The sequence below is a fragment of the Pinus tabuliformis genome, chromosome 3_1 (genome assembly GCF_031772625.1).
Source record: "Pinus tabuliformis cultivar Carrire ecotype Pingquan chromosome 3_1, CPIR1, whole genome shotgun sequence".
Taxonomy (NCBI): domain Eukaryota; kingdom Viridiplantae; phylum Streptophyta; class Pinopsida; order Pinales; family Pinaceae; genus Pinus; species Pinus tabuliformis.
Genome location: NC_142301.1, coordinates 285,808,898 through 285,953,076, shown reverse-complemented (window position 1 = coordinate 285,953,076; position 144,179 = coordinate 285,808,898). Strand labels below are relative to the sequence as shown.

The following is a 144,179-nucleotide window of genomic DNA, read 5'->3' as shown; positions in this document are numbered from 1 at the left end:
CGAAGATCTCGCAACAGGCAAGTGGCTACATGGAGGAGTACAAGTCTTTCACCATGGAGGAACAGTCGTCGTCTCCGCCTTGCTCCTAGTCAGCCACTTTGCTTGCCGTGTGTCTGCCACACAGTATGCCACCTATCTGCCACTCAGTTTGCCATGCGTCTGCCACACAACATGCTACGTGTCTCTTCTCTCAGGTTTTTGGAACTCTGATTTCTAGTTTTTTTTGTTTCAATAGTTTGTGGTTCCGAGGAAAAAAAACTACTGGTTTTAGGCTCTTCAGTTAGTTTTTTGTCTCATTATGAACAATAATAACAAATTGGGCACCTCGCTGGTTTCCCCCGAGTGGGCAACAAGCTAATTTTTTGAACTCATTTTTGCTAAGGACTGGTTTCCCTTCTTGGGCAGTCCCGATCTAGACTTTGCTAGTTTTTGCCATTCCTCAGGCATGGTTAAGTATAGGCTAAGGCCTCAGTGTACGATAGCTTTTTTCAGTAATAGAATTAGCCTAACTTAGAAAAAAATACCAATCCTGTCAGCATTCAATTCGGTGACTACACACCTACCCACACATTCAGAAAACCACATAAGCACTAAAACATCAAATCTAGAAACATGCTTTTTGTATACTTTCAACATAACACAAATGCATATGTGTGGGGTTGCAGAGCAAATCCATTGTGCGCAAAAGGCTCTCAAGCTTTCATTGTTCGAACCTTCGCACTTTGCACAATCTATTACAGACATGATTTTCAGAGCATTACAATTGTTATAGAGTTTGGATAATTCCATGACCAAAATGATGTGTTCTGCATTGTCTTATTAATCAATGAAGGCAACATTTATAGTTGAAAGAGACAATTATGTCTCCATAATTATAAAAAAAAATGGAAATACCTAATCCTTAACTATATACAAAAAATCTCGAAGGATTACAACATTTGCCCCCTTAATCTGAAGGGACATCTGACATACCAAGTAAAGATCTAAACTTTTCGAACTTTTCACACCCCAATGCTTTGGTAAAGATATTTGCAATTTGTTTAGAAGTTGGACAATGTGTCAGATGAATTGTTTTAGCCTCTACATTATGTCAAATCAAATGATACTTGGTGTTGATATGTTTGGTTCGATCATGAAACTTTGGATTCTTGGCCAATTGAATTGCAGAAGAGTTGTCGACAAATAAATGAGTTGAAGCTTTTTGTTTCTCCTGCAAATCTTCAAGTATTTTCTGAAGCCAAATGATTTCCTTAGTGGCTTGAGCTACTGCAACATATTTGACTTCAGTGGTAGAATCAACAGGAACAGATTGCTTGCGTGATCTCCAACTGATGGTTGTTGAGCCAAGATTCATCAAATAACTAGAAGCAAAGACTCCATTCTCTTTATCTCCATCAAAATCAAAATCTAGATAACCAACAAAATTGAAGTCTAAAACTTTGGAGTATTTGATGCCGTAAGTTTGGGTTCCTTTTAAATATTTAAGAACTCCTTTTTTTGCTACCTAATGCCCCTCACAAGGATGATGCATAAATCTAAAAGTATTCCAACAACAAAGGTTATATCAGGACAAGCAATAAATAAATAAATCAAACTTCCAACAAGTTGCCTGTATTTTGTTGGATCTTCAAATGGTTTGCCTTCATCTAAAGAGAGTTTCAATTTCTTCTCCATTGAAGTATCAACGTGATTACAATCCATCATGCTATATCTATTTAATAACTTTCCAACATATTTCTTCTAAGAGATGAAAATATGTTGTGGTTTTTTATCAACTTCAATTCCAAGATAGTAATGAAGTAAATCTAAATCTGTCATGTCAAAATCCTTTTTCAATTCTTTCTTAATATATGATATATATTCATCATTATTCCTTGCGATCATAAAATCATCAGCATATACAACTAATCTTCCAACTTTCTTAACAAAAAGAGTTGCATCATCTAGGTCAAAATGCTTATAATTTAATTTAAGAAGATGTTCAGTTAGTTTCTCATACCATGCACGCAACGCTTGTTTCAAGCCATACAAAGACTTCATTAGTTTGCATACCTTTTGTTCTTTCCCTTTAACAGAAAAACCTTCTCATTGAAACATGTAAACATATTCTTTCAAATCTCCATTTAAAAAGGTAGTTTTAACATCCATATGATGAATTTTCCATTCTTTCTGAGCTGCAATGGTAAATAGAGATCTAATAGTGCCCCATTTATTTGTAGGAGAAAACGGCTTTGTATAGTCAATACCCTCTTTCTATGCATATCCCTTTGGTACAAGTCTTGACTTGTGCTTCTCAAGTGAACCATCAACTTTATAATTAGTTTTGTAAATCCATTTGCAACCAATAGGTTTGATGTCAACAAGAGGATCCACTAGCCTCCATGTGCCATTTTTTATGAGAACATCATATTCCTTTTGCATTGCATATTTCCATTGATCATAACTAGAAGCTTCTTCAAAACAAGTAGGTTCACAATCCACAGAAAAATTAAATTCACAATGATAATAGTTACCTGAAGAACTTCATGTCTTAAACTCATCATATTTCTTTGGAAATGTTCTAATACGAGTTGATCTTCGCAAAGGTTGTGTAGGAAGTTGCTCATCTTCTTCATCTATCTCAGTTCTTGCCGTCTCTGTCCCTGTCATCTCTGTAAAAACACTTGCATCAACTAATTTTCTGTAACAACCCTAGTGAAAATTCCATATAAAAATATATATAAGGCCACGGATGATGGGACATGTATTCCAAGCTGAATGGCGGGGGAAACATCCTAGTGGGTGTTGATTCAGTCTATTATGGCTAAGGAAATTGCTAAGGCTTTGGAAAGGAAAAATGGCAATTTTGGCACATTTATTTATGAAAATAAAGGAAATTAGGAGAAAAGGAAGGTGAAAGGTCACAGGTTGCATGTGAGGAGGAAATTGAAGGAAAATAATGGAAAATGAAGAAAATAGATGCCTCATTGATAAAAAGGCTTCTGAGGATTAGTTGGTAAGATTTTGAGAGGTTTTGGTGGAGCTCTCTTCTATTCTCTTTCTGTCATACTCTTGGATACTTAGATTTTTCTTGGAGCACTCTTGGAGGGTGTGGCATACTTGGATTTTTGGAGCAAGAAGGCAAAGGAAGAGCAGGAAAGCGTAAGAGGGCATTCAGATCAACAACTAAGACAATTTTGCTTGCGAGTACCGAGTTGCATGTATGTTTTCCTCAATAGTTTTGGCATGCATGGTGGTGAGCCCCAGTATTGCAGCAATAATGTTGCAACTCCTGGAACTCCCTTCTTTAATTTTATCAACCCGGTAGTTCGTAGCAAACTTGGAAGCGACGGTGTTGTATGCACAAGTACTAGCTCTTACCGTAGCTGTCACTTGGTCAGCTAGCACAAGTCCGCTAGGAGCTTAAGCCAACTTCTATGAGCTCTTAGAAGAAGCTTTTTAACTGATGGATGAAAGCTAACTCAAAGAAGGCTAATCTACTTGCAGAAAGAAACTGGAACGCTGAAAGGAAACGTAAACCCTAGCAAACCCTAATTTTACCATCTAGTCCTACTGATGCGAAAAAGAGGATGCAAGCCACTGAAAGAGGTGCCATTACTTCTAGGAAGGTAAAATACATGTGTCTAAGCTACTTCTATTTGAAGAAAACATCTTTTTGTATTTTTGAATAAGTTGTCGGAATTATCATGCATGCGATTTAACTGTTTTGACTGTGCAGAGGTGGATTGGCGAGAGGAAATTCTTGGAGGTCGGGAAGGTTCAGAGAGGGCCAAAGGGGTCCCTAACACCCTTCCAGAGAGTTTCACAAAGTTTGGCTATCAAGAAACCTCATTCGTGAGCTTCTACAGGAAGTCTGCAGGGGTTCTATAGGATGTTCTGGAATTTCTACAGGATGTTCTGTAACTTTCTACAGGATGTTCTGAAAAGTGGATTGTGTAGGGTTGATGGAGGAGAAATGGCGGGAAAGTGGAAATGGGGGTTGGATAATGATGTTAAGGGGTTTAGGACCTGGCGCATGAAGTTAAGGAGCGATTGGATTTGGTTCAAGGATGGAGGAAGCGATGATGCACAAGAATGTAGAAATTAAGGCAAGGTGGGAAAAGTATGGCAAATGAAGGGTAGGAATCATGGATTAAGGGTTGGAGCAGATTATCTGATGGAGGAAAGGTAGATAGAGAGGTAATACAGGTGATCCGCACATAATTTTCTAAAACTGACCAAACAAAGGCTATGCAAACCCAAGATCTAGCTATCTTGACCTAATTTGACCTAAATAACAATAAGGAAAATGAACAGCAGTTTATTTGCAACAAAATAATGTGAAATGCTATGCAAACTAAGTAATCAAGACTCTGAACATGTAACCAACTTCTGCAAATAAAAATCGAACACTAATGATTGCATGGCGAAGCAAAGACTGTGTTTTTGTTGGCAGCAAGGTCACCTTGATCCCAGCTCCTGATCCCATTGAGGGAGAGGTGAAATCAGAGGTGCTTGATGGCCTTTTTCTGAAGCTCTTCCCTGTTAATAACCTATCAACTCAATCTGAACATAAAAAGCCTTTTTAATCATCGAAAGCAATCTAAATAACAAAGCAAGATTTAAATCTAAATAGCAGATTTTATTCTAAGAATGCAGTAAAGACACATGAAAGTAAACAAAGGAGGTACTGGGCACTTGAGATGGGCCCAACCCCAAGAGCTACAGCCTCCTAAGAGAGATTTAGAGCTGGTGCAAAGCTGGATTCATCTTTATTGAGCAAGAAAAGAAGAGTTACATAAAAAAATGTCCACAAGGGAAAGCTTGAAAATGTGCTTAAATGCAAAGCTAATCTACTGACTAAAATCAAACTACAAACTAGCTAACTTCTGCCTAAAAAGGGACTAACTGAAATGAGGCCCTAAGCCCTATTATTTATACAAATTGAGGACCCCAACAGCCCTCCTAAACTTTAGGAACTCGGCTGCCAAAACTTGTAGTTAACAACACTTTTACTAGCACTTGCTCGGTTGCCCTTGTGATAATTGATTTGGTGGCCCTTGAACTCCGAGCTGATGGTAGAGAATTCGAGGTAAGGGCCCATAAATGAAGGGGACACCTTCCTACAAATCCTCTCCCTTGTTCTCCCATGAATTTTGGTTGCCAAGTGCTCATTAAAACCTTTGATTTTGTCTCCAAATTGACCAAAAAGACTACACAAAGCACACATTAGACTTGTCAGCATAATGACTAACCCAATTCACTCTATTGGCATAAATATAATCAAAAACATGCAATAAACTAATGAGAATGGTGGATTAAGTCGAACTAAGAGGTTGAATGAGCCCATATAACTATCCATTTTTGGGGCTCATCATCACCCCCCTACTGAAAGTGTTGCTCATCCTCTGAGCAACTAATCTATCTCCTCATCTTTGATGGCCTTGGTGGCCTCCCTGTCATGCCAAGCTTCTGAAGTGATGTCCTCTTCTCGGTCATGAAACCATGCTTTTCTCTCTGCTTCTTCCCACTGCCTATGCTCCTTTTCCTAGAGAATTCTCAGCTTCCTGTAGAACTGTCTCAGCATCCTGTAGAGAGGTCTTTGTGTCCAAAATTTTCATTCTTTCTCTCCAGGTGGATGTCTACGGGCTTCCCCGTTCATAGGTGATGGATGCCTTTGAGGGAGGCTCCTCCTTTTGTTTAGCTTTTGTGTCCTTAATGACAATTTGCTCCTTTGACTGTGGTTTAGGTCTGCCCACTTTTATCCGTGTGCTCCTTTTTCACTTTAAAGTACATGGAGGTTTGCCTCTTTCTCTTCCTTTTTGGTCTTGGAGGTGTGCTAATGGTGGCAAGCATGGTTGCTGCCTCCCTGGCCAAAATCTCAGGCGATTTTCCCTTTTTGTTCCTCTGTTTCTAGATTTCCTGTAGAAAGTCCTGTGCTGACTGTTTTTTGTCTTCCTGTAGAAACGGTCTTCGGGATTCCTATAGAAATGGTTTTCACTGTTTTGGCCTACTTGGCTGGGGGTGCCTTCTCTTTTGATTTTGCTGTGGTTGCCTTGGGTGTGCCCTCACCTGCTTGTACTTTTTTAGTCCTCTCTGCCCCGATTTGCAACCATTTCTCCCTTGGCGTTTGTGCCTTTCTTCCACCCACAGTTTTGGGCTCAGCAGCTTGGCCTTTCTCTTGTTTCTCTTCTTGCTTTTTTCTGTGGTGGTTTGTCCTGGGTTTCCTTACCCTTGGCTTTCTCCTCTGCTGTTTCCTGACCTACTAGGGGACCTTCCCGTAGTTGCTGCTCTTCAGAAATCTATGTTATGTCTGCCCCTTGAGTTTCCTGTTGCTGTGACTAATTTTTCAGCAGTGCATTTTCCTCCTGTAGCTGGGATTTTTTATTTTTTTTAATGCTTTCACTGTGTCTCATCATGGCCAACTTTCCTCTTAATTCCTTTAGCTTGTCCTCCATGTGGTGTCGAGTGTTTTTTCCAACAAAATGCTCAAGTGAGAAAGCAGGTAGAACTGAAAACAAAGGGATAGCTGAATTTTCGTCTTTTTCTGAAACCAAATAAGGAATTTCCCATGTGCCTCTCCTTACAACATCAAATTGCAATATTTCCCTTTGTTTTAAACTGCTTTTATCCCAAATTTGACTCTCTGCTTTTGGAAAGGATTTTTTTTTTTTTTTTTTTTACAGAACAGTGGATAAATAACACAGGTTCTTTTCAGAGAGTAGGCAGATATGCAAATTCATTTCTTTTTTTTTCACACAGGCTGGTTTCTATGGTTGCATGTATTTTCTTTACAGTAGAATTTGAGAAAGAAGGAGACAGACTTTGAGTGTAGAGAAGAAAACAGAGAACTGTGTAGAACTCAGGGAAAATATGCATGCAGACTTTTAAACTTCACTCTTTTTTCAATCCACTGCTGTGTGTTTAATCATTTAAATAAGTCATATGCAGATAGATTTCCCCGAGCCTACCTCATTTCAAGCTCGAACTTTGACAAAAATCTCGGGTTTTCCTTCTACAGAGCTGTTTTCTGTGTTTCCTATAGAAGACTTCTTGTAGAATGGAACTGCGCTTCCTGTAGAGCCCGACAGGCGGGATTTTTTTTTGAAAAATGGCAGAAATCTCGAGAAATCAGGCAGGAATCTTGCAGAAGACCACTAGTTAACTAATCTGGACGTGGTGGACGCGTGCTCCAAATGTGACCGCAATTGAACAGAGGGTGGTGAGAGTCAGTCAAGCATCATTTAATTTTGGCGTGATTCGTGGTGAGGGAGTGCAGTGGCCAGGCGTACGTGGCCACATTCAAACGACAGTGCTGTGATGAGCTGCATGTCCTCTTCTCGTTAATCAGTTGCACTGGAGTTAAAATCTCCACCACTGTCTGTTTTTTTTTTAATTTCCCGTGACTGACTACACACATGCGTTGATGATCCCTAGATGAGTGCAATCAGACTTGCTACCTTTTTTCGTTGAATCCCACCATCTCATTCATTTAGGTAGTTCTTAAATTAGATTCATGCAACAGAGGAACGAGGTTAGTCACATACCTGGAAGTCGAATGGTTACTGTGAGGTGTTGTGGCCTTTCATTTGCTGCATGCATTGGTTTATGCGGTTGCATGATGGCTTGGTGGCTGATTCATGGCTATTTTTTCTTGTGCAGGTATCCTCTGGCTAGATCCATGCTACAGGAGCTAGCTTCACGTTCAGATCTGCACCCTTAAGCCGCTGATGTCGAATTTTCACAGGACTGAAACTTGTTTTCGCCATTGCTCCCGAACGATAGATCGGATCAATCTGAAACTTGCTGAGCATGTTTCTATCATCATTATGCACCTCCCATAGCAAAATTGCGATCAATGGATGCACAGATTTCGAGAAAAATGGAAAATGGCTGAAAATTTCATAGATCAATTTCTCGGAAACCGTGCATCGGAATCGGCTGAAAATTCTTGGGTAGGTGACTATCACCCATATGCATCTCTCCATGAAACAGGTTTTGAAACAGATGCACGAATAGGGAGAAAATGAAAAAATGCCTGGAGGTGATGGAGGCTGATTTCTTGGAAACCGTGCACTGGAATTGGCTGAAACCCTCAGGCATGTTGCCATCATCCCTGTACAACTCCCTGTAAAATGGTTTTGCAAATGGATGCACGGTTTTAAAGCTAGGGAAAAAACAAATTTCAGCACTAGGTATTTTTGCTTCAAGGCATTCTGCAGTTTTGTTGCATGGTAAGAAAAATGAGCTCGGGCTATAATGCAGACTTGGAATTCATTGATGCAGAGTCTAGATGGAGCTTGGACAGGTAGAGCGTGCGAAACTTCGTTGCTTGGCTTGTCACTTAAGAATTCTTTCTGTCAATCTAAGGCAAATAGGGTTTCTTGTATGACTGTGCAGGAACACATAACCAGGTGGGTGCAATGGAGGTGGAAAGAGATGGAACAGGGCGCCACATGGTGTTGGATTGCATAAAGGTGTGGCTGTAGGCCTAACAAACTGATCCCAACCATTAGATTCCCTTTCAAAATTGAATTTGGCTCGTCCGAAGGTTCTACAGGATGTTTCCTGTAGAAATTCAAAACTTCCTGTAGAAACGCCTGGAACTTCCTGTAGAAAGCCTAATCTTGACCTGAATGTGACCAAATCCTAGGAGAGGTGAGTGGCCATGGAGGGAGTGTCCGAAGGGATGTCCTGGAGCCTGGTACAGAATTTTTTCCTCATTTTGCGCGCCCCTCTTTTCCTACAAAGTATTCACTACAACCTGCAATTTTTCACAGAGATTAGTCCTGCTTTCTTTTTTCTTTTTTTTTTCTTTTTTTTGAAAACAAATAGGGCGCCTCGTGGAGGTTTTCACCCTAATTACCTGCCCTGGGTGCCTCCAAGGGAGGTTTTCACCCAAGGATCTTATTCTCTTTTTATTTCCTCTTCTTTCCAACCCATTGACCGCCTCATGGAGGTTTTCGATCAGTGAGCCAATCTGAGGCGCCTCCGAGGAGGTTTTCACCTTAGATTTTTATTTTTCTCTTATTTTCATTTTTTCTTTTTTCTTTTTTTTCCTACCCTACCCTACTTGAAAAACAAAATCATTTTCAAGTGTAAGAATACTTCCAATGGAGCCATGTGCACATCGAGATTAGAGACAAAATGATGTGGAGGCTTGAAATGCATGCTTTGACAGCTATCCGGATTTCAGAGACCAAATGATCTGACTTTGAAGGGATCAAACATAGCTGAGGAAGAGAGTTCTGCTACAACTTAGTGATGATCTGAAACCATATCTCAATATAGCTCTGATATCCTTGGTCCTTTTGCTGATCTGGATCATGTTTCATGTCACCTTCTACCATGACTTTCTCATCTTCCTCTTTTTGTTGATCTTTCTCTTGAATACATGGAAGATTTGATGGTAACCATGAGGGAGCTTTCTTGATCTCTGATTCTGATCTCTTCTCTTCATCAAGTGCAACCCATGGTTCTTTGATCTTTTCTTTTGAATCTTCTTTTGCCTTTGGTCCTTCAATGTTGTCAATATAATCTCTGTTTTGCAATACTCTTCCTGAGCTATGCTGAAGATCATCGAGCTCAAGAGGAGTCATTTGGACATGTTGTGCCTCAACTTTGCAATTGGGTTGAGCTACTGCAACGGGCAGGTGTGGAAATGGTGGTACGGATAGTTGAGTGGGGGTGTATATTCGAGATGGATGTGGATGGGGTTGTGGTTGGGCAGGCATTTGGGGTTGCCTTGGTGGAGCAGGAGGCGATGGTTGTGGATGAGCAGGTGGTGGAGGAAAAGAAGTGGGAGGAGTGTTGTATTGGGGCCTCCACCCCTGATGAGGTGCATTCCACTGAGGCTGTGGCTGAGCATAAGAGTGAAACGAATGAGCAGCTGGTTGGGCATAATATGGATCTGTGAAGGAACAAGGAGGAGGTGTGAACCAGGAAGGGTGAGCAGGGGGACCCCAAGAAGGTATGGAAGTGGTTTGATAGGGATCATAATATGTCTGGGATGTACCTTGCATTCCCTGCTGGTAGGGTATGGGTCCATGTGGCCTCCTTTGGTTCATATAATAGAGTTATTCAGTGGCTCCTTTGGCTCTCTGGTATGCAGATTTAAGTCCAGGCAAGGAAGGGCACTGATTCGTAGGATGGTATTCTTCACAGACGAAACACACTTCTAGAGAGTGCATTGGACATTCGTTCCTAGAATGCTTTCTAGTGCACCTAGGACAACAAATGGCCAAAGCCCTCTTAGCTTCTTCTTGCTTCTTTTGGATCTGCAAGGTATCCAGTTGCATGGCAAGAAACTGCCTTACCTCGCTCTTGAAATCTTCCATATGATTTGCTAATTCATTTTTGGATAAGGTATTGCTCCCAACATTTCTGCTTGTAGCCATTTGCTCCAGAGGAATGTTTTCTTCTTCTTCTTCCCTTGAGGTTCTTCAAATATGTCTTGCTGTCCACCTAAGGGTTCTTTACTCATAGCCATCGAAGAAGACAGAAGGTTGGCCGTGTGAAGCAATGGGGGCGTTGTGCAATCATTTTTTTGAATTATCTCTACTCCTACAAGGCATGAAAGGAAATCTTTTTGGTTGATTTTTGTATTTTTCTACTTGTACCTACAAAACTAAAATAGATTGAACTGCAACTAATTATCTTGCTGAAATGAAAATGCAGAATTGAAATGAAAGCAGGAAAGGACTAATCTATTTTGCTCAAATGAAATTGCAGGAATGAAATGCTAATCTATCTTGCAGAATTGAAATTGCGGAATTGAAATGCTAATCTACGCTTGCAGAATTGAAATTGCGGAATTGAAATGCTAATCTACGCTTGCATAATTGAAATTGCGGAATTGAAATGAAATAAACTACTTAGCAAAAGGTTGTAGTAGAAAATAGAAGCAACAATCACCAATACTCTGATGCTTCCCCGGCAACGTCGCCAAAAAGAGTGGTGAGCCCCAGTATTGCAGCAATAATGCTGCAACTCCTGGAACTCCCTTCTTTAATTTTATCAACCCTGTAGTTTGTAACAAACTTGGAAGCGACGGTGCTGTATGCACAAGTACTAGCTCTTGCAGCAGTTGTCACTTGGTCAGCTGGCACAAGTCCGCTAGGAGCTTAAGCCAACTTCTATGAGCTCTTAGAAGAATCTTTTTAACTGATGGATGAAAGCTAACTCAAAGAAGGCTAATCTACTTGCAGAAAGAAACTGGAAAGCTGAAAGGAAACGTAAACCCTAGCAAACCCTAATTTTACCATCTAGTCCTACTGATGCGAAAAAGAGGATGCAAGCCACTGAAAGAGGTGCCATTACTTCTAGGAAGGTAAAATACATGTGTCTAAGCTACTTCTATCTGAAGAAAACATCTTTTTGTATTTTTGAATAAGTTGTCAGAATTATCATGCATGCGATTTAACTGTTTTGACTGTGCAGAGGTGGATTGGCGAGAGGAAATGCTTGGAGGAGGTCGGGAAGGTTCAGAGAGGGCCTAAGGGGTCCCTAACACCCTTCTAGAGAGTTTCAAAAAGTTTGGCTATCAAGAAACCTCATTCGTGAGCTTCTACAGGAAGTCTGTAGGGGTTCTACAGGATGTTCTGGAATTTCTACAGGATGTTCTGTAACTTTCTACATGATGTTCTGAAAAGTGGATTTTGTAGGGTTGATGGAGGAGAAATGGTGGGAAAGTGGAAATGGGGGTTGGATAATGATTTTAAGGGGTTTAGGACCTGACGCACGAGGCTAAGGAGCGATTGGATTTGGTTCAAGGATGGAGGAAGCGATGATGCACAAGAATGTAAAAATTAGGGCAAGGTGGGAAAAGTATGGCAAATGAATGGTAGGAATCATGGATTAAGGGTTGGAGTAGATTATCTGATGGAGGAAAGGTAGATAGAGAGGTAATACAGGTGATCTGCACACAATTTTCTAAAAATGACCAAATAAAGGCTATGCAAACCCAAGATCTAGCTATCTTGACCTAATTTGACCTAAATAACAACAAGGAAAATGAACAGCAGTTTATTTGCAACAAAATAATGTGAAATGCTATGCAAACTAAGTAATCAAGACTCTGAACATGTAACCAACTTCTACAAATAAAAATCGAACACTAATGATTGCATGGCGAAGCAAAGACTGTGTTTTTATTGGCAGCAAGGTCACCTTGATCCCAGCTCCTGATCCCACTGAGGGAGAGGTGAAATCAGAGGTGATTGATGGCCTTTTTTTGAAGCTCTTCCCTGTTAATAACCTATCAACTCAATCTAAACATAAAAAGCCTTTTTAATCATCAAAAGCAATCTAAATAACAAAGCAAGATTTAAATCTAAATAGCAGATTTTATTATAAGAATGCAACAAAGACACATGAAAGTAAACAAAAGAGGTACTGGGCACTTGAGATGGGCCCAACCCCAAGAGCTACAGCCTCCTAAGAGAGATTTAGAGCTGGTGCAAAGCTAGATTCATCTTTATTGAGCAAGAAAAAAAGAGTTACATCAAAAACTGTCCACAAGAGAAAGTTTGAAAATGTGTTGAAATGCAAAGCTAATCTACTGACTAAAATCGAACTACAAACTAGCTAACTTCTGCCTACAAAGTGACTAACTGAAATGAGGCCCTAAGCCCTCTTATTTATACAAATTGAGGACCCCAACAACCCTCCTAAACTTTAGGAACTCGGCTGCCAAAACTTGTAGTTAACAACATTTTTACTAGCACTTGCTCGGCTGCCCTTGTGATAGTTGATTTGGTGGCCCTTGAACTCCGAGCTGATGGTGGATAATTCGAGGTAAGGGCCCATAAATGAAGGGGACACCGTCCTACAAATCCTCTCCCTTGTTCTCCCACAAATTTGGCTGCCAAGTGCTCATTAAAACCTTTGATTTTGTCTCCAAATTGACCAAAAAGACTACACAAAGCACACATTAGACTTGTTGGCATAAAGACTAACCCAATTCACTCTATTGGCATAAATATAATAAAAAACATGCAATAAACTAATGAGAATGGTGGATTAAGTCAAATTAGGAGGTTGAATGAGCCCATATAATTATCCATTTTTGGGACTCATCACATGGCACAGGCATGTGGTTTCTTGGTTATCATCTATCACTTGCATGGAGGATTGCCTAGATTGACAGTGGATTTGCCTAACCTTTCCATTTCCTAGATAGCTATGGAGATTATGGGTTTATTTCCTTGTTTTGTTTCGGTTGGTTCTCATGTTTCCTTAGCTTGGGTTGAGTTATTAGTTCCTGGAGCCTTGGTTGGACAAATGCTCTGGAAGCCCTATAATGGCTTGGGTTGAGTTACTAGTCCTGGAAGCCCTGTAACATCTTGGGTTGAGATACTAGTCCTGGAAGCCTTGGTTGGACAAACGCTCTGGAAGCCCTTGGTGGGTTGAGTTACTAGTCATGGAAGCCCTGGTTGGACAAATGCTTTGGAAGCTAGGAAAATGTTGTGGGTTGAGTTACTAGTCCTGGAATCCTTAGTTGGACAAATGCACTGGAGCCCGATAGTAGCCATGGGTGGAGTTACTAGTCCTGGGAGCCAGTTGGAACAAACGCTCTAGAGCCCTGGAAGGCTGGGATATAGACCGATCGGATGATGGTTTTGGTGATCTCTGATCATGAGGTGGAATCACTGTTTGACGGGTTGATGTGGATGGCCTCTAGAAGCCCTAGATGGTTTTTTATTGATGTGTTCTATGAGATCCCACATTCATGCTTGGAATATGGCACGAGGCTGAATGACTGAAGAGAGATTTGGCTCAGCCATTCTACGGTCGAGTGGAACGTGGAAGTCCCATGCTCGGTTTGGATTTTGCATCATTAATGAAAGGTTATTTCTCCTGGTATTTCTATGAGTATTATGATGGATTATAAGTGTTGTATATGGTTGTGATTTCATTGATATTTCTATCCCTATTATGCTAGTTATGTATATGTTTTATGACAACAGCTATGTATGGCTCTCATCATGTTTTTACTTGTAAATGAATGAACAATGTATCTATGACTTAATGGATGGAATGACAGTTAAAGTGATACGGAAATAATGCTTCATGGAAAATCTCAGATAAGTATGAGACCCCTATGCTCAGATTTGTTATTTACACATGTAGGTTGCATATTTACTAAGTGCTTGACAAAATGTCTGTCATGGTTAGGCTTGGTTAGGTCAAGCCCTTGATCAAGTTTTGCGTTAGTGGCTTTGCCTCGGTTTCATTTATTTTCTTGGAAAGTCTCATCAAGTTCTAGGCATTAGTTTTGAGACTAGCCCTGAAAAAGTGGCTTAAATATCGCAGTCTTTAGCACATAACTGGTTGAAAAAGATTGCAGTCTCTCACTTGTAGGCATTATGGGAGCGACTATAGGGTTCCAGTCACATGCATGCCTTGTCATGGGAGCGAATTTGGGTTCAGTTCATTGAAATGCTAGGTTAACTTAGGTGTTGGGCACCTAGAGTGGTGGATTAGCTCCTAGGGGTCCTGAAGCACCTGAGGGAGGTCTGTAAGGTCCTCTTTTGTCGACTCCATTTCCTTAAGGGTACCTATGAGGTTGAGTCCTATCATAGTGGCCTCTCATCGCATGTTTACCTTGGTTGGTCGGTTGCTTGGGTAGATGTGGGAGGAGGGTGTTACAGAGTGGTATTAAGGCATGGTTGCGCTATCCTTGGGCTATGAGTTCATTGTGCTTTCATGTTGGTTGCATATGTGTTCCTTATGCATGTAGTCCATGTGCTTGTTGCATTTGCTTGGTGTTGATCATGGTTGTAGTGATGTCGCCATGTGAAGGTTGAAGGTGTTGTCGTGGACTATGTCTTCATGTGTATATGGTTGATTATGCATTGTTATGCACATCAATGTTCACATGTTATCAAATGCACGTGAGGTGGTTGTTTTTGTCATGCACAAGGTCATGGTTTGTGTAGTTGATATGGTCATGTATTGATGACTCGACTCTAGCTAGAATGGTGTGTATATGGTTTTGCACTCATGTGTTATATGTCTATATGTAGTCATTATGCATGTATGGTCTTGGTTATAATCATGCATAGTAGGTTAAACATGCCTTGTGAAGTCATGGTATGCAATTTAGGTCATCATGGTGATATTGGTTGTTATGATGCTAATATGTTGGTTGAGATAGAGCAGGAGTTGTAGATCAACATAATAAGGTTGCAGCATTGGACTTTGGGGTAAGAGCATATCATCATACATGTATTGTATGATTGGTATGTAGGTATGTAAGTCAAGGATTGTTATATGCATTAGGGTTATATATGTTAGGTTTATGTACATGTCTTTTGATGTTATGGTTACATACACAATAGATGATAGTTTATTAGTGTAGTTATATGCACGTGTCAAATAGTCATGAATGATAGTAACCTGTTGTGGTATGCATTAATATATATATATATATATATATATATATATATATTTATTTTATTTTTAATTTATTTATTTTTTATTTATTTTTTATTTTTATTTTTTTTAACTTGAGGATTATGTTATATGTTGTTGATGAGTATGTTATAGATTAACTTTTTTGTTGTTGTATGCTAGTAACTTGATGATTAGGGTTATTTCATTAAGATCTTGATGTTATATGTATTGTGTTAACCTAGATTGGCCTATGCAGATGATTATGGTTACGATATTTAGGTATGAGTCAACATAATTGTGATATGGTGTTGTACTAATCTAGATTAACTTTTCATATGTGTGAATGATAGTTGTGTATGAGTTATGATGTAAACATGTCAACTAGTGACTATTTTGGATATCATGAACTTATTTATGTTGAGTTGATATGTTGTGAAGTTAAATCATGCTAACTAGATTGATTGTGCATACAAGATAGCCTCCCTTGAGATACATTAAGGTATGAGTTTGCTTATGTCGTATATTTGGTGTTGGATTGTTTGATTATGTCGTCTAATTGATTAATTTAACATGGTATGTTTGTGAATTGGTTGAATGTTTGATTAATCACATGATATGAGTATGTGTTCAAATGATCTTGTTTTAAGATGGTCGTACTAACACATATATGTTGAGACAATTGATATGTACTTGAATGTAGTTGACAGTTGTCGCATTATGTCTAATGACTATGAGTTGACTATGGATTATGACATGGTTGTTAGTCTTGGTAAAGGTTGATTTCGAATTGATAGATATGATAGCCTTGATATTTGGAACATGTGGTTAACATGTGTAAACAGTTGTAGGAAACATGCTTGGTATTAGCGTGACAAGGTAACACTTGATGTGTTTATATAAATAATAGTTGAGTGATGTGACAATACATGGTAAGCCTCAATTGTAGCAAGGTAAATGGTAAAAGAAGGGAATTGGGCAAGAATTAATTTGGCTATGTTTGTGAACCTTAATTCCAAACAAATTAGTGTTTCTCACACTGAAATTCTTCTTAACCTTGATTTCGTATGGCATTATGTGGATATGTGTTATATTCATGGAAATGTACTTGATAGGTATATTAGCTAGTCTCTAGTTACAAGTGAATCTCTCAAGGGGATTAGAGTCCCTCGAGAGATGGCGTGGATGCGTTTAGTTACAAAGAAATGTGCTTAGCCTAACAAGATAAGGTAATTGGTATATTGTTATGTTATATATGCATTGGGAGTTATGTGTTTATGGCAGTATGATGCAGGGGATTGCATGGCAAGGAGACTACCATGAAATTCTGAAGAAGGCTCGAGTTGAGATTTCCTTTGGAAGCATTGGGAACAATGGGGATTGATTCATGGTGCCTGTTGTTTGTCTTGTGCTTTTGGTCTTTTGCTGATTTGTTGTGCTTGATTGCGGTTTTGTTTGCATATTGTGCATGGCCATGCCACTTTGTTTGTGGTGTCATATTACTGTTGGTTTTCTTCTCGGTCTCTCCTTTATTTTTTTGAGTGTCTTGGGAATTAGTTGGGAAAGGAGGAAATTTAATGGAGCTTGGGGAGAGATGTGTGGTACCCAACATGTAATGTAGGACTCGGATGAAGCTCTGTGCACAAGTAAGCACATTGAAAGGTAAGACTATGACAGTTAGTTGGATTGATTGGGTCCATTGTGGTAAATGGATGATGACAAGACAATCATGAGAAAGGTAACCAGGAAGGGTAAAGTAAATGGATTTGAGGGGTCAGGAGCCTTGGCTGTGTTGGGAATGATTGCTCTAAATGTTGTGCGTTCTATGCACAAATAAGGAAGTTCTCTTAACCTTGACCTTATGTAATTATGTTGGGATCATGATTATGTTGATTTCTATACGTGTATACATGTATATATGTATGTCGTTGACTGACTAGATCATTATATTTTATGTTGATGTTTATATGTATGTATGCATATCGTTGCCTGACAAGATCATGATTGTTTATGCTAATGCTTGTATATGTGTAAGTACCTATGTATATGCGTCACTGTCTGGCAGGGTCATCAGATCGTTCTTGTGGAGGAATGATTGCTTACGCAGGCAAATGACATGAAGAGGTTCTTGGTCTTACAAGGAATCAATTGGGAAGAGTAGTCATGAAAAATATATGAGGTCAGTATCATGTGGATATGAATTGATATTGTATGCTTGTATTATGCATATGTTTATGTTATGACAGGTAATGTTGAGGGATGCATCAGCGAAATGAAAGCAGTGTGGTTTGAGACATGTTGGGACAAGCATGGATAAGACACTGGAAGCAAGATTTCTTGGTAGAGACATTGCGCTTTTGGATGTAAGGTACTATTGTAGTGCATATGTTGTATATGTTGTACATGTTGCATCTATGATGTTGTGTGCATGCAGTGTTGTATGCATATAGTGTGTACATGTTGTTATGCAATGATTATGTACAAGGTGGTACAGATGGTGTTGTGTGCATATGGTGCTCTGCGCATTTTGGATATGCGGTGTTGTGTACAAATGACGCTATGTACATGTTTCATATGCAGTGCTATGTACATGTGGTGTTGTGTGCATGTTGTACATGTAGTGTTATGTACATATGGTGTTGTTTGTATGATTTTACAAGTGGCGCTCTGTGCATGTGGTGTTGTGTACATGTTGCACAAGTGGCGCTGTGTGTAGATGGTGTTGTGTACATGTCGTGCATGTGGCACTATGTACAGGTGGTGTCGTGTACATGTCGTGTATGTGGTACTATGTACATGTGGTATTGTGTACATGTTGTACAGGTGGTGTAGTGTACATGTGGCATTGTATACACGTTGGGCAAGTGGTGTCATCTACATGTGATGTTGTGTACACATTGTGCAGGTGGTTGCAATGTACAAGTGGTACTGTGTACATGTGGTACATATGGTATTGGTGTACGTGTGGTATTATGTGTGTGTCGTACATGTTGTGTCGTGTACATGCGGTACTATGTATGTGCATTGTGTAGTCATCGTATCGTGACATGTGTATTCGTTGTGTGGTACTCTGTGTGGGTACATGTATTGTGTGGCGTTGTACGTCGTGTATAGATGTATGAATTGTGTTGTATATTAGGTGTATGTGTATGCATTTTGAGGTGTCGAAGCGTTATGTGTAGATGTATGTCTTGTGATGTACATTATGTACGTATACATGTTGTGTTGTGTCGTACATCGAACGTAGGAGTATGTATCGTGTTGTGTTGTAAACTGGGTGTAAGTGTATGTGTTGTATGTTAGGTGTAGATGCATGTATTTCATGGTGTTGTATGTTGTGTGTGGTGGTATGGGTGTGAGGTACACTATATGTGTGCGCACACAGTTGAGGAGAAGGCACTAGGTGTTTGTCAGGTGCAACAACCAATCCAGAGTGCATACGAAATAAGGACAAAGGTGGAAGCCATGGATTGATTAAAGGATAAGTATCAAATTTTATTTCAATTTTATTATGCATGTGATTTATGATTCTAGTCTATGATGATTACATGTGATCTATGATTCTGGTTTATGATGGTTACGTGTGATTTATGATTTTGATCTATGATGGTTGTGTTTCAAGATAGCCTGATGTGATATGTTATAAATGATTATTTGCTCAAAGATGTTAGCTTGACTTGTTGTGATAGGAAGCAAACATAATTGCAAATGTACTTTATTGACGAACTACCAATGAGGTATGATTTGAAGTTATTTCAATTTATTTTTAATCTAATGGAAGATATGTGCTTGGTATAGGAAGCACGAAAATGCTTAGTCGGATGGTTGAAATCGACTGAAGAATTCGTAGTAGAAGCAAAAGAAATTGGAACATGCAACAATATGTTGGTAAATCACTTCAGGAGTAGGGCCATTATGGGACATTAGTACCCAATAGTGACCATTAATTGCCATCAACATGCTATGATTAATATGATGATTTTAAGGCAGGGATATGCCTTGGTTTTTATATCTTCTGATGGAAGGAAGCCTTGCCAAGGGATGGATTGCCTGGGATGGAGGTGCCAATAGAACTTGGAAGGTGAGTGATTGCACGGAAGGGGATGACCGGATTGCCCGAGGGACTATGTAGCAGAGAAGGGAAGGCTGAGGATATATTTGTTTTGGTCATGAACATTGCTAGATGGAATTAGATGCACATTGGGAGTGTGCCCTGGAACAATGAGTCGGTAAATGTTCACTGAGAGGACAAGTGGCGTCAGATTGTAGCATTGGACATTGGATGCATATTTGACTTTGTAGTGGATTTTGGACTTCCTGGAAAGGAGGAGAATCCTGGTATTACCTTGAGGGTGGAGGTGTGAGCCTCTGGATTCCCTTGTTGCAAATGCAGACATCATATCATTTTATTTGTTGGTTGAGCAAATGTATACATGTGTATATTATTGTAAATACTGTATCAAGCTGGTTTATAAAGCTCCACAGGCAGTATGGTGATTTGTTGGGTGAAGCAAATGTGTATGTGTGTATATGTGGTCATTATTGTAAATATCATAATGAGTTGTGTTATAAAGCTTCAATAAACAATATGTTTGTCATTTTTCAATAGTGGTTATTGTAAATACTACAACAAGTTGTGTTATAAAGCTCCATGGGCAGTATGTTTTATTTTCAGTAGTCTTGTTGGTTATAGGTGTCATTGAACACCGAGGACAATGTTCCCCCAAGGGGGAGGGTTTTGTAACAACCCTGGTGAATTCCATGTAAAAATATATATAAGGCCACAGATGATGGGACACGTATTCCAAGCTGAATGGTGGGGGAAACATCTTAGTGGGTGTTGATTTGGTTTATTATGGATAAGGAAATTGGGAAAGGCAATGGCTAAGGCTTTGGAAAGGAAAAATGGCATTTTTGGCACATTTATTTGTGAAAATAAAGGAAATTAGGAGAAAAGGAAGGTGAAAGGTCACAAGTTGCATGTGAGGAGGAAATTAAAGGAAAATAATGAAAAATGAAGAAAATAGAGGCCTCATTGATAAAAAGGCTTCTAAGGATCAGTTGGTAATATTTTGACAGGTTTGGTGGTTCTCTATTATATTTTCTCTCTCTCATACTCTTGGATACTTAGAGTTTTCTTGGAGAATTCTTCGAGGGTGTGGAATACTTGGATTTTTGGAGCAAGAAGGCAAAGGAAGAGCAGGAAAGTGCAAGAGGGCATTGAGATCAACCATTACAACAATTTTGTTTGCAGATACTGAGTTGCATGCATGTTTTCTTCACTAGTTTTGGCATTCATGGCACATGCATGTGGTTTCTTGGTTATCATTTGTCACTGGCATGGAGGATTGCTTGGATTGACAATGGATTTGCCTAGCCTTTCCATTTCCAAGATCGCCATGGAGATTGTGGGTTTATTTCCTTGTTTTGTTTTGAATGGTTCTCATGTTCCCTTAGCTTGGGTTGAGTTATTAGTTCCTGGAGCCTTGGTTGGAAAAATGCTCTGGAAGCCCTATAACGACTTGGATTGAGTTACTATTCCTAGAAGCCCTGGTTGGAAAAATTCTCTAGAAGCCCTATAACAACTTGGGTCAAGTTACTAGTCCTGGAAGCCTTCGTTGAAAAAATGCTCTGGATTCCCTTGGTGGATTGAGTTACTAGTCCTAGAAGCCCTGGTTGGAAAAACGCTCTAGAAGCCCAGAAAATGCAGTGGGTTGAGTTATTAGTCTTGGAAGTCTTGGTTGGACAAACACTCTGGAGCCCGACAATAGCTATGGGTTGAGTTACTAGTCCTAGGAGTTGGGTTGGAACAAACACTCTAGAGCTCTAGAAGGCTGTGATAGAGATCGATTAGATGATGATTTTGGTGATGTCCGACCCTGAGGTGGAATCACTATTTGATGGGTTGAGGTGGATGGCCTATGGAAGCCTTGGATGGTTTTTGATTGATGTGTTCTATGAGATCCCACATTCATACTTGGAATATGGCACGGGGGTGAACGACTGAAGAGAGATTTGGCTCAACCATTCTATGGTCGGATGGAACGTGGAAGTCCCATCCCGGGTTTGGATTTTGCATCATTAATGAAAGGTTATTTCTCTTGGTATTTCTATGAGTATTATGATGGATTATATGTGGTGTATATGACTCTGATATCATTGATATTTTTGTCCCTATTATGTTGGTTATGTATATGTTTTATGACGACAACTATGTATGGCTCTCATCATGTTTTTCCTTGTAAATGAATGAAAAATGTATCTATGACCTAATGGATGGAATGGCAGTTAAAGTGATACGAAAAAATGCTTCATGGCGAATATCAGATAAGTATGAGACCCCTATGCTCAGATCTATTATTTACACGTGTAGGTTGCATATTTAGTAAGTGTTTGACAAAATGTTTGTCATGGTTACGCTTGGTTAAGTCAAGCCCTTAATCAAGCTTTGTGTTAGAGGATTTTCCTTGGTGTCATTTATTGTCTTGGAAAGTCTCATCAAGTTCTAGGCATTGGTTTGGAGGCTAACCCTAAAAAAGTGGCTTAAATTGTTAGGATATTCTGACACATAGGATATAGTTAAGTTCAACTTGGTCTAGTATAGAGTTAGGTTAGAATTAGGTAAAGTGTGTTTCTTTACCGTTGTACATTTTGTAACTTACAATCCGACGGTCACGATATGTAGTGATCCGACGGTTCACTCTCAGCTCGGTATTACCGACACTTGATCCGTGGCTTGACACCCGATTGGTCCATGAGTTCTATTTAAAGCGCGTGGAGGGTCATTGTTCGGGTAATCCGTGCATGAGAGAAGCTTATGTAAATTTTCATTCTTTGATTAATAAATTGCCTGTAGTACCCACGTTGGGACAGGCCGTGGACTGTTTCCCTCCTTGCACTTTGAGGGTTTTAACCACGTCAAAAATACTGGTGTATTGATTTGAGATCTGGTTGTGAGCGGTGTCCTTTTGGTATTCTTTCTGAGGAACTTACCCTGTAAATTCCTACATGGTATCGGAGCTATTTGAGGGCCGCATCCGTTGGTGATCCAAATCTGAAGCCGGTAGAACTGCATGCGGCTGTCATTTCCTAGATCTGCTGTTTCTGACTGCTTTTAGGCCGAGAGGACTGCTCTGTTGCGTTCGGAGCATCTGTTCCAGTGAGGAACCCCTTTCGTTTCACGCGAAAAGGTTTCCGGTAGCCCTAGCTGCGTCATTTTTCAGATCGGGAGGTATACAGTGTTTTTTTTTTGCAGTTTACTGTTATTTTCTCTCTGCTTATTTCGGTTTCGGTTTATTTAGCCTTTTTTTTTAACCGGATCTATACCTTTCATTTCTGCGTATGCTCTTTGCCCTGCGACTCTGTGCGATCTGGGCAAATCAGAAACAGAAAGGAAGGAATTTTCTCATGCGTATGCTCTTTTCCCTGCACCTTAGTGTGATCTCGGAAAATCAGAAACATTGAGAAAAATATTTAGTTTTTCGGCTAAAGCTAACTTTGAGATTTTTTTTATAAAATTTCTAGTTTTTTGGCTAAAGCTAACTTCGAGCCGCAAGGTTCGTTTTTCTTTGCATATTCGTGTTGGGTTTTGTGTTTTGTGTTTTGTAGGGAAAAATAGGTTTCTCAAGGCAAGCACGCAAACCAAGCCCCCCCCCCCCCTCTCTCTCTCTCTCTCTCTCAAATTTTTTGTATAGATCAATTGGTTCAAAGCTATTTTGAGAGAGTAGAGGTCTTGGGTTCAAGTCTCCATTTTGTGGGGGCGGATTTTTTTCATTCCCGCACATTCGCGCACTTTGCCGGCAACTTCAACAATTATTTTTCAAAAAGCCATAACTTCTTCATCCGGAAGCCTTTTTCAGAGCCGTTTTTTTTAAAACCGCCTATTTTTTCGAGATCTATCCATTGGAACACTTACTTTCAGCATCTTCAGCTTCAGTTTTTTTTTAAAATGGAAAGCCCATGCCAAGTCATTCTTGACAGCACTAACTACTTCCAATGGGTAGCCTACATCGAAGATTTACTTAGAAGTAAAGGTCTCTTCAGAATAGCCACAGACCAAGAGAAGAAACCAAAAGATGAAGACAAGGCGGCAAAATGGGAAAATAGACAAGATCAAGCACGTGGTTTGATAGGGATGTCTATTTCTCCTGATCTTAGATTCCACATTGCAGAACTTGAGACTCCTCATGAAGCATTAGAAAAACTTGCTAAAGTTTTTGGGATTAAAAATGAAATTAGAGCCCATCAACTTGAAAATGAGCTGCTTACTTTGGATCCTAATAATTTTTCTTGCATTGAAGATTTCTTGTCCAAATTCAAGAACCTTAGATATCTCCTGGAAGGTGTTAAAGTTAAGAAAGACGATGGTAACCTTATTTATTCCATCCTTACTAAGTTGGGACCAGCCTACTCTGTATTTGTTTCCACTTTCCATTCTACAAGAGAAGCTTTCATTTGTCAAGGACAAGACTACAAGGCCCCTTCCTTTGACTCCTTTTGTGATTCCTTAATAAGAGAACAAGAAAAACTCTTACACCTTGGTCTTCTTAATCTTGGAAACTCTTCCACGAAAGCGTTAGCCGCCCAGCAGCAACCAAATTCAAAGAATCCTAAGAAGTCATATCCTCAAAAGAATGGTCCTAAACCATCTCAGCCTCAAAATGAAAGATCATTTCAGCAAAATGATAAGACCAATAAAAACAAATGGAAGAAGACTGATAGACATTGTAACTTTTGTAATCGAGATGGCCACTTAGAATCTAAATGCTTTAAGAAGATGGAAGCCTTGGAAGCCGCAATGAAGAAACATAACATCCATGTGGAGCCTACTTCAACTTCAACTTCCGGAATGGCACTTTCTGCATGTCATTATCAATCATCTCAGTCTGGTTATGCATTAAATGTATCTTCTTCTTCTTCTCATTCTCATGAGTGGCTCATTGATTCTGGAGCCTCTTGTCACATGGCCAAAAACCAAGCCATGTTTTCTTCTTTAAATGATTGTAACACCAAAAATATATATATTGGTGATGATAGATCTCTTAATGTTGTAGGGACTGGAACTGTTCATCTAGACAATGGTCAGTTTAATGATGTATTATGTGTTCCAACCTTATCCTGCAACCTTCTATCTGTCTATCAGATAACTCATTCAGGTGAAGGTAAAATTGTTGAATTTTCACCTCATGATGTTGTAATCAAGGATCTAAAAGATCCTAAACAGATTCTAGCTACTGGTCTTGCTGATGATTCCAAAAGGTTGTATAAGTTTCACAACTTTGGGTCATCAAATCTTCCCTCAGTATTTGTTGCTCATAATGATGAAGTGAGCAAACTTTGGCATGAGCGATTTGGTCACTTAAACTATCGCTCCCTTCAGCATCTATGTAAAGAAAATATGGTGACAGGTCTTCCTATGGTATCTTGCAGAGATGGTGTTTGTTCCGGATGTGTACTCGGAAAACATCATCGGGACAGTTTTGACAAACGTGCCTCTTGGCACGCCTCAGCCCCTTTACAGCTTGTGCACAGTGATTTATGTGGTCCTCTTCCTGTTGCTTCATTCTCTGGCTGCAAGTACTTCTTAACTTTCATTGATGATTTCTCCAGACGCACTTGGGTATACTTCTTAAAACTCAAGAGCGAAGTATTTAACACTTTTTTGGCCTTCAAAGCCTTTGTTGAAAAACAATCTGGACATCAAATTCTTAAGCTAAGAACTGATAATGGTGGAGAATATGTTAAAAACACATTCATCAACTTTTGCACCGAAAATGGAATTCAAATGCAACATACTGTTCCATACACTCCACAACAAAATGGTGTAGCTGAAAGGAAAAATCGCACCTTAAAGGAAATGGCTAATTGTATGCTGCAATCTAAAGGACTCAGTCTTAGTTTTTGGGCCGAAGCAATTAATTGTGCAAATTATATAATCAATCGCACTCCTACTAAGGTTCTAGAGAATATCACTCCAGAAGAAGCTTGGAGTTCCATTAAACCAGATGTAAGTCACTTTCGTGTGTTTGGAAGTGAAGCATGGGCCCATATTCCAGATGAAAAGCATAAAGCTTTAGAACCTAAGAGTGAGAAATGTACTTTTGTTGGATATTCTGAAGATGTAAAAGGTTATAGACTTATTCCATTTAAGTCCAAAAATGTTATCATTAGAAGAGATGTAAAGTTTGATGAAAATAAATCGGCCTGCGAGCCTAGTCCGGCGGATGTGCCACCTCTTCCTATCTCTTCTACTTTTGAAAACATTTCTTCTTCAGATGATGAAAGCAAGGATGATAATCCTCCCCCACCTTCTCAGGATCCTCAACTTCCACGATGGGTCCGTGCTACTCGGGATGCAGCAGGTGATCTTGCCGGTGATCCTACAGATCAGCGACGTACACGTTCTCAGTTTGAAAGAGCCTCTTCTTTACTGGCTCAAGCTCCAGTAAATCATGATCCTGACACTTTTGCAGAAGCTTCAGGCCATCCACATTGGGAAGCAGCTATGAATGAAGAATATCATTCATTGATGACAAATGATACATGGGATCTTGTTCCTCTACCAAAGGGACGCAAACTTGTTAGATGTAAATGGGTTTACAGAACCAAGTATGGACCAGATGGGAAAGTTGATAAACATAAAGCTCGTCTCGTTGCTAAGGGTTTTTCACAGGTTGAAGGCATTGACTACACTGAAACCTTCTCCCCTGTTGCCAAAATGAACTCTATCCGCCTTGTTCTTTCCCTTGCTGCCTCTTTAAAATGGGAAGTCCATCAGATGGATGTTAAATCTGCCTTCTTGCATGGGGACTTGCAGGAAGAAATCTATATGGAACAACCCATTGGCTTCATACAAACAGACTCCAGCCTTGTTTGTCGTCTTAAGAAATCCCTTTATGGCCTCAAGCAAGCTCCTCGGGCTTGGTATGCCAAAATGGATAGCTTTCTTTTAGAATCTGGCTTTTCTAGGTGTCATTCTGACAATACTGTCTACACCAAGAAAGTGGGCAACTCTCTTATCATCCTTGTTCTTTATGTTGATGATCTTATTCTTACTGGTAGTGATCCCAACCTTATAAACCATGTGAAGTCCAGCCTTAAAAAGAAATTTGAAATGACAGACTTAGGACACTTACACTATTTTCTCGGTATTCAAGTCTTGCAATCCCAGGAGGGTATTTTCCTTTCCCAGTCCAAGTATGCTTGTGATATTCTTCGTCATTTTCACATGGAAGACTGTAAGCCAGCCCCTTCTCCCTTTCAGTCTGGAGTCAAACTTTCAGTCTCTTGTACTTCTCCTGAAGTTGATGCTACCTTATACCGTCAACTTGTCGGAAAACTCTTGTATTTAACCCATACTCGTCCTGATCTTTCCTTTGCTGTTGGCCTTGTTGCTCGTTTTATGCAAAACCCCCGTGAAAGTCATTGGAAAGCAGCTAAAAGAATACTTCGTTATGTTCGAGGTACAGTACAGTTTGGGATTCATTACAGTGCCAAAGCAGCTCCTCTGTTAGTTGGTTTCACTGATTCTGATTGGGCTGGTGACCCTGATGATCGGAAGTCTACTGCCGGTTATGTCTTCACTCTTGGTTCAGGACCTATTACATGGGCTTGTAAGAAACAGGCTGCCATTTCTCTTTCGTCAGCAGAAGCAGAGTATCGTGGTGTCGTGGAAGCTAGTAAGGAAGCCTTGTGGCTTCGTCAGATCCTATCAGAGTTTGGCTTTGAGCAGCAACATCCAACCACACTTTGGTGTGATAATCAAAGTGCCATTCAGCTATGCAAAGATCCAGTCCAGCATCAGCGCAGCAAACACATTGAACTACACATGCACTTCATCAGAAAGCTCATTCATGACCATGTTCTTGAAGTGCAATATTGTCCAACAGATGATCAGGTTGCAGACATCTTCACAAAGGCTCTCACAGAGGCGAAGTTCACTAAACTTCGATATATGCTTGGAGTTCAGGAAGTTGTCACTAAGGGGGGATAGGCTCTAGTGCCTCCTTCCTTCTCCTATTGTGTCATATTTGTAAATCCTTCAATCCTATCCCAAGTTGTTCTTAAGGGGGGATGTTAGGATATTCCGACACATAGGATATAGTTAAGTTCAACTTGGTATAGTATAGAGTTAGGTTAGAATTAGGTAAAGTGTGTTTCTTTACCGTTGTACATTTTGTAACTTACAATCCGACGGTCACGATATGTAGTGATCCGACGGTTCACTCTCACCTCGGTATTACCGACACTTGATCCGTGGCTTGACACCCGATTGGTCCATGAGTTCTATTTAAAGCGCATGGAGGGTCATTGTTCGGGTAATCCGTGCATGAGAGAAGCTTATGTAAATTTTCATTCTTTGATTAATAAATTGCCTGTAGTACCCACTTTGGGACAGGTCGTGGACTATTTCCCTCCTTGCACTTTGAGGGTTTTAACCACGTCAAAAATACTGGTGTATTGATTTGAGATCTGGTTGTGAGCGGTGTCCTTTTGGTATTCTTTCTGAGGAACTTACCCTGTAAATTCCTACATAAATCTCGCAGTCTCTGACACAAAACTGGTTGAAAAAGACTGCAGTCTCTCCCCTGCAGGCATTGTGGGAGAGACTATAGGGTTCTAGTCACATGCATGCCTTTCATGGGAGTGGCTTTGGGTTTAGTTCAATGAAATAATAGGTTAAATCAGGGGTTGGGCACCTGGAATGGTGGATTAGCTCATGGGGGTCCTGAAGCACTTGAGGGAGGCCTGTAAGGTCTTGTTTTGTCGACTCCATTTCCTTAATGTTACCTAGGAGTTTGAGTCTTATCATAGTGGCCTCTCGTCGCGTGTTTACCCTGACTGGCCAATTTCTTGGGTAGATGTGGGAGGAGGGTGTTACATTTTCCTTCAGTAACAGAAACAACCGATTTATCTTCAACAACAAAATTATCATCATTGAGAGAAGGAAAACCCATAGACTGATCTAATATAAGAATCCCCCCTTCAGGATGTGGAATAATATTATCTGATTCATAATAAAACTTTTGAGGCACAAAGCATTTGTTCTATTCTTTCATTAATTTCCTCCTAGGGAATTCTACAATTTGCAACAATATGTCTAATTTTACCACATTTGAAGCATTTTATAGTTGTTTCATTAGAAAAAATTCTTTGTTTATCATTCTGTTTTTTTTTCTCTGCAAATACTAACTTCTATTAACTGAAAGGTAAAATATTTTTACATATTGTCGAGGCATGGCAGCATTCGACAGAACAGAATTGCCCCATTACAGACATAAGCTGGGGAGACCAGTTACAAAGTGCAAGAAACCAGATATCAGACATAGAGAAGGACGAATGTTGTCGAGGAGAAGAACTGAGCCGGCATAGAGATACAAAAAACAATGCAATCCAACATATAAAGTGTCACTAGGAATCCAACTGGGAGCCAAAAAACAGTAGGAAAAATGCATAGAAACTTGACCACGCGCCTGAAACAGAAACCGAAACAAAAAGAGACAGTCCCAAGTGGCGCTACTTCTCCTTTGCTAGGCCGCTGTCCTTCTTCTCATCCCGACCAATATCACCAGTCTTCAAACCTTCATTGCCGCTTAAGTCACTGTCAGGGATTGTTATGGTATGATCAGCTTCGCCATGAATCATGTCCTCAGCGGTCGGTCCTGTATCTTCCAGGGGAGGAAGACTGTTGAGACCAGCTTCCTGTTCAGCTTTCTCTTTTTCCCAAATCTCCATACTGTCTTTGTCCGAAGAATTCTCATTGTTTGGAGAAGGATCAGGGGCAATGCAGGCCAGGGGGGTGACAAGGTTTTCCTCTTCCGAGAGAATGAGAGTGATGTGGGCAGTGACCAGGGGTCTATGTAGATTACTTTGAAACTTAAAGTGCGTTGTTTGGAAATCACTATTCGGCAGAGGTTTACGACCAGAACCAACAGAAGGCCCAGCTTCATGGATGGGAGAGGGATTGAAAGGTTCTGGCGCCGTTTCCATGGCATGACCAACTGGAGGATGCAAGCGATTGTCACGACGCCCCTCAGGACAATGCCTCTTACCTGAGCGAACCATGGTGATAGACAGGAGATTGGACAGAGATGGGTTATGGACGGGATGACCAACAGGACGGAGACGAATGAGGCAAGAGGGATGCCCAACAGAGCTTGCGACCGACACCACAGAATAACAGAGCTTGTAAACAACCACAGTATAACAGAGCTTATAAGCATCCACAGAACTTGCGGACAACAACAGAGAGCAGGAATTCAGAACAGGGGAGAAATTACCCTGGAGATAGATGGCTTGGAGCTCGTGGCCGTGAACGAAATTTAAACCAACACCCACAGCCTCCTCAGACCAAGTTCCATAATCGCGCAACTGAGCACCAAGCTTGGTAAGAAAACAATGGAGCGGCATGTTTATAACAGGAGGAATTTTGCGTCGATCCACGCAGAGCATAAATGCAAATCCGCCTCCCGATCTCACATTAAAACTCTTCCCCTGCTCGCATGAGTTAACGTCCCGGGAGGCCACGCTGCTCTGCAGCTGGCAGTACTGGGCATTAACTTCTTGCATGGATAACTGTGGAAGCGGTTATGCCACCCGGATCCGGGATTGTTTATCATTCTGTTGTCTATCTCCCTAAACATTTATGCCCCCCTTGCCTCTATAATTCTTCCTACCTCGACCCTTGTTGCCCTTAGTATTTTTGATAGATTCTTCTTGAGGTTTTTGGTCTTTTTGAGCAAGATATAAGGCTTCGATATTAGAATTATGTAATGTTTCTTTCTTTCCAAAAGCCTTCTCTCTTTTTGCAATTTTCCCTACTAATTTGTCAAAATCTAAATCTTTTAATTACCCACTAGTTTGGAGAGATTCCAAGTAGTGTGAATAACTAGGGTAAAGAGATTTTATAAAGGCAATAAGTTGTAGATCAACTTTAACTCCAGTAGATTCAATTTCATGATTGATGGCTTTAATTTCAGAAGCAAGTTTTAACGGATCATTATCTTTCATTTCTATATTATCTAATCGCAACAATATCTGTATTATCTCCAATTCAGAATATGAATCATAAAGCTCTTTTAATTTTGTTATGGCATCATACGCTGTTTTACTTTGAGCAATATATCTACTTACCTCTTATGAGGCGAAGTGGAAATTAAGGCATATGCCTTCTTATCCTTACTTTTCCAGATCGCTAACTGTTTCTCCTCATCCGGCTGATCTGGTGCATTCCCTTCTTTTCCTTCACAAACTCCATCCCACAGATCACTAAAAATAAGTGTGTTTTTAATCTTCCTGAACGATTTCTGGTCATTTTCCTTTTCGGACAAAACAATCCCAATTAAAGATACCAAGGAGTTCATCTTTTGTAGATAATTTTATAGAACTACCAAAAAAAATCCGGTTTGATCACAGGCACAAAACTTCTTTTTAAAAAAATTATGTTTCAACCACAACCATAGGCACAAATTTCCTTTAAAAAAAACTCTTTTTTTAACTTACATATTAGTTCATCTGTCCGCTCCAATCCAAAAAAAAGGTAGTCACCTCTACAACGCAGATACGGGGAGTCACCTTTGCGCCACAGACACAAGCAATCACCTCTGCACAGGGTTCAATGCTTTGCCACAACACTGCAACAGTGGATGAGTTTACACTGAGCACGCCTTGTCTCCCTGTCTTGGCTATAACCTTCGGTATAACCTCACATGAGTTCTTTCCAATGTGGTGGTCTTCAACATAGTGGTTGGCCCTCAAACTTGTGGTAGTCTATGAAAATTCCACAATTTATGTGGCAAGTTCGATCAACTATAGGCTTATGCAAAAAGGAAGTCAAGGTGGTGCTATACAACACTCCAAACGCTGGCAGTATTTCTTTGCCACAACGCCGCAGAGCCTCCACAATCACAACGATTTCACCTTTGCACACCACCGACTCTCCTCAGGACACCATCGATAATGCCTGGGAGATTCAAGAAGTCGAACTGGTTAGGGGCATCACCATGCCCTGGAAAAGCCAATGTCGAATCAATGGCCTGCTGGTCAATAATTCAAACATTAAATTTGAATATGACATGCAACCGCTCAACCGCTCTTCAAAAACCATTCAAACCAATTTCTCTGGGTCGTTAATGGAGTTTGATCCAACCTTTGATACCATTGTTATAAAGTCTGGAGAATTCCATGACCAAAATGTTGTGTTCTACATTGTCTTATTAATCAATGAAGGTTACATTTATAATTTAAAGAGACAATTATGTCTCCATAACTATAAAAAAATTGGAAATACCTAATCCATACCTATATACTTAATCATAACTATATACGACAAATCCCGAAGGGTTATAACAAAAATGTTAATACGACGTATACTTTCAAAATAACACAAATGCATATGTACTCTAAAGCTAAATAAGCACTGCTCCTGCACACAATCTACTAATATCAAATTGCACGTGCACTAACTCCAAAATAGTTGAAAACACATTACAATTTTAAAGATCCCTCCACACTTCCCTCATTCGGCTCAAATCCTGCACATCCCTCATTCTGCATATGGATTTGTTCTCTACATAACCATCGCACATGCAAAATCACCTCCGCACAACTTCATCCACACAACTACTTCCAAACTCAACAATGCCCTTCGATCAATCATTGACATTGATATGGGTCCCATATATGGTGGGAAGGAAGATTTCATTGTGAAATATGTTCCTAAATAAGAATTAAAGAAGAGATTTATATATTTATTATTTTAATAAACTTTGGAAAAAACTTTCAGCACAGTGAAAGCTCTGTGCACATGTATTTGTTCTCTGCACATGCTTCCTCTGAATAACATAGTCCATTGTGTGCAAAAAGATCTCAAGCTTTCATTATATGAACCTCCGCACTTAGTAGAATCTATTAATAATAAAATAAGCACTGCCCTTGCACACAATCTACTAATATCAAAACACATTACAATTAAAAAGTTTCCTCTACACTTCCCTGATTCCGCACAAATTTCCTCCGCACAACTACTTCCACACTCAGTAATGCCCTTCGATTAGTCATTGACATTCAAAACTGATATTAATTAATGCATACATTGTGAAATACGTTCCTAATAAGAATTAAAAAAGAGATTCGTATATATATATATATATATATATATATATATATATATATATATAACTTTTAATAAACTTTTCACAAGCGTTCGACATAGTCAAAGCTTTATGCACATGCATTTTTTCTCCATACGCACTTCCTCAGAACTGTCAGCTCCGCACAACCACCTTCGCACAACTCCCTTCGCACAACTACTTCCATAGTTGCGAAATTCGTTCTTAAATAATAATTAAAAAAGAGATTTTCATATTTATTATTTTAATAAACCTTGCACAAATCTTTCCACACATTTTGGGAATAAGGAACTCAACTAACACCAATGACTAACATGTACCAGTTCCTTTCAATGCAAATATTGAATTGACTCACTTCGTTTTACAACACAACGATTCTTCTTCACATGAACTGAAAACATAGTTTATTTAGCACCCCCATCTATGCAAAGGAGCCCCAGTCTCCTCACACATACTTGTTAATAATATTAATTGAAGATTTGTTCAGCAACCCCCGCCCATGCAAAAAACCTACAACTGCATGTCACATGGATTGAAAACAAAATTTATTTCATATTGCACAATAAGAATAACTTTTATAGTCCAAAGATTACGATAATTGTTTAAAAAATGATACTAGCTCCCTCTACACTCCCGTCAATGTCATAACACCCCCGTCTATGCAAAGACTCCAAGTTCTCCCGCACATACTCTGTCCTCCGCATAATAAAAGTTCCGCACAACAAAACTGTACCAACTACTACATCGTTGATTAATGTCATAACACTCACTATGCAAAGAACCTCAGTTTTCTCGCACATACTCCGTCTTCCGCAAAAGGAAACATAATAATATTGATTCTACATTTGTTCAGCCCCCCTTCGGAGCCTATGCAAACAACCTGCAACTGCATCAATTCTTGCATCATTGAGTAGAGCACTAACATAACAATGTCCTACAACCACATCAATTCCGATATCATTGAGTAGAGTATTAACATAATAATGTTAGTGTCAAAGCACTCACCAACGCAATGACCACTCACAAAATTAATTGTCAAGCACTTGAAAAGAATGAAAATAAAACACCATTCACTAGGGGAATTATGTCCCATTAGAGCTTCCTCAACCAATGAGAAATTAGAAATAACATTTATTGAAAATTCAAAAATTATTTTTAAATTTATGCAAAAATAGAAATATTAAGCATTTTCCCGAAACTTTGATTAAAATTGTAAAAACACAGCAAAATAATGCATAGTCAAACTTGAGGCTATAGCCCATGGCGAGGCAAAGATTGTTAATAATAAAATTTCTATATATTATATAAAATAACTAGAAAATTATTTTTTATTGTTATAGTACTTCAAATACTATATAAAATAACTAGAAAATTATTTTTTATTGTTATAGTACTTCAAGTATCATTATTTTACATTTTGAATTTTTTTATTATTAAGGATTAATTTCAAATGAGGTAAATATTTGTTTTTTTTTTTCTCGGCAAATGCTAATTTTATTAACTGTAAAACAAAGTAAAAATACAAGGGGTCGAGGCCTCGGGAATCATCATCCGAGAGCACTCAGAACATCAGAAACTATCTTAGGTGAAGGAAAACCAAATACCATAAGCAAGAGTGCAGATATAGACACCAAGAATTAACCAAGATAACATGAAGATGAGGTGATATAACTGTCTGTCTAGAGTGCATGACCAGAGAGCGAGACCAAAACATTGCTCAAAATTCCAGAAGATCTTTACATTGCCGCATATCATGGAGAGAAATAAGAGGCTGTCTGAAGAGGCCAAACCAGAACAGCATCCATAACCGCCGAAACTTGATCATATTAGTCATCCACAAAACCGAAATGGAATGGGCCCAGATGGCCTCAAATTGCTGCGTCCTCATTCTGAGGCTCCTCCACCACCGGGCAAGCATTATCCTCCCATTCATCATCATATCCAACATTTTCGTCGCCTGGGTGCCTCAACAGAGGACGCAAATCACTATCATTATCTTCCCAGTTCCTCTGGCCAGCGGCATCTAGAGGCAGAGAGGCACTGGGAGTGTCGCTCCTTTCAAGCTTCTCCCCCTTACCTTTCTCCAGGCTTTCCCCTTCCATTACCTGCATGTTGCTCTGACTACCGGCCTCTCTGAAAGCCCCCTGAGGAGGCTCAGACATCATACGCACCCTAATTGGAGGCGGAGATTCTTCTTCAGAGAAGAGAATAGTGATATTGGCAGTGATTACAGGCCTATTAAGATTGCTTTGAAAAGTAAAATGATTGGTCTGAAACCCATGATACGGAGTTGGTCTGCGAGCAGGATTCACAGAGCGGGCCGCCTGCGGTCTACCACGCCCTCCACGACTCCCCCCGAAACGGCTTCTCATACTATGGCGTACCATGATGAGGAGATTAAGGAGAGGCAGATAAAAGAGAGTAGTTATACAACACAGGAAATCAGAGGCAGATACAAGAGAGTAGTTATACAACACAGGAAACGACTTTAGACAAAGACAGTAGGCCAGTAAGTGCGGGGAGAGCGGCACAGGTCGAATGGCAGGGGCATTTGAGAGCTGACCAATGATTCCAGAGACAAATCTACTATCGAAACACACAACTATCCCAAGCCTGAGATAAACAGAGAACAATATGCACACAGAGAATTTACCTTTGTTTTCAGAGACCAACCTGCCCCACAGACCTGCATCCAGCTTCGGCCAGAGACAAGAAGGCGGAACGCTAGTAGTGGGAAGGATAGCCTAGAGCGCCATGGTTATAATAGCCAGCACCTTACCTTGGACGAGGCGAGTAGTAAATACATAGAGCATGCCAAATCTTTTGCTCTGCAGAATATCCATCAAGAACCAAATGAACTTCTGGATTGTCGCGCTCATGAACCAAATGAACTTCTGGATTGTCACGCTGGTCTGCATCTGGTAGTACCATGCTCGTCCGTCTGTCCGATAAATCATTAAATCTCATTTATTTCACCCGCATCCGGGTGAAGTAAATATTTGTTAAAACTGCATGTTTAAATTATTTTATTTTATGTATTCAATTTTTTTTTCGAGAAGTTCATGCATTTAAAAAAATAAAAAAATAAACATCTATCAAGTCTCTAAAAAGATGCAATCTTTGAAAGTGCCATTTTTAAAATTTTCCATTATAAAAAAAATTGCACTTTTGACTCTCACTGAATCTCTCATTAAAAATAATTTCAACATTTCTCCTACTTGAATATCCCAGTCAACTCTAACATTACTCTTCACAAAGAGGGTTAAAAAGGGTTAAGATAACCCGAAATACTATATGCATGTTGGGAGTTGATCAAAATTATATAAGTGCTGAAAGTTTGGGTACAAAACTTGACAAATCCAATGTAAATTGTGAACCGAAAAAGCTATACTCTGATACCATGACTTCGTTTAAAAACAATATACACCACTCCAAATATATCTTCATGCCCTAAACCATAAACCACGTGACATTCGTAGAGTCAAGATTGAAGATTCAGACATGTGAAAATCTTCAACTGAAGCTCTCAGCCGCACCTGCTTTCATGGCGATGGCAACTCCTATGGCCTCCCACAGATTATGGCAATGGCGCGCCTTTCATTCCTGTACTACTTTCCACCGCATTCACACCACACAATCGCCGTTTCTTAGCATCTCCACATATCGGGTTCACGTCGCAGCAAGAAATTTAAGCCTTGCGGTCAGCGCAGTTCCCCTGCTCACCTCCAGTCCTCAGACTGATGAACAGCAGCAGAAAACCAATAATAGTAATAAGAAGGATCAGTTCTTATTGGGAAAATCAGAAGGTGAACTCCGAAAACTAGCCAAGGAGCTGGGCCAGGTAAGTACTCTGTTCCTACATTATGTGCAGCCTCTATGTGCATGTGTTCCAAGCAACTTCATCCCCTCCCTTTTTTTTCAGAATTGTTGCTAAATGTAATATTAACACTAGAAGTCTATGCAATATGTATTATCATTAGGGGTGGTTAAATTGATCTTCCTTGTTTATATATTTATTATCATTAGGGGTGGTTAAATTGATCTTCCTTGTTTATGTATGTATTATCATTAGGGGTGGTTAAGTTGATCTTCCTTGTTTATATATGTATTGTAATTGAAAGTCTGGTTTGCTTTCTTACAGCAAACATACCGAGGAAAACAACTACATGATTTACTCTACAAAGCGAAGCTCAAAGACCTTGATGAACAGAATCAGTGTATGTTTCCTTTCAATCCATCTAGCACCGTTGAACTGATTTTAGTTTACTGGCAGTGAAATATAGAGTAAGACACTTAGTTGTGGGGATTCTCAGCAGCTTAACGAAGCAAGCGCATGAAAGCTTGCATTTTTGAGCCATACTTTGATGTCCAAACCTTAGGTTTACTTCTTGTACGGAAATTAGTGAACATTTCAAAAGTTGCCACTGGATATTTTCAAAACATTTCTTTATCAAGAATGTGTTCAGATCACTTGCCATTAAGATGTCTGAAATGAACAGATTTATCGAGCGTTTAATCTTATTTTGTGGACTTTTCAGTTTGATTCCTTTCTGCTTGCAAACATAATAAAATAGTTTGACGCTTTTTTAACGTTTTCATTAAAATCTTTTACTGTGTGCATCTGTTCTTTTATAAAGATGCAGAGTGCTAGGTTTGTAGTCGATGTTTGATCAAAGCTTACAGGTCCACTTCATTGGCACAAATGTGATCAGTACCACTTAAATTTCGGGAGGATCTTAAGAATGCGGGATGGAAGGTTGGGCGATCATCAATTCATCATGCTGTGAGCTCTGCAGATGGAACTGTAAAGGTGAACTCTTGTCTTAATGCACTTTCTGTAATACCCCAACTTTGAGCTTGTAAAACTAACATGCTGTGTAAACTTTTCATAATTTCATTTAATAAATGTACCTTGATGGGACCTCAGAGAGAAATTGCTGCATGAGGGAAATAAAGTAATCTTCATGATGCCGAGATTTTGATGTTAAATATAATGAAAGAAGGTATAGACTATAGTACACTTGGTTGCTACATAGTACAATGAAAAATGGGGTTTTCTTGAACTTTACAAGTCACGACATGTGGCATGCACTCAACTATCTGTCATAAATATAGATGGCCCACTATAAACACATCCCAATCTCATCGCACTCAATCTAATGATTAGACAATTATCTACTATTTTTATGTCTAAAATACCTATAAATACTTGGCTTTGAGGAAAAGAAAGAGAGAAATTGCACTTATTAAGGTGAAACCTTGCTGGAGCGAGACATAAATAGGCGTTGAGCAGTTGTTATGAGCAAACTAAGGACATTGTGGCATATTGCTGTGGATCTATGATCCTGAGAATCTGTGATCATTTTGTTTGCAATTACATCCAAGAGGAGATGACAATGGAAGATGGCTATCAAAGTATGCTTCTGTATGCTTGTTCCAATGCTCAAGATTGTGTTTGAAGGGTCAAGCTACAACTGTGCAAAGAATTGTAAAAATAAACCTTCCTTTGTGAAGGATTGCGCCTACAACTGTGTGAGAAGGGTGGGAGTTAATGTAGACTCACAATTGTGTGAAGTGTTAAAGTTTGGAATTGCGTGTCAAGGGTTTGGAAGATTGTCACAACAATAGTGTTGTCCTAGTAGATATATGATATTGTTAGATCTCACTGTGGAAAGGGTTGAATAAGCCATTGTGAACATTGACTATATTGAACTATCTTGTTGAGCTAGTGAGCCCCATGTTTGATCCCACCACGGGGATGATATTGTTGGATTCATAATTACACCAAGAGGGGGGCGGGCGTGAATTAGTATAATACAATATTTTACTTGTTTAAACATTCAAAACACTATAAAGCATCACTCTCATCAACTGAACATGAAACACCAAATATACGTGGAATCCCTTTCAGGAGAAAACCACAAAACTTCTTTAAATAATAATTCTTTGTAGGCACCAAGTTACTGTTACAATAATTTGTAGGCACCAACCTACAAGAGACACCAATCCCTTCAATTTTCAAATTTGTAGGCACCAATTCACAGGAGACACCAATTCCCAATGATTTGCAGACACCAATTTGCAGGAGACACCAATCCCCTCAATTTTGAAATTTGTAGGCACCAACCCATGGGAGACATCGTCACACCAATCCCCTTTGGTTTGCAGGCACCAACCTGTAGGAGACACCAATCTTTTCAATTACTTTGTAGGCACCAACTTACAAGAGACACCAATCATCTTTTGTTAAAATTGGCAACCAGGGCAAAACTTCATGTGGGTCATCTTATTCATGGCTAATAATATTTTTATTAGATTCCTTTCGTCGAGAGGTGTAGGATTGATATAAAGATCATCCAATTCCGATAAGTATTCATGGAGATATGAATTTTTTTTTATTATGGAATTATTATCAAGCCGACCTACAACTCATGTAGGCTCAGAAGCCCAACAGTCGCATCTATTCACCCACCAACGTTGTGTATAATTATAAGAGGACTTTTCCTCATTTAGACTCACTCATCTCATCACATCTCTCTCTCTCTACTGCGCAGATATGAGTCTCTTCTCTACTGCGCTGAAATGGGTCTCTCTCTCTCACACATGTGAAGCCGGAAGCTGTTGAATTTGAAGCTGCAACTGCAGAAGTAAAGATTGACTTGCGTGGCCTAGAAGATCTCCTCTTTGGAACTGCGCTGTAGGTTCATCTGAACCTCCTCTGAAAGCCGCAACTTTTGGTGGTGGAATGAAGTCAATCCGACGAACGGTTTGCAAGATATCGACTGCCCTAGTTTGAAGCCGGAAACTGCTGAAACTGAAGCTGCAACTGCAGAAGCAAAGATTGACTTGCATGGCCTAGAAGATCTCCTCATCTGAACTGCGCTGTAGGTTCATCTGAACCTCCTCTGGAAGCCGAAACTTTTGGTGGTGGAATGAAGTCAATCTGACTGTCGGTTTGTGAGATATGGTCTGCCCTAGTTTGATAATGAAGCCGCTAATGCTGATACTACTGATCTAGGGTTTGCTACTGCTGATATGAATCAGATTTATTGTACTATTTCTCTCTGCTGAATTATTGAAGATAAAAGAAGATTTGATCAAAGGGTTTCCCCACACATTGTGGGGTTTGTCCCTGGCTAGCCGCCACATCTTCTGTCTCTTGTCTTGGCTTGTTTTCTGTCGATCGTTTAATGTTCTATCTGCACTTTACTTTATGTACATGTGATTGCTAATCGGTGGAATATAATAAGAAAAAGAAGTAAACTGTTATAAGCATAGAACATACCATAACTTAACATGGTATCAAAGCTGAGGTGAAGACAAAGCCCAAGCAAGAGCAAGAGCAATCATTGAAGAGAAGATTGGCAAGGCTATCCTAAAAGAACTATGGGGTCCTCAACACTCTTTCCTGCCGAAGACAAGCTCCGTGAGAAAGTTGACTATCACGGATGGAAGATGTCTATCGATCTAACCCTTGAAGATCAAGGAGTGCTGGACCATGTAAGAGGCAATATTGTTGAGCCTTCATCAAATGCATCTGCTGCTGCCTGGAACAAATGGAAAAATGGAGAAGTCAAAACAAAGAAGATCATCCGGGACTCTATCGACAAGCGCTTGGTGGCCTATATCTCTGATCTAGACACCTCCAAGGAAATCTACGACAGACTGGTGAGTTTATTTAAAGTTAATGAAGCAAATCAAGTTTTGTTTCTTAGAAATAAGTTGAGGGAAATCAAGAAGGGTAAAGATGAAAGTATGCAAGCATACTTCTTAAGAATCACCGAGATCAAGAACGATCTCCTATCTATTGGGGAAGCCATTACTGACAGAGAAATGGCACTCACAACTCTCGGAGGATTACCATTTGAATGGTATGTGTACAGGACTACTCTTTTGAACTATAATGTAATTCCCCGTTTCGAGGAATTAATGGCTAGATGCATTCAAGAAGAAACAAGGGAAGAAGTGCAAGAAATGCCCATGCCTAAAGGTCCTCCTGCTGCCTTTTCTTCTCATGCAAAGAAAAGAAATAATTCCGGGACTAAATCAAAAGGAAAGGCTGGACCTAAGGCTAGAAGAAAATGATGATGTTACATTTGCGATAAAGCAAGTCACTATGTATGAGATCATGAGCATCATGATGAATGAGATCATGGACATAAAGGGCAACATGAGATCATGGACATATAGGATAGCATGATGATGATGCACACTAGTTTGAGCAGCATTATGATGGATAAAATCATGGACATGGGCAGCATGATGATAATCATGATTAGAGAAGCATGGTACAGTATGTAGTGGTGCAACTCGAAATCCCTTTGATGGCAATCAAAGGAATGACAAATTCAACAGCAAAGGTAAGAGGAGAGCTGGGAATCAAGGAACAGGACAAGCATTCAAGAAGGCTAGAAATTCTAGGATGTATTAAATGCACCTGACCTCAAAAGGAACCTAGTATCCATCTCGGCAATGGAAGACAAAGGCTATAAGGTAACCTTCAGCGATGGTAAGATACGCATATGGAAAAATAATGTTAAAGATGCTTTCACTCTTGGGTTTCGAGTTGATTCTTTATATCAAGTCTGTGGAAGTCCGCTAGGTGTCATGTCTTGTGACACAACGCTTCAGTCCGAACTTTGGCATCGGAGGTTTGCCCACCTTCATTACAAAGCTCTACCCGATGTAAGACAGATGGTAACAGGGATGCCTGAATTCCAAGTAGAGAAAGAAGGTGTATGTCCGGGATGTGCCGAAGGAAAGCTCAAAAGGGGACCATTCCCTTCAAGTCAAAGCAAGACCTCCGATATATTACAACTAGTTCACTTAGACATATCAGGTATGATGCCTGTGAACTCCTTGGGAGGATACTCATATTATCTCACTTTTTCAGATGACCATTCTCGAAAGGCCTGGATATACTTCTTGAAAAAGAAGGATGAAGTGTTCCCTTGGTTCCGACACTTCAAAGCCCTAATCGAGAATCAAACCGAAAAGAAGATCAAGATCTTAAGAACTGACAATGGGACTGAATATGAATCTAATGAGTTCCATGATTTTTGTAAAGAGGCTGGCATCAAGAGGGAGACTACTACACCATATACTCCTGAACAAAATGGTGTGGCAGAAAGGAAGAACCGCACAATTATGGAAGCTGTCCGGGCCATGCTACATGATCAAAGTCTTCCTAAGTTTCTATGGGCTGAAGCTGCAAACACTGTCGTATATGTACAAAATCGATGCCCTCATCAAGCATTGGGTTCCAAGACTCCTGAAGAAAAATTCACCGGTAAGAAACCTGATGTTTCTCATTTTAAAATTTTTGGAAGCCCTGTATACTTTCATGTGCCGAAAGAGAAAAGAAATAAATTGGGAGCATCTGGAAAGAAGGGAATTTTCGTGGGCTATGGTGAAAATACTAAAGGCTATAGAATCTATGTAGCCGGTCAAAGGGAAGTCATAATTAGTCATGATGTCACCTTTGACGAAGATATGGCTCTCAGCAAGGTGATCAATCTTCCGACTTTGAGGAGCTCTCAAGAAGCCGACACCAGGGAACCGAAAGAAAAGGATGATGAATCAATGCCTGATGTAGAAGAACCCATGGATCCGATTGATCCTCCTCCATATGAGCCTTCCTCCTCTAGGAAGAGGCCTTCATGGCTTAAGGGGTTACTTGATGATGCTGAAGGACATGCTGCACCCCGAGGAACCTTTCGTGAAAGTAAGAAACCTAATAGGTATCAAGGATACCTGACCTCCAATTAGATTTCTCTTTCCCATCTAGCATTCCTTCTTGAAGAAAGGTGGGTCATCTATTGGCGGGTACTTTAACCATTTTGTATTCATGTGCTTTCACTTAGTGTTTTGAGCATATTAATATGGGTCAAGTGGTGGTCTGGATGATTGATCGATCTTGATTGTATTCTTGTTCCCTCACTTCACCTGGGAGCTTAGTTTTTGGTTGTAGTCTAGTGGGACCTCCTTTAAGGCCATAGGGTTTTAGGAGGGGCACTATTGGGGAGCCTCTGATTGAAGCAACATGCCCATGATATTTGATATGTACCACTTACTATCTTTCCCTGTATTCATTTCCATTCTTTGGGCTAGTGGTCATTGGTCATGGGGATTGGCACCCTTTCATCATCATCCTTGAGTTTGGGCTAGAAAACTTTGTCTTGGAGGTTGATGTAGCTAAAAGAAAGAAAAAAAACATAAGAAAGCCATGAAGAAAGAAAAAGATAAAATGCAAAAGATGGTTAGGACATTTGATTAGCACATGGGCAAAATCTAAACAGGAGCTCTACTCCCATCATTAGCCATCACTCAGTTCCTTAAGTACATGATGCTTCATTTATTAAAAGGATATTTTGTATTGTCCCAACCCTGATGAACGATAAATTGACTTATCATTAAGGGGTATTAAATGCAAAATCTCAAAAAAGCAAGCTTGAGCTCATGAACTATGCGCCCAAATCAAAGTAAATCGTAAAGAAGTAAAAGGTGCACCAATTAGATGGAAAAAGTAGGCCGAGGAAAGATTTAACTCATGCCTCCATGATTGCTCCCTCCTTATATCTATACACTCAGCATGTTGGACCTCCTTTATCTAGCCACATGGCTATGAAACCCTACCCTAAAGTCATTTTCACTTTGTTGCCACCATTTTCACATATACCTATGGATTGATGGATATCTTGGGACATGTCATTTCCCCTCGGGGGATGGAAACATCTAATAGGGTTATCCATCTAACCATCCCTAACATAAGGAGGTAACATGTTTACAAGACTTGAATTACTTAGACATTTGAAGGTGAGCTTTGTGTGAAGTATTGTTGTGCCCCCAACGTTAGGTCTTTTCCAATATGATAGATTTATGTTATTGTAAACTAATGATTGTTGATTTTCACTTGATCTAATGATTATGTTTTTATCACAATAGCAAAGGTCTCTTGAGAGATTATTGTCTTCCCTTCTTAGTAACATTGCAGAAGCCGTTTTACCCATTCTAGAATCTAGAGAGAGGTTGTGACCTTGTTGATGCAGCGTTGCTTATCCAAAGCAGAGTGTTGGGCTACTTAATGACCCTGTTGGAAATACTGAGAGGGGGGTGAATAAGTATATCACTCACAATTAGTTAATCTTTCTTTTTTAGAGTATTAATTATTTTCATTATCAGATTAAAACCATAAATCAATAGTGCACAAAATCAAAGACAGTAGACACCAAAATTTTAGGTGGAAACCCTTCTAGAAGAAAAACCACCGAACACTTCTCTAATAATTTCTGAGTACATCAATGCTTCAACTTGAGCTGGAAGGGAAGCCCCAACTCTTTAATACTCTAGAAAAGCGTTCTAGTCTAAGTTGCAGGAAACGTGGGTCTACAGGGCGTTTCGCGTGGGGAAACGAAACGAAACGCGTTTCCCCGTACTGTACGGCCTGGAAACGCGTTTCCGGCCGTACGGCCACGTTTCCCGAAATGGAAACGTGGCCGTACGGCCGGAAACGCGTTTCCAGGCCGTACGGGCCCCGTTTCCCAAAAAAAAACACTTGTTTTTTAATTTTTTTTTTTTTTTTTTTCTAATTTGTTTTAAAATTTTTTTAGGGTTTCCAGCTTGTTCTAGAAACCATTTCTAAAGTTATATTCTAAGCAGCCTGACTCATTATGTGATGACTCATGGGTTTGGGCAGATTCTAAGCAGACCAAGAGATATATATTTTTAATATATATATATATATATATATTATTATATATATTCGCGTTTCCCCGTTTCCAAAATTTGGGGAGGTTGCGTTTCGTTTCGCTTCCCGTTTCGGAAACTCGTTTCCGTTTCCCCGTTTCGTGCAACTTAGGTTCTAGTTTTATGTTAAAATTGGCAACTAGGGCCAAACTCCATGTGGGTCATCTTATTTATGGTAGCTGATATTTTTCTTGGATCCCTCTCATCTAGAGGTGCAGGATTGATCTAAAGATCATCCGATTCCAATAAGTATTCATGGAGATATGAATTTATTTGTGCTATGGGACAATTCGTCAAGGTCGGTCAACAACCAAATAACCCCAACGTGTGCTCAACTTTTTAGTATAAAAGGTGATGACTTGATAGTCATTTGAACACACTTCACTCTTGATTTTAAAACAGTGCGAAACACGCATGTAAAAGAATATTGAATGAATTAATTCACATGGAGCAAACAGCTCAATGATAATACAAAGATATTTACAATAATAGAAACATCAGGTTTCTATGTAGAATATAGAACAAACAGTTTCAACTAAGAAACTGCTAAAAGAATAAAAATAGAAACAGCTAAAAGACTGAGCATTACTAAATAGAGATATATTCTAATACCCTCCCTTAATGCTCAATCTATTTACAACACCAATAGACCCGCGAAATTTTACAAATTTATCAGGACCAAGAGGCTTGGTGAAAATATCGGCGGGCTGCTCTGTTGTGGGAACATAGTGCAACTGAACTGAGCCGTCTTCAACCAGCTGTCGAATGTAGTGGCAGTGAGTTTCCACATGCTTTGTTCGTTCATGAAAGACTGGATTCTTGGCAAGTTTGAGCACTCCCTGATTATCACAAAACAAAGAAGTAGGCCCTGTCTGAAAAACATGCATATCTGCAAGCATACGACGAAGCCAAACTGCCTCACAGGCTGCCTTAACTGCTCCCCGATACTCTGCTTCTGTTGAGGAGAGAGCCACTGCCTGTTGCTTCTTACTAGTCCAAGTAACAGCACCAGATCCTAGACTAAACACATACCCAGCTGTAGATTTACGGTCATCAACCGAACCGGCCCAGTCAGAGTCAGTGTAGCCACTGAGAATAGGATTGGAGCTGCGAGTATATAAGAGGCCATAATCAGAAGTACCACGCACATATCGTAGCACCCGCTTTGCTGCTATCCAATGATCAGCTTTAGGAGCTGACATAAAGCGAGAAATGTAGCTTACTGCAAAACTGATGTCAGGTCTGGTAGCAGTAAGATAGATGAGACTGCCCACTAATTGCCTGAATAAAGTTTCATCCACAAGAGGAGAGGATGACTGTGCTGAAAGTTTGAGCCCTGGTTCCATAGGAGTCGTGGCCGGTTTGCAATCCTGCATTCTGAACCTTTCCACAAGATTTTTGGCATACTTGGACTGAGAAAGAAAGATCTGATTTTCAGTCTGCCACACTTCAACCCCCAGACAGTAATGAAGAAGTCCCAAGTCTGTCATCTCAAAAGTTCTGCATAGATCTTGTTTGATCCCATGGATCAAATGTGCAGAGCTGCCAGTAATGATAAGATCATCCACATAGACAACTACAAACAAGATATCATCACCAGTATGCTTGATATACAGGTTTGCATCAGATGGACTCCGCTGAAAACCCTGATCTGTCAGGTACCGATCAATTTTCATGTACCAAGCCCGAGGAGCTTGTTTCAATCCATAGATTGCTTTAACTAATCGACACACTTTCTGTTCTTGACCAGCAACCTTGAATCCTGGAGGCTGCGTCATGTAGACTTCTTCTTGGAGATCACCATTTAGAAAAGCACTCTTTACATCCATCTGATGAACTTTCCAATTGAACTGAGCTGCTAGGGCAAGCACAAGCCTTATGGTACTCATCTTGGCTGTAGGAGCAAAAGTCTCCTCATAGTCAATGCCTTCCTTCTGTGAGAACCCTCGAGCCACAAGACGAGCTTTATACTTGTCTATGGTTCCATCAGCTTTGTATTTCACTTTATACACCCATTTGCAGCCTATGGGTTTTTTTTCTGCAGGAAGATCAGAAAGTGTCCATGTATGATTCTTCTGAAGACTTTGGAATTCGGCTTCCATAGCCTGTTCCCACTCAGATGTACCCTTAGCCTCTGAATAGGTTTGAGGCTCAAAAATACTGTGTATGTTAGCCATAAGAGCAAAATTGACTGTAGACTGTTGTCTGTTCTTATGTCTAGAAGTTCTACCTTCAAGGAGCTCATCATCCCGGAGATCACCTATGGTTTTAGCCCACCATTTTGGCCGAAGAGAAGAAGAACCAATATCAGGAGCAGAGGAACCAATATCAGAAGGAGGTGGAGAAGGCTCAAGAGCAATAGGGACAGCAAGAGGAGGGTTAGCTTCTGGAGGAAGCTCAGATAGAGTATTATCAAATACTGATGCTACATCATCCCTCCCATCAGGTGGACCGACTGGAAGAAGAACACTGTGAGGCTGATCCTCAGAACATTGCTGAAAGAATCCTCTGTCCTCATCAAAGACTACATCCCGACTGAAGGTAAGACGACCAATGGCTATATCTATCAGCCTATAGGCTTTGTGATGATCACTGTACCCTGTCATCACGAGTTTCTGGCTTTTGGAATCCAACTTAGAGCGCTTAGCAGCTGGAATCCAAACATATGCAACTGAGCCAAATACTTTGAGATGACTGATCTTAGGCTTACGGCCATACCAAACCTCTTCAGGAGATATATATCCACGGGTTTCGAACAAAGACTGTTGCCCGCAGACTACGACTCCGATTTTCAAACTACGACCACGACTTTCAAACCACGACCACGACTCCGTTTTTCAAAAAAAAACAAATGCGTTTTGAATGAGAGAAAAAAAAAAAAAACACCTGGATCACATGTGTCGAAAAATTCCACCGTAGATACGTGCTGAGTAGCTGCCAGGCGAAGAAAAAAGTAGCCGGATTCAATTCACGATTCCCTGGCCAGCTTCGACTTTAAACGCTTCAGCTTTGGACGCAGATTTTTCAACTTCGGTTTCCGCTCCAGTCACAGTCGATATCAAAAAAAAATCCAGATACCAAAAAAATCCAGATCCCTAAAGAGCAATTTCGAAATGAAACAAAATTTTTCAAACAGTGAAAAATTATTTCGAAAGACACCTGTGCTCTGATACCATAAAACAGTGCGAAACACGCATGTAAAAGAATATTGAATGAATTAATTCACCTGGAGCAAACAGCTCAATGATAATACAAAGATATTTACAATAATAGAAACATTAGGTTTCTATGTAGAATATAGAACAAACAGTTTCAACTAAGAAACTGCTAAAAGAATAAAAATAGAAACAGCTAAAAGACTGAGCATTACTAAATAGAGATATATTCTAATAGATTTCTCTCCACTTGTTTTGGGTTTTAGTGGAAGAGAAGTCTAAGAGGAGGAAGCCATAGACGCAGGAGGAAATGAGCCTTAGCATGAAGCTTAAACGCAGTCTTATGATGCCCTAGCTAATCGCAGTCATGCCCTAATCTATACGCTGTTTTGGAAGGGTTTGAGACACCCTTAGATGCAGCAAAAGGGGATAGGAGGCCCTCATACACTGCCCTAACCTGGCTGTCTAAAGGATGTCAAACCGTAGTCTTAGCAAGGGAGATCTAAGGCCTATACATGCTGCCCTAGCCGCAGGTCTATCATGCCCTAGCCGCAGCAAGTAGAGGCAGTCCTGCGTGGGAGAAAGAGGGTTGTTTTAGGGCCGAGTTTGTTGTAAGGGAGGCCGAGGTAACTCCCTAGAGGGCTAAGATAAGGGCAAACTGTTTCAGCTTGCGTGGAGGTGTTCTTGGATGCAAAACTCTTGGTGAAGGGCAGTGTAGGCTGCAAGCCCTACGAGCTGTTTGGAGGGCAACGTAGGGTGTATTAGGGCTGTCTATGCCCAGAACAACAGTGAAGGGAGCCACCACTTCTCCACGGGTAGGCCACAGCTAAGGTGGGTTGTCTTGGTGGTTGATTAGGGGATATTACAGTAGTCAAATATACCCTAACCAGTCACTGTCATAACATCAACAAACACAGACTTAGACACCACCTATCTACTGTAAGTTAACAGTTTTTAGAATGTGTTTTCGGTGCACATCTTGGCCACAGTCCTGAAGATCACCCACGCTGAAAGGAGAGGTCTCTTCAGATGTTTTATGAGGAGATCCTAATCGCTATCACAAGAGGTTCTTATCAGCAGTTTAGAAGGGCTATACTACATTGGCTAAAGGAACTGCTACAAAAATGAGGAACCTCCCTATCTTGATGAGAAGAAGCTCCTATAACACATAGATCAACATTGTACATGTTGATGACAATCTTGTGTGTATCCTAAGACTGTGGGATCATAGTCTATCTTGCTGCTGGGCTAGGCCATAGGCCATAGCCAGCAGCAAAAGCAGTGTGACAGCATGACAGAAGTAATGGTGCAACATGGTGTAGATCAGTGTTGTTGGACATGGTGTAGCAATGGTACATGGGACAACAATGGTACATGATGCAGTACAATGATGTGTACAGTCACGATTAGTGAAGCATGATGAAATGCAAAATAGTGATGATGGGTGCAGCATGGTGCAGCACAGTGAGGTGCGGCATGATGAGGTGCAACACAATGATAGGTGCAGCATGGTGATGGAGTCATCTTGGAGAATCAGTTGGAGCAGCATGTCTTCAACTGAGTTCAGCTATCTCATGTACCATCTTCTTAGAGATGATCTATGCTTCTATTTAGATAAGTCAAAGTGTTGATTTCTGTTATAAATGTACTATCTCTCTCTCTCTATTGAACTATTGAAGAACATATAAGAAGAATTGATCAAGGGTTTCCCCACATTGAGGTTTGTCCTTGGCTAGCGCCACATCTTGTGTCCTCTTTTCTTGGCTTGTCTTCTGCGATTTATGTTTATGTTCTATCTGCAATTTAATATTATGCTGATGTGATTGCTAATTTGGGAAAGATATTGAACTAATTGTGAAAATTGAAATAAATTGCTTTAAGCATAGAACATACCTAAAATTAACATTTTATCAGGCAGCTCCAACTCTTGAAAGGATGCTCTTACACCCTATTTTACCAACACCCAGTAGAAGGACGCTCCAACACCCTACAAGCTCCAACTTGCCCTAGCACCACCTTGCCGCCTTGAAGTATTTTCAGGCTACAACCTGAAGGTGACTTTCCTGCCTAACACTACCCAACCACCCTGAAAATGATAATAAAATGACCCAACTATACGGGCTCTTGTACTAGGGACAATGAATGAATAAACTGCTGCAAATGATATAGCACTGGAACCCTAAAAATTAAACAAGCTAATTTCTTTAATCATCCTTACTGTGAAATCTGTATTGCTGGAGAATGATGTGTTTCTGAAGCTCAAACTTTCTTCAACTTAGGATTTTCGTCAAACTTGGATGCAACACACATAAGATCCCTAAACCTTAAAACTGCAAAACACAATGATGAGACTGATGCAAACCGTAACTACTGACATTGAAGCCCAAGTTAATAAAGGCCATAGTCCATACTGCTGCCACAAATATAATGACGAAACTCTTAAACTGATAATAAAATCCTTATATAGATATTTAATACTGTCTCCAGAGGAGAATGTTATCATAATGTACTTCTGTCCCTTAGAGAACCTTGTTTATTCATGGTATCAAGGATTAAGTTTATGATCAAACAAGGAAGACAATACAGACAAGTCTTCAATTTACAGTCAGAGCTCTAAGATCTTTCATAATTCAGACACAGTGAACAAATTACTTTCAAACCTGGGTAAGAGTACCTTCGCTGCTTCTTTCAATTTTTGGGTTTATAGGCAGAATCAAACCGCTTCCATTGATTGCATTAGGTGTGTAAAACAAACCCTAATAGGACTGGAAGCCTTGAAGGATTGCAGAATAGAAAAAGACTTTGCAACAAGTATTGATGATCTCAGGAAATGAACAGAACATAATCCTTGAACTGACTTTTTGTTTGCTCACAGATGCTCAGTAATTTCGCCTAAAGGAAGTAGCCATGGCCGCGGAGACTGTATGGATTCGGTCAGATTTGGAAAGGGTCCGTCATGCCGATAAAAACATTCAGATATTTTGCCCTAGAGAGGGCCGATGATCAATGAACATTGCAGAGATCTTCTTCTTAGAAAATAAAATATTTCTTTGGTTGAATAGTTGTCAAGCTTCGTTTCAAATTATGCGCATAAATAGATGTATTTTGGTCTGCTCAAAAGAAGGGCCGAATGTCCAAGATAGTCAAGAGTTATCACCTTCGCTTGGTCAACAAATTAGTTCTTTAATGATACAATAGGCATAATCTTTTGATTCCTTGCTTCATAGATCGCCTTAGTTTAGGTTCTGCGTACAGGATAGACGTGTAGTCAATGAAACTTTCCAGAAGTAATACAAGTAGATAAACGATGCTTTACAAAATAGCTTCAGATCTCAATCATTTTTCTTGATTCGTCTGTTGATCACAAAATGTTCTGAGTTTGTGCCAAATGATGCCCTAATTTTTTGCATAAATCAATCCTTGGTCTTCTCAAAAGAAAGGCTGAATAACCTTGGAAAATTGTAGTAATCCCGCACAAACAATAAAGCCCTTCGTTGATCTATAGGCTACAGAGAAGAGGAGTCTAGCGAAACCAAATAGGAAACCATACACCAAACAGAACCCTTCCCAAACAAGCCTCTCGTCAAATATTCAACAACACCTCAGGGCTGAAAAATTTCAGGGCACTCTCACTTGAATGATGAGCATTAATAATTTATGCTTACTAGTTGCGTTAAGGTACCTTTATATAATATTTGGAGAGGTCAAATTAGAGTAGTCGATTTTGAGAATTTGGAGGGAAAAACTTATTTCAAATTTAAATTTTAATAATGGATCCAAAATTTTTGATCCCTTAACTTCGAAATTAAATTCTAATGCCCTCATAAAATTTAATTTGATTTTTAATGAGAAGGCTTTTTGATCAACTTATATTAAATTGGGGCTTTCAACTTTAAACAAACATATCTCTCAAACCATGAGGGCTAGCGAGATGTACCACATACCATCAGAATCAACATGACGAGAAGAATCCAATGAAGGTGATATTGACCAAAAGGACCTTAGATTTCCTTATCATTTTTGTCTTTAAAGGCGGGGCTCCACTGACTGCTGCGTGGGTTGAGATCAATGACAACCATAGTTCATCAATCTCCCCCTTTGGCATTGATGGCAACACACAAACTCCCCCTACAATCAATGCTCCCCCTGACTCCATGCATCTGATCTTCTTGACCTGTTTTCTCCCCCCCTTTGACATCAATCTAAACTGAAAAAGATGAAAATCAATGTGAGCTTGGTAAAATCCCAAGCTTTTGCCTAAGATAATCAAAAGTCACACAAGGTAGAGGTTTGGAGAAGATGTCAACTACTTGCTCCTTTGTCCCAATGTACCCCACCTTTATGTCCTTTTCTGCAACCTACTCATAGAAAAATGGTATTTAATAGGAATATGTTTTGTTTTTGAATGCATGAAAGGATTCTTGGAGACACTTTTGGCATTAGTGTGTCACAGAACATTGCAATGGGCTCATCAACTTTCACTTGTAGATCCTGCAACGTTTGCTTCATCCAGAGGACCTGAGTACAACATGCTGCTGCTGCTATGTATTCTGCTTCCGCTGTGGATAAAGAAACTAAAAACTGCTTCTTACTCAACCACGACAGAAGACATCCACCTAAGTAAAAGGCTGCTCCACTGGTGCTTTTGCGATCATCAACGCAACCTGCCCAATCTGCATTAATATAAGCTGTAATAACCAATTCATTCCCTTTAGGATACAATAGACCAAAATCAATTGTTCCTTTAAGGTATCCGAAGATCCTTTTTATAGCAAGGATATGAGATTCTTTTGGTGTTGCTTGAAATTGTGCAACCTGTCCAACCGCATGCATCACATCTGGTCTAGAAGCTGTCACATACAATAAGCTACCAATCATTGTTTTATATAATCTCTGGTCAACTTCCTTAGATTCATCATCCTAGCTTGCATCTTATCACCATGGGAGTGCTAACTGGTTTGCAATCTTCCATTCAAAATTTCCTCAACATGTCTTTGATATATTTAGATTGAGAGATGAATATTCCATCTTCTCCCTGAGAAATCTGAAGTACTAAGAAGAAAGTCAATTCTCCAAGCAAGGACATCTCGAACTCCTTTTGCATGTCACCGACAAACTTCTTACTCAACCTGTCATCATCACTGTCAAAAATGATATCGTCCACATATTCTTCTATGAGCGTCAAGCTGTCCTATTCGATCTTAATGTATAGGTTGCTCTCGACACTTCCTCTTCTAAAACCTTACTTCTACAAATATTTGTCCAATTAGGCATACCATGCTCTTGGGGCTTGCTTGAGACCGTATAGTTCTTTCTTTAACTTGCAGACATAGTCTTTCTTATCAATAAGGATAAATCCTTTGGGATGGTCTATGTAAAATTCTTCCAATTCTCCATTTAGGAAGGCTGATTTGACATCCCTTTGATATACTTTGATCTCTCTTGAGCAAGCATATGCCAAAAACATTCGGATGGCTTCCATTTTGGCTATGGGAGTGAAGGTCTCTTCGAAATCAATTCCTTCCACCTATGCATCTCCTTTGCAGACCAATCTGGCTTTATTCCTGGTAACCTGTCCATCTTCATTCATCTTGTTTGTGAAGACCCATTTTGTGCCTATGAAATTTTTGTCCATCGGCCTTGGCACCTGTTCCCATGTGTCATTCTTTTCAATATGATCAAGGTATTCATTCATGGCCTTGACCCAGTGTTCATCGTGGCTAACGTCATCAAAACTGCTAGGCTCAAAGGTGGATAACAAGGAATAATGTTTTTCTTCTGCCACATGTGCTTGCTTTGCTGCCTTCTTCTGATTCCAATTCTTGCATTTATGTCTCCAATTATTTGTTTCGACAGATGATTTTTCTAGTACCATTTTTTAGGTGCTTTAGAAGGTGCTTGCTGTTCGGTCTCTACTTTCTTTTTTGCTGGCTCCTCTTTCCTTGGTTCCTCTGTTTCTTGTTCTTTTGAATCTTCTCTGTTCTGTGTCCTACAACCTTCATCGAATGTCACATTGATGCTTTCCATTAGTTTGTTGAGTTTCAGATTATAACACTTGTATGCCTTGCTTTTGGTGGAGTGCTTGACAAATATGCATTTATCCACTCGAGAATCTAACTTGCCAATCTTCGGGTCATCCCTCTTTATGTAGCATTTACTTTCGAAGACCTTGAAGTGCTTGACATTGGCTGGTCTTCCTTTCCATAATTCATAAGGAGTTTTGTCACTGTTACTCCTAAACATTCCTTTGTTCAGAACTGAGAATATGAACTGCGGCTTCAATTGCTTGGACCCAAAAGGTATTTCTTTATTTTACATGGTCCTGGCCATTTCAACTATAGTCCTGTTCTTTCTTTTTGCGACTTCATTTTGCTGAGGTGTCTTGACTGCTGAGACTTTTTATGCCATGTTCTTTGCAATAGTGCTGAAATTCTTTAGATGTAAATTCAACTCCCTTATCCGATCTTAGGCACTTTATATTCATATAAGTTTCATTTTCAACCATTTCTTTGTATATCTTGAAATTCTTAAAAGCTTCTGATTTCTTCTTAATGCAACTGATAGTTGTCATTCAAGTGTAATCATCAATGAACAATATGAAGTATAACTCACCTTTCATCCCTTTAGTTCCCATGGGTCCACATAAGTTGGTGTGCACTAACTCCAATGGTTTTGAGGTAGAATGTTCCTTTGTCTTAAATTGGACACTAGTCCGTTTTCCATGCTGACAATGTTTGCGTATGGCATTTGTTGGCTTTGTGATTTCAAGCATTTCTTTAACTCCTTCCTTCTTGTTGACCTTAACAAGACTGTAAAAGTGAATGTGACCCATTCTTCTGTGCCATAGCCAACTTTCATCTTCTTTTCCTACGCAACATGTTTCTTTTCCAATTTCATCTAGATAATATAAGTTATTATGTCCTTGGGATGCCGTAGCCACCACTTTACCTGTCTTTTTCTTTCTTATTTCACACCTTTTAGAGTTGAAAAGAATTGTGTGCCCGGTCGCACATCTGGCTCATGCTTAACAGAGTATGATTCAAGTTCTCAATGAGCAAGGCATTTTCTGCCTTGGTACCTTTACTTCCAAGCTTAATTGTACCTTTCCCCAAAACTTTGGATGATCCATCATTTACGAATGACACTGTTCCATCTTTGTCTTTCGCAAGTCTATGAACCTGTCCTTGTCTCTTGTCATATGCTTTGAACAACCACTGTTAATTAACCATTCATGTTTCTTGCATTTTGCAGTGAATGAAAGGCTGCATATCTCATCTTTCCTTTTCCAAACTTTTGAAGGAGCATTGAATCCTGACTTTGTCTCTTTCAAAGGAGTGCCCATCTGACAATCTTCTGCGACATGTCCAAAATTATTACATTTTTGGCATTCTGCTTCATTGTTCAGTAATGCAAAACTATTGTAGTTTTGACTGCGATCTTCACGAGGTCTTCTGACATAGTTGTTCAGAGGACGGTTTTCATAAATTCTCTTGTTTCTAGCATTGCATCTTATAGCTTTGTGGCCAAAATTATTGTAAGAGTAACAAATGCCAAGAAAAATAGTTTGATACTTGGAGGAAGAGAATCTTCCGAGTGGTGCACTTCTCCATGAACCCTCTTGCGGGTTGTTAGTTGGTTGCTGCTTAGGCATCCTTGTAGTTGGCTGATCTTGAGTTGGAAATGACTGTTGCTTCCTAATGGGCTCTTTGACAATTTTGACAATCTTTTTTTTGTTCATTTTCCTTCCCTGTCATGGAGCTTGATCCCTTAACAAAGTTTGTATTATATCCTAACCCGGTTTTGTCATCATATGACCTTTGATTACCTATGATCTCTTCCAGTAGTTTTGAGCTGTTCATGAAGTTCTGTTGAACATTTTTCTTTTGGGCTTCCTTTCGAAGGGAGACTATTTTAGCTTCTAGTCTTTCTCTCATCTTGGAGCTTTCTTCCAATTCTTTGTTGAGTGTTTCTTCAATCTTCTTTGCTTCTTCTAATTGTGTTTTTAGATTGATGATGATCTTTTCAGAGTCCTCAGATTGTTCTTTTAATTTACTTAGTTCCCTTTTCAATTTCTTGACATTTTTCCTTTCTTCCTTCAAATCATCAAGAGCACTTATCAATTCGCCTTTCAGGTCAACTTCTCCTTCCACATTTTCTTCATCCTCAGGGACATCTTCATTTTCAAAAGCCATAAACAATACTTGTTCTGAATCACTGTCGCTATCACTATCACTGTCAGATGCAAAACTGTCTTCCTTAGAGTAGAAGCTTCTCTTAGGCATTTTCTTTTTGCCTTGTTTCTTGTTCCCCTTTTGATTTTTCTTTTTCTTGGGAGCTTCATCTTCTTCATCACTATCAGATTGTTTTGCATAGGGGCATTTTGAAGCAAAATGACCAATTCTTCCACAACTAAAACATTTTAGAGGGAGCTTACCTTTGTACTTGTCGATTCCTCTCTTGAGTTTCCTCACGAGGTTGGCTACTTCTTCATCCTAGTCCTCGATGTTACTTTCACTGGTCTTTTGTTTTGATTCCTACTTGTTCTTGCTTGTCTTCTTTGAGGCCTTGAATGCTACTTCACTTGTACATGGCTCTTCCGGTTCAATCCTCATTTCATAAGCTATAAGAATGCTGTGTATCTTGTCCATGCTAAGTTTGTTCAAGTCCGATATATCTTCTAGGACAAAAACTCTAGGATTAAATCTTGTTGGAAGGGATCTTAGAACTTTCACACAATAACCTTTTTATTTGTTGGTTCTCCCAGTCCTTCCAATGCATTTGTTACTTCATCCACTTGATGAAAATAAGTTGCAATATTCTCGTCTTCTCTCATCTTAAGTTGCTCAAATTGTGCTCTACAAATTTGAATTTTTGCTTCTTTGACCTTTGAGTCTCCTTCATATATGTTTTGAAGCTTGCCCCAAAGTTCCTTAGTTGTTTATAGCCCAACACCTTAACATAGACAGATTCAGTGAGTCCACTCATAATAGCATTCTTGGCTTTGACATCATTCTCGACAAGTTTCTTACCTTTTTCATTTGTTGGAGGAGAGGCTGGTGCAGTATAACCATTTTCGACAACGTCCCAAATATCATATCCTTGTGCAAGTATATATACTTGCATCCTTCCACTCCATAGTGCATAGTTTTGCCCATTAAATAGAGGAACTCCATTCTTGGTGTACTCCATGATCTCCCTTCAGTGGTTAGACTGATTGTACAAGGATCGACTTTGATACTAGTTGTTGGAAACACTGAGAGGGGGGTGAATCAATTTTTCACTTACAATTAGTTAATCTTTATTTTTCAGAGCATTAATTGTTTTCATTATTAGATGAAAACCATAAATCAATAGTGCATAGAATCAAAGCATGTAGACATCAAAATTTTAGGTGGAAACCCTCCAGGGAGAAAAGCCACCGAATGCTTCTCTAATAATTTATGATTACATCTGTTATCACCAAATTAGGACCCTAATAGGCTGCTGATCAGACTATCTCGGTGTAACTATTTCAAACCAATCTTTTAGCTAAGGCTTAGCCTCCTCAGCCTGAGAGGGCTCTCTCAAAGGGTTAATGATTTAGATTAAAGACATGAATAGATGGCTAACTCTATGGTTTGTAATTGTATATGTTTATAGGTTGAAAGATGAAGGTTGGCTACCATTGGGCGATGGAGTCAAAGTATGTTTCAGTACCACAACAAGATCAGCTTAACATGAAGTCAGGGCATAGAGAGTTTTTATGCATCAACAAAACAAAGATACAATGCAAGGAAACACAGTTTATAAATACATGAAGGAAGTTAGAGCATGATTGATGAGTTCTAAGTAACATGTATTCATACCACTGCAAGTAAGTGAAAGAGGAAAGCCATGAGACAATATTACATTAAAAACTCTCTTTGAATCCTGAGTAGTGAAGCCAAAACATTCTACCTAGCATGGAAGTCAAGGCATTATAGAGTTCAAGTGCAGAAATGAAAATACAAAATAGTGAAACATAGTTAGTTTATCTATGAAGGAAGTCAGAGCATCATTGATGAGTTCTGAGTATCATAAGTAAACACCACTGCAATGTAAGTATTGGAAGATGCCATCATAACAAGAACATACAAGAACTCTTCATGAATCTTGAGTTGTCTAAGTAGAAATCTGCATTAGGTTAAAAATATACACAGTCTGCACATAGAGCAGCAGCTGAGCCAAAAAGTAATTCGACCTCTTGCTCTATATATAGCATTTACAATTAGGATTCCATCATCCCTCATCAAGAGAATTCGAATTTGCCATCAGTGACACCTATTCTAACCATAAAACAAACCTTTAAATGCATTTGACAGCTAACTAGCAGTCCTAGAGACCTAATACAACTAGGAGTGTAACTCCTTATTATGATTACAACAACCTTATCTAAACATTTAAATGCATTCTTTGACAGCTGCAACCTCATGAAGTCGAATTTGATGAAGCCTCCCACGTGGTCACCCAACTGCTGATGACAAACCCTAGAAATTAGGGAACATGTTTCCCTGTTTTTAGGTTTAGATCCTTGAAAATTGGCACGTGGGACAGAGCCTTTATCTCCTCACCCATGACACATTTTACGAAACTGAAGGAGGTTTTTGTAGCCCATGTTGTCTAGAACAAAAACCTCTCCTGGTTTTTTAAAACATTCCTCCAGCTGTCCAAAATCTGTCCTTGAAAAACACGTGTCAAACAGGAAAAATCCATTTTCTGAAATTAGGGTCTCAATTAAAGCTTATTATCTTCCAACTGAAAACACTTATGAAGAAAGTGAGATAGGTTATTGTAGCTGGAGAGTTGATGAAGATAAACCTCTTTCCGAATTCCAAAATACCTTTGCATGTGACCAGAAACTGATCTTGAAAAAGACTGCTAAAACCAGAAGACCAAGCTTGACTTTCAGCAGTTTCGTAGCGCAAGTTTAACCATAAATTCCTCCCACCTCAGAATGGATTTGAAGAAACTGAAAGAGGTTTTTGTAGTTCATCATGTTAGGAAGAAAAGCCTCTTTCAGTTTGCAAAATTGAGTTCTCAGCTGCTTAGGAAAGCTTCTGGAAGTTAACTAGTAAAAACAGTTTTTTCTGCTAAAACAGGCTGCTTCAGGGGTTTCGTAGCGCGCTACGAAAACACTGATTTCGTAGCGCAAAACAAGATTTTTACACTGTCTGCGCTACGAAAACGTGGATTCGTAGCTAGTTTGAAAATTTCTCCAAAATGATGTGAGATATGACTTCTAAACTCATGGTGAGGCTTCTAGGACATGGAATGAGGCTGTCAAACTTTATTTGGAAAAGAGATATGACCTTGAAAGACTTCTAACCTTATGACCTAACCCTTAAAACATGAAATGACCTAGAGACCCTTTAACACCATGACTAGAAGAAGGGTTTGTAAATGAGAATGACACTAATTGTGATGAGATGACTCAAAACTTATAAGACTATGACTAGAAACAAGGCAACTCTCCAAAGCTTAGAGACAAAGATTTTAGTGTGATAACAACATCAATGCTTCAACTCCAAGTGAAAGGGAAGCCCCAACTCCCTAGTACTCTAGAAAAGTGTTCTAGTTTTATCAGGCAGCTCCAACTCCTGAAAGGATGCTCCTACACCCTGTTTTACCAACACCCACTAGAAGGTCGCTCAAATGCCCTGCAAGGTCCAACTTTGCCTACCACCATTCTGCGACCCTGAACTATTTTCAAGCTACAACCTAAAGGTGACTTCAATCACCTGCCTAACACCACCCAACCACCCTGAAAATGATAATAAAATAGCCCAAATATGTGGGCTCCCGTACCAGGGACAATGGCCCACTTACAATGAATAAATTGCTGCAAATGATATAGCACTAAAACCCTAACAGTTAAACAAGTTGACTTCTTTAATCATCCTTACTGTGAAATCCTTATTGCTGGAGAATGATGCATTTCTGAAACTCAAATTTTCTTCAAACTTGACGCAACACACATAGGACCCATGAACCTTACTGTTGCAAAACTCAATGATGAGATTGATGCAAATCGTAACTATTGACAATGAAGCCCAGGTTAATAAAATCCATATTGCCGCCACAGATATAATGATGAAACTATAAAACTGATAATCAAATCCTTATACAAATATTTAATACTGCCTTCAGAGGAGAATGTTATCATACTGTACTTTTGTCCCTTAAAGAACCTTGTTTATTCATGGTATCAAGGATTAAGTTTATGATCAAACAAGGAAGAAAATATAGCCAAGTCTTCAATTTCCAGTCATAGCTCCAAGATCTTTCATAACTCAGACACAATGAACAAATTACTTTCAAACTTGGGTAAGAGTACCTCTGTTGCTTCTTTTAATTCTGGGTTTATAGGCAGAGTTGAACCTCTTCCACTGATTGCGTTAGGTGTGTAAAACAATGCCTAATAGGATTGAAAGCCTTCATGGATTGCAGAGCAGAAAAATACTTTGCAACAAGTATTGATGGTCTCAGGAAATGAACAGAATGTAATCCTTGGACTGAATTTTTGTTTGCTCACAGATGCTCAGTAATTTTGCCTAAAGGAAGTAGCCATGGCCGCAGAGACTATATGGATTTGGTCAGATCTGGAAAGAGTCCGTCATGCCCATAAAAATGTTAAGATATTTTTCCCTAAAGAGGGCCGTAACTTCCATAGATGATCAACGAATATTGCAGAGATCTTCTTAGAAAATAAAATTTTCCTTGGGTCGTATAGTTGCCATGCTTCAGTTCGAATTTTGCACATAAATAGATGTATTTCGGTCTGCTCAAGAGAAGGGCCAAATGGCCAAGACAATCAAGAGTTATCACCTTCGCTTGGTCAACAAATTAGTTCCTTAATGATATGGTAGACACAATCTTTTGATTTCTTGCTTCAAAGATCACCCTAGTTTAGATTCCGCGTAAATGATAGATATGTAGTCAACAAAAATTTCCAGAAGTAATACCAGTAGATAAACAATGCTTTACAAAATAGCTTCAAATCTCAATCATTTTTCTTGATTCGTCTTTTGTTGATCACAAAATGGTCAGAGATTGTGCCAAATGATGCCCTAATTCAGTGCATAAATCAGTCCTTGGTCTTCTCAAAAGAAAGGTTGAAGAGCCTTGGAGACTTGTAGTGATCCTGCACAAACAATCAAGCCCTTCACTGATCTATAGCAAGAACTGCAGAGAAGAGGACAAAAGAGGACATATAGTCTAGCGAAACCAAATAGGAAACCATACACAAAACAAGAACCCATCCCAAACAAGCCTCTCGTCAAATATTCAACAACATCCCAGGGCCGAAAAATTTCAGAGCACTCTCACTTGAATGATGAGCGTTAATAATTGATTCTTATGAGGTGCGTTAAGGTGCCTTTATATAATATTTGAAGAAGTCAAATTAGAGCAGTCGACTTTGAGAATTTGAAGGGAAGAAACTTATTTCAAATTCAAATTTTAATAATGGAGCCAAAATTTTTGATCCCTTTAACTTCGAAATTAAATTCTATTGCCCTCATAAAAATTAATTTGATTTTTAATGAGAAGACTTTTTGACCAACTAATATTAAATTGGGGCTTTCAACTTTAAACAAACATATCTCTCAAACTGTGAGGGCTGGTGAGGCGTACCACATACCATCGGAATTGGCATGACCTTAGGTCCAATGAAGGTGATATTGACTAAAAGGACCTTAGATTTCCTTGTCATTTTTGTCCTTAAAGGCAGGGCTCCATTGGCTGCTGCGTGGGTTGACATTAATGACAACCATCGTTGATAGACATGGTACTTGACACTTCGAGGTACCCCCATATGCTGAAACGTTGAGCCCATGAAGCTTGGTGTTGGAGATATTGATGATGTGCCCAGTGGACCCAGGATGCCCCTAGGCTGGCCTTGATACTGCTTGATGGGAGTTACTTGTTTCAAAGCTTTGATGATGATAGTCATCCTTGATATGAAAGGGGAGGGCTCGCACATCACTTATTTGCCCCAACACTTGAGTAGGAGAGTGCCACATCATCCCTTTTTCCCTTTAGAGGGTGATGTTAGGCATCATAGCAATGGCAACTTGGTATGGAGGCACTTTGGAGACATGCCCATGATCTTAGAGCTACATTTTGGAGTATGGATCACTTATTAGCCCACTTGACACTCACTTGTTGCATCTAGAGCTCATTTGGAGGGTGACGTCATAGTGGAGGAGGTATTTTTCCCACACATATGGGCATTTATGACATTTTATGTTATGTTTTCCCGCTATGATATTGGGTTGTAACCTTTGTCTTGCAGAACACTCAAAGTAAACTTGTAATTATGGCTTGTTACATGTATTTTTGTAGAAATGAATGGGAAAAGTCTCATATAAATAGAGACTCCCCTCATTTCATTTGTTCATCATCACACATTCTATTCTATTCCTCTCTAAGAAAGTGTGAGCTAGTCTTTTTCGCTACAATAGGCAAGATGTGATCATTTGTGGTGTGATTTTCTTGTGGATTTGATTTTTGCATGGGGATGTCATTTTGGGATTGAAAGAAGTTCCTTTTGGGAGAATTTTGCAAGTTTAATGCTTATTCATTGATATTTTGCATGATGAATTTACGAAGTAGGGTTTCTATTTGTGCCATGACTAAGTCCCTAATTATTGTTGGAATCTTGCTACACTGTTACATGTAAAATTGTTCTTTTTAAGGCCTATAAGGAAACTCTGAATGTGCATTCCCTATATTTAATTTCTCCCCTCACAAGAATAATAGTTAAGGTTTTAAAAGTGAATGCCCTAATCATCCCCCTTACTTCATCAACGTCTTTCCCTTGAAATTTAACCCTAAAAGACTCGATTAAATCCTAGTAGGATAATGCACTAATCATTGGTGTGTTGATCATCCATAAAATTTACTTAATTTCATCTTATTTCTCCTATTCCTAGAGGTCTAGGGTTATCCGCTAGCGTTTCTAGGGCAAATTTATGCATAAAAGTTAATTTTGTGTGGATGTTTGTGGCTCATAAATTAGGATTTGTTTTTATAAATCGTATAAAGGCAAAATCTGGTATTGTGCATGGTAAATTTCCCTCATTTAGGGCTGACATTATTCATCTTTTTGTTGTGTATGCATACCTAACAACCATAAAAATGAATTTCCTAACCTAACCTTAGTCTCTATTGGAAGGCATTTGTTCCCTTACTATTGATCACCATTGGAAGGCCTTTTATTGGCTACTATATTGTGTTGTGTACCTTATTAATGCATATCAATCAAAGCCTAACATATAACAAACTTATCTTTGGTCTAGGCATAGAGTATTTGAACCCTAGCATAGAACATCTAGGCTTTGCCGACACTCTATCCAATATTATAGACCTCTTCCTTAGACCTCTTCCTCATCAATTTCAACCACAAATCTAGAATATCCTTTAGGTGATTTAGTGAACCTCCCTTGTGGTTTAAATCCTCTGAAGAGCAAGAGAAAGGTTGTTGAGGTGGTAGCGACAACCCTTTCTCTTGTTGCCATAAGGTCTAGCCTTGCCTAATGAGGCTTTGCACCAAGTTTGCTAGATTTTGCAGGAACAGGGCAGGAGCATTATCGAATGAATACCTTTTTAAAACCCTGATATGGAGTGTTTTGGTATGATTAATGATATCTGTCAGTAAATTTTTTGTTGAGGAGTTCCTTTAGTTGGTAGTGATGACATCAGAGTAGCGATGCTTCTGCGAAACAAAATACAAAGGAATCCTTTGCAAAATAGCGAGGATCAGATGTGAAACCTTAACGTGTAACCAAGATACCGAAGGTTTGGGGTCTAGTAGAATGGGCTTGGGATATCGATAAAACTTGAAACAATACTTTTACCAAATTGCGGATATGGCAATATGTTGAAGGGCTTTAAGCCTTTAGGTCCTACACCTTAGCAACACATGATTAGAGGCCATGACTAAGGGCTGCATAACATCCCACCCTTACTCCATCAAAACCTTTTCATGGAATTTTAACCCGAGAGGAGTGCATTAAGCCCATTTAGGATAAGCCACTAATCATTATTGTGTTGATCATCCATAAAATCTATTAAATTTCTTCCTCTTTTTCTTGTTCCTAGATGTCTAGGATTAGTTGCTAGGGTTTTAGGGCAAAATTTTGCATAAAATGTGAATTTGTGTTGAATGTTTGTGGCTGATAAATTAGGAATTGCATCAATAAATCACATAAAAGAAAAATCTAGCATTGTGCATGGTTAATCCCTCCGTTTTATGGCTGACACCATCCTTATTTGGTGTTCCTGCATGTTGTTCAACCCTAATTTTCCATTAAGTGACCTTAACCCTAGGTGTTTATTGAAAGGCCTTAACTCCCCTTTGTTGATTATCCTTAAAATGCCTTTATTTTTTTGCTTTTGTATTACATTGTGCACCCTACCATTGCAAATCAACAAAACACTAACTTATAACAACCATCCTTTTGGTCCAAGAATAGAGTACTTGGGCCTTGGCATAGAACATCTAGGACTTTCTAGGCCTTGCTAGTATTTATCCCATTTGTTAGACGATAGACCTAATATATATCACCTTGAGCCATGGTATTAGAATATCCTTTAGGTGATTTAGGGAAGCCCCTCCCTTATGGTCAAAAATTTCCTTGTGCTTTTTTTTTAATCTTTCCTCCGAGTCTATTTATTTCTTCTAAGGCGCTCACTAGTTCTTTTTCAAGATCTATCTCCCCTTCAACTTCTTCTTCTGAATATTTATTCTCTTTTTGGTAGTCTTTTTGATCGACACTCTGATTATCCAAGGCTATGAATATAAATTCTCCTTTGTGATCATCATATGAATATCCGTCACTTTCTTCTAATGGACTTCTATTTTCTTTGGAATAAAAGCTTTTATTCTTAAGATATCCTCTCTTTTTTTGTTTATGAAATTTGCCTCTATCTTTATGCTCCTTTTTATTATCACTGTCCGCCAATTTTGCATATGGACATTTAGCAACATAATGACCTATTTTACCACACTGAATGTTGAAGAATGTAACTAGGTTTTGTCTTCATAATTGTATTTGAGCCATAATGAAATATTTATCAAAAGAAAGAAAAATAAATTTTTGTTATTATTATTATGATTTATTAAAGCATGGGTTTCATGCTTGGGTCATCATGTTTTATGTCAAAGTCCCCATTGAGGACTTCTAGGATTTATATTAAGTTATTAGAGTCATTGTCCATTTAATGAGACCTTTCTTGGGTTTTTGAATCATGTAAAAAGAATTGTTATTGAGTAAAATAAGTCATTTGTCACCTCCACATCAAGTCGGCCCTTACCTGATCAAGTCGGCCTACATGAGGGTAATTCGAACTCCAAAAGAGGCTATATATAGAAGTGCAGTTCGATTCATTTGAAGAATCTCTCACACAAGTTTGATACACAAGAAGGTGCAATAGAAAAAGTACGGAGTTGCAAAAGGAGGAGAATTACAGGGAAAGACAAGATCGAATTTTTGGGTTGTCTATCTCTCACTCATGTGAATTTATTAGGCTATTTGTTGGAAGGTCGAAGTGGTACATCAAGGTCGAGTTTCTGCTGCTGCATCTAGGTCGAAATTCTGCTGTTGCTTCTAGGTCGAAGTGCTGTTGCTTCTAGGTCGAAGTGCTGCTTCTACTAGGTCGAAGTGTTGCTGCTACTAGGTTGAAGTTGCTACTAGGTTGAAGTTGCTACTGGGTCGAAGTTTCTGCTGTTGCTATTGTGTCGAAGATTTGCTGCTGCATCTAGGTCGAAATTGTTGCTGGAAGGTTATCATCTGCAAAAGAAGGGAAGGGATGACTTGGTGGTTGGAGGAAGTCTATGTCTAGGTCAAGGAGTCTTGGATTATCTCGTGAAACTATTGAAGGAAGAGTTGTTGACTGGATTTCCCGTAGATAGGGGTTTTGCCCTGACTGTCCTCCTACATCTGGTGTCTTTGATCTTCATGTTGTGATTTTGGAAATTGCTTGATAAACTAAGATAAAAGAAGAACACAAGAAAGTTAATAAGAACATAAGAATATCACAAGTAATTATCAACATAAAGAAAATATTTTTGCCTCTCTGATTTTCCAACACTGAAAGCATTTGGATGGAAGCTTACCTTTGAATTTGTTATATCCTGTTTTCAGCTTTCTTACAAATTGAGCTTCTTTTTCATCTGATTCATAACTGGAGTAATCACAAACCATATGCCCTTTTGTTTTCTTTGTTGCTTTGAACATTGCTTTCTTTAATATTGATTTCTTTTTTCAATTCTCATTTCGTTTACAGTGAGGATTCCATGAAGTTCATCCATCTTTAGTGTTTCCAAATCCTTCATTTCTTCAATGGCTAAAACCTCCGCGTTAAATCTCAAGGGAAGACATCTCTACACTTTATGAACAATTATTGATTCCTCAACCTTTTCATCAAGCCCTCTAATAGTATTAATAAGCTTACCTACACAAAGAAAGAAGGTTGCAATGTTTTCATCTTCATCCATCTTCAAACTCTCAAATTGTCTTCTATGAGTTTGAAGCTTTGCTCTTTTTACCTTTTCATTTCCTTCATAGCTTCTTTGAAGCTTGTCCCAAATGTCTTTCGTAGACTTACAAGTTACACTGCATTACTTTAACAAACTTTGATTCTGCTAGGCCACACAAAAAGGCATTCTTTACTTTTGCATTACTTACAAAGACCTTTTTACCATCTTGATCAGTTGGATGGGGGGGGGGGGGTTGTTGGAACTTGATAACCATCCTCAACAGATAACCATCAGATAGGTCCTCATACTTATCTTCCAGAAAACATAATTTGTTCCATCAAAAAGTGGGGATCTGCTTGAAAAAGAACCATTCTAATTGGTCATTGATCCCTCTTAGATCTTTCTTCTAGATGTTAGGCCACTTCTGAAGGAACCTGCTCTAATACCAATTGTTGGATTTACAGTTACAGTGAGGGGTAAATTAGTATAATACAATCTTTTACTTATTTAAACATTCAAAACACCATAAATCATCAATCTCATAAACTGAACATGAAACACCATATATACATGGAAACCCTTTCGGGGGAAAACCACAAAACTTCTTTAGATAATAATTCTTTGTAGGCACCAACCTACTGTTACAATAATTTGCAGGCACCAACCTACAAACTACTTCTACGCTTATTGGTGGTCTGCGATGTTCAATTGGTTTGCTCTGCACAAGTCACTGATCTGTTATGCGATCTCCTATACCCTGCACCGGTCAAACAATATGCTTTGTAATCTATTTCACTTCATCTGCTCTATTATTTGTTCTTCAATGGTCAAACTTTGTAGTCAACCCTGCATTGGCCCACTTGCTTCTCTAAACTCCGCACTGCTCTTTGTGTCTGTGCACTATATTCCTTACACCAAGTGCTTCCTTCAGTACACTGGTTCACAAATGGCCAGACCCACGACCAAGTGCCTAACTCTGAAGACTCGACACTCGCGTTTCCTCATATGCCCTCAGGACCTATCACACACTCATTGGAATCATGGAATGGACATAACATCAAAATTTACATTTATCAAGCACTGGAGTTCAGACCTCAAATTTGACTTTATACCTTCATAATTGAAAAAAACCAAATTATTTGAACCTTAGCACCGAAGCATTAAACTACCAAAGCGCACAAGACCTCATGCTATGACCCAATGCTAACACATATTGGATATCAAATTGAGAGTTCTATCATATAACCCCTTTTTATATTGGTGGTATAGGCCATCAAAGGGTCAGTGTATTGGCAGTTAATCAATATCAAGCCCAAGCTATATCTGATGAATACCATTTTAAAACCTTGATATGGATTGTTTCGGTATGATTAATGGTATCTGCTAGTAAAACTTTTGCTGAGGAGTTTCATTACTTGATAGCGATGACACGAAAGTATCGACATTTATGCAAAATGAAATACAAAAGAAATCTTCTCAAAACAATGAGGGCTGGGTGCGAAGATTTGGGGTCTGGTAGAATGAGCTCGGGATATCAACAAAACATGAAACAATACTTTTACCAAATCGTCAATATTGCAATATGCCAAGGGGCTTTAGGCCCTTAGGTACTACACCTTAGCACTATGACTGGAGGTTGTGACCAAGGGTTACATATATTGGGATATTGGAAAATCAACGGATATGCGCTTCTTTAGGTAATGAGCTGATATGGTGGTATGTTAAGGGATTAAGCCCTTGGACACTACACTTTAGCACCATGAGACCGAGGTTATGATAAGGAGCTAAGGTGACCCAAAACAACGAGATTTGCAAGCAATTTATGTTATACGAAAATTTTGGGGTTTTCAATGAAAAATAATATGATACCTGTTTTTGGCATTATGGCTCAGACCTGATAATTGTTAACAAACTATTCAGTTGCTCTTCATGCCTTAGGCCTCAAAGATCCTCTTCAAACTTCATATTGTTTCCCTTCTCCTTAGATCCTCTGATGTGCTTTTGATTACTTACTCACATCAGATACACGATAACACTCACCGATCTAGTTATATATAGTAATTTGGCACTTAAGTTTGGGCCAATTTGTCAAAGGTGGTTTCTTGGATTCTGTGCAGGCTTTAGGGAGCCACCTTGAATTGCTAGTCCATCTGACCTAGGGTGAAACTACTTGGGTCCAAGGAGAAAATTCCTTGGAGCAATGTTAACTTGGGATCGTTCTTCCGCTATCTTGGGTCCATTATTTGTTGCCTTCACGCTCATACACACATCCTTCGGTCCTTCAGTCCATAATTCCCTGGATCCTGTTTACTTTTGGGTTTCTTCCTAACTTTGACATATATCAAAAGGGTCTCATGCGTCTCCACCTAGCTTTTACATCGATGAAAACACATTATGCAACAAATATTTGATTGGAATGCCTATGATCAGGTGGTGAATTGCCTTGTTGCAATCAATTTTAGGTTGAATAGTTGTAAAGATGAGTATTTTGGAGCTTATGTAACTTTTATTATAGATGCAAATAAAGGTTCTTGTTGATGTCTATTTCTTGAAATGCTTTTTATGGCATATCCTTTGTTCTTGTGGTATTGTATAATGTGTAAGGGAAATAGTATTGTTCGTAGAGATTAGAATTTGAGGAGTACTACCCTAGTCCATAAAGAAACCTCTATGCTGAAATACACATCATTAATAAGGAATTTCTTAAAGGGAAATGTTGAAGGTCAATAATGGCCTATTTACTTATTAGTAGAGAAGAGTTTGGTGAGTGTGGTTGAGGAGTTGGAATATATTGTTGAACAATTTGTGATAAAGACAGAGAGTTGATTTGAGAAGGTGCTATAAATAAAGAGTCAACTTGGCTACTTTGCAACTCAGTAAGCTAACCACTGTTGCTCCTAATGCATGGACACTTCTCCCTGTAAAGGGGATGTGTGGTGTGGCCAAGAGATTTGGTAGTGTCTCCTATAGAAAGTGTTTGGAGTTGACCATAGTTTTCGACCCTTGGGTGTTGCTAGTGATGAGGAGGAATTGGTGATTATCTTTGTCTACCAAGATCTTTGGTCATATCCGTTAGAAATTGAGAGATTAATAACATAGTGTAGGCACTAGTACATAACGAGCACACAACATTATGATTAATACTGAAAACCCTTAATTGAAACCGACACCTAATAGATATCTATTGTCCTTGGCCAAACCAAACAATCCAAGCCAAAACTAACCAATTAAGGCATCTTACAAGGGAGTATCTTAAGCCTTTAAATAGGCTTCATCACACCATGGGAAAATACCACGGGTTACCAACAACAACCAATGGTGAGCCCATTAATGATTGTTATCTTCTATTCTATGTTCAAGTCAAGATTAACCCAACATTCTTGTTGAATTGTGTAGCTTGGGAGGTACTCCACAAGCCTAGATTTGGGTTTGTGAAATTTGGTCACAAAATGGTGTGTGGGTAAAGAATCCAAGCGAAGGGGTTTTAGACCCAAGAAGGGGTTTAAAATCTAAAAAGAAAATTAACTCCTAAGTCTAGAGGACCAAAACCCTAAGATCTAGAGGGTTCCTAAGGGGCTAAGGAAGATCTATTTAAAGAGGCCTAGATGTAGCCTAAGGTAATCAAGAAAGAGGGAGATCATCTTGATCAAGTAGGCTCGTGGAGATGTAGTCCTAAAGGAGGCTGAGCTGGCCCAGTAGGGCTACAAGGAGAGGCCGAGTATCCATCAAGGGTATTTTTCATTTAAGAGGAGGATAAGATCTGAGGTAGCCGAGTTTGTGATATGTTTTGGGCATAGTTTATGGGCAGTATATCTCTGTTTTACAGGCCGCCACTGTACAAGACTCAAGGTCAGGGCTGAGACCCTTGTGCATGAAAGATTAGAGGGTCGTAAGGCATAATCTTGGATAGGAAAGAAGGCCACATACCTTGATGGAGCAGGGCAGGTGTATGAGGCCTTGTTGAAGGGATGCCGAAGTCTGAAGAGGAGCTGAACTGGTCGAGGTTTAGGGCTATCTTGTAGGAGCCCTAATGGAGGATTGTTATACCTCAGTAATGCACAGAACAACGAGTTACTTCAGATAAATTTGAATGTCTAGATGAAGTAAGGTTGATTTGTTCCTCAAGTTGATTAAATGCCAAGAGATGGAGGGATGGTTCTAAAGTATTTAGTACAACAAATATTAATCCCTAGTTTAGGGCAGCGTGGAAAACGAACCATTTGAAGGAGCCACAACCTAATGAGCCCTAGTTGAAGTTGAGGAAAGGTCTAGCTTTGGTCTTGTTTCTTGTGATAGGTCTAGGAGAGTAGGCAGATGTTGGCCGAGGTCAAGGAGGACGAATTTGGGTAGATTTGATGCATGGTTTTGGGGCAAAATTCTCTTAAGTTCAGGCTGCAGATTCCTGTGCGGGAGGCCGAGCTCCTGTAGCCTAGATTGGGAGGGTCGTAAGGCATAACAATGGTTGGAAACAAGGGTCGAGTTGTCTCACAAGTTTAGCACAAGAGTGGGCTTGGTAAAGGAGGGAAGAGCGAAGGTTTTGCAACATATTGAGGCCTAGTTGGTGGGCTATAGCAACTGCAACAGGAAGCCCTAACTAGGGACGAAGTTGTAGGTCAAATGCATGAACAGGTCCAGAAAAATTAGGACAGAAGTTGATGTTTCAAGTATGAGGATTCCTCTTCCAAGCTTGATGGTGATGCTAGGTTGATAGTCCAGGTTGGGACAGAGTTATTGGGCAACTTAAGTACAAGTAGGAGGCTGTTAGTAGTTGCCCCAACAGTGCCCTAAGTCCAACACTTGTAAAGGACAAGCCTGGTAGAAGGGCAGGTGTATTGGACCTAAAGATGTGTAGACTTTGAAGGAATAAAGTAGCAGTGAAGTGGGCCAACCAACTAGCCCTAGTTCACTCAAGTAAAGAAGGACTTCTTCAATGATAGTAGGTAGCCTCCATAGCCCTAGACTTGCCATCATTGTATCAACAGAAGAAGGTAGAAGTGGGCAAACCAAAGATCTCTTCACAAATGAAGTTGTGAATAGCTGATCGAAGACCTTATGTGCTGGTGACCTTGAAGGACAAGGGAGCAACTAGAGGGTAGATTGACTTGGATGATGTTCAGTGACCTAAAGGAGCTATGTTCACTCATAGAAGCAGATTGAGGAGTTGCAGATGGGAAGGCAAGAGGATCCACGATATTTGTTCAGGGCACATGGACTGAAAGGGGTTTGTGTGGCCACCATCACCAAGTAGGTCAAATGTTGTCTTATTTAGGGTAGATTGGTTGTCAAAGTGACTAACACATAGCCCTAGTTGTATCCTTGTATTAGGGTTACATGTAAGGGCCATGATCCATGGTATGGGAGCCCTAAGACTGTTGTATTGTAGTTTGTAATATAATGAAGAAGGGGTTGAATAGTTAAAAATGGTCATTTGCACTGGTTGATTCACTGATTTGTGATTATTCCACTGTGCAAAGTAGTATAGTTGAGGCATTTGAGTGTGTTTATGTCAGAGGTTTTAAGATCCAAACCAGATTCTCATGTGCCGTGGAAATTCAACAATTCCCTCCTTTAAACTTGACTTGGGATATTCATCTATCCCCATTAAAGTTCATTTACTAAGTTTCTAGGAATACAACATTCCCCCTTATCACCTAGGTCTACATCTAAACTTTACCACTGAACCATAAATTAAGGGCATGCATGCCCAAATAGGTCTTACAACGATATGCCCATTTACGCATGAAAATAAAATCAACCCCATAAAAATTACTATAACTATGCTTTTGCAAATGATACTTAGAGCATCTACTTGCTTCTTTTCTTACACCCCTCTCTGCTTTGAGTACATCTTCCTCTATTGCATTCCATGTGCCTTACGTTGATAGGCCTCATGAGATCACTTTCCGTATTGGGTACTATCTTTTCAACATCCAAGTGAGAGCACATCACAACTTCATTGCTTCTCACCTAGCATAGTGCCTTATCATCACAACAATGCTTCAACATGTTAAAACTTAATGGAGATGATAATAGTGTGAATGTCCTTCGAAGGATTGGAACAATGATAGTGTTAATATGATCACCGAAGAATTGTTGACTTTTTGGTGGAAATTTACCAATGCCTAGCATTGTTCACCTCAGCCCTCATCATCCCATCAATGTGTGACCCATTATCCCTAATGCTCCTTCTTCATCTCAATGCTCAAATCCATGTTCATCTGATCTAGGAGACTTGTACATGCAATGCCCCCAAAAGATAGTTCTCCTCTAGTGTGCCGATGTAACTTCTCTTGTCCCATGCTCAACAACTGTTCAAGATTAGCACTTCCTTGAACCATATGGATCATTTCTCTCGTCAATATGATGTAGAGAAACTTTGTCTCAAAAATTCCATAACGTAATGTGTCTTTCCATGGATTCACTAGATCATCAAGGGGATCTATAACTACATAAAAATTTCCATTTTTTGCCTCCAATGGCATTCCAATGCGACAATCTGCTAGTCATTTTCTCTTATGCCACTACTTGGAGGCGTAGTGCCAATAATCATTGATGAGATTACTAGTTGGCAGTTGCATGTGACAAAACACTGCCCAACTCTCATCCCCAGCTAGCCAAATCTACAAGTTAAGACTTCAATCCCTAATGCATGAAGGCACCAATGCTAAGCTTGTCGACATCATTTCTTTGGGCTGATTCCATAACATCTATGGTGATCTAGGTCTATTGGGAATCTGGCAATGGCTTTGCCTGGGTAATGCCCACGAGGATTTTAAAAAGGCATGGAATAGATTGAACTATGGAAAAATTGATAGTGAGGCCGTCCTCCACTTTGATGATGGGATCTTTAGAGAAACCATCCATGCATTCCTTCGGTTGCTTGCTTTCCAGAGAGCCAATTTGTTCAACAATTTCATAAACAAGGCTTCCTCTAATTTCATCAATCCCCAACTAACCCCATGCTCAACAATGCCTCCACCAAATTCTAAAGTATAGAATCTAGATTTGTCCATTGATGTGGTTGCTAATCTCCACAATGACCAAAATAAAGCATTCATTCAAAGTTGCTTGTGCCAATCAGTTTGCAGCTGTGAGGTTGGTCATGCTGGCCCCTATTATCACAATTCACAGCTTCCTCACCACCATCAATCAATAATCACAGACCTTGAGAAAAGAAACCAACTCATTTCGAGTAGATCAACTCATGCATTAGCCATTGAAACTTCATCTATTGACTTCAGTCACTGATTTTCTGCTCATCTATATGCAACTCTTTTCTGTCATAGTTATACCACTCTTCCTAGATAGTCCAGGCCAACCTCCCTCTGATATCACATGTTAGAAACTGAGAGAGATCAAATACATAAGATAGGCACAAAAAAATAACAAGCGCACAAAACACCATGATTTACCCTAGAAACCCTTAACCAGGAAAACCAACACCTGATATATATATATATATATACACACACACACCCTTGGCAAATCACCAAGCCAAGCTAAAATTGGTTAATCAAGGCATCTTGTAATGGAGTATCTCAATCCTTTAAATAGGCTTCATCACACCATGGGCAAATGTCGTGGGTTATTAACACCATGGGCTCATAAACCACCATTGGTAAACCCGTCAATGACTATTATCTTCTACTCTATAACCAAGTCAAGATTAACCCAACAATATCTTAGAGAATAGATCAAGGATTTGGAAAAAGACGATGAGACCAATAAAAAGTGAATCTCCCTTTAGCAGGTCAAAGGATGATTTGGTAGCACAAGAGGCACAAGGTAATTGGGTAGTGAGAAGCCTTGGTGAATGAAGATGACTTCGCCACTAGACTTGAAGATCATGAGGCAAACAAGGAGCAAATTGAGTAAAGGCATGTAGAGTAGAAGGGCTAGTAGAACCAAATGAGACACTTTAATCTTGGCTGGCAATGAGAGGTTGCATGTGTGTGGGGGGGACATCTTCAAGGAGAAGAAGCAATACAATTTCCTACTTGCACCAGGATTGAAGTTGAAGATGTTAGAAGTGATAGGGAACGTGGAAGTTGAGATTACAACTGGTAGAGTACATTGAAATGACAAAGGGTAGACCTCATAGTAGAGAGAATATAATATAATAGAATTTCAATAAAACATCTGCGAGGCCAACTCAACTATGTAACAGAAAGGCTTACATTTGATGCAACATATTCATCAAAATAAGAGAGAATAGGAGGCAGGATCTAAAGTATGGTACAGAGATGTTTTGGGCTACTCATTTGGAATCTACCTTCCTCATTTGGATTCGTTCTTCCTCTCTCTTATTAAGAGTCTCCAATCTAGTTGTAGCAACTTTTAATAGCTTATCTCAAGTGGGCATCACTCGCAAGGCACTCTTTACCATCTCTTCTACATGGCCTTCTTGGAATGTTGTCTCCCAACTGTTGTTTTGTAGTCTTACTCTCCTCTTCATGTGGTTGTATGCTTGACATTCTAGCAAGTAATATTGTTCAATGTTGACCTCTCTTTTCCCACACACTCAGGAATCAGGATATCCTTTTTTCCCATTTTCCTTAAGTTCTTCCTCCTGTTTCATGTTGCATTCTCTATGTATTATTTTTTTAGCTGTCCAAAATCTATATTTTTCTCTATGGGATGTTAAGTGTAGAGTAGTGTTGGATTTTGATTTCTTCGTCTAGGTCAAAGTTGACTATGTTACTGCCTTTTGAGGTGTCTTTTCTACTCATCCTTCTGTCTTGTATGTGCATTTCTAGCTCCTTCCCATTCAGTGAGCAGCTCTCTTTTACTATTTCCCAATTGCCAAAATGCTCCTTACATTGGAGGTTCCATATGTTTTCTCCTTTTCAAATTTTCTTAGTAGATTTTGGTAGGTGTCCCTTTATTGTCTGTGGCTACCATTCTTGGCTTATATGATATTGACTTTCTTGCTACCTTGAGCTTTATTGGGTATAGACTTATTTCAACTAGAAATGTGTACTCCTGTAACACTGCAGAAAACACATGCCAAAATGTATACATAACAATGCGAGATTTTCATCTGATAGTCTAGAAGTAGTAGAAGGTGATTATTGTTGGCATCAATGAGGTAAAGGAATGGGCTAGAGCTTGTGCCACGTCCCTAAATCTGATTTTTTGCTCACTTATACCATCCCTCTTTTCTAAACACATGCTACAAATCTATGCAATCATGCACATCTACACATAGAGACACTGAAGGCTGTTTCCTTATGCCCAAGTTTTTGGTGGATTTTCTTTGCCAGTTTCCATGTTTTGCAATAATTTTTTACTGTTCAGATACAAACAAATATGACATTTGCAATTTGTTCTTTTAATACTTATTCAGGCCTTGTTAAGGCTGGAAGACAGCAGACTTGTGGAAACGGTTGGAATACCTGCTGAAGTTGAAGGGAACTCCATTCGTCTCACAGCTTGTGTGTCTTCCCAGGTAAAGTGCTGTGCTTGAGCAAACATTTTGTAGGGATGGATCAAGGGATTGTTATTCAATATTTTGTTCAGTTATTTGAAGGAAATAAATTTCAATCTGGTTTAAAGCCTGGCCTTAACCTGGGGTTAACAGTATACATAGATGGCTATTATTGATTGCTTCAAGAGTTTTTGACGACAAAACCATACTTCACATTATTTGCATAAAATTTTGAAATTCTTTTATCCTAAAAATGCATGAATTGAAAGGTTTGACTTTTGATGACTTTTGTACCATATGAATCTTATGGCATTATTCTTTATTCTTGTCATGCTAAAGTGATTCAATTTTTCATATTGTGTAGGTTGGTTGTCCCTTACGGTGCACATTTTGTGCTACTGGCAAGGGAGGATATTCTCGAAACCTTAAGCCACATGAGATTATTGAACAGGTAAGTTTACCAGTTAATCTAGACGTGACGATCTTTAACATGGTTCTGTCTTTGTCAATCCAGTGACTTGATAAAAAACCATTTAATACTTCTCATGAAATTATGTGTCTCCTGTTCTCTCTATAGGTATTGGTCGTACAGGAACTGTTCAAGCATAGGGTGACAAATGTTGTGTTTATGGGAATGGGGGAGCCCATGCTAAATTTGAAGGCAGTTTTGGAAGCACACCATTCTTTGAACAAGGTTCTTGATTTGGCATCTTATACCACTATTAACTAGAATATTGCTTTTCTTCTAGTAATGCATGGAAATATTGGTTGTTATTGAGGAATAGTTCATTTCAACATAAATCCTGGAAACAACCTATATATGTATCTGATTTGGATGATAAAGTTAAATTTCTCATATTATTTCCCTTTATTTGAAAGGTAGCATGCCCCTACTATCATTCTTTATTCCTCCGATCACCCTGCACTGCAGAAAAATTGAAGGATTGGGTATAGCCCACTTCAGGATGTGACAAGGAGCATATTATTTATTGGTTATGGATCAGTAGGAGAATCATTGGATCAATTTTAAAGAATAGGAATGAGCTAAAATGCAAATTAATCTTCATATAAAACATGATAATGAATAAAATATCAGGAGAGAAAAACAATGCTTCTATCTTTAATATTTCCCTTGCTTGACATTGAGAACTTGCTTTGTGTAATTGATGTATGTTTGTTAGACCATTAATTTTTTTTCTTTGAAGAAATATCTTTATGTTCCATATGAGGAATATACATGTTTCGGTCCTCAAGGGACTCTTTGACAACAAGGCTCGAACGCATTTTAAAGATATACTCATTATGAGCTTAACATGTCACATGTGGGAATTGAACCCTGGTGGGGAGTATAAAAGCATTTCTCCCAACCACCCGAGCTACATCTGATTGACACAGTTAGACCATTACTTTATTCTTCACTAGTATACTTCTAGCATTGTCACACCCAAACCAAAGTAGTCAGAGTCAGACTCAGCTTGGGCTTCGACTCAAATTCAACTCAGCAAAATGACAAAATACGTAAATTATTAAAAGGTTATAAACATCAATATAAATATGAACAGTTGGACACCAAATATGTAATTTGCTGATTTTTATTACATGTAACAGTTCGAATTGCCAAAATAACAATGAGATACATAACTATAAGTTTGAGGTGCATAAATTAAAATCAAAAGTAATTGGTACACTAAGATGTAATGTAACACACATTGAGGCTCTAAATGTCCTCCAGTGTTCGAAACTAATCAAAATCTAATCTAATTAGTAATTCCAAAATTTCCATCTTATTAGTATTCTCTGAAAATGTTCCTTTTACTGAGGTTTTTTCATGTGCTAATATGGGCAAGAAAAAAACATCAAAGATTTCTAATCCGTGGAATGTTGAATGAAGCATAAAAACTATGGCTGAAGCAAGAAAACTGATAGCTTGAAAACTTAATATGTTAAAATACGCACAGGTATTGTAATAATAATTTATTAATATATATAAAATGTACAAGTGATGAATGTTTACAATGAGGACCTGCATTTATATACCCAAGCAGGTGTCTTTTTGTGAATGGGCATGTCTTTTAGACATGCCTTTTCACTTAATTTAATGACTATTTAATCTAAATAATATTTAATTATTTAATATTTATATTTATTTTATTTAATTAATTGTTATGATTTATATTCATAACATAGCCCCTTCCTTCAGAAGCTTCGTCCTCAAAGCTATACTGCTGGAAATCGTCTTTGTGGTTGTCATCTTGGCATATGGAAGGCGGAAAGTCTTTGTCACTGGTGGCTCAGCGTCTATAATTCGCTAATAACTCTATTTTGAGTCCAAGGTTGTCTCTTTTTTTTAAAATAATAATTTAATTAATTAAAATATATTAATTAATTAAATTATAATTATAATAAATATGTTATATAATTATATGATATATAATAATTATATATATATATATAATATATAATATATATTATATATATAATAACTATATATAAATATATATATATATATATATATATATATAAACCAAAAATGCCAACACAACGGTTTGATTTTGACACGCCTGCTGAGCGAGACGCCTGTTGATCGAAGGGTTATGCCTCTTGCTCTGGTGGAGTAAGCTCATTCTAATGTTGAAACTCTTCGCACATTTTCGGGCGTTTTACAGGCCGAAATTTCATTGGTAATAGTTCGGCAGACCAAGTCGAATAGACTGCTGATATGCAGATATTTGGGCAGCGAGTGCAAGTTGAAACAGCGTCGAACGATCTACCTTGACAAGGTCCACATCCCACGGTTCAACATCATATGGGGTCTCCATTGGACGCGAAGGGTGATTGACATGATGTGTGCAAATTTTGATAATCTTTTCTAAAATCTTGTTGGACACAGACAACCGAGGAATGGAATTCTCAGAGCCACTGTCCTCCACCATATTCTTTATTATCACCGACTGCAGCTTCACTGCTTCTTGCACATCGAATGCTTTTCCATCAGAGTTCTTTAGTTTCACAATCTGACCATTGCGTATGCCCCCCCAACACAATTTTCGCCGTATGCACAGGTCAAGGGTGTGTCGGGTGTGGGGTTTGTCTTCAGAAAATTCTGTCATCTAGTCCCTCTCATCTTTGTTCACTGATCCAAGAAATCCTCTAAATTGCCATCGAGCCTTTGGAGCGAACTTCGCTTTAATTTTTCCTTTAGTAGAATAGTCTAGGATTTGAAAAAAATCGTGTACTAGTAAAGGACGAGGTGAGTTTGCATTCTTCAAAAACTCCATTGCAAATCTCATAACATAGAACCCACAATGCAGCGTATTCAGTTGTTTAGGAGCCATGATTTCATGCCATACTACGTAATTTTCATCAATGCCGGCCTTCCCTACAACAACTCTTGCTATGGCATATTCATGACCTTTTCGTATTCCAAGGCCTGGAAGATTTGGATTTCTTGACGGTTCGAGCCCACAAACAATCGCTAAAGTCCAGTGGTTTCTGAATAGTAGAGGAATTATATTGAAATCAACTTCTTTCATCTCACTGTCCAGTGCATCCTTGAAAATGTAGAAAGGCGTTGCGTCTATCCAGTCATTGAGCTCGAGCAGGTTGAGACTTATCATGTATGTAGAACATCGGTTAACTCGCTGTTGGATTTCGTCGGGAAATAGCTTCAGACGACAATAGAGGTAGGAGTCGATATGTTGTGCTGATGCCCAAAAGGGTTTAAGGGCCGCCAGTTCTCGAATATCTTCCTTTGACAGAGCAATTGTGATCTCGTCCACTTCATTTCTTAATCGCAAATATGCGACGTCATCTTCTTCGCCTGGAAATTCGTCAAGAAAACTCTCAAACTTTTCTGTTGCCTCTTCGCCGCGCCCCATGAAAGGACTAGGCGGGTTCCCAGCAAGATCTCGAGGACTGCAAATCGCTGAACAATGGCAGAATATATTTTCTCTGCAGAAACTCTTGTACGAAATCCTTTCATCTTCATCGAACAACTGTTCATCGTCATCTTCAGGATATTCATTATCACTCTGTCTAACTTCGTTATCTGCATCTTCATATCGATTAATTAGATCAAAATAATCATCAATCTGTGCAATTTTACTCGGTCGTGTATCATCATTTTCCGAGTATTCACTCTGGAGCTCGTCAAATCAACGTTTCTTAGTTCGAACTTGCTGAGATTCATCGACCTCCGCAGCTTCATATTGATCTTCATAAACAGAATTAGTATCCCCGTCATTTCTTTCATCTTTCTTATTATTGATTTCTTTTTGACATGATTTAACTTCTGCACATGATTTTTCTAATCGCTGAAATACTTCTTGAATTTCGCTAAATTGCTCAACGTATTTAGGACGTGAATGTAATGGCACATTGTGCTGCAAACAACGTTCAAAGACTCGCATGATTATATTGTGTGCCATGGCTCTGATACCACTGAAGCATAAAAACTATGGCTGAAGCAAGAAAACTGATAGCTTGAAAACTTAATATGTTAAAATACACACAGGTATTTGTAATAATATATATATATATATATATATATATATGTATAAATGATGAATGTTTACAATGAGGACCCGCATTTATATACCCAAGCAAGTGTCCTTTCGAGAATGGGCATGTCTTTTAGACATGCCTTTTCACTTAATTTAATGACTATTTAACCTAAATAATATTTAATTATTTAATATTTATATTTATTTTATTTAATTAATTGTTGTGATTTATATTCATAACATTGAACCTAAAATATTCAATTGATTGACAATTTCTCTTCATAAAAATGATCATGTCTTGCCTTAATATTTGCTTTAGAATAATTACGACCTAATAAAATCTTGTGTTTTGGTTCTTTTAACTTGGCATAAGGTAGACATTCAAATACTTGGTTGAGGAATTGTATATATTGAGAACTAGTGATAAAATAACACAAAATATTCAAAAGATATTGGAGGATTGAAAATTGTATTTGACCATGGCTAAACAATTCATCACACAACCACAACGAGTCCCACACTAATGGTTCTTGTTTTACACTTGACACCTCAGAAAAGAAAAACAATCCACCCTCTATTTGAGGAATTTCATCTATTGCAGCTAAACACATCCCCCTCTAACCATCATAGATAGCTTAAGATTGTTAAGCATTTTGTCTTGATGTACTGACACACACACATACATTTACATTTTTTTTTTGGCTTACTATCCAAGGGTCCTGTTAGCTAGCTGGTGTGTTTATGGACATAGAATCAGCAAAGTTAGATATGATTTTGCTGAGTCAGGAGATGTCAATTGCCGAGTTGGGCTTAGTCAAGTTAGGCTGTCTCGACCAATTCTAATTGCAGTGACCGAAAACTATTTTTTGGAATTCAATTGAACTTCCCCAGTGCTTGACCAAAAGGTAAGCCTGTTGCATTTTGAAATGTTCTAGGAATTTCCAAAATTTTCGTCTTATTGATGTTTTTTGAAAATGTTCTTTCTACCCATGGATTTTCATGTGCTAATACGGGCGAGGAAAAACGTTAAAGAGTTATATTCCACAAAGCTATGGGCGTAGAATATTCAATTGATAGACTATTTCTTTTCCTAAAAATTATCACATCTTGCCTTAATGGTTATCTTTGGAATAAGTACCACCTTAGAAAATCATGTGTTTTGGCTCCTTTAACTTGGCATAAGCTAGACATTCAAATATTTGGCTCAAAAATTATGGATTTTGAAAAATAGCGATAAACTAACAAAATATATTCAAGAACTGTTGTAGGATAGAAAATATTATTTGACCATGGCTAAACAATTCATCACCCAACCACAACCAATCCTACACTAATGATTCTTATTTTACGTTGACACCTCAGAAAAGTAAAACAGCCCACCCTCTATTTGAGGAATTTCATCCATTGTAGCTAAACCATTACCCATGTAACCATCATATATAGCCTAAGATTGTTAAGTTTTTTGTCTTGATGTATTGACACGCACACACATACATGTCTTTGCCCTAAAGACTGCCCATAGAAGTTAATATATATTTCTTTGAGTTGATTATGTGCATACATAATTTATGGAATTAACTTCTAGATGATAAAATTAGAAATTTGTAGTTAGTTGTATTTGTTATAACCCTTATAATGGTGTGTCATGCATAAAACTTTATGATGGTGATTTTCTTGACTTGTAGGATGTGAAAATTGGTCAAAGGATGATTACAATTTCCACAGTGGGTGTTCCAAACACTATAAAGAAATTAGCAGCATACAAACTTCAATCAACATTAGCGGTAAGGTATGACATTTCTGAAGTATAATTTAATATGGCTCCATATGCAGGTGTGTGGTATGTTACCCCTATACTTTCTTTCCTTTCATAGTAGGTTTATTATCAAACCACATGAGTTTATGTAATGGTTGACATTACACCACAATAAATGTCAGATCTCTATTTTCCTTAGCAATACTCATCTTTAGCATTACTCAGTTGAGTGTCACCACCAAAGATGGAGAAATTAACATAGATGACAATCAATTATATAAAATGGTTGACTTAGCATATTTTTGCAATACTCCCAAAACTCTAAATCTTACCGCTGTAATAAAAAAAAATATGTTGTTAGAATTATGTATTGGGATGTCCTTGGGAAAATACATTTCAACTTGTTGTAAAATGGACCTTGATGTGCCAGGGCCCTGTTTGTTAGGTCCTTATAATACTAGTGATTCCTCCATTACTATTGTCATTGTATTCCTTATTGTTATTGTTGTGCCCCTATTGTTCCCATATTGTTATTATTGTGCCCCATAAAAGCCCACTATTGTTATTTTTATGCCCTTATATTATTATTGTTAAGTCGGCTTTGGTTATATTGTGACCCCTTAGACTCCTATATATAGAAAGGGGGTTTTGTCATTTCTATCATTCAGAATTGTTCATTTGTGTAATGTAAAGAACGTTGCCCCCTCGAAGAGGTTGATTTCTAAGTCGTTGATTTATCTTTTCTATCTTTTTGTGAGCTGGTTTCATAACATTTGGTATTAGAGCTTTGGATTCTAGGGTTTCGCTGCTCCAAACAGGTCTTTGTGGCATTTTTGCTATAACTTTTTTCTGCAACATTTCAGAAGATTAAAAAAAAATCCATTTGAGACGAAATCATTTCGAACCTTGGGTCTGAATTTTTGATTTTGCTTCGATATATTTTCGAAGATACGGTCCAAGACATTTAGGGTTTCTGCAGGCCCTCGAAATACATTCCAAACAGGTGACCTTGGAAAAATCGTTCTAACTCTCTCTCGGAGCATCTGATTCAAATTTTGTAAGAAGTGATAGAAAGAAGACAAACTTTAGTTTGTTGGGTATCATTTTCAGAACCTAAGGTCGAAACAGTGACACGTGACATGTCGTACAAGTTCACTCTACTGTACCAGTCTATAATCAGGTCATCGTGGGAGATTTGACATAACTCTTCATTGGAGAATCCAATCTTGATCATACTCGCGGGGTTCGAAAGAGGACTCAGAGGGTTACCGCATGAAGAAATTTCAGATCTTGGAGATCCGAAATCACAGAGATACAACAGATTTAATATCGAGCTTCTACAAAGTGAAAAAAAAGGTGTAGTTTTTTTAAATTTTTGCATAAGTTTGGTTTGAAAAACTAGTTTGAAGGAATTCAAAGGGCATAGTGAAGAATTATTATCATTAATGGGTGCCCCGAAGAAAGAAAATGGAAATACCTAGTAAGCAACCTGAAAGCTCTAGCATGACTCATGAAAAAGAGGAAGAAATGCAAACATGATATATCAAAATTACGAGACCAAGTGCAACAAAATTCACTCGCACAAAAGTAACGGAAGCTAAGATGGATTGTTTAAAGAAAGGCGTAGAAGCTAAGATGAATGACGTGGAAGTTAAGATGGATGGCGTGGACGCTAAGATGGATGATTTAAAGAAAGGTGGGGAAGCTAAGATGGAAGATTTGAAGACAAATTTGACAAAGTTTCTACAAGAAATGCTTACTAATGGCGAAAGGGTAGTAAAAGAAACTCATGATGAGAACAAAATAAATGTTAATCATGATTTCATAGACTCTAACGTTGGATCGAAGACCCACCATGTTCCAAAGATCGATATGAGGAAGTTTGATGGCAAGGATCCCATAACATGGATATTACAGATGGAGCAATTTTTCGATTTCCATAATGTGCAAAACACACAAAGGTACACATTGCAACTTTATATTTGGAACCAAATCAGTTTGTATGGTATTGATGGCTTTTCTCTCATAAACAAATTGTCACTTGGGCTATTTTTACTGATGAAATGATAGCACATTATGAGGATACAAAAAACAACATTTTTTTTAGCCAATTGATAAATCTCAAACAAAAGGGTTAAATGATGGAGCACATTGAGGACTTCCAAAAATTGAATATAAGAGTAAAAGATATTCCAGAGGAGCATAGGATTGATGTGTTCATAGGGACTTTAAATGATAACATCCGACATGAGGTTTGCCTTTGGGAACTTGATTAATTGGAGAAGGCATTTAGATTGGCAAGAAAAATGGAAAGCAAAATTATGGCAACAAGGAAGCCTACCATTCACAATCATAAAGATGAAAGTGTTGTTGCCCCTAGCCATCCACAACTTACAAGGTTGACACCACAACAATTAGAAGAAAAAGAGCAAAAGGGCTTTGTTATAGTTGTGATAGCAAATACACTAAAGGTCATAAGTGTGCTGAGAAGAAATTATTTTACATAGATTGTGAAGAGGAGGAAAAAAAGGAACAAGAAACGTCAAAAGAAGAAGGTATACACCAGGAACAAACCCTAGAGAAAGAAGAAATGAATCCGACCATATCTTATAATGCATTGGCTAGAATTACCACTCCTCAAACTATCAAGATAGAAGGGCATATCAAGAAGAAAAAGGTAATAGTGTTAATTGATTCACGCAGTACCTATAATTTTATTCATTGTAAGATATCCAGGAACTGAATTGCTTCCTATATCCAGAACTAGAGTGTCAAGTGATGGTTGCAAGTGGAGGAACCATAAATTGCTCAGGAAAGTGCTATAATATCAAGCTATCCATGGGAGAATATGTATTGAATAGCCCAATGCTTTCCATTCCAATGGATGGTGTTGATGTTGTACTAAGAGTCCAACGGCTACAATCCTTGGGTACAATAAATTTTAATTTTCAAGAACTTTTCATGAAATTTTCTTTAGAAGGAAAGGAAGTTGAATTAAGGGGTATCATAAGGAAACCAGGAAAGATAATCAGCTCTAATGGAATGACAAAGCTTCTAAAGAAAGAACAATGAGGCATAATTGCACAATTATGTTCACTAGAGGTTCCCACATCGAAATCATCTATTTCTCCTGATCTCCAAAAAGTCTTGGACAATCATTCCAAGGTATTTGAGACTCCCAAAGACCTCCCACCTATTCATGATCGTGATCATGCTATTCATTTGATTCCAGGAAGTGTTCCTCCAAACATCAAGGCTTACAGATATCCCTATGCCTAAAAGAGTGAAATTGAACGTATGGTTGCAGAAATGCTATAGGCTGGTATAATTCAACCTAGTCAAAGTTCTTTCTCTGCTCCAGTAGTATTGGTCCACAAGAAGGATGGATCATGGCGCATGTGTCCAGATTAGTGGGAGCTCAACAAGCTCACTATTAAAGATAAATTTCCCATTTCTGCCATTGATGAATTATTGGATGAATTGCATGGATCAATTTACTTCACCAAGTTGGATCTTTGTTCAGGATATCATCAAATTAGAATGAAGACTGAAGACATTCCGAAAACAACATTTAGAACTCATGAGGGTCATTATGAATTTTTGGTCATGCCTTTTGGCCTTACCAATGCACCTTCTACATTTCAAGGTTTGATGAATTCCATTTTCAAACCCTTCCTTAGAAAATTGTGCTAGTATTTTTTGATGATATACTAATCTACAACAAGTCTTGGAAGGATCATGTTCAACATGTTGACAGGGTGCTCAAACTATCGGAGGAGAAACAATTATATGCAAAAACCTCCAAATGTTTCTTTGGAGTACAAGAGGTGGAATATCTGGGTCATATTGTTTCTCAAGAAGGTGTTAAGGTAGACCCTAGCAAAATTAAAACCATTAAGGAATGGAAAATCCCCACATCCATAAAGCATCTGCAAGGATTTCTCGGGTTGACAAGGTATTATCACAAGTTTGTTAAGAATTATGGGAGAATAACAGCACCCCTAACAACATTATTGAAGAAAGATGCATTTTCATGGACTCCAGAAGCAACGAAGGCCTTTGAACATCTTAAAGAGGAAATGTGCCAAGCACCGATGCTGTTTTAATGCAAGAAGAAAGACCCATTGCTTTTGAAAGTCATCCAATCAAATGAAAGTATTTACACAAAGCTATTTATGAGAAGGAAATGTTGGCAATACTACATGCACTTAAGAAATGGCGACCCTACCTAATGGGAAGACACTTCAAGGTAAAAATAGATCATGATAGTCTTTAATACTTTTTAGAACAAAGATTATGTTCAGAAGAGCAGCAAAAATGGGTCACAAAGATGTTGGGTTATGACTTTGAAAGCATCTACAAAAAAGGGAAGCAAAATGTTGTGGCAGATGCACTCTCAAGAAATGATGAGGATGTGGAAGCATTTCTATTATCCAACCAGATTGGATAAACGAAGCAAGGGATGAATGGAAGAATGACGAAAAAGTGTGGGCACTCATTCAAAAGTTACAACAAGATTCCAATACATCTGATACATTTAGCTGACAAAATGATTCGTTATGGTACAAAGATCGGTTATACCTATGTAAGAATTCCCAACTCAAACAAAAAGATTCTTAGGGAATTGCACAGCTCTCCCTTAGAAGGGCACTAAGGATTTCTAAAAGCTTACCATGGGATTAAGAAGGATTTTTTTGGGATGGCCTTAAATCGGATATTCAAAAGTTTGTGGTGGAATGTTTGGTTTGCCAACAAAATAAAGTTGAAACAATTAAGACCTCAGGTCTATTGCAACTTTTATCCATTCCAAGCCAACGTTGGGAGGAGGTTTCAATGGATTTTATCACAGGTTTACCCAAGTCCGAAGGAAAGAGTGTTATCATGGTGGTAGTTGATAGACTTACCAAGTATGCACACTTTTGTGCATTATCTCATCCATTTGAAGTGAGTACAGTTTTTACTGCATTTATGGAAACAATTCAAAAGCTACATGGAAACCCAAATATTATTGTAAGCGATAGAGATCCCATTTTCACTGGAAATTTTTGGACATAATTATTTTCTTGTCTTGGTACTCAGTTAGCTCATAGCTCATCTTATCTCATCTTATCATCCTCAATCTGATGGGCAAACTGAGATGGTAAACAAATGTTTGGAAGGATATCTTCGTTGCTTTGTATCTGATAAACAGACACAATGGGTCAAATGGTTGCCTCTGGCTGAATGGTGGTATAACACTTCCTTCCATACTGCAACAAAAATGACCCCATTTATGGCGCGCTTTATGGATATCATCCACCATCCATCACATCATATTTAAGAGAAAATTCTAAGGTTCAAGCAGTGGAAGATCACATCAAGCATCAACAACAAGTTCTCCAACTCTTAAAGGATAACCTCACGTTGGCGCATAATAGAATGAAACAGCAGGCAGATCAACATCGCAGCGAAAAAAGTTTTGATGTAGGTGATTGGGTATTCCTACAACTACAACCTTATAAACAAATGTCCCTCAAGTAAGCTAAGAAGGATAATAAATTCTCACCAAAGTATTATGGTCCGTATAAGGTGTTGCAAAAGATAGGTACTATGGCATAAAAATTGGAGCTTCCTGTAGCTTCCCGAGTGCACCCAGTTTTCCATGTTTCATGCTTAAAGAAGGTTATAGGTGACAAGCTCCCAGTTCAAACAATATTGCAAAAACTTGATGAGGAAGGAAAAATTGTATTGGAACCTAAAGCAGTCAAAGAAACAAGAACTCGACAGCTACAAAATCGATCAATTTCAGAATATCTCATCAAGTGGAAGAACTTACCCGTTGAACATTGCACATGGGAGGATGATAATTATATATAGAAGCATCCAAAACTACTCAAGGGTTGAGGACAACACTTTTTTGAAGGAGAGGGGCATGTTAGGTCCCTATAATACTAGTGATTCCCCCATTACTATTGTCATTGTATCCCTTATTGTTATTGTTGTGCCCCTATTGTTCCCATATTGTTATTATTGTGCCCCATAGAAGCCCACTATTGTTATTTTTATGCCCTTATATTATTTTTGTTAGGTCGACTTGGATTATATCGTGACCCCTTAGACTCCTATATATAGAAAGGAGGTTTTGTCATTTTTATCATCCAAGAATTGTTCATTTGTTTAATGTAAAGGAGGTTGCCCCCTCGAAGAGGCTGATTTCTAAGTCGTTGATCTATTTTTTCAATTTTTTGTGAATTGGTTTCATAACACTGTTACCAATCCATATACATGGATAACCCTAGGAGAAAATCTTTCTACGTGGATTTCCAGCTAGTGGTCTCATATGATCCTTAGATATTCGCTTCTTGGATGCCTCTCGTCCACTCATTGGTTGGCTCATACACTTGATTAGGCTATTCACTAGAGGAAGGTAGGTCAACGACCATGAGGTACATTAGCCATTATTTCATAAGAAGTGCTTACATTCAATGTTTAGGCATCTAAGTAAGGATCATGGGTTGAAGTCAGATAATGGATCATGATACTTAGAAGTTATACTTGTTGCCTTATTTCACCTTGGTGGTCATCCTCTCTTCCTAGTCAAGTGGATTGCTTGGGGTTTTTCTTTCATTGTCTAGGAGGGGCACGAATAGGAGGCCTTGATAAAGGTAGCATGTCCATATCCTTAATCCATTGCCCCTTCTTTTGTTTATTTTCTCATACTAGTTCCCTGTTTGTCTCATCCTTTGAGAAAAGGGGCTTGGAAATTGCCTAGAGGTTGACGCAATTGCAAAAAGAAAGAAAGTTGAAAGTATGTGCCTTTTGTTAAATGCAAAAAAATGTCTAGGGATGAATGATGATTAAAAGTCAATTTAACTTGAGCTCAACCCCCTCATGTGAGGCCATCACCCTAGTCCCTTCTTTATTATGCCTATCAAAGTAAAAGAGACTTATGAAAACATCCCAACCTCAATGAGCAATGAACCACCTCATTCTAAAAGTGGCCTTAAATGAAATTAATGAAATCTTACTAAGCAAGGCGGATCAAAACAAAGAAAAATGCTAAGGGTGGAATAAGCGGTGTCGAGGAAAGGGTAACTCGAGTAAATGTTGTTGAATTTGGTAGTTGTGGTCGATAGTCTTCTCTACAAGTCAACTTTAAAAAAAAAATGAAAAAGAAGAATTTTGAAATTTCAATTTTGAATTTAATTTTTTCCTCCAAAATGTAAGGTCAACTCCAATTGTTTAAGTCCGCCTAGCAATAAGAAACATGCCCCTTGGGCACCTTAGATCACTATAAATATACATTCGACCTCCATCCCTTGGAGCAATTTAGATCAATGTTGCACGGCTCGTACTCGTATAAGACTCGTTTGGCTATTGACTCGTTGACTCGTATAAGACTCAAGAATGACCCGTATAAGACTCGTATAAGACTCGTTTGGCTATTGACTCGTCGACTCGTATAAGACTCAAAAACGACCCGTATAAGACTCACATAAGACTCGGCAAAATACAAAAAAAACTTAAAATATGGTAGATTTTAAGCACAAAAAAGAAACTAATGACAATTCCAATCCTTGTAAGTTATAAAAACCACAATATATGCAATAATTCATAGCATCATCTCATATCTATAAAAGTACAACATAATATATACAATTTTTGTAAGCAAAACATTTAGATACTGAATAAGAAAAGGAATCATGATTCCATAATTAAAATAAAAAATGGCAGTAAGTTCAAAATTCAAATACATGTCATAAATGATAAATGATTGTCTCATAATAATCTTGAGTCTCGTCACTCATGGACGACTACACCTACAATAAGCCCTCATTGAGCTAGGGCCAACATTAGAAGTCTGAAGCAACTGTGAGGCAGGTGTATTTGGAGTCTCCATTTGAGATGGAAAACTAGAGAGATCCTCAGTCTCTTCATCAAGCCAACGCTAATCAGGGGACGACTCCTCCACAACCCAATCAGACTAAATCAATAGTATCCAATAAAATTGGATTTGTATCCTTTGGTTGCACTTGTTTTGTGAGCATTCAAAGGTTGTAGTAGATGAAAACCAACTTCTCCAACCTCTCATGCTCCAACTTGTTTATCTTTTTGCTGTGGATGTGCTCAAAGACTGACCAATTGCACTCACAAGAAGAAGCACTATAGGGTTGACTCAAAAATCTAATGGGGAATTCTTGTAATTGTGGTGCTTCAGTGCCACAATCCATCCACCAATGAGCTGTAAAAAAAATAACAACAAAGATTATCAGTTTGCAATGCCAAACATATAAAAGAGAACTAGCAAAATTACAAGCTAAGTTCTAACAATTTGCACTTACAAGGCATTTTCTTGTCCTTGAGAGGTTGGCTTGAGCTGAATCCAAACATGCCAGATGCTTCCTTGTACATATCTCGTTGTATGTTGATTTTGTCTTGAATATCTTGATATGGGAACATCTTCTCAATGCATATCATGACACCTCTCATCACCTCGAGATCTCTTTGAATGTTAGACCCCTCACTATAGAATAAGCTCGGATTGAGATATTCTCCCGCTGCATGCAATGGTGAATGTAGCTGCCTGTCCCATCTAGAATCAATAATCTGACATAAAGGGAGATATTTAGATTCATTTCCCTTATAGAAAGTCTTGATGGCGTCTTTGGCCCTGTCCACGCCCTCATAAATATATCCAATTGCAGGTTTCTCTCCATCCATCAATCTCAAGGCTTTCACAAGGGGCTCAGTGAAGTTGACAATCTTAGTGATTTTGTCCCACAAACTATCACCAAACACAGATGCTTTCATAGACAATGCTTTTGGTTGTGTGCTATCTTTCCAAAATATCCATTGCTGGCTTCAAAGCATTCTTCTCAAAGCTTGGTACTCATACAAAGGCTTTGGAGGAAAAGAAAGTTTGTCGCAAACCGTGTGACTACTGGGCGACTAAGTTCACCCTGTGTGAATTCCCTCATAAGGTTCAACACCCAAGCATGGTTATAAATATACTTGGTAATTTGCTTGCACCCTTGCATAACATCTTGCTGCCACTCAAACTTCCCAATGTCCTCTAGTATCAAGTCTATGCAATGGGTAGCACATGGAGTTCAAAAAATGGTGGGATATTTGGCACAAAGCAACCTTCCAACTGCCACATAATTTGTTGCATTATTTGTGATTACTTGGACAACATTTGCAACCCCAACTTCCTCCACCACATCAGCCAACAATGTAAAAATCAAATGTGCATCTTTTACATGTTCAGATGCATCAATGGATTTTAGGAACATGGTTCCTTTAGGCAAGCTACAACAAAATTTATTATTGTTCTACGCCTCTGATCTATCCACTCATCAGACATAATTGTACAACTTGCAAATTTCCATGAGCTTTTAATGCTCTCTAATTGTTCCTTGACACACTCAAGCTCCTCATCTAGTTCTTTCCCCCTAAGTGCATTATAAGATGGGGCTTTGTATCCAAGGCCAACTCTTGCAATGGCATCCAACGTGGGTTGATAAAAATAAGACTTTGCATAGTTGAATGAAAGGCTATTACGGTACCAAAACCCCCTCATTGCCATATTTGTCTCCTTCCTCTTCTTTTCATTAAAAATCTCCAAGATTGGCTGAGATCTTGGAGTTGTACGAGGACTGAAGAAAGAAGAGGTTATACTCTTGTTTGCCACAACACTTGAAGAGGAGTTATCGATACCTGCACTTTGAATCTGTGGTTCACTTTGAGATGAAGATCTACCTATCCCAACAATCCCAACCTTACTTTTTTCCCTCTTAGAACTCTCTTCTTTAATGGCTTCCAAAGTAGCTACCATTTCAGCAATGACTTCATTAGGGTAATGTTCACAACATCCCACACCATTCCAAGGAATTCTAGCTAGGTGGTATTTTAGCTTGTTTATGCCTGCGTGCGGTGTGGCTTTGCAATAATTGCACTTGACATGGTGGTCATTACCGGTAATGAGTCGTTGACCATGTGCACATGCCGAATCACGAGACATTCTAGTACCCTTTGGTGGCATGGTGACAGAATAAAAATTTAAATTTAATTGATATTCAAACAAGCAATTCAAAAAACATTCAAACAAGCAATCCAATGTTTGGTCATGAAGCCTACCTCTTTGTGATGAAGCTGGGTCTGATCTGATGAAGCCTCCTTTAGCCTCATGCAAGAGCTCCTTCACTGTCTAGTGTAGTCATTCAACACTCATAGAAATGAGTCAAACACTCAAATGACAAATGGAAGGGAGAGAGGTGCTTATAAAGCATTTTCTTCCCTCCAATTTCCCTTTCCCTCCACCGTATCTCCAAAAAAATTTATTTATTTATTTTATTAAATTGAGGGTCTTGACGAGTCGAATACGGGTCCGATACGATTCGTATGAAAAACTTGTAGCTCCTATACAGGTACACATGTTCAATACATGTTTCCTTGGGTATGGTTTAGGGTGCGAGTTCTATACGAGTGATCGTCTTGCTATAGAACCCGCCAAGACCCATGGGTACTCGCAGGTCCTATATGGGTGGTGCTAAACTGATTTAGATTAATTATCAATTCTTCTGTTTTCTGTCCACGCGTGCAAAGGGGAGAGAGAGAGAGAGAGAGAGAGAGAGAGAGAGAGAGAGGACCAATGAAGTTTGACTCGTCTTGACTAGCATTCACTGAGATTTTTTTTGGTAGGTTGACCACCATTGATCGAATCTTTTCTAGACAGGTTGACCAAATTTCTGAGGTAGTTGCAGGAAGTCGAAATTCGACTTGTTTGACCAGATTTGACTTTTGCAAAAGGCCGAAAATCTCTCTGTTTGACTAGGTTTGACCTGTGTAGTTTCTGTGGTCGGTTTGACCTAGTTTGACTGGAAAATCAAATTGTATCTCTTGTTGAATTGGACAATTTCTCCTAAGAAAAGGTCTTTGGGTTTTTCCCTAGTTAGGGTTTTCCTAGGGTAAAATTTTGTGTCTCGTGTGTTTGGTGGTCTCTTCATGATCCTACTATCGTTATTGTTTTACTGTTGAGATTTTCTATGTACATTTGCTTAATGATAAGATGGATTAATTAAGAAATCATTAGAAAGTAATTATCAGACTAGAAGACCTTGAAAAATCAACATGGTATCTGAGCAAGGTTAAAGAGAAGCCTTGATGAAGTTTTGTTTGAAATTGAAAGTCCAAGTTTTGTAGTCCTAGTTCAGGGCAGGGGACCTCAGGCTGACAAGAAAGGATCAATTAAAGATGGTTTTGACTCTGTTTTTGGAAGAAGGAGAAGTTTCTATTGTCGACTCCTTCAAGGAGACCAAGCGTCTGTTTTATATTGAGAAAGAGGGCCAAAGCCCTAAAAGGTCAAAAGACCTTAGGTTGCTACATAGACTAGACTGAGGTAGTTAGAAGGCTAGTCGAGGCCTTAAGGAGTAGGCCATAGGTTAGAGAGGAAGGGCTGAGAGGCCTCAAAGGATTGAGAGCAGGACGAAATTATCTCAGGCCTAGGAAAAGACTATCAAAGGTGCCTTAGGGTCTGATATTCATGGAAGAAGGGTTGGTCTAGCCATAGGAGTTTCTAGGACCGAATTTGTTTTAGAAGTCTGTATCCAAGTGCTAGTCGAGATTCTGTCGATGGCCTCAACCCTAGTTGTAGGAGGGTCAAAGGGTCTCAGTTCAAGAACAAGGGAGCCGCGAAGCCTCAGCACGGAGGGTAGAAGAAGCTAAACTACCCCAAACCTGTAAAGGGGCTAATGAAGTTGTCTTTTTGTGTAGGAGGTCTGTGAAGGTTTGTTTAAAGAGGTTTGAGTAGCATGGTTTGATGCTTCCTAGAATTGTAATCCCTACTTATAAACCTCATATTGTGGAGAAGACTATTCATTATAAGATGATTATGAAGTCTATTAGCAGCTGTGTATACATGACAAGGAGCTTTTGACTAATACCTTGCGTATGATATTGAAAATAAATTATACTACTAAGGTGCCATTACTTAATTCTTGCCAGAATAGATTGGAAGATTGTTTGATTCAATGAAACCAAAACTAGAGGGAGCTAATCTCTAGTTCCTAGTTCTCAGATTGACACTTACCATTGTTTGAAGAAGTACAACTTCAACAAAGTTTGAAGGAAGTAATCTCAGTATGCCTTCTCTTTGAAGGGTATAAAACCATTCTTTCAAAATCTTGCAAATAAATATGGTCAAGTCAAGGGCATTCAAAAGTTTATAGTGAAGGAGGGACTGAGATTGAGTATAAGGCTAAATAAAGCCGAGTTGAAGCTTAAACAAGGAATTGCGTTTAGCCCTGTTTGAATAGCTTCAAAGGAATGTGTTGAATCTTGTTTAGGAAGCCATCTAGAGACAGAATAAAAAATGTTGTCACTAATGAGGTCTAGTTCAAGGTACTCGCTAAAAGAAGGTTGGGGGTGAGGATTATAAGAAATGTAATTGTACTTGTCATTAGGTCATGCTTTATATCATTTTCAGCACATATAGCCACGTATATAGGTTGATTTTGGACGTAAAGCCTCATATATAGAGGCTGATTTTGTATCTTGGATGTATAGCCTCATCTATAAAGAATAATTTTGGATTTTGAATCATGTAATCTTCTATGAGTTAATATAGATTTGGTTTACCTTCTAAATTGTCATTTATGTGTCTCATTCTTTCTTTTCTTGATAATGCGTTGTTAACTTATTTATAAAAAAATTACACACACATATGATGTTTCCCCTGACGTTTCCATTTTTTGGGGATCGCGTTTTTAGCCGTACCTGTTTCAGAAACTTCCAGACATTTTGGTGTTTTGTGCAACTTAGCTCTCAACTCATTTTTTAGTCCAAAAAACACATGACTGCTTTAGAAGGGGTTGTGATCGCAATTTGACATTGAAAGAAATAATTTACAAGGCCAAGGTAAGCGTCACCCCACCAACCATATATTTAAAAACCTTAAACTTTTTAAAATTTTATTTTATAAAATACAAAAATATAAAAATTCAGAAAACGTAAAAATACGAAAACATTTCACTCGTTTGAGCTTAATTTCTATTTTTCAGCTAGTTTTATCTCGTGGGTTATGCTTGAATCTTATCTGTTTGGACCAAGAAAGGTATAGCTTGCTTGTCTTGTGTAGGAAAGCTGATCTAAAGTGAATTTAAAGGGTTGTCCAATGGTTTTACAGGTTTGCAAAACAATTTACAACAACAGATTTGAGTGGTAAGAGAAACCCTCACTCAAGGGTTTGAGCCTAAAAGGTATGTACTTGTAAACTCTTGTCAATTTTTCAGTTCCGAGCAATAATTCATCATTATTTGAAGTCAATTATCACTTTCCAACTTGTTGGGAAATTAATTTTTCTGCATAAAATAAAAGTCTGGGTTTTGATCCATTTATATTTGATCCCTTTAGTGAGTAAACATTTTCCAGACTGCAATATCTTTCAAATTACTCACTTATTTTAGGCGTTGGGCTATTTTTATTGAAATATATTCATTTCCCTAGCATTTCCACCTCTAGATCCACTTTAAAAGAGTATCTAAAGACTTGTGGGTGGTCCCTATTACTCACCCAAAGTGGGTGACCCCATAGGAGAAAATTTTCTCACATCGTTTCCAGCTGGATGGTCAACAACCCCTGACAGCCACTAGTAGTCGATGACAATGTGCCCTTCATATCTCCACCACTTGCATCAGTGGTATGTTTCCTCACCCATTTGGCAAAAGCACATGTTGGAAGGTGGGCATCCAATCAAAAGGTACTTTATTCATTTTGCAATTGGGTGCTTATGCTTGTTTGAATTTGGGCATTTGACATGGATTATGGGGTAACCTGGAAGGAAGAGGGGTTTTGACCATGATCTTGTTCCCTCACCTTAAATGGGGGGTTAATCTTTCATCCTAGTCCAATGGTACCTCCCCTAATGGCTCAATGGGTATAGGAGGGTTACTACTTGGGAAACGCTGATTGAGATAATGTAGAGCCATTTTTCCCTATTCCATACTTACCACTTTTTATCTTACATTACAATCCCTATATTCCACCTCCCTTCTTTAGGTCCAACTTACCATTGGTTCTTTGGGATTTGGCATTGCACTCCTCATATCTGGGTAGGGCTTGGAATTTTTCCTTGGGAGGTTGATGCAGCGGAAAGAACAAGAAGCATATGATGACCACAAGCAAAATCAAAAGAAGATCAAAATGCAAAAGATGGTTGGGACACACATTAACACATGGGAAAAAGCCTAGCATGAACTCGACCTCACTAGTTATGGTCATCACCCAGTTCTTGAGCACATGTGGCTCTTCATATTATGAGAAGGAACCCTTGCATGTGCCAACCCTTGATTGGCAATGAGCCGCCTCATCATTAAGGGGGTAATAATTGCTATACATCACACAAAGCAAGCTCCAACCCTTTGAGCTACGAGTAGTAATACAAAAGAAAAATCAAGAAAAAGTAAAAGGTGCTCAAGAGGGGTGGAAAAACGAAGGCCAAGTTGGTAAGTCATGCATCCACGATTGCTCTCTCCCCACATCTATACACCCAAGATGAGGAGACCATCATTGCTGGTCATGAAGTCTTCTCCCCTCTGTTTCATCATTATTCACATGACACATATCAATTGAATGGTGGACCAAGGACATGTCATTTCCCCTTGGGGGTTGGAAGCGCCTAATAGGGTGGTTTATTAACCACTCCTACCTAGGGAGGTAACACCATTACGAGTTCAAAGCCTTATTTTAAGTGTCAAATTGCCCATTACTTTCAAGCTTTGTTCACTTAGATGCAAAATTGATTAAATGTACCTCATGATGTAGTTGCTAGTACCAGATATTGTGTGTAATTGTCAAGTAGTCTCACAACCATTGTTGGGCAACTTAATTGGGGCCTAAGTCTTCCAGAGGGGCATATTGACACCCACATGTGGAGCATTGAGAGCCATGGGACTCCAAGTAGTAGTAGCAAAGCATCATACATACATGTGGGCACCTTCGACACCCACAACTTTGTAGATCAAAACTTTTGGTGAGCTGTGTTGTCATTTATTTGCCGGATGTTTCGGGTGAACACTTCACCCATCTTCAGTGACATTAAGCTTTTTCTGATGACTTTTATGGGATGATGCACTTGTACCCAACATGACCCTAGTCAGGTTAGCACTATTAGAGGGATGGTGGCTGATCCAAGGCCCAAAGGACGATGGCCTCACACTTTGAGTCATGGGAGGGCTAACACCACCTTGAAAGCCCCTAAAGTTGGAGCAAAAACAAGTATTTTGACCACTTGGAAACCCATGAGACCACTTTTGTGCTCCAAGATGAAAATTGGGGTCCACAGAGGAGCATTGACAGAGAACTAAGGATTAACCCTTAGGAGGCGATTTTAGAAGGCTTCTATTGACATCTTGGCACCAACAAGCCTCAACGCTAGCCCTAGAAGGGCTCATGCATGCATGGCATCATCATTTCCTCTCCTACGACTTACACTTATGGGCAAGAGTTGATTTGTTTATTGGCTATTAGGCCGGCTTGTGACCTAACTTGTGATTGGCACATTATTTTATTGTTTTAGTGGGCATTAGGTTAGATTAGGCATTTTAACTCCTCATGTAAGTAGAGGAGAGATTCATTCTTGTAAATTACCTTTGTGATGGTCTTTCATCATGACATCTTCCTATAGGTATCAACATCCTGCATGCATGTTGACACATCTCTCAAAGGTATCGATTGTCAAGGGTCTCCATCTTTTCCGACTTTCATTAGAGTCTTCATATCTTTCTAGGAGATATTATAGTCAACTCTTCTTGGTCTCGGATGTTGAGTGCCTTCTACCTTTGTTGCATATTTTACGATCTCTGCCTTTCTTTTCACACTTCATTCCCTGGAGCTTCCAATCAGAGTTCCTTAATTGTAGTCAGCTCCCTCATGATTCATATGAGAACATACTGTGTTGATTTCATCTAGTGCGACTTATGCTTTTCTGCGATCTTTCAGATGAGGAGATCCTTTCTTCTTTTGATCATGTTTCCCAAGATGGAAATAGTGATCCATATTATCTGCAACCATATGACATGAATTTCATAATAACCTATGTAAGCATACATACCTCATCTTTCTTTTCGGTCATCCAGACTTCCTGTAGCGGCTTCATTTGAACGAAAGAACTTTATCCTTTAGACTTGCTTCTCTGTTATGTCATCATACGATCATCCCTTGAATCCCATGAGTTGGAATTCCTAATGAAACATTTGCTATCCTTTTAGATTGGTGAATCCTCTGATAAGGATTCCATCAGAGAAACTAGAGGATCCTACATATCCTCACCCAATAAATGTTTTCTTAACTATTATATGATGATCCCAGTCGATGATGACCTCTACTTCTTTCTATGAGTATCTCTTGAGATTTCAATGAGGTTTTCCAAGAGCCCGTATTCTTTGTAATCAATTGAATTTATTCCAAACATTCTTTCTGCTTCTCATGTCAAGAGCTCTTACTTCTAATGCTTCTACGATGATGCTATAATCTGATGCATCCTATCTTATTTACATTGCTTCCTATTTATAAATTACAAGTGAAAAGTACCTTTTAGTGAAGAAGAACTCAGTCATAGTAGAGATCTTTTACTTCTTCCTTCTTAAGCTTCTTTGTCTCAGGTTCTTTCACTTCCTCAATAATATGGGCTTCTTCCCTATCTCTCTTGTCCTTGTTACGTTTAGGACAATCTCTTCTATAGTGCCCAAGTTCTTGACATCCATAACATCTTACCTTAGCCATGTTCTTCCTTTTCTTTTGAGGACCAAAGTTTCGAAATTTTCCTTTTCTTCTAGCCATAGCAACATATGCTTGATTGTCATTTGGTCCAACATCATCCTTTGACTTCAGTTTGGTTTTTTCGATCTTACAGAGTGACCATAGATCTTGAAATGGAGTAGTCCCTTTATTACCATATAAACTTGAAGTGAAGTTACCCATTCTTCTGGTAATGCATTCAATACCATTGTGGTCATCTCTCTATTAGACATGACTTCTCCCAGCTCTTGTAGTTGATTTCGAATTTTTGATATCCTCATAAAGTATGAGGCTATTCCATCTTCCTTGGATATCTTTAGTTTGTAGAATTCTTGCCTTAATGAGATTACTTCTCCTGCAGTACTTACGTAAAACAACTCTACTAGTTTGTCATATATTGCTTTTGCAGTCTCCAACTTTGATACATATGGAATTAGAGAGTCTTTTATAGATTCTATAAGAATACTCTGGGCTCTCACCTCTCCCTTCATGAATCTAGCATGTGCTTGAGTATCTTCCTTTGGAGGCTGGGTTATCGACCCTTTGATGCGATCCATGACCTCATTCTCAATAAGATTTTGTTCTGTCCTTTTCTTCCATGCAAGGAAATTTGCAACCCTAACCAATTTATTACTTTCCTTGCAAAAATATATTTTATTATTATCAGATATAGTCATAGACTTACTTGAGAAATTGATGCTTGCTTCCTCCTTAATCTCGATGTTGATAGAGGATTTGCTTCTTGAGTGATTGATGAGAGAGCTCGATTCACGATCCTTCTTGAGTGTTTTAGTCTTCCTTCTTTCTTGAACATGGTTGCAAGGCTCTTGTTGGTGTAGATTTCTTTGATCTAGGGTTTTGAATATCTTGACCTTAGTAGCCCTTGAATCTGCTACAATTCTTCTTCCACTGCTTGATGTCTTCTTGATTGAATGCCCCTTCTTGACTTCAACACTTAAGCTCCAATACCATGTTGAGAAATCTAGGGCATAGTTAAACGATTTCTCTGCTTGATAATTACTTGTGATATACTTTTACTTCTTAGCTTATCGTCTTTTCTTCGTTATGTTATTATTCTGTTCTTTTCATCAAGACAATTACCAATATGCACAATAAAAGACAAGTGACATAGTATGTAGGCTTGTCAGCCAGGGCCAAAACCTCTCACCTCTTGAGAGGAAAACCTGATCAAAATTCTTCTTCTAGATCTTCAATTGATGAGTACCAAGACCATGACAAAGACCCTTGACTCTAGTATCCTCCCAAGAACCTTGTCACTAACCTTGATGCTCTGCCTCTTTCTCGACTTTCTGCTTGATCGCTCTCCTAGACTCCTAGAGAAACTCGGTCTCTATACTTCACACTACTTCTCTACTTCTCCTAGAGAAACTCGGTTATGATCTCACTGGCTTCCTTTAGAGAATCTCGGTCTCTAGATCTCTATCTCGGTTACCTAGAACAAGTATCCCAGAAGAATCCTTCCTTCGCTAACCCCAAAAGAAAACTCTCCTTCACTGACCCAAAAGAAACCTCCTTCGCTGCCCCAGAAGAAACCTTCTTCATTGCCCCAAAAGAAACCTTCTTCGCTGCCCCAGAAGAAACTCTCCTTATCCTTTTTCGCACTTCTCTTGGTAGCCTCTTCTTCGCACTTCTTCTTCAACGAATGCTTGTCGAGTTGCTTGCCTCTAAGTGAGGCTGAGTGTGGCTATATATACACTTCATCTCATGTCCTTTAGGCCCGCATGATAACAAGTAATTAGGCCGCCATCTTCTAGCATGTTCTTCCATCGTTGTATACCGACATGATCACAAGTAGTAGGCCGACTTCTTCTAGCATGTTCTTCCATTGTTGTAGGCTGACTTGAAGAGGATATGTGACAAGGTCTCGGAGGATACTTTACATAAACAATTTTGACCTTTTACAAAGTGTAACATGACTTCATTACATGGCAACGACTCTCATTTTATGACTAGATGACAAATAATTCCTAAAGACTCTCAATGGGAGTCTTGACTCAAAAACAAAATCTCTTGATCGTGAAACCCATGAAGCAAGTCAATACAATAATTTTATTTTTCTCTTTTATATCTCATTACATGAAATCATAATTACATGTCATTATGAAGACTGAACCTAGTTACACTTTTCACCACTGTTGCTTTGCTACTCGCACTCCCTTCTGGAATGTGCAGTCCTGCTAGCTGCTACTGCCGCTTACAACTGGGAAAATCAGATTTCTTGGCTAGAAACCCTTTGAGAGAAATTTCCCTTGTGTGTGCTTTCCTTTTCCACCTGAAGCTGATTTTGTTGCTGCAAACTACTGCAAAACCCTTTGCGTCCAACCAAGTAATTTGCTCAGCGAAAATATGAGCTGTTGTTGCTCCCTCTGCTTGTTGGAATCACTATTATGGGAAAATCGAATTTTCTGCCACACTGCAACTGAAAATCGAACCCTTGCCCAACAATTCAAACTGCCTGGCTAGGTACTGTGTAGCACGAGAAAATTTCGTCCCGCTGCTCCCTCTGAACATTGAAATTTTCCTTCTTCTGCTTCTAAGTTTCCCGACTGATCAATCATGCTTTGAAACCATGTAAAGATTTCAATATTGAAATACTATTGCATCAAATGCAATTAATTCTTTTAATTGTTAATTGATTTAACAATTTATTTGTTATGACAAATACCAAATTAATCTCATTGCAACCTTCACAAATAAACTGCGGAAGAAAATAGCACTAGAAACCCAGAAAATTCTAGCGCACATAAAAAATTGACACTATTATTTTTGGACAAATGTCCCCAGAAAAACCTATGTGGGAAAACCGCTGCAACAATTGAGGGTTTTAATATTATGCAACAGTGAGAAATTCTGAGTACAATCTAGATGCCGAAAACTGGCAATCCTATAGAGAAAATACTGGCAAAAATATCTCGAGGGAAATTACCCTCACTCCGAGCAATCTCGACACTTGACCACCACTGAAAAGCAAGCGTCCAACTGAGCCTGCACCGGCTCTGTGTCAACTTGAATTTGCCTGTCACACGGGCTGCCCAAATCATCTGCTAATCAAGCCGTCTTGCTTGCTGTTGATTGGGAAAACGCTTCTCCGACACTCTAGAATCTCAGCCCGACTTGTGGAACTAAAAACGTCTTCCTTCCTCAGCAAATCGAACTGCCCAATGAAGCCCCTGCATTGCCTCTGCGCAACTTCCTGGAGAAATTTCGACCTTTCTTTGCAATGCAGTTCACCGAATCTGGAAAACTTCCTTCGGCGTCACTGTCTCTGCCCCTCTTTGTCTTTGCTTCCCTACTGAAGCTCAAACTCTTCCAACACTTCTGACTCTCTGGAAAATCAAACTCTCCAAGGAAATCGAACTCTCTGTGGTTCTCACAAGTGTGTTCTCCATCTACCCATCGACTTCTTCTTATAATCCTCTGTTGGACCTCCAATGACTAAAACTTAATCAAAGGCCTAGATTAATTCCCTGTCAATCCGTGTGAGTTTCTAGATGATTCACAACTTATCTCAATTAAATATGATTAATTAACCAGATTCCCTATGTTTAGACTTAGGAAATATTAAAAAATAGGCTAATAATCTAATTGAGACACTTCTAGGTGGAATTTCCAGAAATGATTTTTGGGTTATTGAGAACTCATGTGTTTTATAGCCTCTCCACAAAGTTTCGAGATTAGAACACCTTTGATGCTACAGAAACTAACAATGAAAGCCTAGGGTATGAAAGATGTAACACTTGTTGACCTAACTAGTTTTAGGTTTTGGATATCTAAAAGTTTTATTGTTTTAATAACCCTAGATGCTCCCATTGTAATGACTCGTTGACCCTATATTGTTAAAGTTAACTTCATGCTCTTGTATATTTATGTTTGGTTGTACTTGTTGTTGAAGATTTGTAGGTACACAGTCTTCAAGATGTTGAAGATGTTGATCTACCTCATACTTGATAATGATGATGTAAGAATCATGATGGAATTAAAGATTGATAGATAACCTGGTTGCCATGAGAAGTTAGAAGGATTAATGTTCCTGAAAGAGTGAAGGTTTTGGAAGGTCAAAATTCTCCGGTTACATGATGATGCAAAAGAAAGAGCCTATGTGGCTAGAAGAATAAAGTTGTTGATGAATTTATCCATTAATTAAAGCTTCAAGAAAATGTATATCTCCCTAGTTGAGAGGGAGGGCATATTGTGACAGCTATAGTAAAAGACCTTGAAGAAAGAATGAGATCGAAAAATGGCTAAAGCACTACAAAATGGTTATTCGTGATTGATGAAGTTACAAAGAAAAAAGAAGACTTGGATATGTTGAAGAGTGTTGAGGATGGGTTTGGTGCTGCTGGAAATATTAAAGTAGGAAACTTTCGACGAAATGTGTTTTATGATGATGACCTAAGCAACTTCAAAATATTTGAAGACCCCAGAGGTTTGTGCTAACTTGTATATCTTTGAAAATTTGTTACTAATTGGGGTTGTCATTGTATAGGTTAAACCTCTCCATAAGAAGGTTGAACGTTCTGGAAGCATGCTTAGACTGGTGGATATATTGATTTAGTTGATAGGGAGATATCAAGCATCTTGGGGCGATAAGATGCTTGGGAGGACATTCGGCTGCCCTGTGATGATGTCTAGATCCCAAAGTAGGGAGGGTATCGTTGGTCTTGTGGAGCTCCGACCTTGGATACGCTACCTAGATCCCTTTGTTAGTGTTAGAGTTGAAACCTGATGGTACCTATAGTGGCTAAAGCTTGGAACGCACCTTAGTCCCAATCGGTTAGATATCTTGGTCAAGTATCTAATTTGTAGTGCTGCGTGTGCCATGACTCTTCGTAGAACGTATCATTTTGAGTTCATCCATGTACCTATGTATATATTTAATTATGAATACCTCCCTAGTTAAGAGGGAGTGTTGAAGAATGTAACTAGTGTCGGTCTTCATAATTGTATTTGTCAAAAGAAAGTTTTTTTTTTTTTTGTAAAAGAAAATTGACTTATTAAAGCACGAGTTTCATGCTTGGGTCATTGGTCAATAGGTCAAAGCACCCATTGTGTGCTCTAGGATTTTTGTACTAAGTCAAAGTCAAAATCAATATGTAAAAAGACCCTTCTTGGGCTCATGACAAAGAAAGAAAATATTTTTATGTCAAATTTAGGTCTTGTTTCTCCTCCATCAAGTCGGCCTAGCCTTATATCAAGTCAACCTTCTCAACAATCTAGTCGGCCTCTGAAGGGACACACCCACCTTGCAAGAAGACTATATATAAAGGAGCTTTCAATGTTGTGAAAAGAAGACCACCAATCATCTATTTGATCTGTAGTTTTCTTGAGAAAGGAAGTTCGTAAAGGTAGAAAGGAAGAGCTACTTATGAAAGAAAATGAAAGAAGTATGCTAAAGAATGATTGCAGGACCAAAATTTTACTAGTATGATTGCAGGAGTTGAAGGTACATAATGATAGAGAGGGCCAAGTTTCCTAAAGAGCTGTTTGATGTTGATTCGTGAAGAAATGAACCAAAAGATGTCTGATCTATTTGGAAGGCTGACTTGATGGAGGGAAGTCTTGGTCAAAAGGTCTAGGATTGTCTCAACTTGTTTTGATTCTACTAAAGGAAGAGTTTGTTGAAATTTCTAAGTCTGACACGTCAGAAATTCATACTACATTATTTGGTATATTATCTCCTACTTGTTCTTTCCATTAACAAGTTATTTATAAATATAAATACCGAAATAAACACAAATGCAGCCTCAACACATATATAGGTCAGCAACTGAAATAACTGAGACAAGCACACAAGGGACACCATTATTTTTGGACAATTGTCCCCGGAAAAACCCAATGCGGGAAAACCGGTGCAGTAGATATGAGGGTTTTATTATTATGTAGTTTTTTGAATACAACTAGGGTGCTAGAAATGGATCACCCTTCAAAGAATTTCCTTGGCAGAAGTACCTCTCCTCGGAGACAGATACTTCAGCTGATTAGCCACCGGATGATCGATCCCACAGCACATACGATAGCTCCTTAGTTGGACAGCGAAAGCTGCTCCAAGCTTCTCCACTGTTCTGCGTCACTTTACAAAGACTGCGTCACCCTCTCAGCTCCAGTCTGCCCCACGAAAATTTCTAGCGTTGCCTTTTGGCCCTGCATCAGCTCTGCTAGCCTTTGCGCAGCTTCTGTTGCCTCTGCGTCAGCTACTTGGCTCTCTGCATCAACCCTTTGGCCCTCTGCGTCACCCACGCTGGCCTCTTCATCCTCTGCATCAGTCTCAACTGCCTCTGCGTCAGCCTTCCCAGGCTTTGTGCTGTCTCTGCCTCTCTACTATGTATTCTCGGCTTTTTGCCGAACTGCCCCTTGCTGTAACAGATCACTACGTCGATTCTCTCAGCAAACCCCGCTCTAGAGAATCGAACTGACTGATCAATTTGGTGTATCTCCAACTAACCCTCAAGCCTCTTCTTATACTTGTAACTTTTCTTGTTGACGATTCAACGACCAAGATTAAGTCCCTAATCAATGACTAAGATTAGATGGCTTGATCTTCGTCATTTAGAACTTTCTCACCCATTTTATATTAATACACATTAATATTTTAATTTTCCTAAGTTGAGACTTAGGAACCCCATTAAAAATATTAATTATTTTAATATCTCTCCATTTGGGTGGAATTTCCCCAAACGATTTCTGGGTCTTGGAGATCTTATGTGCCTTAGCCTCTCCACCAATTTTCATGGCTAGAGCACATCTGATGCTACCAAAAATCAACACCCCCTCTTAGCGAGGAATGTGCTCTAGTAATGCTTCACCATGGAAACATCACACTGATCCTTCGCACTGGTACCTGTGCCGATGCTTGGCCTGTTGTCTCACATCTCCTGCACTGTTGCTCCCTATACTGCTGGCCATGACACTGCCACTGCCACTGCTACATTTGTACTACAACTCCCTCTCAATATGTTGTCCATGTTGCCCCTAGCATTGCCACTGCTAACTGCTGCACTGCAACTCAGTTACCGAGAAGTAAGTAACTGACTTTTCCCAAATACTGACATCCCGGTCAGTTTGGAAGCCTCGTGATGCTGAAGTTGCCTCTGCTGCTATCCTGTGCTCCCTCTGCTGCCACTGCGCTGCTGCATACACCTATGTGCCTATCGCACTGCTGCAAGCCCCACTGCGCTGCCTCAAATTTCTGCACCCAAGCACTACCTTGCTGCTCCACTAAACTTTGCTCCACCCGACCTTTGGCATCTTGCTATTGTTGTTAAGGGCTCCAGTAGCTGGAAATGATCTAAGAGTTTGGGCACCTCAAGAATCCTGCCCCTAGTATGTAGTCCTCCTGACTACAACTCGATGTCTCCCCACCTCTTCTCTAGAGGCGCATGAACGCTCATGGCTCAATCGTCATCGGTCTCAACCTCTTTCTCTGCCTTAGCTGGGGCTGTCTTTGAGTCAGAAGCCTCTCCCTTGTTTTTCTTCTTGGGACACTAGGATGCATAATGTCCCAACTCCCCACAATGGAAGCACTTAACCTTGGAGATGTCCTTCTTCTTCCTCTTCCTTGCTGTCATGCAAATGCTAGAGCCGCATCCTCCTCCTCCTCTTTCTTAATTTGACCTCCCTTGCCACTACTCCCCGCCTTGGTGATCTTCCTCATCTCTTCCTGGCGAAGAGCTGCCCACATCTCCTCCCAATCAGGAAGAGTAGCCCTGCCCAAAATACTTTGGACAAATGTCTCCCACTCGGAGACTGCATTCAGGGCAATCCCGACCATAAATTCTTGCTCCGGTGTAGACCCCACGGAAGTAAGCTAGTCGCGAATTTCCTGCAACCTGAGAAGGAATGGATCTATCTGCTCTCCCCTCTGCATCTAATATGACCGCAACTGATTCTCCAATAGCATCTTCCGTTGTACAGAAGAGCCCTGATACAAGGTCGTCAAAGTGTTCCACATCTCCTTTGTTGTATTCTTCTCAACAATATGTGGTATGACATGATCTTTGACCGCATCAAGGATCATGCGCTTTGCCCTCGCCATTGCATCCTCATACTTCTCGTTCTTAGGAGGGTCAACTGGGATAACCACGATACTCAAGGCAAAGTCCTTGATGTGATGTCGATCCAAGACTGCCGGGATCCTGGCCTTCCAGATGACAAAGTTGGAAGCCTCGTCCAACCTGTCCTGATCCCTCAATCCGTTCACTGCCATTTCAAATCCTCTTTTGAACTCCCTCTGAGTCTCGACTCCCCTCCTGGAAATCTCCCTCTAAGTCTTGATTTCCCTTCTGGAAATCCTCTGGCCAACTGTTGAACCGCTCCTCTCCAATCCTCCTTGCAACTGTAACTTGGATCTGGATTCCTTGGCTAGAAATCCGTCGAGGTAGTGACTCCCTCTACCTTGGTTCTGCCTCCTTAGACACTGTTCTGCTTCGACAGAAACAACGTCCCACCAACTCCTCAAATCACAATATGCCCACAACTCCCCAAGCCTCGACAACTGAAGAAACCGAGCCTTTCAGGCTCTGCGCAATCCCGACAACGACTGAATCTACACCTCCTGGCCACAATGTCGATCCTTCTTGGTTGAGAAAGATGACTGGGTACTGCGCATGTCTGATCTACCCCTTTTTGCCTCTGCACTGACAATCCTCCTGGCTCCAAATGATGACGCAGGCTTTGCGTCACTTCATCTCTGGCTGCTTCTGCTCTGGAGCAATGTTGTCTCTCGAGACCACTGTTACTGCTGCAAATTCTTCAGATTACTACTAGTGCCTTCAGTTCTCCTATTATCTGCAATGCTCCTATACCATGTTGAAATTTCTAAGTCTGACACGTCAGAAATTCCTACTGCATTATCTGGTTTATTATCTCCTACTTGTTCTTTCCATTAACAAGTTATTTATAAATATAAATACTGAAATAAACACAAATCCAGCCTCAACACATATACAGACCAACAACTGAAATAACTGAGATAAACACACAAGGGACACCATTACTTTTGGACAATCGTCCCCGGAAAAACCCAATGCGGGAAAACCGGTGCAGCAGATATGAGGGTTTTATTATTATGCAGTTTTCTGAATCCAACTAGGGTGCCAGAAATGGCTCACCCTTCAGAGAATTTCCATGGCTGAAGTACCTCTCCTCGGAGACAGATATTCCGGCTGATCAGCCATCAGATGATCGATCCCACAACAACTACAACAACTCCTTAGTTGGATAGTGAAAGCTTCTCCAAGTTTCTCCACTGCTCTGCGTCACTTTATAGGGACTGCGTCACCCTCTCAGCTCCAGTCTGCCCCACGAAAATTTCCAGCGCTGCCTCTTGGACCTGCATCAGCTCTGCTAGCCTCTGCTGCCTTTGCGTCAGCCTTCCCAGGCTCTACGCTGTCTCTCAGGTACTATCTCTGCCTCTCTGCTATGTATTCTCGACCTTCTTCCGAACTACCCCTCGTTGCAGCAGATCACTAGTTCGATTCTCTCAGGAAACCCCGCTCCAGAAAATCGAACTGACTGATCAATTTGGTGTATCTCCAACTGACCCTCAAGCCTCCTCTTATACTTTTCCTGTTGACGATTCAATGACCGAGATTAAGTCCCTAATCAACGGCTAAGATTAGATTTGGCTTGATCCTCGTCATTTAGAACTTTCTCACCCATTTTATATTAATACACATTAATATTTTAATTTTCCTAAGTTTAGACTTAGGAACCCCATTAAAAATATTAATTATTTTAATATCTCTCCATCCAGGTGGAATTTCCCCAAACGATTTCTGGGTCTTGGAGATCTTATGTGCCTTAGCCTCTCCACCAATTTTCATGGCTAGAGCACATCCGATGCTACCAAAAATCAACAAATTTTGACTGGGTTTCCCCTTCATAGGGGTTTTGCCCCTGCCTTGGAGCCTATCTCTGGTGTCTTTATGATCTTCTTGTTTGGCATTTGTCTTGATGATGAAAATAACATAACAATAATGATGAAAAACTAATATAATCTCAAGAACTTGTCAAAGTATAAGAGAAATCAAGTTAAGGAAAATCAAATTATATATTGCCCTAGATTTCTGAACACATTTTACATGAAATCATTTTTCTTTCTTTGACATAATATACCCAAGAAGGGGCTAGAACATAAGGACAATAACAATGACTCATGACTCAACCCTAGAAGCACTCAATGGGGTGCTTAGACCTAGAAACATAATCTAGTGAGCATGAATCCTTGCTTATAAAAATAATTTTCTTTGAGTTTTACAATAAATTCTCTTTTCTTCTTTTTACAAATACATATGGATGAGCTAGACAGCAATTACAAAGACCGATACTAGTTACATTTTCAACATCTTGGAGGATACACATTGCATTGCTTGAGCTAGATGAACCTTGTCCTTAAGTTTGGTATCTCTCCTAAGCCTACCCCTTGTCCCCTGTAACCCTTGGACTTGATATATCCTTTAGGTGACCTAACATAGGAAAGCCTCCTTTATGGTGAAAGTCCACTAAAGAGGAAGTAGTGGCTATGGTGACAGTGGGCACACCTCAGAGTGGTCACTTGGTGTAGTTCTTGCCTTGTGAGCTCCCCTCACAAGACCTGCTAGATTTTGAGGCAATAGGGTGCATGGGGTATAGATGAACCTTGGGTGTTTCATGTTGGATGCACACACGAGGTGGCTTGCTCATTCATTGCTAGACATTGTGTGGATCCTTGCAGGACGTCTTCCCTTGGAGGAGGAGTGTTGGACATTCTAGAGGACTGTGTTGAGCTTTAGATGGCATGAGCATGGTTGGTTTTTTGCATGGAGGCTCGTGCTTGACACGAGGATGGTTGGGTCAATGGGGTGATCATAAGGTTTGGTGGACTTGGAGGAGAACATGGTATATTAAGTCTTGGAGCTTTTGGAGGCTTTTGGAGGTGGATTGTTGTACCTACTTGAGGAAAATTCATGCCTTGGAGCCTCACTTGTTGGATGTCTTCACCTTGGAGCTTGACATGTGCCACTTTTGGAGGGAGTGCTGTTAGATTTTTCATTTTTGGGGTAGCTCGGACAAGTACTTCCGCGTTGGCAGTAGTTAGCAAGTGGAAGTGTCTGAGCGACACTCTCTAGATGGTGACTTTATAAGCATGTAAGTCATCTCAATGAGAGATTAAATCACAACAGTTGATCTTGGAAGGGAAAAATCTAATCTTGACCATTCAAGATCTTACAGTTACAAACATTTTAATGAGACATAAATAGAGATTTTGGAGAGTGAAGAGGCACACTGGAGAGAAATAGATTTTGGAGAGCTGAAGGAGAAGGGCAGCAAGAGGGAGGGTGCATTTCCCAAGGCAAATGGGCACACATTCCAAGGAGAGGACAGCATTAATGGAAGAATGTACAATGAGTTTTCCACAGGCTGTGCAGCAGTTTTGAAGGCCGCACAACAATTCTGGGCATGATTTTCAAGCTGCTGGAACAGCAAGGTACAGGCCGTACAGTGTTGGGCAAGAAAATCAATGCTGGGCATGAAAAATGAGGAAAGTACAGTGCATTTATTGCTGTTGTAAACTCAGAAGTTTTTCCTGTGAGCTCATTAATAAAATTTCTCTCTTGACTGGTTTTCCCTTTGGGGTTTTTCCAGGGGCTTTGCCCAAAAATTTCATGTGTCAAATATGAATGATAAATGTGTCTACTGGTCATTTCCACTGTTGTGCATTTTCAGATTTATTAGCTCAGTGTATTTCTGCTCATAAATCTCAGATTTGAATGCTAGCTAGTTTACCTTTTTTTTTTTGTAGGTAAAGACCCACAAGGGATTTGAACCAGTGACCTATCACAAGGAGTTCTTAACAGTGCACCCATTCACTGTCAATCCAAAGCCCCGTGGGCACTAGCTAGTTTACTTACACTAATCTGTGTTAAGTAATTTATTGAGGGCTGAAATCAAGATTTGGGTTGAATAGAAATTTCAACAACTGCTTCACATATAGGCCTACCATCTTGTGGATAGGTTGCTTGTAGCAGATTAAGACCACCTCATATTGTTGAACTCATTTACTACTCATATAAATAGAGGAAAGAGAGATCATTCTTGCATTCATTGATCAGTGGATCACACACTTGTATTAGAGATGTGAGGAGTGAAGCACTCTACTTCCTCTCTCTTGTGCACTCCTCTTTGTATTATCTCTCTTTGGCTTGGTGAGCTAGTGTTTTTGCAGAAGTTCAAGAGATATTCTAGGGTAGGGTTCCACCCTAAAGAGGCAAAGAAGCTAGGGTTTGTCATAAACCTTAGATGGATAAAGATAACATTGTACTTTGTAAGTTTGTAGCTCTTGTGAGAGAAGTAGATCAGGGTTTTGGAAACCCTAGTGCTACTTGTGATGCTTGTTAAGGAGAAGAGAAGGAAGCATTTTCCTTTAGTCTAGGAGGACTTGTTGGTGATGTTGCTAGCTTGTTGAGGATTCTTGGTGGAATGGCCAGCTTTGGTTAGGAGTGATTCCTAGCTAGGAGTTGGTGGCTATGGTTTCCACTTTCCAGAGCATGAAATTGTATAAGCTTGTGATACTTGTGAATATGTACATGTAATCATCTCATATATATAAATGAAGTATATCAGCTGTCCAACTATTGTGTACTTACAGATTTGATTTTCAGCTTGTATTGTCTCCTTGATTGTGTAATTTCTGGCACTTGTTTATGCTGATTTGACGTAGCATAGGGCTGAAATTTTAAGCGATTAAATATATATCTTGAAGATGTGGAGAGAAGATTTACTGCTGTGAATTATGCTCTATTAAAGTTATTTCAGAATTGCTATATGCATGGAAAATTGTGCCCTAATTGCTGTAACTGGTTGCAATTCAAGTACACTTCTTTCACTTTGGTATGTTGAGCTACCTAGTGATTTGGACTGAAGTAAAGTGAAGTATATATTGCTCTTTACTGCTGTGATTATATATTTCAGATCAACCCTAAGGCTGAAAGCTCTCAGGGACTAGATCCGAGAAACCTCTATTGAGAGGTGAAATTTGTGAAATTGCAGTAAAAGTCATATAAGGAAATTCCTATATCTTGGGCAAGGATTACACTTGTAAGGAAAGCCTCTGTGCAACTCTTGAGATAGGACTTTAACAAGGCACCACCATTCAAGAGAAGAATCAAGTTAAATGTGTTCGAAGCTTTGTAGTGTCATGTGTAATAAGGAAGACATACTGGATGACATGCAACCAGACCTTGGGTGCATGAACCCATCTTGGGTTTCCATCTCTTGTACATAGTTCAGGAACGGGGATGTGCTCAGGCGAACAGGGCAAACATTATCGGTGTTTCTTTTTTATTTTTTGGCCTTTCTACTAGCTGTTTCTTACTGGCCAGAAACCTGCAAAAAAATGGTCAGCAGAAATGCGGCCCTTTTCGGACAGCTTTCTTGCAGAAACGGTTCTGTCAGATCTCCTTTCCTGTAACAAAACAGTTTTTGTCTTAAGAGGTTACTAAACAGTTGGATAACTTCTATAGCAATTCCATCTTTTTTTTATCTACTTGTTTATTTTTTTATGTTTTTCAGAAATAGTCTTATATTAACAGAAAATTATTTGCAAAACTGAAAATATGGGGAAAGGGTATATATAAATGTGATTCATATCCTCTTCCTCAGAGCTATTATGGTAGAAATGAGATCAAAATATGCTGTAAGCTCTAATTCTTTAGCATCTTTCTTGTCTAACTGTTAATTTTTGATAATATATAATAATGAGATATTTTTGCGTGCTTTTTGGTTTACCATGTGGTTCTGTTAGTAATCATGTGTTGGTGACTAATGAAATAACATGGACCTGCTTAAAGTTCATTGCTGGTAACTGTCCATTAAATGGAAATTAACCCTCAAATTATTTATGGCTGATTGATCTGCTTGCCCAGAATAAATTTCTCCTTCATAACTCAGGTTTTCTTTTAAAACTGATGTTATTCTTCTGCAATTGATTGTATCTTACTTGATAATTGATTTCCATTCTTCATGCAATCAACCTCTGTTCACATGTCATTTAATGGGAATTGCTGCTTTCTGGTCAGGTTTGTCCTGTCGCATGGTTTGAGTTTGAGTTTAACTTCTGTAACCTCGAAATTCGACAATAGAAATTTTGGTAATAAGATTCGGCATTAAGTTCGACATACTACAAAAAAAATATGCAATAAAATTCATCAAGTTCATTAGACACACATCAACATGATAAAAATAACATGTCAAAATGACTAAACATGTATTTAAAAACATTTCATTTTATTCAAAATTTAAATACATCTTCATCTTGTTCAAATAAACATGTTCATGAAATCATAGGGTCTATCCACACTCTCACATGATTCAGGTTTGAGGTTGCATTTGGCAATGATTAAATTCAGTTCGAGTTCAAATTTTTTGACGAGATTCGGATGAGGTTCCTCTATATATATGTATGTACTATGAACTTTAAAATGAAATATAGCATAGAATAGTAAGAAATCAACATTAGTAAACATAAAACATACTATCATGGACTTGGAAACTACAAGGATAGATTACAAGCTTGATTTGTGACACATGAGGTTATGAGTTTTGAGCTATTGACCTGATCAATGTCTACGAGGTTTGAAGCAGTTTGCTGAACCTCATTTTTTTTTAAGGTTTGCAAAATTTTGAACCTCAAGGTTGAAGTTTGGCAAACCTTGTGATATAGTCCACACTTGTGTGCTCATTTTCCTATACTATCTCAGGCACAACAAATTTTCTAAGCTTTGAAGACGCTAAAATATTGGCTGGTTTCTACTCATATGAAAGGTGGGGATTGTTGGGGTATTTTGCAGCCTTGATGATCCAAATGATTATGCTGGCTCTTCAAAATTTTGAAGATATGTTTAGATCCAATATTTTGCCTTCTAGACAGCGTTCACACTATCCCATTGATGAATAAGCTGTGCTGGTTTCACTCAGCAGGAGAGTCTCTTCATCAGAAATTCGGGAGTTGAATCACCACCTCTTAATACATTGTCAATCCAGAAAGCAGAAAGAATCTGTTGAGATAGAGGGCTTTATCTTTGTGACAGATGTTACGATTCTCCAGAGTATACATGGCTTCAAAATCTGAGTTAAAGGACCAAAACCTCTTTCTATGGTTCTTTTGGCATCATGAAATTTCTGCTTTGTCTTCTTAACGACTCTGTAGTTGGTGTCAGACAGATGGAGTAATTCCAAAATTCAAACTTCAAACACAGTTTCTGGATCCTCGAGGAAAAGAATGTGGCATTGACAGGGCAGAGCTGTAGAGTAACTGTAATAAGTAATTACGTACACAGAGCGATGGAGGCCCGTGGAAATGAATGTGGAGCCAGGGGGAAGAAGAATGTTGTATGCAGAATCTGGAGGAAGGAAAATGCAGGTCTACACAGCATTCATCCTAGGATTTTTTAAATTTTAAATAATTTCTTAGACAAATTTAATGTCAAAGTCAAACAAATTAAATCAAATTTAGGTGAATTTAATGTCAAAAAAGTTTGGCTTTAAATTCAGTTTGGAATGCATTTCCAAATTTGACCAATCTCAAACAAATTTATTTTATTTCCTTTGAAATTCGTCAAATTTCAATTTTTTTCATTGGTTTATGCTGAATGCGGTGACTTAAGGTTTGTCTTATCATTTGTGATGATAGGAATATTTAGTGTAATTCCAAATGCCAGTCTACCTGAACAGTTTGTTTTATCTGAATGAAAAGTGTCAACCTTGATGCTTAGTTGTAAGGATTGTACATCAGCATCTTACTGCTTGAAATGTGATGCCTAGAATGCTAGCCTTGGTTTTTGGGAAGGCCTTACAAAGTATCTTCCAGGTAGGGCTCAAGGGAGGCTTCAAAGTTGCAAAGATACTATTCAGCTATTTAAACGTATGCATTTTTTGGGGCTTTCTCTTGTTTACGGCTCTTTTTTATCTGTAAATGGAACATTCAATCACTTCTCTCTCACACTTCCGCATGTTCCTGTCTTTGTTAAATGGTGTAGGCCTTCACCATTCAGCAAGCATTCAACTGCAGTGAGGGTCAGACATTTGCTACTGTTTATAAATGCAGGTTAACATGTTGGATTACCAATGGAGTCAAATTGGTATGTGATGGCAAGGATTGGACATCAGCATGTGCCTGCTTAGTTTGTGATGCTCAGAATGCTAGTTTACAGATTTTCAGCAAGACCTTACAAAGTATCTTCCATTTAGAGTCCAAGAGACACTTCAAATTTGCAAAGATACCATAAATCTATTTAAAATTTAAATGTGTGCATTTTCTGGGGCTTGTTCTTGTTTACAGTTCTTTTTTATCTGGAAGTGGAACAATCTATCTCTTCTCTCACTCATTTCACCATGTTCCCATATCTAGAAAATGGTGTAGGTTTCCACCATTCAGCAAGCATTCAACTGTAATATTCATAAGAAGGCAATGAGATTAGTTAAATGTCAAATATTCAAATATTGGGGGATGCAAGGATCTGCCATGGTTTAAATCAACAAGAATCTGAAGAAATTGTGACAGGGTGGCTGAAAACCTTTGTCCTAATTGCCTAAGTGTTGATTTTGTAGCCTCGAAAGGTCTTCTACATTGGCTTGGTGTCTTAGCATGTAGAAGCTATTTGATTGCCTCTTTAGTTCCTTGCTTGCTGGAGTAAGTGTTTTTATGATTTATTTCTTTAGGTTAACTTAGGAAAAATGCAATAATTAATTTAATTAAGTATTGTGGACTATTAGGCAAATGTTTTAAGGATAAATAATTAAATTATGTAAATGAATTAGATATAATCTCAACCGTCAATCACAGGTGAGGCATAGTATTTAATCCTTGCTATTGATCACTTAGGAGATTAGGGTTAAGGATTTTGGCCTAATGAAATTATAAATAAGCCTAAGGGAGAGGTGAAGACACAATTGTTGAGAAAGCGATTTTCTCAAGAGCAAGAGGCTTGATTAGACTAAAGAAAAGTGAGGAGAATTGCAGCAGGGAATTTCAGGAGAAATTTTAGGGAAGTCGAAGCTAGGAAATAGAGAGGCTGAGTCAGCTGAAGGGGAGGGCCAAGATATCCAGAGGCGCAAATTTCTCAAGGGTGCAAGGGCCATACAAGGGAATGGAGAGGGGCTGAATTGTTGGTGAGGTAGGCTAAATTTTCTAGTGGTTGAGTTTCTTCAGCAGTGCTGATTTCCAGGGGTTGATTTCATTGAGGCCAATATTTCTCAGTGGGGCCGAGTTCCAGGTTCCCAGCAGTTTTATTTTTCTGTGTATTCTCTGTGGGTCTAGGCCCAAATTTTTCTGAGAAATTTGATATGAAGGAAGATTGTGTTGGGCACAAATTTGCTGTTGTAGTGTGACTGATCTCTCTATTTTACTTCCGCTGCATTTTTATTTTTTGAGTTAATATACCAACATGTTTATTTTATCAGTGATTTCAGAAACATTTGAGATAAATATTTTCTGGGTTTTCAATAAGTTGTAAATCAGATCTGGCATAAAAGAATTAACACTAAGATCAATATTCGATCTATCACGAGTTCAATCAACGATATAATTCTCCATTGGTTTCTTTTTCGCTTATGAGAAATAACTTAAGTATACATGTTAGAAAGGTGCTTATGGTTCAATTGTGAACAGGGAAAAGCTTGTTATATCGACTTCTATCTCATGTAGTGTTGACAATATCGGCAATATTCGGAAATATCGTGATATTTTTGGGGAGATGAAATATCGCCGATAAAATATCGTGATATTTCCAAGATATCGCTGATATCTCATGAAAATATTGCCCGATGATAGGAAAAATTGGCGGTCCGGCTGGGCCGCACCTAGAAAAGGGAAAATTCGGTTGTTTTTTGCTCATTTCGGTTTTCTGAGTGTTGGAGAAAGAAGGGGAGAGCGTTGTGGTAGTTGTCGGAGGAATTGAAGATCGAAGAGCCATTATCACCACCAACTACGATATTTTTATCGATCAAAGATTGAAGAACAATGAGACAAACTTCATTTCTTCCATTAACAGGTATGTTCTTCAAAACCCCTATGTTAATGATTTTTTTCATAGATTTAGGGTTATTCTTGCTTGCCTCTTTGCCTACCAACATTTTGCCGTTTTTTTTTTTTTTGCATTTGCTATGATTTTCATGCCCATGAGCCAATGCAAGGGGTTTCTCCATATTTGGACAGCAAGCTTCATTTTTTTTTTCAGCTTTCTTATGCACCCTCTTATTGCCATTTTTCATTCACATTGCAAATAATGCAGTATTTTTTTTTAAACGAGGTGGTTATTATTATTTTTTGTGTTGGGGGGTTTAATGGCAATTTTTTATTTTTTTGGTGCTCTAGGTTTGAATTAGTTCACTACAAATATGCCAAAAACCTTGGACCCATTTTGGGAGTATGGGGAGCCTGATGGTGGGACAACTCGGGCATATCTATCATGCAAATTGTGTGGGACCAAGATGTCAGGAGGGGTTACGCAATTGAAATACCATCTGGCTAGACTCCCTGAACATGATGTAATGCCTTGTACGGTTTCTAGTGCGGAGGTTATACGAAAAGCTTTTGAAGCAATTGATGAAAAAGACAGAAAGATTGCTGCTAGGGAGAGGGCACTGGTCTTAGATAGATAGCTACTAGTTTTATTTGTTTTGCTACATATAAGTTTATAACTCGTGATGATGAGATACTTTTATATATGTGATGTTATTTTGTATTGGTTCTCCACATATGAGTCCTTGATTGGACAATTATCAGGGATTAGCAGGATTTGGTATCGCCTTTGATGTATCATTTTTATTTTACATCCACTACATAATATATATCAGTGCTTTCTTCATACTTATGTGCCAATGTGTTTATTTCATGTTGTTATTGCTTTATATGTTTAAAAATCTGAAAAAAAAGAATATATTATGCATTTTTTTATGTTTGCTGATACTTGCCAATATTTTCGCCGATATTGCCGATAAGATGTTTTCTAGACCTTCGCTGATATTTTGCCGATACCGATATTATCAACACTGATCTCATGTTTGTAAGCTTGCTTGGACAAATTGATTGGTTGATTTGTTCTGCAACATTTGAAATGAATCTTGATCTTTTGTTGGAGATGAATCTGTGTAGATTGTGGTTTTTGCCTGTATTTTATTTTTACATGCAATTGGACATTTTGTTATTGTTCATAAATTTACAGTTGTTCTGGGTCATTTGGCAGCGTACAAGATTCATTACATAGCATGTTTTCAGGTTTGATGGTTGTCTGATACTTGCCATAAACATTCTGGTTTGGCTTTGCAAGCCTATAGCAAAATGTCTCTGAGTCATTACTCCACCTGGTTTTTTTTTCTGCAGTTTGCATGCTCCAAATCAGAAGCTTAGAGAGACTATTGTTCCAAGTGCAAAATCTTATCCACTGGAAGCATTGATGAAAGATTGCAAGGACTACTTTGAAGAAACTGGTCGAAGGGTCTCTTTTGAATACACACTGTTGGGTATTGTTTCTTCCACCTTGAGCATGAATATGGATAAAGGAAGGTGCAAGCTAGATTAGTCATCACTTGAATCTTTTTTCCAAGACAAGAAGCATTATGGAAGTCTTATTTCTGTCAGCTTTACGAGATTATAAACTATGTTTTATCTTAACCAGCCCATTTTCTTGCACAGCTGGTGTGAATGACAGCCCAGAACATGCATCGGAGCTTGCAAATATGCTTCACCATTGGGGTCGTGGTCATCATGTTAACTTGATTCCATTTAACCCAGTTGCTGATTCTGATTTCCAACGACCATATAAGAAAGCAGTAAGCTTGTTTCAGCAGAAGCAAAAATTTCTTTTTTAACTTAAGCTTGATATCTTTCACACATTGGACATGTAAATGGCATTGTTAGTCAAAATTTATTTTCCATTTTTATTGTGATAACTGTCAGAGAGTCTACACCAAGTTAAGCCTAATCTTGGCATTAAAATTAATCTGCTAGAAGCTTGCTTCAATTGGATAGAGATCCACAACAAAGTCTGCCTAATGCCAGTATAATTTCCAGTGGATGAATCCTAAGTGCAACTAATATCGTAATCTGCCTATTTGCTGGAAAAGATAATTTCTTTTCTTTCAAGCCAAAACGTCTCATCATTGAAACTAGTAGGAAATTGACACTTCTTGCTGAGAGATTGCACAATGATGGGAACCCACTGCATTAGATTTTTCTTTGGTTGCCATGTCTTGATAAGATGAATCAGTAAACTACCGAATCTGTTTACTTGTTTGGGAAGAGGGGTTCATCCATGTTCAGATAGGCATTTTTTTCTCACTGAAACAGTAATAGGAACATGAGACACAGTGATCAGATAATGTACAAAAGAAACCATTGTTCTAGTCTTCCCCAAGCCAGTGGTTACCAGATCAAAAGTCCTGCATTCACTATCAAGGATCTACATAAAGAGGAGACAGCGGAATATGCCATTCTGGTGCATAATATTGCCTCATTTAGAAGTGAAATCATAGGCCCTTGTTCAAGTCCTTCCTATTAAGGGTCCTTTGTTCTTAATGTAGTATCGATATTGATAATTGGTCTGTAAATGATCTACAACGACAAACTTGCATCAGGAAACCTTCTTGTGCCACCATTTTTAATACTCAATTCCTTGCCTGTTTCAATTGTTTTTGGGATATTTATTTCAGGAAAATTAATATACAATTTGTTTTGCAAATTCTATTTTGTGGATGCTTTCTGTTTACAGTTTGTTGTTGAATTGAAGACAATTAATTAATAGAGACAGAAACTCTCAATATCTCTTCCCCTTGAATAAATGTTTGAAACGATAGAGGCCTGGCATTATATTAACTTTTATCCTGTTCTGATGTATGTAGGTAATGGCATTCGCTGAAGTGCTGGAGAGGCATAAAGTAACCACTAGCATCCGTCAGACACGGGGGCTAGATGCAAATGCCGCCTGTGGTCAATTGCGTAATGAGTTCCAGAAATTGCCCCTGGCTGCTTGAACATATCCAAAGATTCTTGCCACTTGTTATGAAGGTTTTGTTAACATAAAGCCTTTCAAAAACTTGTACTGATAATTTCTATACCAGAGGTAATCGTTGAAGCAAGAAATGTCAAGTCTATTAATTCACTATCTGAAATGCAAGGGTTGAATAACCACTCAACCAATACCTGAGCTATACGAGGAGTAACAACGTTGTGAATTGGAGAAGAGATAAGAAGATATTACAGAGAAGTGTAATTAGTTTTCTGCAAATCATTCATATCTAGTTAAAGAAAGTTGACAGGATGCTAGTCACTCGTATCAATGCACCATTATAAGACATGGGCATTAGAGCAATTATAACTGGTGGAGTTGAACAAAAAGGTAATGTGCTGTCCAATTCTACTAAAAATTGTCTATGCGGTGATTGTATGAGTACCATAAACAATTTGAGCTCCAATTTCCTTTTGAATTAGCATACCCCCAAGGTGGGGGAATGAAACGCTGAATGAAATGTAAAGATATATGTTGCTATATACACTATTTTTGTGTCCTTTAAAGTCGATATACTCCAAAATAAAAATCAATGACATAGCATAGGTGGTGAAAGTGTGAAAATTCCAAAACCAGAATCCTATTGCAGCGACTGGAAATAATTCTCCTAATTGCTAATAAAATTTAACAATTGATTTATTATGAGCTACAACAAAGTAGCAAATACTGAATCAATCATACCGCAACCTACACAAATAAACGATGGAAGAAATAAACACTGGAAAAAATACTAGCACACACACATAAAATGATAATTATTTTTGGACAAATGTCCTTGGAAAAACCCAACTCGGGAAAAAAAGAGCAACAACTGAGAACTTTATTATTAAGCAGAAGTTAAATTTGAGTACAATAATTTGGATGTTGAATACTGACAATCCTGCAAAGAAAATACTGGCAAAAATATCTTATGGGAAATTACCCTCACTCCAAGCAATCTCGACACTCAACAACCCTATGAAAATGAAGTTTTCCTCCTAGCTCTGCGCAGCTACTACGTCACACCAACGCAGTGTGCTACACACTCTGCTCGGAACAACTGAAGATCAAGCCATCCAACCTTCTGCTAACTGGAAAACTGGTTCTCTGACACTTTGGAAATGCTTTCCGGCCTCTGGAACTGAAATCCAACTTCACCCCAACAAAATTGAACTTGCTCACTGAAGCCTCTATGTTGTCTCTTGGAGAAATCTCTACCTTTCTCTGCAACTACACTCGCTAGATCTGGAACATCTGCTCCAGCCTCATTGTCTCTTCCCCTCTCTCATTGCTTTGATCTCACTGGCTCTCTCTCTGACAAACTGAATACTGCTACTTAGGGAGTCGATCTGCGCATGAAATCGAACTACTCAAGTGATTTCTCCAAGCCCCATCGACTTCTTATAATCCTTTGTTGAGACTTCAACGACCAAGATTAGATCTTAATCGATGGCTAGGATTAAGATGAAGTCGATCCATGTGAGTTTCTAGAACATTCACACCTTGACTTAATTAATTCTGATTAATTAGTCATATTCCCTAAGTTTAGACTTAGCAAATATTTAAAAATAACTAATAATCTAATTAAGTCATTTCTAAGCGGAATTTCTAGAAACGGTTTCTGGGTTTTGGAGATCTCATGCATTCTAGTCTCTCCACAAAATTTCAAGGCTAGAACACATCTAGTGCTATAAAAATTAACACTCCCTTTTAGCGAAGAATGTGTTCTAGTGTTGTTGCCCCTTGTAGCAACAACTTGTCTCTGCATCATCTCCTGTCACGAAGTTGATGTCTCGCTGCTGCTACGTACCAACTACTACGCAACTCTGATATATGTTGCATCTGTGCTGCTGCTAAACCTGCGATACTACTGCCAACACTGCAACTCCCTCTTATCTGCTACTGCTGCAATTGAGAAGCATCCTAATTACTGAATTAACTGTGATCAATAAAATGCATCTGTCGCTCGAGTCTCTGATTGCTGCTAGTATCTTTGCTGTCACTGAGGCATCTGTGTTGCTGTTGACTCTGCACTGTGCCTCTTTGCACTACTGCCAACTCTACATCGCGTTGCCCAACATTTGACTGCAACTAGACTATGCATTTGTCACTCTGACATCTCATTGCATCCACTGCCATTGATCCATCATGCTACAAAATACCGTGGGTCCTCGTAGCAAGGTATTGATTAAAGAGGTGGAACTCTTCGAGAATCTTGCCCAATTGTAGCGCTTTGGGGTTACAACACCAAGTCACCCCACTTCACTCCTGGGAGTATGTCAGCAAACATGGGGAAGTTTTCCTACAGCCTGGAGGAAATCTTATCAATCGCTGCTTCTTGGAGAAATCTCTACCTTTCTCTATCACTACACTCGTTGGATCTGGAACGTCTCCTCCAACCTTACTGTCTCTTCCCCTCTCTCACTGCTTTGATCTCACTGGCTCTCTCTTCGGCAACTGAATGCTGCTACTTAGGAAATCGATATGCTCATGAAATCGAATTGCTCAAGTGATTTCTCCAAGCCCCATCGACTTTTTCTTATAATCCTCTATTGAGACTTCAACGATCAAGATTAGATCTTAATTGATGGCTAGGATTAACTTAAAGTCAATCCGTGTGAGTTTCTAGAACATTCACACCTTGACATAATTGATTATGATTAATTAGTCATATTCCCCAAGTTTAGACTTAGGAAATATTTAAAAAATGACTAACAATCTAATTAAGTCATTTTTAGGCGGAATTTCTAGAAACGATTTCTGGGTTTTGGAGATCTCATGCATTTTTGCTTCCACAAAATTTCAAAGCTATAACACATTCGATGCTACAAAAACTAACACTCTTTCTTAGTGAGGAATATGTTATAGTGTTGCTGCCCCTTGTAACAACACCCTGTCTTTACATCATCTCTTGTCACATTGTTGATGTTTGGCTGTTGTTGCCCACCAACTATTGCGCAACTCTGATATATGCCGCATCTGTGTTGCTGTTGGCCCTGCGAAACTACTGCGAACACTGCAACTCCCTCTCATCAGTGGCTGCTGCAACTGAGAAGCATCCTAAATACTGAATCAACTGTGATAAGTAAAATGCTTGTGTCCCCTGAGTCTCTTACTGTTGCTAGTATCTGCACTATCATTGAGGCATCTACGTTGCTGCTAACTTTGCACTGTTGCTAACTCTGCATTGCGCTGCCCAACCTCTGATTGAAACTAAACTCTACATATGTCAATTTGACAAATGTGTGCATCTACTGCCATTGATCCATCTTGCTAGAAAATACTGTGGGTCCCCGTAGCAAGGTATTGATTCAAGAGGTGGACCTCCTCAAAAATCCTGCCCAATTGTAGCGCTCTAGGGCTACAACACCAAGTCACCCAATTTCACTCCTGGGGGTACGTCAGCAAACATGGTGAAGTCTTCTTCCAGCCTGAAGGAAAGCCTATCGATCTTTGCTAATGCTCCCTGCTAGCCCTGCTTCTCCTCCTTGTCCTTCTTTCTAAGAGGACACTGGGTGCTGTAGTGACCAAGCTCACCACATCTAAAGCACTTGACCTTTGACATGTCCTTTCGCTGCTCCCCCTGTCCCTCACTGAGACCTTTAGATGCGAGGGCCACATTCCCCTCCTCCTTCACCTGCTTCGGTTCGTTGTTGTTGCCACTGATGAAGTTCTTCACTAGGTCCTGTCTCAACTCCTGCAAATCAACCCACATCTTGTCCCACCTTGGCAAGGTTTTTCTGCCCAAAATGCTTTGGACAAATCCCTGCCACTCCTCGGAGACACTGTTGAGTGCCAATCATACTAGCTCTGTAGCTTGTGGTGTTGCCCCAACAACTGACCACTGATCCCGAATCTCCTGAATCTTGGTGAGTAAGGGGTCTATGCGTTCCCTTTTCTGCATCTTGGTACATCTCAACTTCTCCTCCAAGTACATCTTCTGCTACTCGGAAGTGCCTTGGTACAATATGGAAAGAGTATCCCACATCTTCTTTGCCGTTTCGTGGCCCGCTATGTGTGATGCAATGTGATTTCGAACACCATCATGAATCGACCTCTTTGCCCTTGCCATCTCCTTTCTATACTCCTTTCGCTGATCTACACCCGTGGCGATAGCTACCACTGCATCTATGAATGACTTCAGGCCATATTCATCCAGAAGGAAAGACATCCTTTGATCTGAATTGGATCCATGAAGAATAGTCAAAGCACCATGACTGTATCAAATCAGGACAAAACTTCGAATTCAAGAGCACAGAGCGATCAGGAAGACCTCTAAACAGTGGCAGTTGACAGCCAGCGAGGAACGATGAGAACCTCGGTCAAAGCGTGCTGACCGAGGTCCATGGAAACCGCGCAGGAGGTGGAACTAGCACTTGGGAAGCCCGGATCAAGAAAAGGAGGCAGTTTTTGATGCGCGATTAACACTAACGCTGGGCAAAACCCCTCGAGATGGAAAGCCCCGAAGCGCTCGATCGCATGGTGATCTGAAAATCACCCTACGAGTGACCCCAGTTGAAGATTTATTAAACAAAAGGAATTACAGACTTATGTGTTGGTGTGTGTTCTGTGTTATTGAAACAATAGATCGATCAGATTGCCAATACACAGACATTTTAAATGGAAAGACAACAGAGAAATACAGTAAGCAACACAAAGACACAAACAATTTTTAATAAGGAGTTCACCCTATTCTCCAGGGCTACGTCTTCGGTCTAGCTTTAGTGGTGGCCTTGTTTTCTTGTGTCTTTCAGCAGAGAAATTACAATGCAGGGACTCAATATGAGTTCTCCTGAAGCAGATTTTGCTTGGCAGGGTGGTTCTTGGATTCCCCAAGCCACTCGGAGTACACAGACTCTTATTCTACATACCAGCTCTGTGACCTTTGGTCTACAGTGGAAAGAGCCAACTGTGATGCTCAATCTGGACAGATTCCTCTATGGGAAGGCTTGAATCTTCAAGCTCTCTGGTGCTCGACACTGCCTGTGGTCAGCTCGGACCTCTGTCTCCTCTGCTCGAATTTACTGTTCTCTGTGTTCAGTGCTCCTCTCAGGGTTCACTGTTCACTGTCTCTCTTGGTCTCTTGGACTCTTCGCAATTCTTCCTCTGAAATCTCAATTTGTCTTCGATTATCTCTGTTCATGGCTTTAGTCATTCGATCCTCGGCCTATTCGGTTCCTCTCCCGCCTGCGTCGACTCGCCTTCGGCCTGCGTGGTTGGAATTCCTTGTTCAGCGTCGCCATGAACACTCGGGGAGTAGCCACGTGTCCCCATTGGAACAACGCCAGCCTGCTCGTCAATTCGTTCTCTTTCTCCACCGTGGCGGTCAACAGATTCCAAATCCCCTTAAATCGCAGCTTATTTCCCTGTCAATTCCGCTCTGTCTATCGGGTGCAATCTCAGCCGTCCGATCTGGGCTCCTCCAGATCCAACGTCATTCGCACGTCGAGCGCGGTTGACTTGCTCAACCAATAACGTGCGATCACGACGGTTTTTCTCTCACCTCTGCTGCCACGCGTCAATCGCTGAGTGTGATCGCTCCGCTTTCTCCAAAACCGCTTATCATTCAAGGGCGCCCCAATCAATACCGTCGGTTTCCAGGGCGCGGGTCTTGCCTTTGTACTTTAGCACCTTTACCTTTTTCTGCCTGCGGTCCTCTGGTTCCCCCATGCGACTGAGTGCTTAAGGCTCCTACTTTTCGGCCCTGTTTGCCCAGCGAGCGTTAACGCGCATCGAAAATCAGCGCCTTTTCCCATTCCAGGGCTCCTAGGGGCTACATCGACCTCCTACGCAGTCTCCATGGGTCTCGGTTAGCGCGCTTTGACCGAGGTCTTCGTCGTTCCGCGTCGGCTGCCATGGCCATTGGTTTAGGGTGTTTTCGATTGCTGTTTTGGATTCTTCAAGGATTTGTTTCGTCCCGATATAGTCATGGTTCTATGATAGTCATTTATGGATCCGATTCGGATCACGGCCTCCCAACTGAAAAGCTTTTGGACCACCAAAAGTTGGTTTTCTTCAAGCATCGACTAAGTGAGGAAACTGCTGTCTCACTTGTCCAATCTCAATCCACTTCGCACTGCTCGGCTTCGAACTTTTAAGCCCAATTATGAGGTATTCCACCTGTCCACTGCGCGTCGTCCTTACTTTCCTGTCCAACACTGTATCTTCCTGCAACCCATTAAGATATTTAGGTAGCAGGTCATCAACAGAAGGCAATTGACTCTGCTCTTCAAGGTCCTCAAGCATTGAAGGTTCAAACAACCTCAAGCAATCTGCGTTCACGACTGAGTAGATGTGCATGTAAGCTGGCAGAGCAAGGCGAAAAGCATTCTCACCTATCTTCTCAAGTATCCTGAAGGGTCCATATCTGATAGGTTTTAGTTTCTTGCCTTCACCTTGCATCCTTTCCTTGCTGATATACAACCAGACTTGGTCTCCAACTTGAAAACTATGCTCCATCCAATGCTATCATGCCTGGCCTTGTACTTGGCCTGGCTCTTTTTCAGCTGTTTCCTGTACTGCCTGGTGGATCTCCTGGATCTGTTCAATGAACCTAGTTGCCCTGTCCACATCACTATGTCCATCGACCATGGTATCTTTACCAAAGACAAAATCCAAGAGAGACCTTGGTATGAAACCAAAACAGGTCTCAAAAGGAGATCTCTGGGTAGAAGAGTGTTTGGCTCTATTGTAAGCATGCTGCACATAGCACGAGTGCTCATCCAAAAGCTTAGGATGTTTGCTGCAATATCCCCTCAGTGACTGGATCACTATCCTGTTAACTACTTCTGTCTAGCCATCTGTTTGTGGATGAAAAGCTGTGCTTTTCTTTAATTTGGTGTCCATTAGTTCCCATAGACTGGAACAAAACTTTCCCACAAATTGGGTGTCTCGATCAAATATAATAGAAGTGGGTAATCCAAAATGAACCCATACATGTCCAAAGAATAATTTTGCAGTTTGTTCAGCTGTAATCTGTTTACTACAAGGTATCAAAATACACATTTTGCTGAACCTATTCACAACAACATATAGAAAATCATGACCTTTCCTAGATTTGGGTAGTCCTCCAACAAATTCCATGGAAATGCTTTCACAAGGGTGAGAAGGAACTGGCAATGGAGTGTACAAGCCTAGTTTTTTGTTGCTGGGCTTGCTTTTAGCACACATAGCACACCCCTTTACATATCTAGAAACTGTCTCATTCATTCTTGGCCAATAACAGAATCTTTGCAGCTGTGCAACTGTTTTACTTACCCCAAAGTGACTTGATATCAGAGAAGTGTGTGCTTCCCTAATTATCTTTTCTCTCTCAGTTTGTGGAATGCAGAGTTTCCCATAATGATATAAGAGTCGGTCCTTTACATGATAGTCCAATTCTTCTACTTTTTTGCCTTGACTCAAAGTTGCATATACATCTTTAAAGTCCATATCCTGAGCATACTGTTCTATGTAGCTTTCATGTACCACAGAATTATGCTTAAGTATGGTAGATGCTTTTATAATGGGTCTAGATAACATGTCTGCAACCTTGTTATGTATGCCCTTTCTATATCTGATGACTAAATGAAACTGTTGTAGAAAACCCATCCATTTATAATGTCTTGATTGTTGTAACTTAGTTTGGGAGTGTAGGTATTGAAGTGGCTGATGATCTGTATGTATTACTGTTTCTTTGCCCATTAAGTAATGTTTCCATTTTTTCACACTCTGAACTAATACATACAATTCCTTATCATAGGTAGGATAGTTAACTACTGTAGGATTAAAAGTCTCAGAATGATAACATATGGGTTTACCGTGTTGTGTCAACACTGCTCCCATGGCATAGTCACTGACATCAGTTTGGATCTCAAATGGTCTTTGTAGATCTGGCAGTGCTAGTACAGGTGCTGTACTAATTTTTTCTTTCAAGGTGTCGAAGACTTTCTGCTGTTTGCCTCCCCACTGAAACACCTTGTTCAAGCCTGTCAAAGCATGTAAGGGAGCTGCAATTGAGGAGAAATTTGAAACGAACTTCCTCCAATACTGTGCTGCTCCTAAGAAGCTTCTCACTTCTATAACAGACTTGGGTTTAGGCCAGTGTACAATGACTGCCACTTTAGAGGGATCTATTTTCAATTCACCTCCCCCTACTACATGACCCAAATAATTTAGAGAGGTTTTGCCAAATTCACATTTGGAGAGTTTAACATAAAATTTTTCTCTTTTCAAAACATCTAATGTCTGCTTAACATGCTTTAAATGTTCTTCCCATGTTTTACTAAAAATTAGAATGTCATCTAGATACACAATAACAAAATCATCAAGAAAAGGTATGAGTACATCATTCATTAATCTCATGAAAGTAGCAGGGGCATTGGTCAAGCCAAAAGGCATAACCAACTATTCATACAATCCCTGCTTTGTTTTGAAAGCAGTCTTCCATGCATCTTGCTCTGCAACTCTGACCTGATGGTATCCATTGTGCAAATCCAGCTTGGTGAAATAAACAGCTTCCTTCAGTTGATCTAAAAGACTATCCATGCGAAGAAGGGGATAACGATTTTTGATTGTTATCTTATTCAGTGCTTGGTAGTCAATGCACATTCTCCACGAGCCATCTTTCTTTCTCACCAGAACGATTGGTGACCCACATGGTGATGTGTTAGGCTGGATGAACCCTTTCTCGAACAACTCCTGCACCTGCTTCTTGATTTCAGCATTCTCTAAAGAAAATAACCTGTACATCCCAATGTTAGGCAAAAGAACATCTTGCTGCAAAATAATATCATGTACTATTCCCTTTTTGGGTGGCAGACCTTGAGGTTCTTGAAACAAGACATCATACTCTGAAAAAATCTTTTCTATATCAGCTTGCTGATCAGAATTACAGCCCTCAAATACATTGGTTTGATCAATTTTCTTTTCCTTTACAACCATTAGTAAGAACTGTTTGCATGAATTTATCATTCTTTTCATCTGTCCTGAGTTTATGGGAGTATAATTATTCTTGAGTTTATGAGCTCTTACAAAGTATTCGATTCCATCTTTAACAAGTAGATACTTGTTCTCAGCTCTATAGAAAATAGTCTTTCTATCATACAAGTAAGGACTTCCTAAAACAATTCCACATATATCCAAAGGAATTATATCTAACTCAATCTCATCTACAAACGCTGACCCAAAAGAAAACTTGAGTTTGCACTGTCTAGTCACTTGTAGTTGTGTTTTATCATTCTGTTATGAAACCAGCTCACAAAAAGATAGAAAAGAGAGATCTACGCCTTAGAATTCAGCCTCTTCGAGGGGGCAACCTCCTTTACATTACATAAATGAACAATTCTTGGATGATACAAATGAAAAGACCTCCTTTCTATATATAGGAGTCTAAGGGGTTATAACATAATCAGAGCCGACATAACAATAATAATGTAAGGGCATAATAATAACAATAGTGGGCTTCTATGGGGCACAATAGTAACAATATGGGCACTACATGGGTACATCAATATAATAAGTGGGTTATACTAATAACAATAAGGGGTTACACTAGTAGTATAGGGGCCTAACATGCCCCTCTCCTTCAAAAAGCGTTGTCCTCAGCGCTTGAGTAGTTCTTGATGCTTCTATATAAAATTCTTGTCCTCCCATGTGGAATATTCAGCGGGTAAGTTCTTCCACTTGATGAGATACTCTGAAATTAATCGATTTCGTAGTTGTCGGGTTCTTGTTTCTGTGACTGCTCCAGGTTCCAATATGATTTTTCCTTCCTCTTCAATTTCTGGCAATATTGCTCGAATTGGGATCTTTTGCAACTTTTGAATAAGTGGCCATGCTTCTTCGTTCTTCTTCCATTCATCCGTTGCTTTGTTTATCCAATTTGGTTGGATAATATAAATAACACAAAACAATGCTTCCACATCCTCATCCTTGAAGCGTCTTCCCATTCGGTAAGGTCGCCATTTTTTAAGTGCATGTAGTATTGCCAACATTTCCTTCTCATAAATAGCTTGCTTGAGATGTAGCAGTAAAAATACCCAATCACTTACATCAAAACATTTTTCACTACAATGTTGATCTACCTGTTGTTTCATTTGATTTTGCACCGAAGTGGCGTTATCCTTTAAAAGTTGGAGAACTTGCTGTTGATGCTCGATATGATCTTTCTCTGCTTGAACCTTTTTCTTCTTGATATGTCTTTCTATCTTTTGAGGAGTGGTAATTTCTTCCAGTCCTTTACAAGATATGGTCGGATTCATTTCTTGATGCTCGATGTGATCTTTCACTTCTTGAACATTTTTCTTCTTGATGTGTCCTTCTATCTTGATAGTTTGAGGAGTGGTAATTTCATCCATTGAATTACAAGGTATGGTTGGATTCATTTCTTCTTTCTCGATGTGATCTTTCACTTCTTGCACCTTTTTCTTCTTGATATGTCCTCCTATCTTGAGAGTTTGAGGAGTGGTAATTCTTGCCAATGCTTTACAAGATATGGTCTGATTCATTTCTTCTTTCTCTGGGGTGGTGTCCTGACGTATATCCTCTTCTTTTGATGTTTCTTGATCATTTTCTTCCTCCTCTTCATATTCTATGTAAAATAATTTCTTCTCAGCACACCTATGACCTTTAGTGCATTTGCTATCACAATTGTAACAAAACCCTTTTTCTCTTTTTTCTTCCAATTGTTGTGGTGTAACCCTTGTAGGTTGTGGAAGGCTGGGAGAAACAACACTTCCATCTTTATAGTTGTGAAGGGTATGCTTCCTGGTTTCCATAATTTTGCTTTCCATTATGTCACAAAGCCCTTTTACTCTTTCCAATTGTTGTGGTGTTGCTCTAAAGAAGGTGTTGCTCTTTGTATCCTCATAATGTGCTATCATTTCCTCCGTGAAAACTGACCACGTAACAAGTTTTTTACGAGAACAAAGCCCTTTGTACCATAAAAATTGATCTGGTTCTAAATATGAAGATGCAATACATACATTTTGTAACAGTTGTACACCATGTATATCAAAATATTGCTCCATCTGAAGTATCCAATTTACCGGATCCTTGCCATCAAACTTTCTCATCTTGCTTTTTCTTGATTTTAGGAGCTCTACCTTGAAACGACTGTAACTCTGTACTTTCAGATCTTTAAGTTCTGAAATTGTGACCTGTAGTAACCCCTTGTGTCCTCTTTCCAATGCCACAAGTCTGATCCAAATTGGATTCTCCAAGAAAGAGTTATGCACAATCTCCCGCAGTAACCTGATTATAGACTAGTTCAGTAGAGCGAACTTGTATGAAGTGCCACGTGTCACTGTTTCAACCTTTGACTCTGAAAAATATATAAACAGAAACTACAGTCCGTCCTCTTTCTGTACCTTCTTACGAAATTTCAATCCGATGCTCAGAACGAAAGTTATGATGATTTTCCCCAGGTCACCTGTTTTGAGTGTAATTCAGGAGTCTGCAAAAAGACCAACTTCCTCAGATCATATCTCCAAAAATATCGTGTAAAAATCGCTGAAATTCGAACCCAAGGTTCAGCGTCACTTCTTCTCAAATGGGTTTTTTTTGCGACTTCTGAAACATCACAGAAATAAAGTTATAGCGAAAATGCCACGATGACTTGTTTGGAGCAGCGAAACCCTAGAATCCAGAGCTCTGATACCAAATGTTATGAAACCAGCTCACAAAAAGATAGAAAAGAGAGATCCACGCCTTAGAATTTAGCCTCTTCGAGGGGGCAACCTCCTTTACATTACATAAATGAACAATTCTTGGATGATACAAATGAAAAGACCTCCTTTCTATATATAGGAGGCTAAGGGGTTATAACATAATCAGAGCCGACATAACAATAATAATGTAAGGGCATAATAATAACAATAGTGGGATTCTATGGGGCACAATAGTAACAATATGGGCACTACATGGGTACATCAATATAATAAGTGGGTTATACTGATAACAATAAGGGGTTACACTAGTAGTATAGGGGCCTAACACATTCAACCATCCTAGTGGGTATGACTTCTTATGAGGTGTAGTTGCTAATCCCAATTTTTTTACAATTGCTTCAGAAATCAGATTTACTTGTGAGCCACTATCAAACAAAGTATCAATATTTTGATTTTTGGAAACAATTGGAATATGGAAAAACTCACGTCTTTTTCTCTCATGTTCTTCATCAATAACAGATTGAGCAGAATTACTAGTAGATGCTTCAGAATTCTTACCTTTTATACCTGTGGCTGCAATGATTGTTTCATCTCCCGAGTCTGACCCCAAATCTTTCTGAATAGCTATAACAACGTTCTTCTTCTTGCCCTCGGGCTTCTTAGGTCTCAGCTTTGGATGTAGAATCCAACAGTGCTCATCATCATGCCCTTCCTTATTACAGTGAGTGCATGAAGCTTTGCCTTTTTGTGCAGTGTTAGCCTTCCTTGCTTTCCATTTCTGCTTTCTTTTCTCCTTGCTCTTGCTTATAGTGGGTTGTGATGGTCCCCCAACTTTTGGACTTCCATTCTTTCCTCTAGCTTCTAGATGAGTAGCTTGTACAGATACCTCATCTATACTAGTGGGATTAAACATGAGGATGGTATGCTTCATGTAGCTGTGTAGACCACCAATGTACTTCAAAAGAGTTTCTGGTGAGTCTAATGAAATACCCAACATCAATGCTCTCTTTCTGAACTCTTGAGTATACCCTTCAACTGCCAAAGAGTTTGCCAACTCATCATGGCTTGTTGCATGTAGGCCGATGGATAGAACTACTTCTTGATGGCAGAAACAAAGTCACTCCAGACAGAGATGGTCTTACCATGCTTCCTCATATTAGCTTGGGTTCTGCCTTCCCACCAAACCAAGGCAGTGCCTCCTAGGCGTAGGCTTGCCCGTTGAATTTTACTCTTGTCTGAGTCTATGTTTTGTACCTTGCAATACACATCAATTTGTATTATCCAATTGTCCAACTTTTCAATATTTAGCTCTCCATCATATATGGGCAAATCAAATTTAACATCTAACTTAATCAAAGATGTTTTCTTATTATGCACATGGCTATTAGGAGGTGTGAGAAAGCTTTCATCTTTCCCCTTTCCTTTGGAGTGGTCATGGGAATGAGATTCATCTTCTTCTTTATCTTGCTTAGAGCCTGATGAATCTTCACCTTTATGCTTTCTAAAGTCCCTATACATTTCTTCTACCATGGACTTTATAGCCAGGAAACTTTCTACGAATTGAGGGTCTGGCTCTATAGAACCTTCTTCTGACATTGTCTTTCAAGAATAGACTCTCCCAATTTCAGGATTAGTTTCCACTGACTGTCCTTCTCCTAATTTGAGCTTTGATCTAGTGAACATTCACAGCTAAACCAACACAAGCTTGTCCAACCTTACAACCTAGAGCTCTGATACCACTTGATCTGAAAATCACCCTACGAGTGACCCCATTTGAAGATTTATTAAACAAAAGGTATTACAGACTCATGTGCTGGTGTGTGTTCTGTGTTATTGAAACAACGGATCGATGAGATTGCCAATACATAGACATTTTAAATGGAAAGACAACGGAGAAATACAGTAAGCAACACAAAGACACAAACAATTTTTAATAAGGAGTTCACCCTATTCTCCAGGGCTACGTCTCCGGTCCAGCTTCAGTGGCGGCCTTGTTTTATTGTGTCTTTCAGCAAAGAAATTACAATGCAGGGACTCAATATGAGTTCTCCTGAAGCAGATTTTGCTTGGCAGGGTGGTTCTTGGATTCCCCAAGCCACTCGGAGTACAGACTCTTATTCTACCTACCAGCTCTGTGACCCTTGGTCTACAGTGGAAAGAGCCAACTGTGATGCTCAATCTGGACAGATTCCTCTATGGGAAGGCTTGAATCTTCAAGCTCTCTGGTGCTCGACGCTGCCTGTGGTCAGCTTGGCCCTTTGTCTCCTCTGCTCGGCTTTACTGTTCTTTGTGTTCAGTCCTCCTCTCAGGGTTCACTGTTCACTGTCTCTCTTGGTCGCTTGGACTCTTCTCAATTCTTCCTCTGAAATCTCAATCTGAATTCGACTGTCTCCGTTCATGGCTTTAGTCATTCGATCCTCGGCCTGTTCGGTTCCTCTCCCGCCTGCATCGATTCGCCTACCACCTGCGTGCTTGGAATTCCCTGTTCGGCGTCAGCATGAACGCTCGGGGAGTAGCCCCATGTCCCCATTGTAACAGCGCCAGTCTGCTCGTCGATTCGTTCTCTTTCTCCACTGTGGCGGTCAACGGATTTCAAATCCCCTTAAATCGCGGATTAATTCCCTGTCAATTCCGCTCTGTCTATCGGGCGCAATCTCAGCCGTCCGATCTGGGCTCCTCCAGATCCAACGTCATCCGCACATCGAGCGCGGTTGACTTGCTCAACTGATAACGCGCGGTCACGATGGTTTTTCTCTCACCTCCGCTGCCACTCGTTGATCGTTGAGTGTGATCGCTCCACTTTCTCCAAAACCTCTTACCTTTCAAGGGCGCCTCGATCAATACCACTGGTTTCAGAAGCGCGGGTCCCGCCTTTTTACTTTAGCGCCTTTACCTTTTTCCGCCCGCGGTCATCTGGTTCCCCCACGCGACCGAGTGCTTAAGGCTCCTCCTTTTCGGCCCTGTTTTCCCAGCGATGCGCGTTACACTAACGCGCATCTAAAATCAGCTCCTTTTCCCATTCCGAGGCTCCCAGGGGCTACATCGACTTCCTGCGCAGTCTCCATGGGCCTTGGTCAGCGCGCTTTGACCGAGGTTCTCGTCGTTCTGCGCCGGCTGCCATGGCCACTGGTTCAGGGTGTTTTTGATTGTTGTTTTGGATTCTTCAAGGATTTGTTTCATCCTGATATAGTCATGGTTCTATGACAATCGTTTATGGATCCGATTCGGATCACATGGAAGCCAGGAAAATTGTGGGGAAAGAAATAGGGGCTAAAGGCGGGACTTGCGCTCCAAAACTAGCGGTATTTATCGAGGGCATCCTTCGGCGATAAGCGGAATTGGAGAAAAACAAGCGATTCCACTTAGCGCCCGACGCGTGGCAGGCAGAGGAGAGAGAACTCCGCCTCTCATCGCGCGCTAACGGTCGAGCAAGTCAACCGCGCGAAATGAGCGAATGACGTCGGATCTAGGGGCTCCAGAACGGCTGAGATCGTGCCCGATGGGGGAACCGGATTTAACAAGGGATTAGGCCGCAATGTATAAGGATTTGAGGTCTGATTTGATAACTGAGGTGGCAGACGAGTCATTTCTTGACATAACCGAATAACTGAACCGATGAGGAAAAGCTGGCACAGTTCGTAGGAGGAAAAGTGGCCACTCCCTGTGAGCCGTTGATGATGACGCAGAGAACAAGGAATTCCAAGTGAACAGTAGTAGGTGATCTGATGGAGGAAGGAAGCAGAATCGAGCAGTCATGAGATCGATTGGCTTCAAAGCCATGAACAGATAGAACATAACACAAGAGAGAGGAAGACAGAGAACGAAGACAGAGAAAAGAAGAGACAGTGAAGCAAAGAGTAGAAAGACAGAGAGCCGAGCTGACCTGCAGCATAAGGCAGCATCGAGCCATCCTTGAGAGGATCTGTCGGGGAACTGAGCACCACATTGGGCTCCTCCCATTAAAGACCAGAGAGGTCAAGAGCTGGTAAGGAAAAGAGTCTGTGCACTCTAGTGGCTTGGGGAATCCAAGAACCACCCTGCCAAGCAATTTTGTTTCAGGAGACTCAGATTGAGCTCCTCATTGTAATTCTCTGCTTTAAAGACACAATAAAATAAGGCCACCATTGAAAGTTGGACCAGAGACATAGCCCTGGAGGATAGGGTGAACTCCTTATTAATTGTTGTGTTCTTGTATTTGCTTACTGTGTTTCTCTGCTGTTTTCTATTTCCAGTGTTTTGCAATCTGATCGATCCGTTCCTTAAAATAACATAGACACACACCAGCACATGATTCTGTAATACATTCATTCAATAAATAATTAACTGAGGTCACTCAAGAGTGATTTTCAGATCAAGTGGTATCAGAGCTCTAGGCTGTAAAGGTTAGACAAGTTTGTGTTGGTTTAGCTGTTGAACGCTCACTAGATCAAAGCTCAAATTAGGAGAAGGAGAGTTGGTCGAAACTAATCCTGAAATTGGGAGAGTCTATTCTCGGAAGACAATGTCAGAAGAAGGTTCTGTAGGGCCAGACCTTCAATTCATAGAAAGTTTCATAGCCATAAAGTCCATGGTAGAAGAAATGTATAGGGACTTTAGAAAACACAAGGATGAAGATTCATGAGGCTCTAAACAAGACAAAGAAGAAGATGAGTCTCACTTCCATGACCACTCAAAAGGAAAAGGGAAAGTGGAAAGCTTTCTCACACCTCCTAATAGCCCTGTACATAACAAGAAGACATCTTTGATTAAGCTAGATGTTAAATTTGATTTGCCTATATATGATGGAGAGTTGAATGTAGAAACGCTGGACAATTGGATTAGACAAATTGATGTTTATTGCAGAGTGCAGAGTATTGATTCAGATAAGAGTGAGATACAGCTGGCAAGCCTATGCCTTGGAGGCACTGCTTTGGTTTGGTGGGAAGGCATGACCCAAGTTGACCTGAAAAGACATGGTAAGACCATCTCTGTCTGGAGTGAATTTGTTTCTGCAATAAAAAAACAGTTCTATCCATTGGCCTACATGCAACAAGCCATGATGAGTTGGCAAACTCTTCGACAGTTGAAAGGGTAAAGTGTGCAAGGGTATACTCATGAATTTAGAAAGAGAGCATCAAAAAAAATTCTAGGAATCTCATTAGACTCACCAGAGACTGTTGAAGTACATTGGTGGTCTACACAGTTACATGAGGCATACCATCCTCATGTTTAATACCACTAGTATATATGAGGTATCTGTACAAGCTACCCATTTAGAAGCTAGAGGAAAGAATGGAAATCCAGAAGTTGGGGGACCATCCCAACCCACTACAAGAAAGAATAAGAAGAAAAGAAAGCAGAAATGGAAAGCAAGAAAGGCTAACACTGCACAGAAAAGCAAGGCTTCATGCACTCATTGTAAAAAGGATGGGCATGATGATGAGCACTGTTGGATTCTACATCCAGAGCTGAGACCTAAGAAGTTCGAGGGCAAGAAGAAGAAGACTGTTGCAGCTATTCAGAAAGATTTGGGGTCAAACTCAGGGGATGAAACAACTATTGCAGCCACAGGTATAAAAGGTAAAAATTCTAAAGCATCTACTAGTAATTCTGCACAATCTATTATTGATGAAGAAAATGAGAGAAGAAGACATGAGCTTTTCCATATTCGAGTTATTTCCAAACATCAAAATATTGATACTTTGTTTGATAGTGGCTCACAAGTAAATTTAATTTCTGAAGCGATTGTAAAGAAGTTGGGATTAGTAACTACACCTCATAAGAAACCATACCCATTAGGATGGTTGAATGTTAAAGCACAACTACAAGTGACTAGATAGTGCAAACTCAAGTTTTCTTTGGGTCATCATTTGTAGATGATGTTGAGTTAGACATAATTCCTTTGGACATATGTGGAATTGTTTTAGGAAGTCCTTACTTGTATGACAGAAAAACTGTTTTCTATAGAGCTGAGAACAAGTATCTACTTGTTAAATATGGAATCGAATACTTTGTAAGAGCTCATAAGCTCAAGCATAATTATACTCTCATAAACTCAAGGCAGATGAAAAGAATGATAAATTCATGTAAACAATTCTTATTGATGGTGCTAAAGGAAAAGAAACCCGATAAAACCAATGTATTCGAAGGCTGTAATGCTGAACAACAAGCTGATTTAGAAAATGTTGTTTCAGAGTATGATATCTTGTTTCAAGAACCTAAAGGTCTACCACCCAAAAAGGAAATAGTACATGATATTATTTTGCAGTAAGATGTTCTTTTGCCTAACATTGGAATGTACAAGTTTTCTGCTTTAGAGAATGCTGAAATTAAGAAGCAGATGCAGGAGTTGCTCAAGAAAGGGTTCATCAGACCTAGCACATCACCATGTGGGCCACTAATCGTTTTGGTGAGAAAGAAATATGGCTCGTAGAGAATGTGCATTGATTACCGAGCACTGAACAAGATAACAATAAAAAATCGTTATCCCCTTCCTCGCATGGATGATCTTTTGGACTGAAAGACACTGTTTATTTTTCCAAGTTAGACTTGCACAGTGGATACCATCAGGTCAGGGTTGTAGAACAAGATGCATGGAACACTGCTTTCAAAACAAAGCATGGATTGTATGAGTGGTTGGTTATGCCTTTTGTCTTAACTAATGCTCCTTCTACTTTCATGAGATTAATGAATGATGGACTCAGATCTTTTCTTGATGATTTTGTTATTGTGTATCTGGATGACATTCTGATTTTTAGTAAAACGTGGAAAGAACACTTAAAGCATGTTAAGTAAACATTAGGTGTTTTGAAAAGAGAAAAACTTCATGTTAAACTCTCGAAATGTGAATTTGGTAAAACATCTTTGAATTATTTGGGTCATATAGTAGGGGGTGGTGAATTGAAGATAGATCCCTCTAAAGTGGCAGTCATTATAAACTGGCCTAAACCCAAATCTGCTACAGAAGTTAGAAGCTTCTTAGGAGCAGCACAATATTGGAGGAAGTTCATTTCTAACTTTTCCTCAATTGCAGTGCCTTTACATGCTTTAACAGGATTGAACAAGGTGTTTTAGTGGGGAGGCAAATAACAGAAATCCTTCGACACCTTGAAAGAAAAGATTAGTACAACACTTGTACTAGCACTGCCTGATCTTCAAAGACCATTTGAGATCCAAACAGATGCCAGTGACTATGCCATGGGAGAAGTGTTGACACAACACGATAAACCCATATGTTATCATTTTGAGACATTTAATCCTGCAGTAGTTAACTATCCTACATATGATAAAGAATTGTATGCATTAGTCTAGAGTGTGAAAAAGTGGAAACATTACTTAATGGGCAAAGAGACAGTGATACATACTGATCATCAACCACTTCAATATCTACACTCCCAAACTAAGTTGCAGCAATCAAGACACTATAGATGGATGGGTTTTCTACAAAAGTTTCATTTCGTTATCAGATATAAAAAGGACATACATAATAAAGTTGCAGACATGTTATCTAGACCCATTATAAGTGCATCTACTATACTTAAGCATAATTTTGTGTTACATGAAAGTTACATTGAACAATATGCTCAAGACATAGAATTAAAAGATGTATATGCAACTTTAAGTCAAGGCAAACGAGTAGAAGAATTGGATTATCATGTAAAGGACCGACTCTTATACCATTGTGGGAAGTTATGCATTTCACAAACTGAGAGAGTAAAGGTAATTAGAGAAGCACACACTTCTCTGATATCAGGTCACTTTGGGGTAAATAAAATAGTGGCACAACTGCAAAGATTTTGTTATTGGCCAAAAATGAATGAGACAGTTTCTAGATATGTAAGAGGATGTACTATGTGTGCTAAAAGCAAGCCTAGCGATAGAAAACTAGGCTTGTACATTCCATTACTAGGTCCTTCTCACCCTTGGGAAAGTGTTTCCATGGATTTTGTTGGAGGACTGCCTAAATCTAGGAAAGGTCATGATTATCTATATGTTGTTGTGGATAGGTTCAACGAATTGTGTATTTTGATATCTTGTAATAAACAGATTACAGCTGAACACACTGCAAAATTATTTTTTGAACATGTATGGGTTCATTTTGGATTACCCACTTCCATTGTATTTGATCGAGACACCCGATTTGTGGGGAAGTTTTGATCAAGTCTATGGGAATTGATGGACACCAAACTGAAGAAGAGCACAACTTTTCATCCACAAACTGATGGCCAGACAAAAGTAGTTAACAGCACAGTGATCTAGTTACTCAGAGGATATTGCAGCAAACATCCTAAGCTTTGGGATGAACACTTGTGTTATGTGCAGCATGCTTACAACAGAGCAAAACATTCTTCTACATAGAGATCTCCTTTTGAGACCTGTTTTGGTTTCACACAAAGGTCTCCTTTGGATTTTGTCTTTGGTAAAGATACCACAGTTGAGAGACACAGTGATGTGGACATGGCAACTAGGTTCATTGAACAAATCCAGGAAATCCACCAGGCAATATAGGTATTGCTGGAAAAGAGCCAAGCCAAATACAAGGCAAGGCATGACAAGCATCGGATGGAGCATAGTTTTCAAGTTGGTGACCAAGTCTCGCTGTACATCAGCAAGGACAGGATGCAAGGTGAAGGTAAAAAGCTAAAGCCTATCAGGTATGGACCTTTCCAGTTACTTGAGAAGATTGGTGAAAATGATTTTTGCCTTGATCTACCAGCTTACGTGCACATCTACTCAGTCATAAATGCAGATTGCTTGAGATTTTCTGAACCCTCACTGATTGAGGATCCTGAAGAGCAAAGTCAATTGCCTTCTATTGATGACTTGCTACTTGAATATCTTAATGAATTGCAGGACGACACAGTTTTGGATAGGAAGGTGAAGATGACGCGCAGGGGAGATGTTGAGTACCTCCGAATTGGGCTCAAAGGTTCAAAGCTGAGCAGTGCAAAGTGGATTGAGATTGGACAAGTGAGACAATTGTATCCTCACTTAGTCGATGCTTGAAAACCAACTTTTGGTGGTCCAAAAGCTTTTTTAGTGGGAAGGCCGTGATCCGAATTAGATCCATGAAGAATAGTCAAAGCACCATGACTGTATCAAATTAGGAAAAAACTTCGAATTCAAGAGCACAGAGCGATCAGGAAGACCTCTATACAGTGGCAGTTGGCAGCCAGTGAGGAACGACGAGGACCTCGGTCAAAGTGCGCTGACCGTGGCCCATGGAGACCGCTCAGGAGGCGAAACTAGCATCTGGGAAGCCCGGATGGGGAAAAGGAGGTAGTTTCTGATGCGCACTAAGCTGGGCAAAACTCCTTGAGAAGGAAAGCCCCGAAGCGCTCGGTCGCATGGAAGCCGAGAAAACCGTGGGGAAAGCCCTAAGGGCTAAAGGCGGGACCCGCGCTCCAAAACCAATGGTATTTTTCGAGGGCACCCTTGGGCGGTAAGCGGAATTGGAGAAAAACGAGCGATTCCACTCAGCACCCGACGTGTGGCAGGCGAAGGAGAGAGAAAATCGCCGCTCATCACATGCTAACGGTTGAGCAAGTCAACCGCGCGAAATGAGCAAATGACGTCGGATTTGGGGGCTCCAGATCTAACGACTGAGATTGCGCCCGATGGGGGAACCAGATTTAACAGGGGATTAGGCCGCGATGTATAAGGATTTGAGGTCCGATTTGATCGCTGAGGTGGCAGACGAGTCATTTCCCAATGTAATCGAAGAACCAAACCGACCATGAAAAGCTGGCGCAGTTCGTAGGAGGACAAGTGGCCACTCCCTGTGAGCTGTTGATGATGATGCAGAAGACAGGGAATTCCAAGTGAACAACAACAGGCGATCCGACGGAGGAAGGAAGCGGAATCGAGCAGTCATGAGATCGATTGGCTTTAAAGCCATGAACAGACAGAACAGAACACAAGATAGAGGAAGACAGAGAACGAAGACAGAGAAAAGAAGAGACAGTGAAGCAAAGAGCAGAAAGAGAAAGAGCCGAGCTGACTTGCAGCATAAGGCAGCATCGAGCCATCCCTGAAAGGATTTGTCGAGGAACTGAGCACCACATTGGGCTCCTCCCATTAAAGACCAGAGAGGTAAAGAGCTGGTAAGGAAAAGAGTCTCTGCACTCTAGTGGCTTGGGGAATCCAAGAACCACCTTGCCAAACAATTCTGTTTCAGGAGACTCAGATTGAGCTTCTCATTGTAATTCTCTGCTTTAAAGACACAATAAAAGAAGGCCACCACTGAACACTGGACTGGAGACATAGCCCTGGAGGATAGGGTGAACTCCTTATTAATTGTTGTGTTCTTGTATTTGTTTATTGTGTTTCTCTGTTGTTTTCTATTTCTAGTGTCTGTGTATTTTGCAATTTGATTGATCCGTTGCCTAAAATAACATAGACACACACCAACACATGAGTTCGTAATACCTTTATTCAATAAATAATTAACTGAGGTCACTCAAGAGTGATTTTCAGATCATCCTTGCCTTCTAGATGACATCGCTGGAAGCACCGTCCAACCTGTTTTTATCTCATAGTCCGACAATGGCCATCTCAAATAATGTTGAAAATCTCCTCTTCCTTTCTGCTCAGCTGCTGTTAGGCTATTCGCACTCCCTTCTGGAGTGAGAAAAATTTCTCACAACGACTGTTGATCTGCAAGGGAATTCAAACTTCTTGAGACTAGAAGTTCCTTGAGGTAATTTTTGCCTCAGTGTTTGCTCTTCTTCCTCTCGACGCTAGTTCTCCTGCGGCAAAACTGGTGCGTCTAGCTAGAGATCTTCTTTGCGAAAAAATATTGGCTACTCCCTCTGCCTCTAGAAACCCTCGATCCAGAGAGATCGAATTTTTCTGTCCCCCTTAGAAAAATCGATTCTCCTCAAGAATTCGACCTCTTGGCCAAGGTGACTATGTTGTCTTTGGGGTTTCAACCTACTATCCCTCAATGAACAACGAAACTCCCTATTCTTTCGCTACTGAGCTCTTTGACTGATCATATGTGCTCCAATACCATGTGAAAATTTCGAAACCCAGAATTCTATTGCAACAACTGGAAATAATTCTCCCAATTGTTAATAAAGTTTAACAATTTATTTATTGTGAGCTACAACAAATACTAAATCAATCACACTACAACCTATAAAAATAAAATGTGGAAGAAATAAACACTGGAAGAAATATTAGCGCACACACATAAAATGACAATTATTTTGGACAAATGTCCCCGGAAAAACCCAACTCGGGAAAATGGTGCATCAACTGAGGGTTTTATTATTAAGCAACAGTGAAATATGAGTATAATAATTTGGATGCCGAATATTGGCAATCCTACAGAGAAAATACTGACAAAAATATCTTGAGGGAAATTACCCACTCCAAGCAATCCCGACACTTAACAACTTTATGAAAATAAAGCAATCCTCCTAGCTCTGTGTAGCTACTATGTTACACTAGTGCAGTCTACTACACTTTTCTCAGAACAACTAAAGATCAAGCCGTCCAACCTTCTATTCACTGGGAAACTGGTCCTCCGACACTCTGGAAATGATTTATGGCCTCTGGAACTGAAATCCAACTTCACCCCAACGAAATCAAACTTGTTCACTGAAGCCTCTGCACTGCTTGCTGGAGAAATCTCTACCTTTCTTTGCAACTACACTCGATGGCTCTGGAATGTCTCCTCCAGCCTCACTGTCTCTGCCCCTCTCTCACTACTTCAATCTCACTAGCTCTCTTTCCAGCAACTGAATGTTGCTACTCAGGAAATCAATATGCTCAAGTGATTTCTCCAATCCCCATCGACTTCTTCTTATAATCCTCTGTTGAGACTTCAACGACCAAAGATTAGATCTTAATCGATGGCTATGATTAACTTGAAGTCGATCCGTGTGAGTTTCTAGAACATTCACACCTTGACTTTATTATTTTTGATTAATTAGTCATATTCCATAAGTTTAGACTTAGGAAATATTTAAAAAACGACTAATAATCTAATTAAGTCATTTCTAAGAGGAACTTCCAGAAACGATTTCTGAGTTTTGGAGATCTCATGCATTCTAGCCTCTCCACAAAATTTCAAGGCTAGAACACATTTGATGCTACAAAAACTAACAGAAAGAAGTTTTCCCAAAAAAAGTTATGTGATTGACATGGTTCAATGAAGAAGCCGTATGGTCTCTTGGTAATAAACATCCAAGAAATCTTTGCTTCAACATGACTACAAAATGTGAAAAGTGATGATCGATTTATTTGGATAATTAAAGGTTAAGTAAACATGTTAATGATGGGGAATATTACATCCATTTGTATGACAAGGTAGCTTCAATGTGTCAATGATGAAGAATATTACATCCAATCATATATGATAGAATAATTAAAGATGACAATGCCCAAGAATGTGTCAAGTGTAGTTGGTCACAATCATAAGTATTCAGTACATATGTGTGCAGGGAAGGTGGAAAACATGGTTTCTAGAAAAATAGAATTAACTAAAAAAATGAAATAAAAACTCCATTTGTCTCATAATGATGGCACATTGTGATTATATAAAAATAATCGTGTACAATTGAATTGTGTTTCAACTTGAGTACCTGATAGTATTTATTATTTACTCCTTTTGTTGCATCTAAAAATATGCTATGCCATTTTCCCTCATTGTTTTCCTTGATGTGTAATTTTGAATAATATACATAGGACAAGCCATTTGTACTCACAAACATACTTTTGGGATGTTTCAAGCCTGAAAACTCTTCACACTTATTGATCCCGCCTTAGTACTCTACAATATTCCTTATCATACTATCTCATTTTTGTCTAGAGCTTGAGCAAGCATAGAAATCTAACCATGCCAAAAAAGTGAGTTTTTTGTCCATTAAGAAGTTGCATGACGTTTCGTTGTATGGAGTACAAAATGAAAAGCATAGGAAAGCCTCATCTAAAGGACATATCAAGATTTCACCAACATGAACATACTTGTAAATAATGGAAACTTGAGTGTTGAATCATACTTCAGAGGAAAATTGTAATATCTAGGAAGGCTTGTAAAGAAGACAGACTCCTTAGAGGTAAACTTCTAAATTTAATTCAATGACTTCTAAAATTTAGAGAAGATCTCAATCAACAAATTAACTTGATAAAGGTGAAGAAAATTCTG

General features: G+C 39.3%; 1 protein-coding gene across 1 annotated transcript; it reads left to right on the top strand.

Moving 5' to 3' along the window:
• Window positions 1–35,857: 35,857 nt before the first annotated feature.
• On the top strand, window positions 35,858–119,539 carry LOC149186907 (Radical SAM superfamily protein). The gene is made up of 10 exons (XM_089411223.1): window positions 35,858–36,342; window positions 36,643–36,718; window positions 37,214–37,311; window positions 75,247–75,348; window positions 75,692–75,778; window positions 75,905–76,021; window positions 81,515–81,618; window positions 117,737–117,876; window positions 118,049–118,185; window positions 119,254–119,539. The coding sequence occupies exons 1-10, from the start codon at window positions 36,046–36,048 to the stop codon at window positions 119,383–119,385; spliced, it is 1,290 nt and encodes a 429-aa protein (XP_089267349.1). The 5' UTR covers window positions 35,858–36,045; the 3' UTR covers window positions 119,386–119,539.
• Window positions 119,540–144,179: the final 24,640 nt, after the last annotated feature.

What these genes read in the sequence shown, in the direction of transcription:
- LOC149186907 (XM_089411223.1), top strand. Translation starts at nt 36,046, where the DNA reads ATGGCGATGGCAACTCCTATGGCCTCCCACAGATTATGGCAATGGCGC. An exon ending in CCTTGATGAACAGAATCAGT is followed by an intron (nt 36,719 to 37,213) that starts GTATGTTTCCTT and finishes AAATGTGATCAG; the next exon opens with TACCACTTAAATTTCGGGAG. An exon ending in CACACCATTCTTTGAACAAG is followed by an intron (nt 76,022 to 81,514) that starts GTTCTTGATTTG and finishes CTTGACTTGTAG; the next exon opens with GATGTGAAAATTGGTCAAAG.